This window comes from Chaetodon trifascialis, chromosome 10 (assembly GCF_039877785.1).
Source record: "Chaetodon trifascialis isolate fChaTrf1 chromosome 10, fChaTrf1.hap1, whole genome shotgun sequence".
NCBI classification, from domain to species: domain Eukaryota; kingdom Metazoa; phylum Chordata; class Actinopteri; order Chaetodontiformes; family Chaetodontidae; genus Chaetodon; species Chaetodon trifascialis.
In genome coordinates this window covers 20,168,863-20,290,726 of record NC_092065.1, presented here as the reverse complement: position 1 = coordinate 20,290,726, position 121,864 = coordinate 20,168,863, and the positions used below count along the sequence as shown (strand labels likewise).

At 42.3% G+C, this 121,864-nt stretch overlaps 6 protein-coding genes across 8 annotated transcripts; 2 read left to right on the top strand and 4 right to left on the bottom strand.

Annotated features, from left to right (window-relative positions):
- Positions 1-7,812: 7,812 nt before the first annotated feature.
- On the bottom strand, positions 7,813-9,300 carry foxl1 (forkhead box L1). The gene has a single exon (XM_070972607.1). It carries the CDS (start codon positions 9,287-9,289, stop codon positions 8,111-8,113), a length of 1,179 nt encoding a protein of 392 aa, XP_070828708.1. The 5' UTR covers positions 9,290-9,300; the 3' UTR covers positions 7,813-8,110.
- Positions 9,301-14,076: 4,776 nt separating this feature from the next.
- On the bottom strand, positions 14,077-16,373 carry acd (ACD shelterin complex subunit and telomerase recruitment factor). Its single transcript, XM_070972493.1, has 2 exons — positions 16,310-16,373; positions 14,077-16,165 (listed from the first exon to the last, which is right to left on the bottom strand). The coding sequence occupies exon 2, from the start codon at positions 16,079-16,081 to the stop codon at positions 14,207-14,209; it is 1,875 nt and encodes a 624-aa protein (XP_070828594.1). The 5' UTR covers positions 16,082-16,165; positions 16,310-16,373; the 3' UTR covers positions 14,077-14,206.
- A 782-nt stretch (positions 16,374-17,155) lies between these two features.
- gan (gigaxonin) lies at positions 17,156-27,934 on the top strand. The gene is made up of 13 exons (XM_070972917.1): positions 17,156-17,271; positions 17,844-18,037; positions 18,214-18,328; positions 18,528-18,878; positions 20,268-20,336; positions 20,420-20,571; positions 21,009-21,130; positions 21,341-21,453; positions 22,196-22,345; positions 22,870-23,006; positions 23,827-23,961; positions 24,300-24,409; positions 24,501-27,934. Exons 2-13 carry the CDS (start codon positions 17,856-17,858, stop codon positions 24,671-24,673), a joined length of 1,809 nt encoding a protein of 602 aa, XP_070829018.1. The 5' UTR covers positions 17,156-17,271; positions 17,844-17,855; the 3' UTR covers positions 24,674-27,934.
- A 7,003-nt stretch (positions 27,935-34,937) lies between these two features.
- Positions 34,938-78,163, top strand: cmip (c-Maf inducing protein). Its single transcript, XM_070971684.1, has 21 exons — positions 34,938-35,903; positions 55,170-55,295; positions 59,333-59,383; positions 60,071-60,232; positions 61,141-61,182; positions 61,637-61,699; positions 61,838-61,918; positions 62,666-62,769; positions 63,008-63,112; positions 64,462-64,914; positions 66,874-66,939; positions 69,319-69,345; positions 69,434-69,482; positions 69,601-69,708; positions 69,802-69,918; positions 70,581-70,721; positions 72,997-73,044; positions 73,182-73,328; positions 73,447-73,552; positions 73,736-73,806; positions 73,927-78,163. The coding sequence occupies exons 1-21, from the start codon at positions 35,580-35,582 to the stop codon at positions 73,978-73,980; spliced, it is 2,445 nt and encodes an 814-aa protein (XP_070827785.1). The 5' UTR covers positions 34,938-35,579; the 3' UTR covers positions 73,981-78,163.
- A 786-nt stretch (positions 78,164-78,949) lies between these two features.
- Positions 78,950-106,927, bottom strand: LOC139338053 (1-phosphatidylinositol 4,5-bisphosphate phosphodiesterase gamma-2-like). 2 transcript variants are annotated; one of them, XM_070972950.1, is made up of 33 exons: positions 106,573-106,927; positions 101,065-101,256; positions 100,015-100,164; positions 99,142-99,235; positions 98,997-99,044; positions 98,489-98,573; positions 98,313-98,393; positions 98,170-98,213; positions 97,974-98,046; positions 97,122-97,223; positions 96,672-96,790; positions 96,173-96,258; positions 95,854-95,971; positions 94,928-95,096; positions 94,690-94,785; positions 93,636-93,722; positions 93,143-93,312; positions 92,597-92,797; positions 91,033-91,155; positions 88,187-88,367; positions 87,802-87,870; positions 87,591-87,700; positions 87,357-87,453; positions 87,185-87,257; positions 85,965-86,137; positions 85,620-85,722; positions 83,773-83,976; positions 82,660-82,799; positions 82,283-82,391; positions 81,995-82,162; positions 80,264-80,352; positions 80,031-80,152; positions 78,950-79,923 (listed from the first exon to the last, which is right to left on the bottom strand). In XM_070972950.1, exons 2-33 carry the CDS (start codon positions 101,246-101,248, stop codon positions 79,881-79,883), a joined length of 3,711 nt encoding a protein of 1,236 aa, XP_070829051.1. In that variant the 5' UTR covers positions 101,249-101,256; positions 106,573-106,927; the 3' UTR covers positions 78,950-79,880. The 2 variants fall into 2 exon arrangements, with proteins under 2 accessions (XP_070829051.1, XP_070829052.1); XM_070972951.1 differs by having other exon boundaries at positions 78,951-79,923; positions 93,152-93,312; positions 106,573-106,637.
- A 1,781-nt stretch (positions 106,928-108,708) lies between these two features.
- Positions 108,709-116,676, bottom strand: meak7 (MTOR associated protein, eak-7 homolog). 2 transcript variants are annotated; one of them, XM_070973137.1, is made up of 9 exons: positions 116,604-116,676; positions 116,016-116,221; positions 115,595-115,858; positions 115,311-115,455; positions 115,006-115,217; positions 113,162-113,348; positions 111,431-111,549; positions 110,737-110,916; positions 108,709-109,972 (listed from the first exon to the last, which is right to left on the bottom strand). In XM_070973137.1, exons 2-9 carry the CDS (start codon positions 116,184-116,186, stop codon positions 109,844-109,846), a joined length of 1,407 nt encoding a protein of 468 aa, XP_070829238.1. In that variant the 5' UTR covers positions 116,187-116,221; positions 116,604-116,676; the 3' UTR covers positions 108,709-109,843. The 2 variants fall into 2 exon arrangements, with proteins under 2 accessions (XP_070829238.1, XP_070829239.1); XM_070973138.1 differs by lacking the exon at positions 116,604-116,676 and having other exon boundaries at positions 116,014-116,111.
- Positions 116,677-121,864: the final 5,188 nt, after the last annotated feature.

The window sequence follows — 121,864 nt, the reverse complement described above, 5'->3', positions numbered from 1 at the left end:
TAACCATTAATATCTAATATCCCTAATTCAAGCCCTATCTCAGTGTTAGGATTATCAAGGTGATCTAACATCAGCTGACTTTCTTCAGCTGTCTCCTCAATGATAGAGGACATTAATGCAAACGCACACACAGACACAGTCAGTGACACTCTGAGCACACACATAAGGTTCACTCATGTGTTTTACAGTAGACACGCTAACAACACTGTACATACAAACATAACATAACTATGATGCATTCACAGTCACTCTGACAATAAGACGTTCAGCAAACATGTTGGACTTGTACGAGACCAGCTGTGCAGTATAACACTGTTTTGTTTCAGATGAAGTGCTCAAATTAAATGTGTGTATGTTGGCCATGTGTGTAAGTGAAGACACAAACTCCATTGCAACACAATTCCTACTTTGCATAGACATTTGTGTGTGTGTGTGTGTGTGTGTGTGTGTGTGCAGAGGGGGCGTTGGCCCTAAGTGATGCAGCTCCACTTCTTCCTGGATTAAGTGTTAAAGTCAGGGTGGTCCCAGTCTGGGGGTGGTAATCCTGCTGCTGTGTACAAGTCCTCCTGACAGTCTCTGTATATACACACATACTGTACACACACATGCACACAATCCTCATGAGACTGAGGGTATTTATTTACAGTTCGTGAAAGCAAAGCTGCAGAGATGTTGAAAAGTTTTGATGAGAGCAGTATTTCACTGGCCAGCTGCCTCATCAGTAAAGCTAAGAATGACGCCATCATCTGCAGCACTGGAAATGTTTCGTCTTTAGGATTTCAGTTTTTAGGGAATGCTGCTTTGTCTGCAACACATTCAAGTTAAACATGAAATAAATATTTGCTTCTGCGCCAAACACTATTACATTGTATTTGTGTATTAAATATTCCAAAATAGGCTGCACGGTGGCGCAGCAGGTAGTGCGCGTGCCTCACAGCAAGAAGGTTGCCGGTTCGATCCCCGGGTCAGGCGGGGCCTTTCTGTGTGAAGTTTGCATGTTCTTCCCGTGTATGCGTGGGTTCTCTCCGGGTACTCCGGCTTCCTCCCACAGACCAAAAACATGCTCATTAGGTTAATTGATGACTCTAAATTGTCCGTAGGTGTGAGTGTGAGTGTGAATGGTTGTCTGTCTTTGCATGTGGCCCTGCAATCGGCTGGCGACCGGTTCAGGGTGTACCCCGCCTCTCGCCCATTGTAGCTGGGATAGGCTCCAGCCCCCCGCAACCCCGAAAGGGATAGGCGGTATAGATAATGGATGGATGGATATTCCAAAATAATCTCCTTGTTTGGGTTGACCGTGCAGCAGGTAGAGAAAAATGACCACAGAACCACAGATTTACAGAGTGCAAGAAAACTGACCAATGATTTATTGTCTTTAATTCATTAGTGATCTCAGCTTTAAGGGCTGGAAGTCACACAGAATCAATGCAAAGATAAAACTAGAGAAGCATGTGTGCTTAGTGTGATCACTGGTGATGTGATTTTTGAATGAACATATCAAATGTTTTTATGTGAATGAAGCACTGTTAAAACTCACTGGCCATGTAGTTACAGATGCAACCTTAGAGCACTTCAGCATTAGCCTCTCTGCATTATGGTATTAGACACATAAACTGTACATGTCAGCCCTATTCACAGTTACAATGCTGAGCTATGGAGTTTCTACTATTTACACGTTCTATGTTATAAATAGAATGGGGCTGAATGGGCTTGTGTAGTTTTAATGCATTATGTATGTAACCCATAAAGAGTACATCATCATGACAGGCTTATGTTCAGCAGATCAGAGTGCAATACCAGGAATTGTAAAATATTAATGGAGGTTGTAGAATGGCTGAGATATGAGTAAAAGGTAATAATTCAGAAAGCATTACCGCTCTCGATAAGAAAAGTCAGAACACACACCTACAAAGAGTTACACACAGTTTGCCGTGTGAATTGTGTTGGCATTTAGCATTAAACTACTTGATATAAAGAGGAGAGGAGAATCAAAGGAGTCTTAATAAAACCACATTGGGGGGGATTTCTCAGGAACTATTTGCAAATATATACAAACATTGGTGAATGTGACTTCCTCTCAGAGTTTTTAAGATTTTTTTTTTTTCCACTTAATGGGCTGGCTAGGTAGACTAGTACAGCAGCCAAAGTACATAGCTTGAAGAACATACTGTGCTCCTGTTGGTTGTTTCACTGGTCCTTTTACTTATCAGAAAAGCTGAGCTAATTAGACCCATTAAGGTGGAACTCATTTGTATTAAGTCCACCAGAGCAACTCTGACCTCCTGAAATCCACGTAGAACTGTGCTTGCATACGCAGACTGCTGCCAAATTAAAGATAAAGGCAAATTGAAGTGTGTTAGCAAGGTAATGTTCCACCAACCTCCAGAAATGTCATGTCCCCTTGTCACTGGAGGGATGAACAGGCAAACTGTACAATAAGGTTTAATGCAGTTACAATTCAATGCATCAACTACAGCCTGAGGGACAACCACAGGGTTTCTCTGACACAGTATCAATACGAGCTGAATATTGCAGAGCTGAGATTTATTGCAGGCCCGTTGCCCTGTGTTTAAATTCATGAGATTTTACAGGTGTAACTGTATATCTGCGTGCACACACGTACTGTCGTCTCCCTCTATGTATGTGTTTGTGTCCAGGTTGTAAACAACATCAGTCCTGATCTGGAGGACATTTCAGGCACATAATGATGTATAGAGCTCTGTGCCAGGAAACCTAACTTGATTAGCAGCTAATGGGGCCTGAACCAAGCCCATCAATCTTCATCACGGCCCCGCCCTCCCCCGGTGCTGAGTGTGTATTTGGACAAGTGTAGCCGGTTTATGTAGAGAGTGAAAAAATATAATAAACACTTGGATTAGGAGCCCTTTTGAACCAGGAAGCTTTAAACTGCCTGATTTAGCACTGAGCTGGGACTTGATTGCACATGAGACGGGGGCGACGACACTTCCCAGAGTTTCAGTTATATTTCTCTCGGTGTGTGTTACTATAGAGGCCTGTCAGCTCTGTCTCAAAATGAGTCATGATGAAGATATTTAAAGTCAGCTCAAAACGCTCTGAACTAATCTGCAGCTATTCCCCAAAGTGCCCCACACACAGACTGTACAGGAGCTCGCTCACTCCTCCCTCTGAAAACACTGGAACAAAGATTTCAGTGAAAGATTTGAAGAAAGAAATGTACTCTTACTCCAAAAAAAAATCACAAATCACAAGGTAAATTGTACAAATAAACTGTTCACGTTGCAAGTAATCTACCTGTAATCTAACTGTGCATTTGGCTCCACTCATACAGTCTATGTTTCTCGCTTATTTCATTGGCCTCTGCAGTGCCGTGTTGGATTGCGCTGCTGATCTTTTTGCCGGATGATGGTGCGTTTTTCAGTTTTGTTTCATGTAAGATGGCACCACCGCTGCATCACCACGCCGGCCTCCTTCAGGCTAATGAGGCTGCATCTTTCATCAGTGGTGGAGGAAGTCTTCAGATCCTTTACTGAAGTACTAATACCACACTGTGAAAATACTCCACTGCAAGTTAAAGTCCTGCATTCAAAACCTTACTTAGGTAAAAGTATGTAAGTATTATCAGTAAAATGTACTTATAGCATGAAAAGTAAAAGTTCCATCCTCAGTCAGTGTTTCACTATCATGTCTGATGCTTTTGGATTGATATTACTGCTGCACTCGTGTATGTTCATTTTAACCTCTATGCACTGTTTGGTAGTTTCATCTACAGCGATGCATCATATTCTATAAGATCATCATATGTTTGTAGCGTCGCTGTCCTGTGAGGACCACGTATCTTCAAAAACAGCAACAGCCCTGTTTTCAGCTCTGTGACAACACAGTTTCCAGTTAATCCAAGAAGTAGGAGTATTTTCTCAAAGCATGAAATAACATTTTATCATTTCAACACATTTAGAGATACACTGAAAAAATGCTATCTGAAATGCAACTAGTAACTAAAGCTGTCAGACAAATATTGTGGAGTAAAAAGTACAATATCAAGATGTAAGTACTTCAGATCTGTACTTAAGTACAGTGCTTGAATAAATGTACTTACTTAGGTTCCACCACTGTTCGTCATGCAGGGCTCCATTCAGTTTGAACACGGTTTAAAGGTCTGCAGTCATGCTAGTGGCTCTTTGACACCATGAATCTCTGGACCATGTTTCAATACAGGAACACATGCAACACCACCAGCGAGGGGCGGACCAACAATCAGCACTGCCATCACTAACACCACCCGCCTGCACGTCCACGGTAAGGTCATGAAGGGATTTTATTTCGTTCGTCTGTGTTAGCATATCCAAACATATCACAAGGTTTTAATGAGCGGATGAAGTTAGTCAGTTTTAGTAAATAATAATCTTTGTTTGAAATGAACTAAAGTAGACATTCAGACTTGGACTATCCTATTTTTTAGATTTTAACTGATTTAACTTTCAGAGTTTATTTAGCTGATTCATAGTATACATTTATTTCCCTGTTCTTTTAATCAAATTGTCGAAATGAGCCCCAAACAAAAATCGTTTGCAATAAACAAATATCAACAGAGAGCTTAGATTCAACACTGTTTGTCAAAGGTGCTGAGCTCTTCTGCATTCTGTATCAGTTTTCCCTGAACTTCTTCCCCAGCTGGTCTGAGGGCTAAATTTAGTTTGAAGTAATAATCCCCAACATTTTCATCTAAATACTTGTCCATTTTGCTGCTCTCTATGACTGATCACTACAACAGAGCAGTGATTCAACCTGATGAAAGCTCTTACGTTTGATGCTCTAAACACACACGCTGTCCGGTGGGTCTTTTCCTCTGTCAAACAGGAAATGATGCGTTTTCTGTTTCTGGTTTGTTTGGATTCAGCAGAAGAAGACCTGCGTTGGAGCAGAGATGGCTGAAGAGAGAAAGGAGGATGAGTGTGAACGCTTGTTTTTACCCTGGAAATACTGTGACGAGAAAAGATGCGTGCCACTCTCTAATAAGACATCATCTCTCAAAGGTTTATCAGTTGTAACTCTTGGCTTTGTCGGGGATTAATGTAGATTTTCTGCATTTTTTTGGTGTGAAAATCAGAAACCTTCAAGAGTTAAAGAACACATATTTAAGATTGTAACCTAAGGTAACCTTGTTGGCTTTATCTTACTACTTAATAGCTTTCAAACTACAGTTGTGGTGTTGTTTTCTGTGTTCCCTGTGCTGTTTGTCTCGTTTCCTCTCTGCCCAGGTGTGCTACATCTGACTAATCAGTTGGGTGCAGCAGTCCCGGCTATAAAGTGCTTAAAGCTCCTGCGCCAGCACCAGAAGAGAGAGGCTTCTGGTGGCCTCTCGTCCTTGCACTTTGTGTCTTTTGGTCATCTTGATTTAGCGTTTTGGTTGTTTGTCTGTCTACACCTTAATAAATCCCATGGATGTGGGTGTTTTTCTGTGGTTGGTTGGGGTTAGTGGTGGAGCATTGTTCGCCCCATAGGGCTGCTGAAAGGTGGGCTGCAGCAGTGATTAAACACAAGGAACAGCCTGCTTTCAAATTCAAAGCACATCTTTCTTTTGGAAACTGTAAAACAAAGTATGCATAAATGAGTATAAAATAATCCTTTATTAATCCCACAGCAGGGACTTTTACATCCGACCATCTAAACAGACCGACAGACTGTCAACTGACAGCCAAAGCAGCTGAAGAAAAAGTCAGTTGGATTGCAGGATGCCTGAAAACAAACAGACTCAGATAACGATAAGATGCATTTAGTGTTTCTGAATCCGTCTCCTTAAACTCATCCTAATCCAGACGTGTGTCCCACCTCCACCAGCAGGCTGTGTGTCTGGAAGAGAAGCACCAAAATCATATCTATGTCCCCATTGGAGAGTTCAGACTGGTGCTAATGCTCGATGTATGTTAAAGATGTCTGACCGCAACCCTCCAGCACAGTTTGTTTTCTCAGATAACAAATAAAACTGCGAGCATTTTGCTTTTGTCTGAGCTGCTTTCTCATGAGGATCTTTTACTGTTCAAACACTCGCAGAGACCCTGACTGTCACTTATTAATCCCCTCAGCTTTCAGTGGACTTTGGAGATCAGTGGAGGATGAAGAGCCAGTGGAACCAATTACAGCGGTTCATATGTTAGTATGAAGTGCACCCAAAATACCACAGTGACAAAGTGCCAAGCCTTCAGCTAAACCAATACTTCTCACTTCTCTTCTTTCCTGTCCGCCCTCACCCTCTTCTCCATTCTTTCCCTTCTGAGGTTTTCATCATGTTTTATTTACACGTCTGACCAAAAGAATCCTATACACAGGAAATGCTTGTGATTGTGAGTTCCTCTCCTCAAATGTGGGGAAGTTTATTTATTTCAACAAACATTCCTGATTTGCACAGCGTTGGCCTCGCACAGTCGAGCCTTTTCAGACGAGTGCCTGTCCAAGCTGGAGGCCTATATTTAGACATGGCTGCTCTCTGTTTGTAATGATGCTGTCAGCAGAGCTCTTTGATTTCCTGCAGGTGTCATTCTACAGCAAGTCGGGGCTCGGAAAGGCTCATTTAGGACTTTCAGTGCCATCTTTTTGCTTGATATGGGGGTAGGATTTAAGATAGGTAGTTAGAGAGTCCTTTATAGTGAATGTATAGTGTGCAGTTTTTCACTATGGAGTGTTTTATGACTCAGAGCTTTTAGTGGGAACCAGCGGGATACAGCATCTTCAAATTTTGCTGATTTTGAGCCTGAGTTCACTTCTGATCATGGAAACAGGAGATTGATTAACTGTTTCTCACCGTCGACCTCAGTATATGGAGTTTGCTCAGTAATGAAAATAATAATGAGAGCAGAACAAACTTCATCTATTGTGGAAGACCATGAAGTGCGGTTGGACAATTGGACAAAGCTAATAAGTTGGGGTTTTTTTGGTGCTCTGTAAAAGAATGCTAATCCAGGGTCAGCGCCGCCAGCATTGAAATGATTTGCTTTATTTGTTTAGTCCACCTCAGATATGGTGTGATTGATCACGTGTTTGTTGTTAAATTGACTGATATTATACTGGTTGTTCGTGGTAATTTCAAATGTTTTTGTTTTTTTTTATCAATATTCACATTTTCATTATAATAATTATCAAGACATGCAGCACTAATAAAAGTATGAGGATTGAACTACAGTGATGCCTCTCTTTTTCAGGGGCTTTTCCAACACAGATAATTGAATATTGTCAAAAAATCTGCTAGCAGTAGTTTCCATAAATATTTGAAAAAATGGAAATTCGTGACCAGTGTAGCTCAGGAATGATTTTCCCAATTACTAAAAGAAACCAAGACACTGGAAAAGTGCAAGCTGAGGCCTTGTAATGAATATCACAGGCTTTTTTTGGAACTGAAAAGAAAACACACAGGTGTGTATGTCATCAGTGTCTTTTTTCTTAATAATAAACAACTTTTCATCCGCAAAACTTTGTCATTCAAACAGCATCTGTCCTCCAACAGCATTTCTGGTTTGACTCCCTACGTTAAATAAACCATGCCGTCATTTTATTATCAAACTAAACTTTATTTTTTGCACGTGAAATTCAGAGCAGAGTGGAATGTAAAATAGCATTTGAATACATTACTGAGTACTAAACTTTATTCTCGTATTGGACAGTATCTCCACAGTTCCTCGACACTGTGCAGGCTACAGCGGCCCAGCATGACGTTCAAGATTCTTCTTTGAATTATGCAAACAAATTTACTCTCAGGGTTTTCATCATCATGAATGAAGAGAGAAATGCGGTGTATATATATATATATATCACGTGACACTGACAACCCCGTATACTGTCACCGTTTTGTTTTATTAAGCATTAAATTGCGCAGCCATATATTTGGAGGAGCAACAGTTTGGGAATCAATGAAAATAAGCACAAACCTGACAATTGTGCATGCGTAAAAATGAATCTAAAAGCTTTCCCGTTGCTCTTTGTCAGTGTCTGGACATTACTGATGAAGATGGCAGTGATCCTGAGAAGAGCAGAACAGTGAGCTGTCTCTGTGAATCATCATGCAAAGCTAGTTACAGTCTTTACACTTTCACTGGTCCATGCGTAAATACATTAAAGTTTAAATTCAGAATTGTACTCATTTAAAATGCAGTACTTTGTCGGGGTAGGTGAGTGACATGTAAGAGCAGAGGGGGAATCCCATCTGGTACAAGTGATGCGGCCGACCACCCAGGACCACGGACGAACTGAAAGCGGGACTTTGACGCTCTGCGCATGTCCCCGTTGACAAACCGAGGATGCTGCTGCGCATTTCGTCTTCACTTTTCGATAAGATGCTCTCGATGCTAAACCCTTTCAATTTATCACCGCTCGCAACATTTCCTTTCGGCCTGTCGTGCGCAAGTGCAACCAAGTTTGTGTTTCCGGCGCAGCTGACGGCGCAGAGTGGACCTCTCTCTCGTTCTCTTCCGCTGAACGCTGACCTTCTGTCCTCTGGCTCCCGGCGGAGGGACGAGCCGAGGAGATGCGCACCGTCCACCCACAGCGGAGCGTGTCTCGGAGCGGGACATGGTTCAGTCTGCAGGGCGTCAAGCCCCCTCCCGGTGGACACAAGGCTGTCCTGGCTGGGAGACACTTTAAGTCTCTGTATGGGGGGATTTTGCAGCTGTTCGGCGTGGTTAAACTCGACAAGAACAGCTTTGGTGTCTGGTTGGGTCTCCATCCTCTCCGCATCCTGCCTCGCTGGCACCTCTGCTGTCCCCGAGCCAGTCTGATGTTTCAAAGAGGACTGAGGGTCCCTGTATGGCACCGGGCCCTTGGTGCGCTTGTGTCCTGTGGCTTTGGAGTCCACAGCCTCCTGCTGGCTCCTCGCCTTCCTCTTCCTCCGGCGGTAGTTGCCGTTCTCAAACATATCCAGGCACTTGGTGTCCAGCGTCCAGTAGCTGCCTTTGCCGGGCCGGCCCTTTTCTCTGGGCACCTTGATGAAGCAGTCATTCAGGGAGAGGTTGTGGCGGATGGAGTTCTGCCAGCCCTGCTTGTTGTCGTGATAAAAGGGGAACCGGTCCATGATGAACTGGTAGATGCCGCTGAGCGTTGCGCGCTGCTCCGGTGCGCTCTTGATGGCCATGGCGATGAGCGCAATGTAGCTGTAAGGCGGCTTCTGCGGAGGCTCCTGGCGGGCCGGCACGAAGCTCAAACCGGCCGGCACCACTCCTCCGCTGTCCCCTCCGTACAAATAGATCAGCGGAGGACCGGGGAGGCTCAGAGCTGAGGATGGCACTCCGAGCGACGATAGGCGGCCGTGGTAGAGAGTCATGACGCCGAAGTGTGTCCCGGGGAAAGTTGAGCTTGCTCCCGGAGCCCCTCTCCTCCACTGACTGACTCCCCAGCCTCATGAGGGCCCCAGCAAATGTTAATAATTGTTGTACGTTTGCTGTGTTATGTTGACTTTGCACTGGGAAATAAATTGTCCATCATAAACAGTCGGTGGTGTTCTCAGCCCACCCACATTAATTAAAATTTCATTGCGCCGAAACTCCCTCATGTTCCCCCCCTCTGTCCAACAACCAATGAGGTGCTGGGTTATTCCCTCATCTGTTTATAGAATTAGTCGCTTGATAAGTCTGCCCACCCAGGTTGAATCAAGCTGTGTTTATTTGGAAAAATTTCCGGGCACCCAATACATAAACGCACTGATGTGCTGTTTGAAATATCACGTCCACCCCTGACGCTGAGAGTTGCTCACACAGAGAGAACAAGCAAACATTGCCGGGTCCTCTCTGGGGTTTGCTGTGGGTTCGCTCAAATGAACACAAAGTGTATAAAAGGGAAAATAACTGAAACAGTTTGTTTGAGCTCTTGTCAGGACCTCTTCTTGCCTCCTCTCCAACGAAATGGACGCATGAGGGACTGTTTCTGTGTAGGAACTGATCGTACAGCAAACGCAACACCGCATTTATTCCACGAATTCAATATTCAATTCAATGTTCCTTTACTCGTCCCGCGAGGGGAAATACCAAAGCAGTTCCAAAAATCCAAAAAGAATATCTGAGGACACAGCAACTGATGGGTGACTGACAAGATATTAAAATAATAATTACAATCACACATGAACCACTATGAAAGCATTATTATTAACGGTATTATTATTATTAGTTTATACATTTCTGGGGGGGGGGGGGGGTTCACGTTTTATTTATATCTTATGTATCTTCCTTATTTTGAAATTAAATATTTAAAGTACCTTCCATCCAGCTTTCTTTATTTGTAATAATTTGTGTGTTTGTCATTTGTTGTACTGCACAAGAGGTGGCTTAAAGCTCATTTTTATGTGTGGTTCCTGGACAAGGTCACTCTGAAAACACACAGTGACAGAACAGCACTAAATAAAGAGGCAGTGAACACAACATCACACACACACACACACCAAGTCAGCAACAAGTGTATGCTGGACAAATTAAAAGCAAGAATATTATATGAAATAAAACAAAATGTAGAGTCGGTAGTTACAGAGTTGTACAGCTTTTAGCAGAGTTTTTTATTTTCATGCTTTATTTTAGAGTTGATGCTCATGATGTGTATTTTCTATTTTTTGGAAGTTAATTATCTGTAGTGGTGGTTTCCAGCTGAAAGGGTTTCAATAAAATTAAGGGGCCACATTAACAGAATAAAGTATGAAACACAATTTCTGCTACACATTATGATACGCTATGCTCTTTAACTTTATACTTTATTATAATTTTCCAGACTTTACCCAAATCTTTGTTTTTGTCTTGTGATTTCTTGAATTTGAGCTCAGGTTTTAGGCATGCCAGTGAAGCTGTGGTCACTTGATTAAACACAACATCATTTAGGAATACTCACTACATGAACACAATATATACTAATACAATGAGAGAAATGTACTTTATTTATCGCATCACATGATCGCCATAGATAGAAGACAGGTCCACGGGATTACAAAACAATGCAGCAGCCATTATCAACTTGCAAATTTAAAGACAAAGCTCATCATATTATGTAAAAAATCAACTGATACATGGTCACCAGTGGGCTCTGGAGCTTCTGGGCTGGTTGCCCACTTTGTCCAAAGGGTAATCATCCCTGCTGTACAACATAAAGTGAATATCTTTGGGTTTTTACATTTTCTGCCAGACAAAACAAGCAATTTAAATACAGACTAACTAAATGTGTACAATGAAAACATTTATTTGCAGCCCATCTGCTCACTATCAGTCATCAGGGGGTATCTGGGGCCTGGACGGTCACCTGAATCAACAAATTTTTCTGTATATGTATTCCAAATAAATTCCTGACTGTTCTTCCTTGATTGATTTTTGCTCTCCATTATAATAACAAGTGCATAATTATATTACAGGTACAAAATGCTAAAATGACACATAAACTCTACGTCACTTTGAACGAGCCGTGTCTGCCTGCTGGTGACTGCTCATTGGGTGAAGTTGCATGTTTTACATATTGACTCTGTTTGTATCAACAGAGTGAAATGTGGGGTTTTAATTGTCCTTTGAGAAGCTCGCTTAGGACTGTATTGCCTTACAAGGACAACATGGACAGTGTATTATTTGTAGATGTGAGCATGATGCTTTATATTATGTATTTTCCTGTTTATAGGTCAAAGGAGGATTATAACAACTTTACAAGTGCACACAGCTGGCTCCTGCTTACATTAGGGGTTTGGAGCTTTCATTGGATAAACTCAGAAGTTGCTCTTTTCTCTGTTTCGCTCCGAGCAGACGGTGATTCATTAGCAAATAAAACTAAACTAACATGCAAGTATTAGACGTGGACAAGCCACGGCAAGCAGGATTTGACATTTTCAAAGGGCATCTGCTGGAAAGTTTTTTCCGTCCACGGCGCAGGAGACACATCTTAGAATTTATATGAAAGCAAAAGCATTTATGTATCAGCCAGTGCGCAAGACGTGAGCCTATGATCTGAGCAGCTGGAGTTTTTAAGAGGGCTACTGAGCACGTGTCTCAGTGTTAACACTATAGCCTTTAACATGCAAACCTAGCCAAAAAAAAAAAAAAAAAAATGCAATTGTGTCCAACATCCAAGAGCATTAATTCACCAAACTCCATGCTGTGGAAACATCCCAGGATCTGATAAAATGATAACACCATACCTGTCCTTCATGATCAGTGTGCAAAATCATTTCACACAATTTGCAAAACTTTTTGTTTAGAGGGAACTTGAGTAATGTTTCAAATAAATTATGAATGGATTACCCAGTTTTTCATTTGGAGATAGATGGCACAGGTCACTGTAATAGGGATCTAGAAAAGACCCCCTTTTTCTTTTTATAATCAGGAAATGTCAACAAAGCCCACATTTAAATTTGTGGACAAAAACAGAATGACCTGAGAGGCAGAGCGCTCTTATCAATCGTCCTAAACTGACTTCAGCAAATGACAAAGTACTGTTTGTAGTTCCTTAAAGACTCTCACCAGACATGTGACATGTGACCTAAAAATAAATCTTTATCTGGTTAAAATTAATAAAATTTCACCTCTGCAAGGTGAAAGTTTCTCATTGCTCACCTTCAGCTGAACATGATGATGTGACAGCACAGCTAGTTTGGAAACTGTGATGTGAAAACTGGACACGTATGTCGGAGATATCTTGTTTCCAGCAGTTAAAATTTGGGAATTTTCAGTGGGAGTTGTAGATGTAACTCACTCCCCCCTTCTGGTGTCAAAACAGGGCGCATACATCATTCTGCGCAGTGAAGCTCGGGAGATTTGTGACCACAGGAGGATATTTTCCTGTGAGGAAAACTGAGGACTCGATGTCCTGACGGGCCGGAGCTCAAAATGTAAAACTACCAAAAAAATCAGGGACACCAACTCCCTCGCATGAGTGTTGTTTAAGTGCTGCTGAAACGGATCATTTTTCCCTCTGACTCTCGGCCCCCATGTCTTGTGAAACATATGAAATCCTGTATTGATTAAAAAGCGTTTAGTGGGGCCAAATCAACATATAGACTACACTTAACACACACACACACACACACACACACACACACACACACACACACACACACACACACACACACACACACACACACACACACTTACTTTTGTGCACTCAAACCATTTAATCAGTAGGTAATTTGAAATGATGGGATTAAATTATGGTCAGAAATAGTGATTTAATCCAGCGTAATAGCTTCAGATAAAGACTGAAATAGTCTTCTGTTCTAGATTAATGTTGTCAAAATATTGGGTTTTTGACCAAGCGTGCAGGCTGCTTACAATACACCAGGAATTTCCACATTTAAAACCTTAACTCTCATTCATCATGACTAATGTAAACTCAAATATGTGTGGTATTTGGTGACATCATCTGGACAAAGAGAAAACTGCTTTACTCTCTCAAGTGAGTCCTGTTATAATCCTATGGTAAAATGCATAATGAAAACATCATATATGTGTTTGAGAAATTGACTGACCTTTTACCTTTTTCATACAATAAATACATTTAAGGAATTTCAAGTTAAAATAATTGTCATCATTTCAGATTATGAAGCTTGATTTCTTGTCTTATGTGTCTCCAAAAGTATCCAAAAATTAATTTTAATAATATATACTTTTTCCCCAGCATCATCTTTCCAGGTTCCTTTTTTTCAGGGGTGGAAAAAAGGGCAAGCTTTTCCCATGTGTGGTACGCTTCAGCCTCTTGTGGCCAAAGTGAGTATTACAACAACAAACACTGACGAGCATTCATCTTTTTTCCATCTGTTTTCACATTTGGAAAAAAAAAAATAAGGAACTTGGAAACATTATCCTGGGAAAACCTTTCTTTTTTTTCTTTGTTAAATCATAAACACAGGCGAGAAAACTATTTAGATCAGCATATTTTTTTCACACTTGCCTCTCAGGACATCTGTGGTGAACCGCTCATTGAGTTTAACATTACAGCGGATCAGGATCAAACTTTCAACAAATATCTCTTCAAGATGTGGTTGAAAGCTTCAGAAAAAGTTGGTAAATTATGGGTTTTTTTTGACAAAGTAATTTAGTTGAGTTGAGACAGGAGATCAACTTGTTTTTATTTATTTACACTGAACAAGTATAAATGCAAACTTTTTAATTTTTCCTGCACCATACAAAACAGACTCAATCACACAGAGTTAAGTTACTCTGTCAGAGGAGATTGTAACATCCAACAACGTGGAAACAGTCAAAACAATAACAGACCAGCTAAACTCTCATTCAACATTTTGAGCCTTCAGGGACGTGACCTCGATCCCATCAGATGACGTCTGATTGGAGGTGACTGACGTGTTGTGTGGACGATCTGCCTGCTTAGGAACAACAAGGTACTTCACGGCCCAGTGCAGGCAGGATTCAGCTACTTTGAACTGGCTGAAGTCCTGCAGGTTCTGTCCAGACACCTGGTAAGAGTACAGGAAGCGCCTGCCGTCGCTGTGAGCAGCAGGATCCTTTCTCAACACGGTCCTGACAGGCTGACCCTGCTGCTGTCTGCTGCCCTCTTTGGTCCTGGAACCTGCCTGAGTGTCAAAGAGCCAAGATGGAGGACTCCCACCTTCCTCCTCGTCCTCATCCACAAAGTTGGCTAGTGCTTCTGGTGCGGGCTCACTTCTTTTTCTCTTTGCCTTTCTATGATTTATTCCAACATTCTCCTCCAAAACCTGGCTTTCTTGGTCCAACACTAGGTGTTGTTGTACCGTGTCTGGGTGGTGCTCGTCTGCGGCAGCCAACAGGTTTGACGGTCTGGTAAAGAGTTCCGGTGGGCTCACAGAAGTTGACGATGAAGAGCCGGCAGAGGCGTGGAGACTAGTCGAGTGTGGCGGCGGTTTCTGGTACGGCGGGAGGCAGCTGTGCTCTTTTTTGCTGCATTCTGATGTCGGCTGGGACTCCTTCGAGCTGTGGACAGGAAGTTGCGTGCTGGTTAAGACAGCAGCACGATCAGGCTTGGATTCGGTGGCAGTGGGATTGGGCAGTGAATTGCTCGGCGCCGCTTCTGGGGATGCATCAGAGGATGAGGAGGTGTCATCTGGTGGAGGAAAAATGTCCCAAGGGTTGGATAAGGGTCGGATGTTGCTGTCAATCATCCCTATGATCACGTCCTCATATAACATGCCATCCTCCGCGGGAAGAGGTGAGCTCTGATTGATGTCGAAGTCTGTCTCTATGACTGCTGGCTTGGGTATTCGCCACTCTACATCATCGACAGAAGGCTGTGTGGTCTTTGCAGGCTTGAAGACTTGGAGTAAATCTCTCTGTCTGTCCTCAGAGGCAGCAGCAAGCCCACTTGGCGTCCTGCTTCCAGCATCAGAGGGTGTTTGCAGCTGCTGAGCATCTTCCTCTGGGATGAGAAGACACTTTACGGGGACACTGAAACATTTCAATCCTTTGTATCTGACCCTGTCAACATCCCAGCTCGTGGCGGTGGATGCGTCTGGACGGGTCGGCAATGAGGTGCAAGTTGAGGTGGAGGGCTGCGGGCTGACGGGGCGGCTGGTCGCGATCATCAGCCTCTCCCTAACATCCTCCAGAACAGCCTGCATGCAGTCATGCTGCCATTCGCCCAGCAGCTCGGACAGATCGAAGCCACACTGGCTGGCCTGAGAATCCAGCACCTCCTGACCCAGCAGGACCCTCCATGTCTTGCAGATCTTCATCCTGATGGAGGGCAGTGTCGTGCAGCAAGGGGTGTTGTCTTTAACCGGCCCGGCTGCAGTTGTAGCCAGCTCTCCAACTGATAAGAAGAACCTGCATTTCGTCTGTTCGTGGGCCATGTGAAACTGGAGCCGGTAGTCCTGAATGCACACCGTGGTGTTGACCAGACTGGTGAAGCTCTCGCGGTCCTCCTGCTCCTGAAGATGCTCCCAGGCCGATGCAGTGAGAATGGCGGGGATCTGGAGCACCCCGTCGGAGAGGAAGAGCAGCCCGGTGGGGCTCTCTGAACCCTGAGCCTGCGACTGTGACATCTGACCCACTCCGATGACATGAGCCTTCAGCCGCCCACTGCTGCCGCTGCTGCCCTCCTCCTGACCGCCATGGCTCAGGATCAGACTCTCTATCCACGGAGACAGTCTGCTCCGACCGGTTCGAGGCATGTTTGTCGCTTTTGTTTCAGTTCCACCGGTGAAACATGTGTGGTGCTTTGTAGTTCCCCCACCGTCTCACCATCACCACGGGAGCTAGAAACGAGAGACATAAGTATGAGCCACTATAAAACACGAATTTTGTTGACCGAACGCGACACATTGTGGTTATGTACGCGTGAAACACATTGCTAAAACCAACATATTTACTAGAGTTTTACAGCAATACTGCACTATTACCTTGATATAATCCTGCGTCAATAGTAACACTCCTGTTTGTTCAAGTTATGGCGGCGACTGTTGTTTCAAGTTACCGAGAAGTAACTATGCATCGAACGAAGGCGAGTTTTCCTTCAAATTAAAGGTGCAAATGTGTGTCCTCTTTCGCAGATTAGTAATCTGTATTTATCGCTTACACGCGGTAAAAATCTGACTTGCTAATTCAATAATTTGCGTTGCTTTATTTGTATTGCTAAAAAGCATAGCAGCACTATAAGAGTTCGTGAAGAAAGGTTTACTCGTACCGGAAATACAGGTTGATGGTATTCTCGTTTGCTTTATGCGGGCAGTTTCGTTTTCTGGACTCGTTCGGCTTCTTTTTCATTCTCACTTGTTTTACTCATTTCGAAATGTGGACAGTTAATACGCGTAGTAGTTTTGTTTGTCTTAGTTGATAAAGATAAGCAAAACAATAATATTTAATATAACTGAACTAATATATGTTGCACTATTTATTTTTTTTACAATTCTGTTGGCACACAGGTTGCTCCTAAAGTATTTGAACGTTGTTTATGTGTACGCTTTCCGCCTTGCTGATGCTGCATTCAAGTGCCGAATGAATCCTACCATCGAATGGGCTGTGATAATAAAAGGTGTGTTCTCAAGCAGCTTATTTAACGCTATTAAACCAATCGGTTGTCTCGGTTTTAGTGAGAGGTTTGATTACAGAATTGGTTGTTATATCAATTTATTTGTTTATATCTCATCTTTAGCGGGATATGCAGCCCAGACATTTATATATTAACATAATACAATTCTATTTTAACAAGCGAGTTCTTATTTACCATATTCCTCCTGGACATGAATGCAACACAATATATGTCTTCACGCCCGCTTATAAAATTCTCGCATGGAGTGATCCATATTGTCCTGAATGTAGTTAGGTAAAGCTTGTGCTCATAAAGAAGAAAACGCGTCCTAAGGTAAGACACTGAAAAAGGGACAAGTTGTTAACATGAAAAGCATGACATAACAAGTTTGAACCACTGTAAAAACACAGTGCAGTGCTCGAGCCTACGTTAATGTGTGGCCAGTAATTTGCAAAACCAAATTCGACTCACGCTGGCTAAGTTACCTCTTCCATTGCTGAACTGCAAATAACACTGCAAGCGACATGTAGTCGTCTTTGACGTGGAAACTGTTGTTTATCGACGCTTGTTTTGCTGCTAGCCTAGCCTTAAATGTAGCATGCTCTCGAGCAGCGTCGCCAAACTCAATTTAGAAACCTGTCAGTTTAAGACCCCTGAGTCGAATCGTTGTTTCCCCCTCATCATCCGACATACAAGTGATTAATTTAGCAATATGTCAGCCATATTTTCACGTTTAAATCTTGGCAAAGCACAGCCTGCCACTGCCCAATGTGATTTCGCAGATGACTGGTTAGCGGAGTAGCCTGCGAACTGACTGTTAAAGCTTTTTTTTTACATAATAAGTGTTGTATGCTTTATTTTGTGCAAGCCGAATTGAAGAGTCATCCCTGTTAATTTGCTTAAAGTCAAGCGCAGACATGCCCCTCTCTGAGAGTGAAGCCGGTTCGAAGGTCTCGGACCCGCAGCATTCCCAGAAACTCCTCCGGGTCCTTCGTGTCTTCTGGCAGGAGCAAAGTTTCCACGATGCGCTGCTGGTGGTCGATGGAGAGGAGCTCCCTGTCCAGAAAAACATCCTGGCTGCTGCTAGCCCTTACATCAGGTGAGAAGGGGCCATTTGCCCTGGCTTTTGAACACAGGGTCATGCATGCATTTGTTATCTTTTCTGGTATTTCCAAAGTTGGGTGTGCCCACTTTCACAGTTGCAGCGGTGCTGCTGAGAACCGTGACAGTCCTGCAGGTGTGTGGTACTCAGTCGTGTTCGTGTTTGTCTGTTAGAACCAAGCTGAACTACAACCCTCCAAAGGAAGATGGGTCCACATACAGAATTGAGCTGCAGGGGATCTCCATGGCCATCATGAAACAGATCCTGGACTACATCTTCAGCGGTGAAGTAAGTGTGGAGGCTTTAAAAAGCAAAGTGACACGCATGTGTTTTTTAGGTGTGGTGAGCTCAAGTATTTTTATTTCCTGCCGCTCCTCTTCTATTATTGCGGGCATTCATTTGGCCTGTATTGGCCCGCTGCTCTCTTACCACCTGCATGTGTGTGTGTGTGTGTGTGTGTGTGTGTGTGTCCGTCCTTCACACACAGATCACTTTGAGTGAGGAGACCATCCAGGACATGGTGCAGGCATCTGACCTGCTCCTCATGACTGACCTCAAGTCCCTGTGCTGCCAGTTCTTGGAGAGCTGCATCACTGCGGAGAACTGCATCGGCATCCGGCTCTTCTCTCTGCACTACTGCCTTCACCACGTCCACTTTGCCGCCACCGAGTTCCTGCAGACACATTTTGGTGATGTGGCGCTCTCTGAGGAATTCAGGGAGCTACCTCCAGATCGGCTCCGCGAGGTGCTGGCCATGGAGAAGCTGAACGTGGGCAACGAAAAGCATGTGCTGGAGGCTGTGGTGCGATGGTTCGCGCACGACCCAGAGGATCGCAGGGTGGGTGACTCTCCTTTATGGATTAACTTTGAACTATTATGTGATTTCTAGAAAATGAGAGCTCTGTCTTCTGATATCTGTGACGTGGAAATATAAGCCATAAATGTGCTTTGGCCTTTAGTAAACACTCCATCTAAAGAGGTGTGAATAAATTCTTACGGGACCAGATCAGTGGCCGTCCGTGTTTTAACCCATTTAGTAAAATCCATCCATCCATCCATTATCTATACCGCCTATCCCTTTCGGGGTTGCGGGGGGCTGGAGCCTATCCCAGCTACAATGGGCGAGAGGCGGGGTACACCCTGAGCCGGTCGCCAGCCGATTGCAGGGCCACATGCAAAGACAGACAAACATTCACACTCACACCTACGGGCAATTTAGAGTCATCAATTAACCTAATGAGCATGTTTTTGGTCTGTGGGAGGAAGCCGGAGTACCCGGAGAGAACCCACGCATGCACGGGAAGAACATGCAAACTTCACACAGAAAGGCCCCGCCTGACCCCTTTAGTAAAATCATATATACATTTTAACCACAGTTCAGTATTTTGCAAACATGCTTTTTTGTTGTAGAAATGTAAACATATTCTTTGGAGGCATCCGTTGGCCTCCATTCATTTCCGCACAGTATGAAAATCATCAAGTCTCTAATACAGTACAAGCTTAACTAAACTCAAATCCATCTGCACTTAACCTGCTTGTCCACACAACAAGCCTGGTAAAAATGAACGTCGGGATGACCTTCAGTGCGACTGATAGCACAACTCAAACATCTCAAGAGTTGATTTTTAGGAGGATGAATATAAATGGAAACCAGTGGCAACTGGGAAAAATAGGCAAATGCTGGAAACACAATTTTATTAAAAAGCTATCGGATGGGTGTCCGCCCTGCAGTTAAAATGGTCCATTTCATTGTTTTTTGTAGGTTTTGTGTTCTCCTGCTGCTTTCCTGGTTTTTCCCCTGCAATTCTTATTTCTTACTGTTGCAGCAATTGGAAATGTTTTGATATTTTCTTTTTCCACTCTTCATATAGATAAAGCTGCACTAAGAATGATTCAGTTGACTGAGTGCTGTCATAGACAGAGCTCATAAAGTCAAACCAATTGTATTATTACCAACTTTGCAGTTCCTCTCAGCTCCTGTGGTCCATTTTAGTGTGTTTCTCATTTTCATTTTTGGTTTTCGTGACCTCAATTTAAATCATCAACCTTGGCTACAACAGAATGCCATGTGTGCTGGATGTGTAACCAAGAAACTTCCTCCTAACTTGTTCACTATATTCTTTTTAAGTTGGCCGTATGTCAGTGTTGTGTTTTCAGCTTGCTCTTATTCCACCTTGTGTCTGTTCCCTAAACCACAAAGTGAGTCCAGTTCCATCTTTATTTGCAGGTACACATGAAGGAAGTGATGTCTGCAGTATGGCTGCAAGGCCTGGATGTCAGCTACCTGAGAGAGCAGGTAGGGAAATCACAAAGTGTTGTCCAGATTTAAATGCATGCTTTCTAGTATTATCAAAGTATAACAACATATTATTCCACCAGGCCTTGGGGGAGCCGCTGATGAGGGAGGTGATCAGAGAGCACTGTCAGGCGGTGCTGGGGGAGGGTCAGCTGCACGGTGAGGCTCTGCTCGCGGCCTTCAAACCCCGAGGCTACTCCGAGTGTATAGTTATCGCCGGAGGAGAGGATCGCAAGTGAGTCACCGTCCACTGTCTTTATTTCTGTTGTTTATGTTCTGTTTGGACTTCATACAATTATTTATTGCCAGCACTGTGATTCACAATCTAATGAATTGAAGTGGAGAACTTTAGTGTCCAATTATGACACTACACACTAAAGGGTTGAAATTTACAGAATTTGTCTGGCGTGGAAATCTGTAATTTCATAGCGGTTTCAATATAAAACTTGCCCTTACTCTAGTTTATTATGTAATTCTAGTTGTTATGTGGCCATTTTCTGTCGTGTGGATGAGGGCCAACACGGTTTTGGTCCTCAGTGACGGAGAAAATAATGGTATTTTAGACTGAAATGCGGTCACAACCAGAGAAAGCGGTTAAATTAGTGATCCGTTCACCCAGATGACACGGTCGCCTCACATCCTGCCTGGTCTGGTGGTTTTTGTCCTGTACAGAAGCAGGAAGGCGACTGCTGTGACGCGCTGCATGTGTCCGCTCTACGACACCAACAGACAGGCCTGGATCGAGCTACAGCCAATGGGCGTAGCCCGTCTCGGCCACGGGGTGGTCGCTGCCGGTCAGTGCTGGGCTTAGGCCAGGAAAATACATCCACCACATCTGAAGTGATGCAGAAAACACATCTGTAACCCATGCCATGAATTACTTCAATGAATGATTCTTTTGCCAGGATTAGGGCTTTAGAGAATTCCTGTGTAGCAGAACAGAGCAAGCGGAAGGTCCAGCGCACACAGACGCCAGTACAAACACTGTGTTTTCTGTCTGTTAGAGGGTTTCCTGTTTGTGATGGGCGGAACGGACGAACACAACACAGTCCTGGACAGTGGAGAGAAATATGACCCAGACTCCAACACCTGGAGCCCCATACCGCCAATGCTGCAGGTAAACTCATACCTGCCTCCCACGGCACACTGCTGAGGTTTCAGCCCTCCGTTATAAGTTTATAAACGGTTTAGAGTGATATTTGATGGAGAATTTCTGTCCCCTTTATTTCTTACATTTTCCTGTGCAGTTCAATCTTTATATCAAACATCTTTTTCAGCAGGATAAATTATTAGTACGTGGTATGAACCACGTTTCTGCAGCCATGTTATATTATAAATGCTCACTAACTTGTTTGTTATTGTACTTTAAGACCACTAGATGTCAGTAGTGCTGCAATACGGGTTCAGTTGGCAGAACAGACACATGACACAGACACAACAGTCCCAGTCATCTGCCTACATTTCGGAAAGTGATGTCATTCAAATTGACTGTATATTGTTGAACGCTCTAAACAATGCAGTACAGTAGATTTATTCTACTGTTAATATTTTGTTAGTTAAGAGTACCAGATTAAAGTAAGATGTAAAGTAAGCCACTACCTAAAAAGTAAATGAGAAACAGTGCTGGGAATGTGAAAAGAAAGCAAGAAGAATCGAAGGGGAACTCAGAAACTCTTCTAAAAAAATCCTTGTTGTGTTTTGTTAGTAATGAGCAGAACTGTTGGTAAAGACATGTCGTACTCTGTGTGGTCAGCGATGGAGCTCGGTGTCATGCCTGTGCTTTAAGTGTGTAGCTTATGTGTAGCTGAACGTGACATTGCTGTGATTTGATTGTCTTGTCACTGATGTGCGTGTGTCAGGTTCGTCAGAACTTCGGTGTGGTGGAGCTGGACGGTCTGATCTACGTTCTCGGAGGAGAGAACAAAGAAATGGAGCTGATCACTGTTGAAGTGTTTGACCCTCACTGCAGTACCTGGAGAATGCAGACCAGTATGACCATGATCCGCAAGGTAACAACACGCATCCAGATGTCTCGATAATAAATGGACCTGAATAATTTTAGGCCGTGGAATGAGGCTATTTGATCAAACCCTCGTGTGACAGACTTGTTCACCAGTAATGACCTGCTTCAGCTTTAATCCGGTGTTCAGGGGGCACAGGGGAGGGTCTTCACAGCACCAGGGCTTGAAGTGGTCGCTGACTTTGCAGCTAACCGCAGCATAACTACACTCAGCTGCTGGTGAACAAAGCTCAAAACTCTCGAACTGAAATTAACTTTTCCTGCCTCTTTATTTGGTTGTTGCCTGTTTTTTGGTCTCCCACCCCACAAAATGATCTTTGTCTGGGCAGCGTAACAGACACACCTAACCACATAACTAAAATGACCACGCAGAATGGGCCCCTAGGTCGTTAATAACCCTTGTTCAGACTTGTCCAAAACTTAGACAGATGTTAGTACCAGGTGATTCATTTTCCCAGTCAACCTCTCCCCACATGCTGTGACTCGTAGAGCCGTGTCTGTCTTCTCTGGCAGGTCGGCTGCTATGCCTCCATGAATAAGAGGATCTACGCCATGGGTGGGGGCTCCTACGGGAAGCTGTTTGACTCCGTCGAGTGCTTTGACCCCAAAACCCAGCAGTGGACGGGCCTCTGTCCTCTGAAAGAGAGAAGGTAAAGCTGTGTTAGCTGTTGTTGGCCGAGCAGTACAAAAGAAAGAGGATCTATGATTTGATCAGCTGACACACAAACCGTTTAAAGTCAAAACCAGTTTTCTCCTTCTGACGTTGTTGTCTCATTGTCTTTTCTGTTCATTGTGGATATTTTTATCACATGATGTACGCACTTGCTTTATAATACATTTAACTTCAGCCTGTAGTACTTTGTTCTCCTTTGTGTTGCACAACAGGAAATGAAACGCAGCTCCGTGGTCATTGTTGCGCTCCCAGAACTGTCAGTTTTAGTTTCAGTTTGACCTCCCTCAGATGACACCACAGGCATACTGACATATCAAGCTGCTCTGCTCGACGAGATGAAGCAGCTATACGCAGGCCGCTTAGTCACACCGTGTGCATTACAGGCACGTTAGTCATAGCAGAACCTGTGATCTTAAGACGTGAAGAAACGTTCATTTTTTGCGTGTCTCTAGAGACATGATTGGAAATGTGGCAAAGCAGGATTGCTTTATGACGGTGATTTCTGCTTCAATGTGTGTCTTGATTTGTCAGGAATTAAATTTGCTGGATAAATATGGAGAAATAAAATCACACGTTACAGTTCAGATGTTTGGAATCACCTGTCAGTTTGATTTTTGTCTCCCTTCCTTCAATAATGGCAAATTTAACAAGACTTTCGACAAGTCCTTACAGCCATCTGACTGTATCCAATGAAGCTTTTGTGACAGGCGAGTCCAAACCTTTGAACAATGGTATATGTCCAGACAGTAGACTTGATCCACATTGCTCTCTCCTACCTCTTATATTTTCCTGCTCAGGTTCGGTTCGGTGGCGTGTGGCGTTGGCGAGGAGCTCTACGTGTTTGGTGGAGTTAGAAGCCAAGAGAACGACAACCCTGAGCAAAGACAGATGATGACCTGCAAGTCTGAGTTCTACCACGACGAGATGAGGAGGTCCGTATGGAAGTACTGCATCTGAAGACGTTTTCATAGAGCTGTTTTTCAATGGCAGTTTTTCAATTTTTATTACATTCTATAAATACTGTTATCGCGACTACTGGTTTTCTATGTTTTCGTGTCCCGGTATGGTGTAATTGTTGAGTTCGAAAGGTCTTTCTTGACCTTGGAAACAACAGTTGAGGAAACAATCTCACCACAAGGACCATTTAGGAGGTTTTTTTTTTGTTTTTATATTTTCCCTGTCCTACATTTTAATAATATGAAAATCAAGAAAATAGAGAGAAATTGTGATTGTCTTTCATAGCTGTGATGATGTTGTATGGTGGGTGCAGGTGGATGTTCCTAGATGACCAGAACCTGTGTATCCAGGCCAGCTCATCCTTCGTTTACGGCGCTGTGCCCATTGGAGCCAGCATCTACGTCGTGGGAGACCTGGACACAGGTCAGTAAAGCCACGCCAAACAAGTTCTGCAGTTCTAACGGGGTTACAGCAACATCAGTATTTGAAACATTGGTGTTTCCTGCGTGCACAGGGACAAGCTTCGACTACATCCGGGAGTTTCGCCGCAGCACCGGGACGTGGCACCGCACTAAGCCCATGTTACCCACCGACCTCTCCAAAACAGCCTGCGCCGCCCTGCGCATCGCCAACTGTCGACTGTTCCGCCTTCAGCTGAGCCAGGGCATGTTCCGAATCAGAGTCTGACTCCACTCGTGCACACTGGTACTTTCGACCTGCTGCAGATCTGGGTTTAGGGATTTTATGAACACTAAAATATTATAACCGCTAGATGTTGAGGATTGTGATTCTCCGTTCACGGGTTCGTACTCGGGACCCTTCTCCTGTATGACTTGACGAGACGAAAGCTCATCCAAATCACATTTTTATCGTAGGTTTTGTGGATTTTTTATTTAGAATTCTAGATTTTTTTTTCTTTTTAACATGGGATTTGATTAGTTTGTCCTTTTTGTTTTAATGGACATTCCTCATTTCTAATGTTTACTGGAAATCTGTTGCTTGGTGAGGGATTTGAACTGACAAATTAACTACCACACTGTTACATGAGGGATAATGATACAGAGTTTAAAACAGCTGCAGTGGGGATCAAGGGAAAGCTTCTATTATCTAAATCATCAGTGGGAAGTGACACTTTGGTGTCAGACCTTTAAAACCAGAGAGCAGGTCAGGGTATTGCAGCAGTCACATGAGGCGAAATCCGCTGTTCAAGGCAGACACCTTACCACCTTTCTGTACCGCTACTGGCCTGCGTATTGACCACAATGCAATGCAACCGCTACGCAAGGCTTTCTGAGTAATGGCCTCCACACACTGTACAGTAACAATGATCTTCTGGATTCAATGCATGTCACAGTAAAACCTGTGCGTCGCACCTGTGTCAGTGCTGGGACCTGTCAGACTGCAACGAATGCCTGAAGAGTCGTAATGCTACAATGTGAATAGAAAAATATACAATCAGTGCCACTCTCTAGTTTTGAAATGCAGCAAAGTATAATAACCAAGCTGTGGGCATAGTGTGGGTACTGTCTTTGTTTTTTATTTGTAGCTTTATTCAAAAAGTGGCACTGACAAATTCACATCAGCCAGTGTGTTCTGTGCTACTTCATGTTGTGCTCTGGTAGGTCTGCAGACGTGGGTCGTAGCGGCAGTCACACTGTGAGAATTTGGTCCAAACTGTCAGATGTTTGATGCAGAATTTTGAGATGGTCCTATCAAGACAAATGTGGCAAAACAATTTTCAGTTGCGTTCAAAATGACAAAGCCCCCTAGCGGTTGCAGAAATGATGTCTGTTTTCCATTGGAGGCTGGGGGGGGGGGGGGAGTCGTGTGAGGTTTTTATAGAGCCATAAAGTCTGCAGAGGGAGGAGGAGGTTGGAGTCAACCAAACGTGACTCCAGCATGGAAGACTCTGGGAAACCATTTTCTAGTGACGGTCAATGTTTGTTTTAACCATTTCCCCACATCAACCGAGGAATTATTGTTTCAACCGTGATGATGAAGGTCTCCTGACCTTAGTGACGTAGGAATTGTAACTCCAACCTTGATATTTTCCTTACCTTTCCCTTGTTTGCACAAGTTGTTTTAGTGCCTAAACCTCAACTATCAGATTAGAAAGCGGTTTTGAAGGCTCAGACAAATGATGTCGTCCTGCTGATAAGGCCTTCAAATCAGATGCACCTACGTGTTGTTCTGAATGCAATCACAAATGACATATATTTATGTTTAATTTAGAGGACTTGTTGGCTGTCTTTAGCTCTAAATGCTCCACCACATTTCTGTCACTATTGTCACTTTTATCCTGGACACCCCATAATCACACAATGTGCTAGGACCTTTAGTGCTGTAATCTTCACTGGAAAACTCTGCTCTGCTTTGATGCTGTGCTGCTAATGAATTACGGAGAGTGTAAAAATAGCTAACTGAAGCAGTCCACAAGCAAAGAAATCACAAACTAATCCCAGAATGCATTGCATTAACTGTATGTTTGCACCTTAGAGCACAAGCGCTTTACTTGTGAGGCAGATTTTATCTTCGAGCGAGCTGCGTGGGCCCAGCCTGCTCGGAAACCGATGTCTCTGCGAGTGACACTACAGTTGCTGGATGTGTTACTGCCTTCGTGACCTCTGACCTGGCCTTCCACTCAGTACAGTTTTGGCATCCCTTTGACCCCATTTGTTCTGTGTGAGTTACGGCTGCTGCGGCTGTCTGTCCACAGCCCAGGGGCAGCACATGCACAGTGGATACACACTCAGTGGAGCTCGCGCAGTGTTAATACAAACACACCTCTCATAACATCCAGAGGGCGACACACCTCGTGCACACCAAAGACACCTGAGGTGTGGGTGAGGTCTCTTGAATTACGATGAATGCAAAGTAGTTTTAAGATTAAGTAATCATGCAACATAAACATAACATCATCCTGTAAATTTTAGTGAGGAAAGCTGAGAAAACATGCATTAAAATCAGCTGTAATCAGTGTAGTTCAGCACCTCTATCTTAATCGTGCAAGCGAAACAGTCTTAAATATGTAAACACACATTTGGGGATCGAAATCGAAACAAAACCCACCACCACATTTCAGAGAGACAGCATCCTCTTGCACCAGCTGAAGCTAAGTTTGATCCTCTTCTCAGTCTACACCGCGTTGTCAAATTGTTGTTGTGGAGTGTGACGTTCCATCCTGTGCGTTACTCAGGTAATATGTGAAACTACCACTACACAACGGAAAGTGAAACACTTACAATAGGCTGCTCTAGAAAGTAACCAGAGATCTCTAATTGACTAAAGATTAGTCAGCTCCAGGTAAAGGCACCCTGTGGAGCAGCAGGTCTCATAACACGCTAACGGTTGGGTGACATCAGTAATATAAACAGAGCAGGGAAACAGGCTTGGATTGTGAATTGCGATCAGCTGACAAACAAGCAAAATTACAGATTTTTTAAAATTTTATGTGAGATAAATATAAGGATCAGTGTTGCTGCTGTATCACACCCCAGTTGAAACGTACATGTCGGCTGAAAAAAAGGATTTCCTGGAGCTCGACAAAGCAGCACGACCAGTCTGTCGTGTCCTGAATGACAACACTGTGCTTCCGTATTTTTGCATTGACACTTCACATTCCATAGTGTCTCATCGCTTACAGTAACTACATGACGTCTCTGAGCCGCTCTGCATCCACACCAACACTTGTTCTCACTCGTAAACACCTCATGACTGTGTCCGTGTTGTGATACACTGGAAGACACCAGAAGTGGAAATGATAGCAGTGTCAACTGAAAATAGTCTAGCTTTAACCAAAGTCGTGTTGTGAAAGACGGGGAGTGAAACTGCTGTTTCAGTTTGTACTTTTGTAACTGATGCATGCAGAAGTTTTGTAAGATGTTGCCTGTGAGTGTCATTCATTTACTGTACGTTAAAGGAATTAAAACACCAAAGTGGTCAACAAGATCTCTTATCCCTCTTTGTCTTTATTTTTTTTATTTGTGTGGCACCAAACACAGAGTGCTGGTTTTTATTCTGAGAGCTAGACTTTGATCAGTGAGTCACACAGAGATTTAACTAACCCTAACCCAAAGCTGACTCACTGCCATTGTTCCACATTAATTGTAAATGCAAACCTTTTTGTGTTATTATGTTTTTATGTTTAGCTGTTAGCATTATTTAGTGATACATCCAAACTAAAGGGTCAAGCAGATGCTTTTCAATTATTATTATAGCTTCAGTTTAAGTGGTTTATATTCAGATTGAAGATAGGATCATTAAAATCAAGATGTTCACCTTTGAGATCATTAATGTGCTTTTTTTCATACACATACCCATTTTATTGTTATTTTGAAAAAGCTTATTATAACAATATGTGAAAACACAGACAAGACAAAAGTTGAATATAACAAGCAACCACAAAGAATTGATGCTAAAACTACAATGAATTCATGCTTAATGCGACATATTTCCATTTATTCTATTAAACACATTTATTGATATATCTCTGTTAACATTTTTAAGATGTCAATAATGGTATCTAGCTGTTTGAACGTTCAGTTCAGCCGTTCATTCAATGTTCTTTGCTTTAACAAAGGTTTTAAATACTGCTCTTCACATCAGGTTGTGCAAAACTGCCTCTGAAAACTTTGATCTATAGTCAGTGCTTCATGTGTACTTCCTCAGTGTGAACAGGGTAAAAATGGGTTTAGTCTAAACTGAGTGTCTAGCCGGGTTGATATCTATGAGCAGGACGCATTGTATGTGGGGGTTTATCAGGAAAAGTCTAGACAAGGGATTAACAGGCCTACATAGCATGACCAAGATGGAGGTAATTCAGTTAAAGTGAGCAGCTCTCGTGACCACTTCCAGAATCCTGCTAACCTGGGTCCCATGTCTGATGTGGGGCGGGGGAGGGATGGTGACATAACACAGAACCAGGTTTACACTGAGATACTGTATGGCTAATAATTGGCTAAACTGATCAATGCTCCACTGCTGTTTGGTGGATTCGATGTTGGTCTTGGCGGTTTGGTGCAGAGCAGAGATCAGTCATTTGATGAAGGTTCCTCACTGGGTGCTCCAGAAGAGAAACATTTTCAGTCTCACATGTATCAGAGTTTCCGATGATTAGCTCATCATGGCGTAAATTCTGCTCCAGGGGCTTTTCCACTTTGAGAATGAAAGCAAGATTATGTAACTTTTGAAAGAAGACACAACACAATTATCTCCATACAAATTCAAAGTTGAATTCGTAAGTAATAAAACACTCTCTATCATTTTAACACAATCAGGGGGTTTGATGCTATGTCCTGGTTTGGTCTGGTATGACCAGTATCTTATGTAGGCAATGTTAGCAAACATACATATTTTAGGCATCTCAGTAACTTTGTGAATCTTCTCTGCTTCTGCTACTGCTTCACTATGTTTTAGCATTTACCTTTGTCCAGTAATTACCTCAGCTGCTGTTCAGAAGACACTACTTGGGGTCTCTTTAAGAACCTCATTCTTGAAATGATTTTAGATTTGCAGTAAGTACTGTAATCGAATAGTATCATTGTATTTGAATTACTGACATATGTCCGTCTTCATTACACAAATTCAATAGTTGGTCATGTATTTCAACCCTGATTTAAAGTCAGATTTTTAATGAAATAATTTCCATTATTTCCAAATCAATACTCCTTTTATGACGCGTCATGTTCTTGCTGCATTTCTGTCTTACCCCTTTGGCTTTCATTGACTGTTGTCACAACAACAGACAGTCTGCTGGCGGGCCAGTCGGCATGTTGTAACTTGTCTCCAGAACAATACTGGCTGGAGTGCTGGTGGTGTTGCAGCAGGAAGGACTCTGCTGATGGGGGATCGTGGGTGGAGCGGAAAAAAAGAGGCTTGAGGGGAACTGTGGGACGCCCCGGTGGGAGCGTGCGGAAACCTCAGAAGTGACACTGAGGTGCTTGTTGTTGTGAGTTTGGACCCTTGAGATGGGAGGCTGTAAAGCCAGTCTCAGTCAAGCAGATGTTGGCGGTGGTAGCAGATATTCAAACGAGAACTCTGAGGGCCAAAGAGGAGAAGGGTTCCATGTGGAGCTGAAGCAGTCGGTTCTAAGAAAAGACAGTACAGACTGTTGCACCTTGTTACTCTGCCCTAACGCTCAGCTGTGTTTCTATGGCCACCCTCCCTTGGGTTCATTCCTGTGGGAGTTTCAAGACAGTGATGTCATCTAGCAGGATTTTTTTTCCACCTGCATTTAACCTGAAGTGCCCTTTTCAGTGTGTATTTGATGGATGCAAATGATTATTTCCCATATGTCCAGGTTTTGTACTTACCCTTCTGAGTTTACTGCCACCATCAGAGTATAATGAGGGTGAACGGACTTTAGTTTGTAGTGCACACATTGCTCAAACAAGATTTAGACATTTCTGAGAGAAGTCTCAGAAATAAGTTTAATTTTGTGAATTATTAGACTGGAGATTGCAGTGTTTATTTAACTGGCCAAACATTAGATTTGCCATAGCCTAAGCTAACACAGCCCTTTTTTATGAAATAATCCCAGAAATAAATTGTGTGAAATGTATAAATCAGTCAACAACTGGTGAAACAATTGAAATTATTATGAAATGGCAGTTCGTCATTCATTTTCATTATAACAGAGCTTCATATTAATTTCATTATACATAGTTTTATTTCAAACTACTGACATTTTTTCCAGTCACGCTTAAGTTTCATGTCAAGTCTTCATGATGACAAATTTTATTTCATCCTGTCACTTTTCATGACAGCGGTGTCACTGCCCTCCTAGCTTTCAGCCAATCACACGCCCCCTTACCTCTCATAAATTAGCAAGCACAACAACTGGCTACCAAATTTAGCAGATTAACAATGTCTAACTAAAGTAACAACAAGATAAGATAACCATCAACAGTGCTTCTTCCCGTTGATGCTGAGTAATAATGCAAGTATGCAGCATGCACAGCCTTGTTGAACTGAATAAATAAGAGATGATATTTGTTTCTACGGCTGTGTAATAATAAACTTTAGAATAATAATAAACTTTATTTGTATAGCACTTTTCATACAGGGCTTGCAGCTCAAAGTGCGTCACAAGAAAGAAATCACATGCACAGAGTGAGTGCTTTAAGACAGAATGGACTTCAAGACAGATAAAAAAAAATGAATGTAAATTAAGATTGAGAATAAAACCCACTTGATAATGACAATGAGGATGAAAATAAAAATTTAAGGCAACTCATAAAACAGAATAAATGAATAAAATATAGGTAAAAATAGAGTAGATTAAGGATGAAAAAAATAAGGATAAAGCGTCAAATCACAGCATTATAAAATAAAACTATTAGATTACATAGAATGCATAAAATCAAGTAAAACACAACATTTTCTAAGAAGTATAGTGGTGCAGATGCACCAGGCAGAGCACAAGTAGCTGCTTCACACTTGCTTTGATGCTGTTGTGGCTGTAGTAGCTAACAGGTGCTACCTGGACTATGTGGTAGCAGCAGTTGTTGAGCTGTTTTGCTTGAGAGGCAGGGGCCGTGTGATAGGCTGAAAGGTCAGGGGCAGCGCGTGGATGTGTGTCAGAGCTGAGAAAGAGAAGAGAGGTGGTTATCATATGGCTTTTTTCTGCTGTACAGGGCTTTATTTCTCGTTGAATCTGATGAGATCAGGCTTGATAGTCAAGGTGGTTAGAAAAACCCACGAGTTGACACTTTGTCAGAGGAAGATTGCTCACGATACACATCATCAACCACTGCTGCCTGTGGCTGTCTTTCTGTATAAACGTGTTTTATTAACTCTTTCTGCTGACATCTTTGACGGGAGAATCTTCAAGCCATGCTGTTTCAACAGTGACATGACAGTGGAATCCTGTTAATCAGCCAGTGAGCACAGTACTAAAGCAGTCGGACTGATAGTAAAGCAAGAGCACTCAACTTCATATGGCCTGCTTATTTTTGAGTAGATGGAAACATGAGCACTGGCTGATTCATCAGTGACTGAGTGTTAGGGATAGTTCTTTAAGTGGAAGCCATGACTTCAGGGCCTTGTATTGTTCAACATCCGCCCTGCTGAAGTATCCATGACAAAGACAATAAATCTCTACCAAGGTGTGGCAAGGCTTGCTTCTCTCTGTACTGTAACTCAAACTCAAAACTTGATCTGGTGGAATTTATCAAAACGAGTAAGACTGATAGCCTGAAGCCCGCAAGTAGCCCCAAGAGGCTGTAATATTCATTACACGCTCCAATATCAATATGTTGACAGAGCGAATAGCATATTGAAGCTGCTGTTATGTCTTGCTGCTCAGGTTGCTAACATGCTAAGTTTAACTTCAAAGTGGCACTCACACGTCGTACAATTACTAAATTCTGTCACAGTGTATCGAGTCTGTTTCCTGCCGCCATTTTCCTTCATCTGTGCACGTGCTCAGTCAGTACCTTTCCACTCACTCTCCTGCCAGCCACGCCCACCCGTCCGCTCACCTGATCACACACCTGTGATTCATTCCCAATCAGTCTAGTATTTAAGCTGCTCTCCCACACTCACACAGTGCCAGACTGTTCTCTGCTCTCTAGCAATTACCACTGGACTGCCTCTGACTTTGCCTGCTCTCCTGCCCCCTGCAGCCTTCTGTACCTGACCACGTTTGTTGCCTTGCCCTTCCTGGATCTGTTACTGATTGGAACTGTCAATTGTTTGGCTTGTCAAACATTTCCTGAAGCTGTTGTTCACTCCGCATGGAGCCTCAAGCCTGCATCATCTAAGCCTCTAAGACACTTATGTGTTCAGGGAGCGCTGCAATTAAGATTTAAGATTTAAGACATACTTTATTGATCACAACGACATAACATGCACATGCCATGCTTTTGGTGAACACACAACAGCGACATAACATGCACGTGCCATGCTTCCGTGAAATTGTTTCTTCCGCGTTTAACCCATCCTGGCAAGTCCTTCCTCTGGGGCAGACCAGGAGCGGTGGGCTGCCAGCCGACAGCGGCGCCCGGGGACCCAGTTTCTTCTTGTCACCATTTGTCCGGTGGTGATCTTCTTGCATGTTTTTAGTGTTTTTTTTTTTTTAAGGAGGACACTCCAGGTGAACACAGGGAGAACATGCAAACTTCACACAGAAAGGCCTCTTTCCTCAAGATAGAGGGCAGCAGGCACATGGAGGACACGCCCCCAGCGCCCCAGGTGGGAATTGAACCTGGGTGACAGTGTTACCACTGTGCCACTGTGGTCCTAACCTTACCTGTTACAGTACAATCTGGCATGGATCCAGCAGATTCCACCTGAGAGGATTGAGGGCATCCTCCAGCACCATGGATGGTGTCCACATCTGCTGCAGCCAGACAATCCGTAGAAGCTGGGAAGCAGGTACTGGATGAGTTAGCTGCACAAGTCCAATGCCTGCTAGCCCCCTGCCAGCTCCAGCCCCAGAGTGTGTTAGCTGCTGGCCTGCTAGCTCCCTGCCAACACCAGTCCCTGAGTTGGTTGGCTAGCTACCGGCTAGCTAGCCCCCTGCCAGCTCCAGTCCCTGAGTCGGCTAACAACAAGCCTGCTAGCTTCAGGCTAACTCCAGCCAATGGGCTAGCTAGCCAGCAGCTTTCTCACCCCCAGCCATGTTCCGTTCCTGAGTTGGCAAGTTTCCTGCCCAAGTCCCAGGGGTCTCCATTCTGTGGGACACAACTGGCTGTCAAGATGCCCCCCACAGGAAGGAAGCAGGGTTTTGCCATTGTTGCTGACCTCCCAGCCAACCTCCAGAGAGGTTCCGCCTTCGTCAGATTCCTGCTAGACCTCCAGAGTGGTTTCGCCTTTGTTGCTGGCCTCTGGTTAGATCTTCTGTACCATTCCCCCCATCAGCTCAGCTCTCGGGCCTGAGGCCTGAGACCTGCAGGAGACCTCACATGGAGGTCTCCTGCACTTTCCACAGCCTGTCCTCAGGCTGCTTGCCTGAGGTTATCCGCTTCACCATTACCCAGTCCCCAGGCTACCTGCCTGAGGTTTCCTGCTCCGCTCCTGTCCAGCCCTCCACTCTTCAGTTCCTTGACCACTTTCCTCTAATTAACTGCCTTTGACTTCGTCTGCTCTCCTGCCTCCTGGTAGTTACCTTAGCATTCTGTACCTGACAGGAAAAGTGGTAGAATTTTCTACCAAGAAATGCATGATGTTTTAATGTCTTATATTATAGGTCATGCAGATTTATCTCAGCCCACAGGGTCAGTAAGCTCTACCTCAGTGTCTATCCTCATAATAAAGTCACCCGTGTTGTCAAATATCCTATTCCCTGTACTTATTCCCTGAAAAATGATGCAGACGATGACCAGTTGAGGAAAGTAACTCAAGGCACTGTACTTAAATACAGCTTTGAAACAGTTGTGTTTCCATTTTCTGCTACTTTATATTTCTACTCCACTGCTTTTCAGATGCAAATATTGTACTTGTTACTCCACTACATGTATTTGATAATGTCAGTACTTTGCAGATTCTGATTAATAATAAAAATAGCCTACATCTGACAAATAAACTGTGATGTAATGCTATAGATTAAACAATTAAACTTTATTGATGGGGGATTCACAAGCTAACCAGCACTGGACACATTAATGTATAATGTATAATTATAATCCATAATATATTGTACATTATTCTGAAATTGACCATTTTGCATAACGTTTGATATTGTGATGGTAATACGTTTGCGCCTTTACTCAGAACACTTAACTTCACAAGATCATTTTCCGCATCTGATGTCCACAAGCTGCATCATTTCCAACGAAAAGGAAAAAGAAGTGGATTCACAAGAAGTCTCTGCTCCCTCCTCCATTTTTTTTCTTTCTTTCTTTCTTTTTTTTGGGGGGGGGGGGGGGGGGGGGGGGGTGAGCGTGCGCCCTCGGCAGACAGTCAAGCGCAAAAGACACACGGCTCATCCGTTCGCCTCCCCATTGACGTCAGTCCGGTATCACATGTACGAGCAAGGACCAATCGGCACGGCGCTGCCGGAGAGTGCTGGCTCCTTTACACCAAGATAGGGGAAAAGACTGAATAAAAGGAAACCGTGCCAGTGAGCTTGTAATGACCACAAAACCCAACGGAGGAGCCTAGACTCGCCATTGGATATTTCGCCCGCTTTCTCGTCATTCCCATGCGCTCCTCGCTGTGGATTATTCAGTTTGGCACCGGGGCGGACGGAATGGATAAGGCCATGGCCCTAACATATTGAATAGCTCGTTGGTGGTAGGGGGGGAGGCGAGACGCGCACCGTGGAGACAATTCATGGGGCATTGTGCGGGGAGGAAAATGGTGGATTATTTGCACTGTATCATAAAAACCTTCCCCCGCCTGGATATCCGGCCATAAGACACTGTTTGGTGGCATTTCTGCGCCTGTCTCGGCCGCGTCTACAGTAACTGAAGTCCTGTTATAGCGGTTGGTAGGTAGGTAACTACCCCCCCTCCAGCTCGATCCGAACGACCTTATCCATTTCTATTTTTTATAGGCTATACATGTAGGATTCTTGTGTCGTCGTAACGCGTTCACCCTCCCCTGCCCGAGAGTAACATTTGGAAACAATAAACTGTTGGATTACTGAACTATGGATTTCAACAGCGGCGGCGGCGGAGGAGGCAACGAGCTGCACAACAACCAGTTTTATCAGTGCGAGGAGAACAAGCCTCTGCTGGGGGAGATGTCGGAGGGGAATAATAACACCAAGCTCGGCGCAGGGCCGTGCAAGAGGTCCCTGCACCACTGCAGCAGCAGCGGGATGCGATACAAGCTGCTCCACGAGGGGGACATCCAGGTGTGCGTGGTCAAACACCCCCGCACCTTCCTCAGCAAGATCCTCACCTCCAAGTTCTTGCGGAGATGGGAGCCGCACCACCTCACGCTCACGGACAGCAGCCTGACCTCGGCTACTGTGAGTTGCTTTCTAGCCTCCTGTGTGTGTGTGTGTGTGTGTGTGTGTGTGTGTGTGTGTGTGTGTGTGTGTGTGTGTGTGTGTGTGTGTGTCTATATAATACGCTGCGTTTCACATTCCACAGGCAGCTTTGGTGTTTGTCTTTTCTTGTCTGGACGCAGCAGACGCGCGCTGAGATTACGCACAGTCTGTTATTGACGCAGTTTACAAGAAGGCAGCTTGTCACTGTTTTCACGGCTGATAATATGGCAAAACATTGTCGCTGCGGCCTGCACTCCCACATCCTCTCCTCTCCATCACTTCCGTGTGCATCACCCTACCTGTGACCACGTATCTGGTCCTCACACACGGGTGCGGGGGACCCACAAACGGAGGGCCGTGAAGGGTGTGCGTGTATGTGTCTCTTGTGGGATAATATTTAGCTCCAGGATGCTTCTAGAGGCTTTAAACTCTTCATTTGAATTATTAAACAACAAAGATCTCTTATTAATCCCTGGAAACAAAACCCACCAACGGGGGGTCAGAGCGGCCGGTTAGACGTGTGACATGAAACCAGTTGAGAACCCCTACTGCAGCCTCCTGCATCCCCATAACAAACCGGTGTTTTTGTGTTGCCTCCCGCCTGTCTTCCGGACAGAGTGCAGAACAGAGGGAAAGAATGCTCTGATGATATGCCATCTTCGGTAATGTTGGTATTATTGTTATCATAATAATCTTACAAGGCAGTTGAGCTTTAGTGGTTGAAATTTCTCGCTATTGTTGATGTTGCAGCCTGTGGGTTCTCGTGATTAGCTGTCAGGCCCAGACAGTGTATCAGTTCAATGCCAACAAGCCAATATCATCACAAAATGTGTGAGTGGATTTGAACTGATTTGGAGTAATAAATGCAAAGGAAGAGAGACTGGTGGACTGACCTAATTGGCAATCCAATCATATATATATATATGTGTGTGTGTGTGTGTGTGTGTGTGTGTGTGTGTGTGTGTGTGTGTGTGTTGTGTTTTTTTTTTTCAGGAAGTCAGTATTTATTATTTCCCATAACATTCAACATCCTCATTATTTTGTATTGTATAATACTATACTATTTTTAAGGCAACACCTGTCAATGTTCACCAGCCAGGAGGAATCCACAGCAGGAGACAGGTCTGCAGTAATCAATCATAATTGTTAGTAATTCAGCAGAATAATGCCAAAATAACAAAAGCCTTTATTTCCCCTTCTGTTATTATCAACACTTCTGACATTTTCCATAAAGCCAGGCCCATTGTTTTATCAACACACCTTGTTAGAGGCTTTTTGGATGTCTGCCTATCACACCCACACTCGAAGAGTGTGTTGAATTGCTTACTGCAGTGTGTCTTGGAGGCTGTTATCATTGCAGAAAAGGCTTGTGGATGTAGTTCAGGGAAACCCACCTGAGCTCAGTTTATCTGCTTGTTTACTGGAAGATTTCTGCCGTTTAGTCCACTACAAATCTAAATTATTCGGCTGAATGAATTGTACACTGGGGAAATTAATGCATTAATGGCTATTTAAATCGATTTGGTGTATATTGGACTTTCACATTTATCACTGGTTGGAGGTCACACGTTTGCCTTTTTCATTCATTACAAGCTCAGTTTTACTGCTGACTTTTTGGCATCGCCATTCAAGCACATGAATGGGACAGTATTCTAGGCTAATGAAGAAGGCTGGATACAAACATTTTAGCAGTGTTGAGTTAGCTTGGATGTTCCTGCTTGAGTATCTTGAGTGTACACCAAACTTCCTCCAACCATCCAATGAAAGAGCCATCTTGAGGGCCGAAGAAATAAGATGTAAGCACAACAATGACATCAACCTTTCAATGTCTTTTGTGTCTTTTAAATTGATATGCTGGACACTTAAGCAAACAGTTGAAGAGTGATACAGAGCCACATTCTCATTCATTTGGAGTTGTTTCAGTCCACCTGATGATGTACGCCCAATATTCACTCCCTTTTATCTCCAAATTTTGGTCCCTACCAACTCCTAAGGGAAATATCTGGCTCTTAAGCTCCTTACTGCTCCACTGTGTTCACCAGGTCGTCACTGACTGTGTCAGTCTGTCTGCTGTTTGGTGCTGAGCAGGTAGTGTACACTGGGTTTTTAGAGCTTTTTCACTGAAGACCACTGCATGCTGCAGCCAAAAACAACACTTTGAGTGAGCCAAAACAGTACAGTTGTGGTCCAGGCAACCAAACAATGACCTGGGACTCACTATAAGCTGAGGGGAGCTGTAGATTCAGGCGATAATTCTTTATGGATTTATAACTTCAAGTGACTTCATTTCTATATTGTTGTAGATATCAATTATAGCCAATTTAAGGCAAGGCATGGCACAATAAATCGTCAAAGTGTATGCTGTCATGTCATTATGATGCAAGTTTTATGTCTCATAAGGTTTATTCATTTTTGTTGTCTGGTTGTCAGTGACAACCAAAAGCATCTTTAGCTTTCAGTGGAGAGGATACAGGCTGTGTAATAAGGATTTGGACCATCTACACACCTACACTTGAGTGGAAGGCAAGGCTCCAAAATGCAACTTTGTACACAACATGTTGGTTGATTAAAAAAAAACCAAATCAATTACTGAAGTGCCTTCAGCAGATGGTGCAAGAGAGAAAAGGTATAGGCATGGGTTACTTGAAAAGCAGAAGAAGAAGCTGTCCATGGTGCTTATGCTTCCTTATCAGCAAATAGTGTTCTACTGTATGTTTAGCAAGTTTCACTTTTATAAGGAATCTGATAGAATGAAACCTATGTAGGTCCACATGCACTCAATCAACGCCTGCATCAGTCCCATCGTTACTGATGATAACGCGCAGCCGAGTCACATCTGGCAAGGATGAGGCTTTCGACAATTACTGCCCGCTCTGCCATTTCATATCTCATTTGTTTTACTCGTGTGTTACAGCCCAAGTTTGACTCCTGGTTGAGCGATAGCAAGAGCCGTGCCAACACCTCAGCAAACACTATTTTGACAGGGAGTGCGGAACGTGTGGATCTATTGTATTTTATTTGTAAGAAGTCACAGTTGCCATTTAACCTCCACTGACATAACTGCTTGCTGTTGGGGCCTTTTGGTATCGCTCTGGTTACATTTCCTAGATGTGGTTTTAAGTGGTGTGCGCTGTGAGCTCCGCTGCCTATCAGTGAGTCTTTATTGATTGTGGTTGCAGCAGGAAACAAGGGCAGCCTTCGAACTTTGGCCAGTCAACAGCAGCCCTCAGCGACAGCCAGGAAATCATCTCTGTGGGAGCAGGAATTAGGCAAAACATATTTCCACATGTTGTGAGTCAGAATTCGTGGAAAGTGTCTTGCATTTGTTGGCCTTAAAAATGCTCTGGCGTTCTTCTAATGCCACTTCCCAGGGATCTCTTGTCACTCAGACAATAAAGGGTATATTTTTTTTCTGGGAATTTCTATCATTGGAGCTTATTTTTCACACTAACTACCACCTCTACAGTATTTACTCCAAACCAAACTTGTATGTAATGCCCGCCAGACACCAAGTGTTACAGGCAGCTGATGCGAAAGCTTTCTGTTTCTATGTTGGATCACCTTTGTGTTCAGTCAGTAGAAAAAGTTGCTCAATGCATTCAGCAAGCACGTTATCTGGTACAGTCAGATGCAATCCAACACAACAGCTCATCACTTCCAGCTTCATGTTTTGTTTATGCTTCATGTCCAGAGCAATATTCTCCAGGAATTACGTATTAGACAATTCTGCAGCTCCTGATTAAGATCCCTAAGTGCTGTAGTTGTCAGCCCATAACCATATCTTAACTCTACTGCATTTGTCATAACCAAGATCGTTCCCTAGCCTCGGCTACACTGTTGTTGCTGTGCACAGATAGTGTAGAAAGCACGAATTTTAGAAACTCTAGTGTTAAATGTTAGCATAATTATTAGTAATGCTAACCTGCCAGTTAGCATAATCCTGGATCATTCGGCCTTGTCCTTTACTGGCAGTGTTGTTTGGTGACTGCGGTGTGCCTGAGCATGACAGTTCATCCTTGACCTTGGAAACAGTAGTTTGACAAAAAAAAAACATTCTGGAAACTGAACTTTTGTTGCCTCATGCTACACAGGACCTCACTTGCTTACAGTGGGCGCTTTATTGTTCTTGCTTCAAAGAGCCGAGCTGTCAGGGACTGGCGTCATAAATGATCCTGTAAAACCCCCCACACTCTAATGGAAATGTTGTTGTCCCATAAGGTAACAATGTACCTTGAAGCCAGCAATTGAATGCCTCAAGTGATGCATGTTTTCTTACATGGTACAAAATATGAACCATACTCAGAATGGTGTAATATATCATAAGCTGTCCTTTAGTGAACCGTAATATGCTTTGTATTGCAGGAAACTGAATCTGTATAGACCCCAGTGGCAGAAATCATGATGCGAATGCCAATTCCTTTGTTTGGAATCGAGTCATGTTGGTGACTTATCCAGAAAGTCCTGTGTGTCTGTGCGTGTGTGTGGATGGCGACACCCTGTATACAGCGGTCATGTGTCTGCGAGTTGGCTTGTCGACGATGTCACATATTCTTCGCTCTGTAAAAGGCTGAAATATGAGGAAGAGGGCTTTATTCAGGGCGAAGCATGAATGTGCATTTCCTGAGTGGACTTGTTGTGCTCGACGCCGAACAGAGCGGTTATGTGGGCAGAAGAACAATGCTGACCCATTTGCTCTGCTCTCTTACGGAGAGACGACTTCCAACAAGGAGGCAAAGAGCGTTGACTCTGCGTCTCCAACAACATCTCCACGCACAGCAAATAATTGAGATGATTGTGAGAGAAGAGCTTTGTGAAAGCGAGCCTGGCTGCCAACGGAGTTTCATTAGTTTCACTAACAAAAATCACATGAATCAGGATTAAGTTAAAGTCCTTTTTTTTTCCAGACTCTTATATCATTTTGTCTTGTTTTAGAAGCTGTCGCTATAAAATGTGGTTGTTAATTTCTTCGACTTTTAGCAATTTAGGAGGAATTAACATAATATTGGATGGAGTTTTTCTGTATGTGCATGTAAGATATAGGTGTGTGTGTATGTGTGTGCATGAGAGAGAGAGAAATCTCATTGGGCAACGGGAGAGAGTTGTGACTCACTTTTCTTTCCTTTGACAGACCTGCCTGCCTCAACTGTAGTCAGAAACCTAACCTACATCACATTTGCGTAAGAAGGGCGCTAGTGCAAGCAAGCACTTCCTGTGTTGCGCCTCGCTCACAAAAGGCCTGAGATGAAAGGAATCTGGTTGCACTGCGAGCATGAGGGGCTCGTTATTTGGAGCGAGGCGAGAGTCAGGATCTTTTCAATCAATCAGGGAGACTTTATTGTGTTTCGGTCACGTATGGAATCGTAAGTGTCCAGTGATTGCGTAAGAGGCCGCATTACCAATCTATTTTAATGATGGTGCTTTTTATAGGTCTGATTAGTTTGATCCTCATTGTCACTTTCGCTTTCACTGAAGATCAGTGTTTAATTAGCAAAGAGTAATCAAAAACAGAGGTAAAAAAAATGACGTGTGTGTACAAAGTGGAAATATGTCTTCCTCACTGTCCTCTTCTTCGGCGTCCTGCATGGTAGATGATAAAGGTGGACCTCTCAGTCCCTCGTTGAGTCTCAGGTCAGCTGTCTCCATGCACAGGCCAACAGCTGGTTTAGGGTCAAATGTCTCTGTGGTCGTCTTTGACGGGTGAATGTGCGTCAGGGCCGAGAGACGAGTACGTGACAGCATGTGAGAATCTCCTCTCCCCTCTGTTTGTTAGCAATAGCTTGCGCCACATTTGCGCGCTCCTTACTCTTTCCATGTTTATCAAATAACGGATGATTGAAATCCTGTCAGGCTGTGTAAAACACCTGTTTTGTCTGCTAGATGTGGATGCTAAGCTAGTCAGGGAAATGTCTTTTCTTCTGCTTGGGTTTGGTTTGACATTTCTTCGTAGGTGGCTTAAGCGTGTAGAATAAAGAAAGAAACTTACAACACTGCTTCTTAGATGCATTTAGCACCAACAAAATTTCAAAAGATATCATTGTCAACAGTTTCTGCTGCTTTTCTGCTTTGTGCCCTGTTTTAGATCCAAACCCCATATATCATTATGTACAAATTTATTGTCTTTACACGCGACAGTGTTGTGCTGTCGATCTCACAAATTCTGATTCATTGTCTCGTTAATCCCAGTGCACCTTAGGTACTGAAACATATATGAATCATGTTGGTGTCCGTGTCCGCCCAGGTGAAAAAGGGTGTAGTATTCATTGGGTATTAGGATGAACATGTTAAACTTTGACTAAATAGCAACTGTTGTAACACAGAACTCTTACGCCCTGTTACACATACGGACTCAGGTTCCAAGTCATTGTAAAGTGAAGCTCACTGCACATGCTGGCAACACCCACCAAATCTATGAAGGTGCCCACGATGATGCCCACATCATGTGCGTTGTGTGGGAAGTGAAGAAGTTTCAGTTTTACAACAAATGAATGCAACAACCAAAAGCACTTTTTTTCCCACAGGAGAAGACACAAAGTTGTCTTTATCTCCACTCCACTCTGTCAAGAAACTTTAAACAAAGTGGAGCTAAAACAGATCATAGTGGTCTTCAACAATAGCTAGAAGATATGTTAGGTACACACCAGAGGGAAATGAATTACTTTGTCGTATGTCTGTCGTGGCAGCATCCAAACTGCCTGATTGGAACGGAGCATGTAAAAGTGATGTAAAATGAGACTGCGTCAGTGTCAGTCACAGAGCAATAGCTACCTAGATGCTGCTAACATTAGCCAACATAACCTGCTGGTCACATCAGACCGAGAGTGGGAGAGTGTCTGAGAGTGTGTTGAGTTGAAGAAGGGTGTGCTTTAATGCTCATGGATGTAACTTTTCATTTGTAGGAGGAAGACTGTGCCCCTTCTTTTGCAGACAGTCTCACTTTAAGTACTCAGTGCTAATGAGAGCCTGCCATTTCTGAATCAGCATGTAGCGTCACAGCCCAGCTGTCATAACTCCCCCACGTCTGTGAAAACAGTATTCACAACTCAGCTTCCTGATGTGGATGGATAACACACCATCCAACATGGTTCTCTTTAAATTGGCCTCAACCCCAAGCATGGCCCTAATCCTAATCTTAGCCATCTCTAAAGTGGCTTTAAACCTTGGAAACAGAAGAATTTAATTGCTTACAGGCTGTACAAAGGTAGATAATAATCCCCCATAATCTGTCCTCACGATATCTTTACTGATCTGATAAGTCCTTTGTTTTGATGCACAGGTGCTAAAGGGCAAGCTTGATTGTATTCGCATAGTTGCGAAATCAAATGTAAGGTGGACTGTCCTTTAAACTTAAACGAGAGTTCCCTCCGTGGAATCTGCAATGTGTGGACGGACACGGTGGAGCAGGACAGGACAGAAACCAGGGGAAGTTGTGGGTAAAGTATAGATCCAGATCAGCTGATCACACACCACATCATGCTGCTCCTCAAAGCAGAAGCAGCACAAGATAACTGGTGCTAGACCTTTTTGGTAGTATTGTTTTAATGCAAATAAAGGGAAGAGAAACGACAAGCAGCAACTGCAGCCTATGATATCTCTCTCTCTCTCTCTGTCTCACACACACACACACACACACACACACACACACACACACACACACACACACACACACACACACACATCGCTGCAGTACATGTTCATATTCAAATACTGGATCCTCCCAGTTTTGTTTGAACATTGCAGCCATTAGGCAAAGATTTGAGTTACAGTCGGGAATGATAGCGCTCTTTGCCGTATTGATTTATGATCCTAAGGACGGATTGGAATTGGACTGGTTCCTCTAATTCTGCCTTGTTATGTGTGTCTATGAGTGATGGATAAGGTGAAAGAAAACAGACAAACCAAACAAGAGAGTATGCGAGGAGCAAACTGTAGACAGGGAATGGAGACTGCAGCCCTGGAGCGGTCATTCTCTATTTGGGACTGTTTTTAGTCATGTCTTTCAGGGAAACTGTGGGTTGTTTTTAACCACAATGAAAAAAGACATATTCAGCAAGGGCGGCGGGAAGTAACAGAGCACTCCTCTACAGCTGGCTGCTGTAAAACTTAATCTCTGGTGTGTGCAAGTCTTCACACCTTACTTCTAATTTACATTTTGCATAACCACCTTTGCATTCGAAGTTTCATTGATGTCACACGGCGGCACTTTGCCTTCTACTTTGCATGATTTATTGATTTTTGCACAGCTGCTTCACACACTGGGACAAATGACGTGTTATATTTGGACCTCCTCTTTGCATATTATATGTAGTGTGCTATCAGATGCTGTGTGTCTGCTAATGTTACTATAATGCTCGCGGCGGCTGCGTGTTGACTCTGCACTCGGGGATAATGGCGTGCCTGGCGTCCAGCTCTGTCCTCGCCAATTAACATGTTAAATCTCTTTTGTTTAAACTGTACAAAATCTGAGAAGAAAAAAAATGACAAGTTGTGGTTTTGCGGAGAGTTATGTGCTGAACTGTTTCTTGGCCGGCATGTAACTAACCATAAAGCCACAACTTGATATGCTTTTTGTGCGGATGAAATAAAACCGTTAATCACTGAGCTGTAGCGATGCTAAGAGGTGTATTTTCCCCCTTCCTCCAGTTTTTATGCTAAGCTAAGCTAACTGTCTCCTGGCTTTAGCTGAATGTTTAACGGACTAATGTGAAAGTGGTATAGGTCTTCTCATCTTAACTCTTGGAAGCGAAAGAAAGCTCAGAATAAGCTAAATCTTGCAATGTTGATTGTCCATATACAGACAAACACTGATAAAGACCATGAAACAAGCATTTGGCAATCAGACAGGGGTCAGAGGTCAAGTCTTGAATTTGGTTTTCTTGTGATTCCAGAGATGACCATATAACCCAAGAGGCTGTCGTCAAAGGCAGAAAGATTTTGTGTGATAAGGATGTGGATAAGGGCCAATTTAAAAAGAAATAGAGAAAGGAGTGAATTAATGAGAGTGACGGGGTGAAAGACAGTCAGGAAGAGGTCAAATGATATTCAGCATGTGGCATCCTGTGGGAACCAGGGCTAGATTCTGAGAACCCACAGTTCCTCATATGCGACACATTAAAACTAACACATGAAGTCAACACGTCTCTTCTCATTTGCTACCGTTTAAAACAGCCTGTCATTACTTCTGGTGGAGGCTTCCATATTTGTCATTAGCAGTGACCCTGTTCACAGTTCAAAGGTTCAGCTCAACGTATCAGACACAGAGGCGTTTAGATGCTGATGGGACTCTGAAACCAGACGCTTTTAACAACTATTTAAAATAATTATTCCATTTCTTCACCACACACTTCCTGCTGATGTGTTAAATCAAAAGTCTGTAGGCTTTTCATGTTAAATATCAACGCAGTTTCAGCTCTGGGAAAAACTGCGAAGTAGACCTGACTCCAAATAATTAGTGAGTAAAGAAAAACTCCAGCAAGTGTGGTGAGTGTGACATGATTACATTATTGTACTAGTAGTTCTGTGTATGGTACATTTTATCTAAATTTATAGTCAGCTGATGAATGAAGATTTTGCATGAACAGCAAATTAGAACAAAAGCAGACCAGGAAACAAGGAAATGTTTTACTAAAACTTTAAAAAGTATATCTTAAAATATACAAGGAAATTTGGCATTTTAAGTCAAAAGGTTTTCTTATATTAGTTTCAAATAAAGGCCTGATAACTAAACAGTACCAGCATTATTAATACTGCTCCAGCTGCATGGCTTCAGATGTGTTCAGAGAGTGACTTTAGTTTGGAGCTTCAACAAGCTTTTTTTCTGCTTGGGAATTGGAAAGTATGTTTAATCCAGTGTTGGAAAGCGTTCATGTTGTTGTCTGATTGAAAAACAGAACTGTCATTTATGTATTGTCCAGCCTTCTTCAAATGACGTCTGAAGCTTGTTCATCTGTGGCCTTGCCAGACCACAATGAGATGTGAAACCGTGGCCTAACTTTGAACAGCCTCCCTCTAAATGTCACTTTGGCTAAATCGGGCTTTAATTTAAAAAAAAAAAAAAAAAGACTTACTTAAAGTGTCTCTTTCTGTAAGCCACACTCTTAAAATGACAGTAGGATGCATTCTATGCATTAAAGTATTCATCTGGGCTTTCCAGTCAAACTTAAGACTGAACTGTTAAAATGCAAAGTTGCATCATTAGTCTGCATGAATGAAGTGACGTTCACAAGCAGACCAATGCAGAACGCCTGTTTAAGCCTCAGTTGTCACACATCTATCCAGTGGTAGAGGTGCAGATTAGCTGTCTGCGTGTGGAATATTAAAGCTACACATACAGTTTTATGTTTTAAGGACTGGAGCTCTGCGGTAAACTGTTCGCTCCCTCCAGAGATTTTTATTGAAATAAGTGAACAGTAGAAAGACATTGAGGCGTGTTCTCCTCACTGATACACTTTCTGATGTGTTTGTGCACATGTCTGCCATGTGTCACAATCCTGAACGTTGACCTGCACCACGGGGAATAATAACCACAGCTCACAGCAGTGCGTTTTGTAGGCTTTTCTTCCCCACGCTAACATTCCTTGATAATCAGAACCGCACATGCGAGGTTCTTCTCAAGCTGATTTACAGTTTTGTTTGGGCTCGTGTTATATTTGGATCTAAGTGTGGAGCTACTTTCCAGCTCTTCTGCTCCCTTTTGCTGTGTAAGTGGTGGGCTGAGCTTCCAGGAACCGATTTTGCTGCTACACCCGTTATTATTGTATTGTTGGTTTTGTTGTCGCTGGACTCATGTTTTCTTGTTGATGCGATTTTTTGTTTATTGTTGTGGCTGCTGCAGCGGTGACTCTTTGGTCTGGTAGTTGCTGCTGTTTTGGTGTTGTGGTGAGTTGTCTAGTACATGCTGATGTGATGTTTTAGCTTCTTTGTCCACATTCTAAGAATTCTTTATTTTTAAATCACAGGCCTTTAATAGTCAGCTCATCAGGCTTTTGAAAGCATGTATTCGTTCCACTTCCTCTCAGTAAAGACAGCAAAGAAAACGATTTTATCCTACTGAAACAACCAGCTTCTTTTTAATATAAGTTAATGTTTTTTTTGTGTGTGCTGTCAATTTTTCTAAGCTTTCGCACCGCAGATGAAAACATCAACCAATCACGTTGTGCAGAACAGATGTCGTATTACAACTCGTAACGACCTGTGGGTTGTGTGTGTTTCTCATTGGCTCGTATGAAGTAGCTTATGTAGTTTATTTTCGGATGTGGTAGAGTTGGTAGCAAAGCAACAGGTTCAAAACAGGTTTGGCTAACGTAAGCGAATGTTTTACATTCTATACTGAGTGCATTTGATAAAGCAAAAAGCTCACCAGGGGAGCGCTGAGGCAAGAAGTATATGTATATATGTATATGTTGCAATCTAGAGGAACAATAAATGCACGATGTAGCCGATAGTTCCCCTGTTTGATATGCATCACAGTCAGCGTTCGTCAAGGATCTATTCAAACCTCTTATTGAACAATTGTTGCAGCTGTCGCGAAGTCTCATCGCTGCTGGTCTGAACAGTTTTAATGTGAAATATTCGTGGGTGAGTATTTCGTGTTGTTTATTCGTCACGTCCCCGGTGTGTAAAGGCCTTAAGACAGAAATATGTTAGTCAGTAAAACAGCTTGAAACCATTGCATGCATCCTGGTTTTTCACCTGTTTTGTAGATCAGCATTATGTCCGAATTTCTACGGTACATTTTGTGTAATAAATTGCTTTTAACCCAATTCAATGAGCCCCACATTGAAATTTTACCCTGCGGCCCTCTGGTGAGTTAATCCGGCCCTGAAAATGAGACAGAGCATCAAAACACAACAAATTCCTGCATTTTAGAAGTAAAAAAAGCAGATTTCAGTCCAATAGACGACTGTTGACTACACGTGACACACACTCTCATGCTGCCTTACTTCTTCATAACATAACAGGTCTTAATCTGTAGAAGCTGTCACTAATTTCTTGATCTGAGCGAGTCAACACTTTATTCTTTGTCTTGATGTTCCTGTGTTTTCACAGAAAGCAGCAGCGTCAAACCACAGAGCGCCGTCGCCAAACAGCTAATTCAACGGAAACGCTCTCTATCCTCTGCTCTGCAAAGGCCTGCGTGACTTGTTGACGATGTGCCGCGGGTCAGCAGTGTGTTTTTGTCCTCCAAGTTTACGAGCAGCAATTTGGTTGTTCCTTCGCAAATGGAGAAGTAGAGCAGCTTATCGTTCAGGGAAGTGACTCTGTAACAGCCGGTGATGTCACACATGAGTCCAGCGGTCCCGTGGTGCGACTTAGTCCCTGAGCGGAGCATCTGACATGTTTATGTTAGCGTGTGATCAATCTGTTGGCCACAGCGAAGGTCTTTGAGCCATCACATCACCTCGGTCACCCAAATCTGGGTCACCGATGAATGTCCTTTTGTGCTGAGGACTTCTGTTGTCTGATTGCTGGTAAATATGAAACTGATCGAGCACAGGATGTCAAATGATAATGCTTGCTCGATGAAAGGAACAGGAAGAAATGTGCCCCCAAAGGCCCTCTTATCCACTCTCTCTCTGTGTCTTCAGGGGGGTTGTGGTTGTCACTCAGTGTGATGCAAACAAACAGTGGCTGCAAAAGACCACAGAGGTTTCTCATAAACCAAACTTCATCCAGTGTCCATAATGTTTTGTTTTGGTAGATATGGTTACATACCGGTGTGCTGTATTTGGTGACTCTGCAGTTTTATCACAAGCAGATTTCTTATTTTTTTAATATGATTAGTGATTTTTATGATTAGAATAAGCAACAAAAACTGAGCAACATGAACGTGAGACAAAAAGAGGAAATAGGGAGAGAGGGAGGAGAAGTTTAGAAGTAAAAGAAAAGACAGGTCAAAAGAAATGGAGGAAAAGAAAAAGATGGGAGGATGAGGGAAGAGAGGAGGAACAGAGGAGTGGCAGAAAAGGAGATTAGTAAGTGATGTGGAGTAAGGGTTCGAAGGGAGAAGGGACAGAGGGACCATGGGGGAGACAGAAGGAGAAGAGGAGGGTGAGGGGATGGAGGGAGAGGAAGGAAATGAGTGCAGGAGTTAAGGAAGATGAGTAAGGGAAGGAAAGATGAGAAGGAAGAGAGGACAGTGTGAAGGAAGGGAGAGAGAGAGAGAGGGGAGGAGCAGGAAAAGATGGGAGATGTGAGATAAAGATGAGGATGAGACAAGAATGTTAAGGAGTTAAGAGGGAAGGAAAGAGGAAGGTCAAAAGAAAGAAAGAAAGAAAGAAAGAAAGAAAGAAAGAAAGAAAGAAAGAAAGAAAGAAAGAAGAAACTAGAGACAGTCTTGTGATTGGATCACACCAGCTGTGACGCTCAACATGTTGACGTTCTGACCCACGAGTACTCACTAGTCATCGGTCAGAAAAATCCACGCCTATTCCTGACTGATCAGAACTGTTGTAATGAAGATAAAATGCACGAGGTGGAAAAACACACATGCTTGCTCGAACCACACACGTCGTCAAACAAGGCCTTCGTTTTGGCACGCTACGGGTCGCGTCAACAAAAATCTGTCCTCAGACAGACGTGTAAACACCAGGAAAAGTGCTCAAAACCGCTTCTGCGGTAGTTCCCGCTCCAAAAGGTGTCTCTAGGACCACATTTTGCCATGATGACACGCACAGACTCCGCCTCCACGGCTGGCGAAGACAATAAAGGGTGTAGGAGAAAAAGAGGGATGGAAGAAAGAAGAAACACTACACCTTGTTACACAGTGGAGTCTCAATATTGTTAACACTGCTGTGTCTATTGTTCCAGGTACAGATTGTATGTAGTGGACTGACCTTTAAAATAGTCTCTTGACCTTTTCATTGCACTGACCCAGTCAGAGGAGCTAAACACCTGATAGGTGTCTCCTTCAAACTCGCCGCTTCCTCTGCAGCTCAGACCGATTCAGTCAGCTGTTTTGCTCCTCGGCCTTCCTCCGCCGCCGTACATCACTTTCTCTTTCTTCGTTCTCTGTCTTCCTGTCTCGCTGGCTCTTGATGTGTTTCCGGCTTTGAGTCATCAAAGGCGCAATTAGAAAGTTTTTCCCTGCCCCGCAGTGCTCAGTGAACATATCAGGGAGCTGATAGGCAGTGACTCAGCGTTTACACGTGCTGACATTTCTGGTCTTCCAAAGTCCCAGCACACCTGAGAGTTATTAGCATTTGTTTGAGGATCGTGTTCAGTATTTCTAGCAGCAGGACAGTGAATGTGAGATTCAGTCAGAATGAACTACAGTGTGTCTGTTCGTGGTAGGAAGAAGATATATCAGGCTTTGGAAACACACACAGATTCTTGTTAGTGGGATTAATTCATTGTTGGTTTTATCGTGGGCTTTGTTGGCAGACTTCTGTTTGTCTTATCCATTAACTTTTCAGCATTATGTTCAGCAGTATTCAAAGGACTGCAGTGCTGTGCACTCAGTGTTGTGTGCGAGAGGCTTTACAATTTGAAATGATTTCGCTCCATTCATATTTGTTCCATTCATATCTGTAAGGTATGAAAGTCAGCTCAAACTGCCTTTATTTAGGCCATCATGTTGGTTTGTTTTTTGAAATTGTTATTTATTTATTTATTAGTTAGTTATTATTATCATCGCATGGTATTTTTTTGTCAGAATTTTCATCACCAACCAGATGATGACATGATAACCATCTGTCATTATCGGGCCTTTAGACATCGATAAACTAATCACATCAGAACATTCATACACATTTAGAAATGAGTGATTAGTCCATCATTAACTAATGATAGATATGTAGACTTGTGACATACTGTTAGTGTGAAACTTACAGTTAACTAAAACAGAACTTTGACAAGCTGAAAGTAGCGTTTACTTAATACGTAACTGTAGCAGTGAAAACATCATGCAGACACGGTTCACTGTCAGTCACAGTCACTGTTTCTCATCAGAAGGAAGTCTCAAGCCACCGATGTTCTGTAATGAAATGAGTGGAAGCCAATGGCTGCCCAGAAGGTCGGAAAATACACCTTTAAACACCTTCACGCTTGAAATAGTGTGCAGTGTTATGAGATAGCAAACACAATTGCCGTGAATGGTTTAAATCATAGAAACAGACAGATCTGATCATTTAGGTGGATGTGATGGTTGAAATATAAATTTTGTGTTTTCACATCAGCTGAAGGGTGAAACCCTGAATCATCTCAAGTCTATAAAAGTTGATATTTTGGAGGTAAAAAAAAAAAATCATTTTTGAAAATACAGTGCACAGATCAGACTTTCTTTCTTTCCTTTCTCTCCTTTCTTTCTCATTTCCTTCCATCATTGCTCCATGTCTGCTTCTGGAAACAAAAAAAAAAAAAACAACAAAAACATAACATACATCTCCATTGCCTTGTTTCTATGGCAACACAGCAGTGAGGAGAGGAGACAAGAGGAGCTGTAGCCTCCTCCAACCCTCCTCCACCATGAAAAGCAGAACAGAAAGAGACAGAATGAGAAAAAAGATAGGGCTGGGAGGAGGAAAACAGAGTTGAGCAGAAAGAAAGAAAGAAAGAAAGAAAGAAAGAAAGAAAGAAAGAAAGAAAGAAAGAAAGAAAGAAAGAAAGAGAGTTGTAGAGGATGAGAGAGAGAGAGAGAGGAAGGCAGAGGCAGGCAGCCAATCACTGCGTGCTCTTGTGCAGGATGGAGTATCTATGGTAACCTCGGCTGGTTATCAGAAAATTGAAGCCCCTTCTGTTTGTCTCCATTCTGCTCTGCCTCTGCCTATTCAAAAACACCATTTATCTCCTCCTTCAGCACACAATTTCATATTCCGCTCTTTATTTCGCAGCTCGTCTTGTTAGTGTGGCGTGTGCGTCCAAGTCGAGCAAAAACTCCTTCAAAAACACTATTTGGCAGCGAACGCGCAGACGGACAAACAGATAGACAGAGACAGGGGCTGACGTTTACTCTTCCAAGGAAATGAGACATCTCGGCCAGAACCAATATTTGCCATGGATGTCGTCTGTAATGAAAATCCTGTATGGGTGCAGCTTCACAACAGGGATTTTGTGTGTGTGTGTGTGTGTGTGTGTGTGTGTGTGTGTGTGTGTGTGTGTGTGTGTGTGTGTGTGTGTGTGTGTGTGTGTGTGTGCGTGTGTGCGTGTGTGTGTGTGTGTGTGTGTGTGTGTTTTTGTGTATGTGTGCGAGTGTGGAGGGGGGTGAAACAGAAGAGCCAACTCGCTCTATCGGCCATGGAGGGCGATGTAAATAAAGGAGTAGCGTGTTTGTTCATCAGCAGAGGGGGGGGTGGGGGGGTGGGGGGGTGGGGGGGGCTGGCTGTTTGCTCTATAGAGAGTAAGATGGATGCAAATACAGAGAACCACCTGTCTGCTCGACTCCTCTGCAGAGGGATGCAGGGCGAGAGCAGGCGTTCACTGCTGCTGCTCCCATGTAACTACTCAGATGTGTTTGTGTTGAGCGGAGCCGTGACTCTGTGTGTGTGTGTTTGTGTGTGTGCTGGAGGAGGCCAGAGACAGGCTGTTTATCTGTCTGGCGGCAGCAGCAGAAGAAGAAGACGGGAGGCAGTGGAGGCCTGCTTACTGAGACACTGACTAAAGCTGGACAGGACTCTTTTATTCATGTTATTGTGATTTGTTATTTGGATGTCTCGCTCTGATGTGAGGGATGCTGTATCTTTACTTTTGGATCATGTGAGCAATAGACTGCTAAACTGGTTCCTTTAGTACAAATCATGAATTTATTAATTATTTTCTTTATTCTAGACTGTTATTAATATCAATCTGACAAGAATTCAATATTGGAATAAATGGTAAAATTTTGAATATCAGTAAATATTGACCTCTGTTTGCCTTTTTTTGGCCTCAAACGCACACCCCTTTTTGTCATAACAGAACACACACTCACACATGATATACACACTGCAGGACTCAGCAGATGCCGCTATCTTCAATGTCCACTGAGGATAAACATTCATAAATCTGATTTGAAATCATGTAAGGAAGAAAGTCCTCATAACTTCAGACCTTGTCTCATAATCATTAGATTCAGGCTTTTTCCTCTGTATCTGAAGTCATCCAGTGATCACTGTGGACGCAGCGGATGGTTAGGTTCAATATTCAGACATTGAGCTTAGTTAATCCTGTGTCACCTCTGAGGAACATCAACTGGACCAGAGAGGGAATGATGAGCTTCAGTTAGGGACTGTCTGAAAATTGCTTGCAAAATGTCCAAGAAAGCTTCTCAGACATTCTCAGTATAGATTTCTGTTTTTGTTTGTTTCTACTGACGTGGCCATATGTCTAATACGATGGTTTTTGTTTGCTGTAATAGATCAAAGTGATTTCAGTCTAAGTGACAGGGGACAAAGTGCACAGTCCTGTATGCATCGTCAGGTCTCGCTCGTAACACAGAAATAGTTACAGAAGTAACACAACACAACCACAACCTGTCTTCTTTACATTTCTGTTTGTGTACGGATTAAACAAATCAGACACGTGCTTATTAGTTAGCTTTAGAGGGACAGGTAGGCGCATTTGAACCTTGACAGAGCCAGACTAGCTGTTTTCCAGTCTGTATGCTAAGCTAATCAACATCTCATCCAACTCTCAAGAAAAAGAATAAGCATATTTCCCCAAATTATCTGTACACCATTCCTTTAAAAGCAAACGTGTCATACCGGATTTAAGAGTACAAACATGAGCATTAAGGATGTGCAGGGCTTTTAAAAACAGTGACACCCAAAAAGCTAAATGAGACAGAGGCCAGTCAGCTCTGCTATGTCCTGTAGTTTTACTCTGAATCAGCCACTTCAACGCTCAGGTCAACAGCACTTTATTCACTTTTTTAAACTCTTTATTTTTACCTGATGCAAACCTGGTGCGCCTCAATGCAACTCCCATAAGGTCAAAACACAACTGGACTGTACATACTCTGTTTCAGATGAGCTGTCTCAGGTCCACTGATTGGAAATGGACTTGTTTACATTTCTTCTGTTGTCTCTGCTGTTTTCTTTGTCTGTTGCTTGGGTGTCGCCCTCGGATCAGCAAAGTACACTTTAAAACCCGCGTTTATCCACCGATGACACTGAATGGAGCGCAAGTATGTCAGCCGCTTTCAAACATTTTCCGAAATACTTTTTTTTTTGTTGTTGTTACGAAGAATTCAACGCCTACCAGTGTGACTGCATTACTGTGTCAGTGTTTGATGGGCACATCCAGCTGAAACGCTCTACACTCACTCAGCTGTTGAGAGAGTTTACTTTTCTGTTCTATAAAAAGTCAGAGAGAAAACATCAACCGGAGCATGCTCAGCACTCTCCGAGGGACTATCTCAAAGTTTTTCGAAATGAAAATGGCCGCAGGGAAAAAAAAAAAAAGCCACGGCAGATGACGTCTGCAGGGCCCATTTGTGTGGATATACAGTTAGTCTCCCATCAACAATAAGTGGTACTAAGTCACGCAGTGACGCTAATGTCTGGGAAATCAACTGGTGATTCATTTACTGCCATTTCTGCGTTACTGACAGACACATGTCTTATTATAGACACACTGTGGCATTAAACATTTCTCTTCAGACTTCTCCTGGGGGTTCAAAGATATACAAGCTTGGTTTCCTTGTGGCTTTTGCTCGGCCTCGTTATTTTTATCTGTTTAGATTCTTTTTTTTCTCCCCCGCTCTCTCTCTAAAGACTCCTCTGTTCCTGGGTCCGGAAACTTGTGGTAATTTGTCAGCATTTCTGTAATCATTTCGAGACTAGCAAACAGGTTGTGGCCTGTTACTCAGTTGCATCTGCTTCCAGCTCGCACAATGGCGAGACTGGGATCAGAGCTCTGCATCACACCGTACGAGGTTTTCTGCGTGTGTTGACTTAAAGCTACATGAACAATGCATTTCTAGGTGATGTTTGTTTATTTGTGTGATTAATGGCTTTTGCCAAATTGATTTTCCACTTTTTTCCTGCCTTCTGTGACTATTCACTTGGGACTACATCGGATGTCACCACAGTCGATAAAGACTTCTCTGTGTTCTGTGTACCAGTGTTCTGCCATTCTGGAGGTATTTGGAGGTTTTGTTTGGCCTTGTGTTTACTGAGGGCAGGTTAGCTCAGGATATGTTTCTTTTTGTCTTTCCAGCTGACTGTCAGTAAAAATAAATGCCTTTTACTCCTCTCTTAAAATATACAGTGTGTACTGTAAATGTTAGACAGCAGCAGGCTAATATCCTCTCTCTCTCTCTCTCCTCTCCAGCCCACCGGTTACATGGAGACGTCATTGTCCTACAGCTCCATAGAGGACCTGCAGCTCCTCTCTTGGGACAATGCTCCGAAGTACTGTGTTCAGCTCAGCTTCCCTGGTGGCACTGTCCTGCTGCAGGTAATGCCGTCATCTTAAGAATAAGCTCCAGTCAGCTGTTAATACAAGTTGCGATTAATAACAATAAAACATAGCTGTGAAGTACTTTCACATTCTTGTAGACTTGGTTTTATAGAAAGAAGTTTGGACCATATAACCAGCAAAGGAATATATTTTGGTATCTAACCAAGCAAACTGAGTTTTTAGGGTACCAAAAGGGGAAGGATATTAAAATATAATGGTTATATTCATCCAGTCCTAGACTGCACAAAAATAAAGATGCCATTGTAGAAAAATAAAAAGCCTTTACTTACTTGAAGGGACAGGTCCAATAATCAATAGTAATTTTTTTCCTCTTACCTGTTGTGCTGTTTATCCATTTAGATTGTTTTGTTGTGAGTTGCTGACTTCTGGAGATATTGTCTACCTTCTCCCTCATACTCACATGTTTAAATTATATTCTGTCTTAAAGTTATGCATAATTATCGACATGGCCACTTTGAGTGACAGCGACTGCTGCAAACATGCTTACTTCTGCTGTAAAGTTGGACATTTTAATATGGAGGTCTATGGGGATTGACTTGCTTTTGGACTGAGCCTCAAGTGGCCATTCGAGGACCTGCGATTCTGCCTTTTCTCCATTTTTCTGCTCCTTGTTCACACACCGATGTCGCAGCTCTCGGGAGCAGTTATGGATCCAGTATCTTTCCCAAAAACACTTGGACACGTTGACGCAAACCACTGACCTCCTGAGTCACAGGTGGCCTTTATGCACTTTTAAGGTTATTAATTAATAGAATGTTTCTCATCACACTGTGACGGCAGCAGCAGCAGTGTATTCTGGAATTAGCGCAGGGTCACCAGTTCATCAAACTATAAACTTTGGAAAGGTCATTGTATCTACTGCCATGTATCACAGAAACGTCTAAACCTACTTGTATAAACAGATTGAATATGTGAGGACAAAGCGATCTGATCAGGGACTATTGGCCAGTGGCCTGTGATAATTGATCAGACTGAGATTAAAGTCATCAGTGTAGTGGGAACTTGGGTCCTGATTGCTCCCTGTGGGTATGTATTTTTAGTTGTATATTTGTGGTGAATTTGGCTGATACTATTTTCCATGATACTATTATGATGAAAAAATGTGTAAAGTTTGAGGCCTGTCATGTTTTAGACCCAGTACAATACTGGAATGTGTAGTGGAGACCTGACACCATGTACCTGCCGAACACTTCATATCCGCGTTAACCAGAGCCGATGGGTGAGCACAGTTGGTATTGTTACTTATTTGCCCAGCTACCTCTAATACACGATTCAAACCATTATGGGTGTTGGGGGTCAACACTGTATACCCACGTCATCAGCTGTGTTTGCTTATGCTTCCTACCAGCTGCTTGGACCACGGCCAAGGCCGATTCAGTTTGCTCTCAAGGAAAAGCTCTGCCACAAGCCAAGATCAGTCAGGGTTCCTTCACAAGCTGTGGAAAACTGGAAGACCTGGTGTAGTTTTCCAGAACATAGAACATTATTTCAACGTCATTGAAGCTGAGGATGGTAAAGCTTTACAGATCAAGATATTAAGTCAATTTAAAAACTTCCCAACACAGTGGACACTGAAATCCCCATCTACCAACATACTGGTTTGGGCTATGGCAACCAATCGCTCATTCGCACAGTCTTTGCAGCTGCATGTTGTATGACGCGGAGTGAGTAAAATACTAGAGAAGAATATGATCACTGAGGGAGTCTGACTTCTGCTCTGCTTGACTCATTGTGATTGTATTTTTCCTGTAGGTGTAAGTTTGATGAATGCAGGCCAGCTCATCGACATGGATTCTGAATTGCTGCATCACTTGTTATAATTTAAGTCACTCACCATTATTTGGATTTTATATTTAACCAAGTAATAGTGAATGCCACATGTTTTTGTAGCAGAATGCTTTATGAACTAACATCTAGAGTCAGCTGTAGCCTTATTACGAATGTTTTAATGGTGGGTTATTGTCATCAGGTTGCTTTGGACAATTTGGTGACAAAAGCGTCTTCAAATAGCACCTCATCAGAGCAGATTTCTCTCTCAAATGGTGGAATAGAGGCTGGTATCTCTTGTAAGAATATTGTCCAAAAACTCCTTCGTAGTAGAAATTAATCTCCTCTCTGTTATCTCATTGAAAACAGTAGGATACATACAGTCCTGAACGCACTGTTCCTTCTAGCCCGTCTATAACATGAACCATTTCTTCCTCTGAGCAGACCTTGACTCGTCCGACCTTACAGCCATTACTCCTTGGTTTGCTTGCGATCAATTATTTTACTGTTAACAAACACTGGGACAGGTAGTAAAGAGTGCATACACAGGAAGCAGATGGGAAGAATGGCTGCATTATTTCTGGTCCTGGTTCTTTGTTTTGAAGCCAAAGTTAATTTTTAAAGTCCCTCTGCAGTTGTCATTTCATTTTACTATATATGTACTGTGACTGTGGTGTGGTCAGAGGTCCACTTTTAAACAGCATCGGTTAATTATTATAACCATTTTATTCATCCTGCCTCTGCTCCTTTGTGTAAATCTGATTTTGTTTAAGTAGGTTTGTCTCTCAGTTCAAATATTCAAATATTCTATAAATATAGTTCAAATATTCTATTCATATTAACACATTCACATAACACATTCACATTCTATTGAACACCTTATTAGCTAATGATAATAATCAGTTTAGCAAACGCCACCCTCCAATAAAATGCACACTTAGCCTCTTAGTGATGGTAGCCTATAAAGCATGCCACCAGAAGTGATTTAATATATATATGTTTGATCCTTTGCCTAAGCCTACGAGTGAGATCCCTCAACAACAATGCATGGCTGTCAGTGGTAACCTGATTATATCACACTGTGGATGTCCGTTTGAAGTTATCATTTTGGTTGCTATTAGAGAGTAAGATGACAATTTGCATCACTGTCAGATGTCCATTTTTACTGCTAATCAGTCTGTATAACTAATGGCTTATATACTCACTTGGAAGGGGATGGGTATTTGTTTGGTTGCAATCTGCAACCTCACCACTAGAGGCCACTAAAAAATTGGATCTGTTCCGCCCACCTGCCCGGTTCACTCTCCTTTTAGTTCTGCTTTGGTCTCCACCAACTTCAGAGAAATATCTGTTCTTTAGCTGCTAAATACTCCACTAAGTCCACCTGCTTTTTGTTTGGTTCTGGCTATTTACTGTACCGTGGGCTTATCATTGGCTTTTACACTGAAAAGAGCAACCTGCTGCTGCTGGAAATGCATTTGATGACCGCGCTGAGAGAACCAAATTTTGCGGGCTCACAAAACAATGAGCTAGTAGACAATGAAATGCTCCACAGAGCTGAGGAGAACTGGTGGTCATTCTCTATTTATGCATCACTGCAAGCAACCAGTGTCACATCACATGTGGTCAGTTGAGCCACTGTTAATATAACAATATTGATTAGTGCAGCTTTAATGTGAAGAATGTGAGCATCCGACTATGCCTGCTGAATTTATTTTTCCTTTGGCAGACGGTGCAAAGACTAACTCGTAGCTGCATATTTTCTGGTATTCATGATGACTAATTTTAAGCTTTCACATTAGATACTTACAGGGCTGTCGAAAAGTGAAATAACAACACTGCATGAGTAGCTGAAGATAGTTGAGGGATGAGGCTGCCTTTGTGAGTCAAAACCTCACTGATGTTGTCTGCAGCTGTAAATGTCAAGGCTTCAAGAAGTATGATCTGTCTTCAGAAGGGATTAGTTCTTGACACATATACTGTATTTAGGCCCCAGACTGTGGAAAAAGACTGTACAGGAAGCTGTTAATTAAATGTTGACTGACAGTGTTACAAGAATTGAGCGTTAAAAGCCAATCATTTGACCATGGGTTTACCTTCTAATACCTGAGATCACAGTTAACAAATTGTTTGTGTCTCTCTCCATGGATGTGTGTGTGTGTGTGTGTGTGTGTGTGTGTGTGTGTGTGTGTGTGTGTGTGTGTGTGTGTGTGTGTGTGTGTGTGTGTATGTGTGTGTTACTACAGGCTGCAAACAGTTACTTAAGGGACCAGTGGTTTCACTCCCTGCAGTGGAAGGTAAGATTACTGTTTGTCTTTAACTACTGATATGTTTCAGCTGCCCCTTTAAAGCACGATGATGAACTTTATCTCACTTTGCTGTTCCTTCCTTTTTAAGACTTGATAACGATTGCCACACACGTTGAAGTTTATTGACCATGTTGAAACACCAGAATAGATTTTTGCTGTATTACATGTCTTGTCTCAGTCTGACACACCGTTTTATGGTACTTTACCGACCTTTATGAGGATCAGACCTCTAAACCTGTCAGTGCCAGAGCCACGCTGTGCTCACTGAGCTAAATAAAGTTATACAAGGAAGTTTGCCTGAGGTAGTTCGGAGTGGTAGAGCTCACAGCTACTTCCTATGGTTTCATTTTTTTCTGGGTTTAATTTCCATCCACACTGATTTTGAGGCAATGATCGCAGGCACGCAGAACGCATCATGACAAGGAGAGTTTGCACAGCTCTGACTCCTCACAAACATTTCCTGTTTGTGTGCTTTCACTGCACCATTTTGAATAAAAAGCATTTGAAAGGTAGTGATATGAAACTGACTCAACTCAAGAACAAAACTCACAACGCTGAAAAAGTATTTCAATGATTTCAGAGGTGTTGAAGTGCTGGTTTCACAGAACAATGCAGGCAGCAGCTAAACAAAATAATATATTAGTCACACGGGGTATTGCACTGTGCTTCCCATAGAAAAAGATCTACAAGTATCGCAAGGTCCTGAACAACCCGAGTCGCTGGGATGTGGTGCTGAAGGAGATCAGAGCGCTGGTGGACATGGCTCTGACCTCGCCGCTGCAGGACGAGTCCATCCACCAGGCTCCACTGCACATCATCTCCACCCTGCTGGCCGAGGTAGCAACACACACACACACATACACGCAATATTACCTGTGTGGACCTTTACCAGACCGTGATCAGTAATATTAGTCTTTAGCCTACAAAAATGAATGCGTTAGTACACACTGTTATACTAAAGCTTTTTAGGCAAGTGCCTACTGGAGCCCCATTATGAAATATGTAATCATATTAATAAATGGTGTGTAATATATAAATAGCCACAATACACTGCAAAATAATGTAAGAAATTATTTTAAAAAACGCAAGATGAAAAAACATTTATTTTCATATCAGCAGAGATTTATTTAATTTCTTTTTCATGATAGAAGTTGTTTAGCAAAAATGTTCGCAGCCCTTAAATTTTTCAGCAGTTTTTTTTTATTCTTCTTGAAGATTTTCTCACTAGTGGCAACACCACTGTCAGGAAAATTGACATGGAATAAAAATGTGAAAATAAAAACAGACTTTTGAAAAAGGATGTTAGATAAACTCTGATCAAACCATTAATATGATATGAAGAATGATTAAATGACAGCTGGGGTCTGCTGCTGTGCTCATAATTGTAATCATAAAGCTACTCCGATATAATTGCCCCCCCCCCGCCCCATACCGCTTCACTACATTGCGGTGTTAACGTCTCATCAGCTGAACAAGTCGGTGGAGAAGGATCAATTTCAGTAATTTTGAGGTTTTAGGATAAGAGATGGTGACTAAAGTAGAGCAAATCTCGCTGCTCGACATTGTAACTACACTCCACTGTGTGTGTGTGTGTGCTGAGCGTGTTAGAATGCCAGTGTTATTAGTAAGTACTCATAATGGTACGAAGTATCTGCGATTACCTAAATGTAAGTACTTGTGCTCATGCAACAATCCATTTATTTCTCCCCTGAACTCTTCTGTTTTTCTCTTGTTCTTCCCCACAGAACTCTAATCTCAGCACTCAGGATCATGAGAACATCATTGTGGTGAGTATGAAGTTCACCGTCACTGTAAACTGATATTGATGTCAGCCTGGAGTTAATAATTAACACTCTTGAGTCCGGCCTATTGTTGTTTTAGTCTTTGAACTGAAGAAAAATATCGATTCTCCCCCTATATTTGTTCATGTCACACCTGTGTGTGTGTGTGTGTATTTGTGTGTTTTCGATTGTTGCTGTCGATGCCCATATGGCAGTGTCTGGGCAGAGCAGGGAGTTCGATGCTGAGACAGGTTGTGCTGTTTGCGTAGCTCACCTGTGGGCTGTTTTTAAAAGGCTCCTGCACCTGACAGCCCTGATCTCTGCTGCTGGCCAACAGCCAGGGTAAATAAGAGATAGGATGTGGAAATATTCATCTATCTGTGTGTGTGTGTGTGTGTGTGTGTGTGTGTGTGTGTGTGTGTGTGTGTGTGTGTGTGTCTGTGTGTGTGTGGATGTCCAGGCCATTGCTCCTCTTCTGGAAAACAACCACCCACCACCTGACCTGTGTGAGTTCTTCTGTAAGGTGAGCTCACGTGCTGTAGTTGTCACCTGTCTCAGACTGGAACAGCATTGAACACGTGTGTTGTTACTGTAGTGAAGACACGTCATTTTTAAGCATTTAGTAGTGCTTTCTGTTGATGGTCGGTCCTGTGTGTTGCAGCACTGTCGGGAGCGGCCACGGTCGATGGTCGTGATTGAAGTGTTCACTCCTGTGGTCCAGAGAATCCTCAAACACAACATGGTGAGAGCTGCTGCGTTCAGGAGCATTCGGTAGTCGGAATGAGGTTTAGGTATCAGTTCCTGTTTAGTGCTGGTTCCACACTACCCGATTCCTCTTTTGATGCCTGTTCATTGCATGCAATTCCACGGTTTTGGTAATTTTTGTGAAAATGCCACATTGCTTCCATCCAGTAAAAGAGGAAGTGTATACAGTGTGGCTAATAAACTGATCTAGATTTAAAAAAAAAAAAAAAAAAAAAATCCTAAATGAAAGCTGGATGTTGTGACCGGGCCAGATTAACATTGTCTTTAACTGTGTGAGCTGTAATGTTTTGGGGATTTTTTTCCATCAGACTTGCAGTTTTTGCTCAATTTACTTTAAACAGCAAAATTAAACTAACAAATAAAACATTAATGTCCTTTATTCTACCCAGCTATTCATCATAAGGCGATTGATAAGGGAATTGAGCGAGGAACAGATCAATAGGCCCAATCAATAAAGAAATCAGAAGTTCTAAATTATTTCCAGGAGTGCCCTGGTGGACGAGACAGTCGGATGAAGGCATGATTTATGATGGAGTGTTCCCACAGTCTGTTTTGGAAACAGTGGTAATTACATACACAGTCCCTCCATCCGCTGACTAAACCGAGCAGACTGGAAAACCTTTACGTCTCAGGATGTTATCCTCTAGTTCTGTCTTTCTTCTTGTGCTCTTTGGTTCGATCGATGTATTTCTAACTTAATTTGGTGCGTCCCTTTCTTTGGCAGGATTTTGGAAAGTGCCCTCGACTGCGCCTCTTCACACAGGAGTACATCCTGGCTCTCAACGAGCTGAACGCTGGCATGGAGGTCGTCAAGAAGTTCGTCCACAGGTGAGACACCTTCAGGCTACAGGTGCTACTGCCCCGTCTGATTAGATTTAGATATGTTGTGAAGGACCAGTGGTGGAAGCCGACTTCACATCCAATCTGCATGACTCTTAGGTCTGAAAAGCCTCTGAAGAACATGCAGACTTCTTGTTACTTCCAGCAGCATGAGGTGCACGGACAGATGCTGAACCTTCAGCAGACAGTCGGGACTGTGATATCTAATCTCCTCTGTGTGTTGTAGCATGCACGGGCCAACAGGGCAGTGCCCCCACCCCCGGGTCCTGCCAAACCTGGTGGCAGTGTGTCTTGCCGCCATTTATTCCTGTTATGAGGAGTTCATCAACAGGTCAGTCATCCCCGCACACTCACACACTCACACACGCTCTGTAGCTTCTCGTCAGTTTTTCACCTCTCCCTCAGCTCATCCACTTACCTTTCCGCTCGTGTCTGGACATCTTGTTTATCTGATCGCTGCAGTTTGAGCCACTCAGACCTGTCAGGCCTGAGGGTCAGCAGCATGGAAGGCTAGACGAGCCCCAGCCACCCTCAGGCTTCACACTGCCTCTCTGCTTGTATATAAAATGGCTACCTGAGTGCTCTCTCCATCGCTTCATGACAATGTATGCACACTCCTGACAAGTGAAACATGGCTAAAATCTGTTTGAATGTTTCAAAAACACTGGATGTTTGCGTGTCCAACGTGGTCTTAGAAAACATGTCGTGTCATTTCCTGTTATTTCCTGGTGTGAGAAAGAAGCTTGGCCACTGTTTTTTACGCTTGACTATTCCACACAGTACCTGTTTATTCAGCTGTTGTGGTAGAAGGCTCATTCTTTTGTTTACCTCTGTCCATTTTGTCATTGATTAGACAAACGCATGATTGGCAATTTCCCACATCTTGCCCGGCTAATATGAGGGAAGCAGTACAAACGGTAATTTGCAGATGTAACCAGGAAAGCAGATCAGATACCGTGCTGTTTTCCAACCACATTATCCCATTTATAGCTTAAACTAATTTGCAATGTCCCAACATGTTTTTCTTAAAGAAACAATACCTCTACAATGAAAAAGATAAAGATATATCAGCAAATATTTAAGATACAGATGATAAATACAGCCTTCAAATACAGAAATTCATGGGGATGAAAAGCAGCTGCAAGCCACCATTATTAACTCTTCCGTCTTGGTTTTCGTTTTTTCTCAATAGATTTCCATATGTCATGGTACAGAACGAGAACGAGAATTTCAGAAAAACAAATCCGTTTTTTGCCATTGCTGAGAGGAAACCACAGCATGCTTGCTTTCTAACCGGCCTCATCCTCCACGAATTAACACCTAAATGATCTTGTTTCTTTCTCGTGTGTTCCACAGGGGCGTTTTGTTGACTAAAGATGTGTGGCATAGGCTATCTTACCTAATTAGCATCATCTCCTCAGCTTCTTTTGCCCCAGAGAGGAACATTCTTAGCAAATTTTTCCAAAACTCAAGCACACATAGGAACCGTCACTATGGTACCCATCTCTCCTGCTTCTTGCTATATCTCACCTCTTTTCTTTCCCTTCTGCCTTCTGTTAATACGCTTCGTTGTTTTTTTTTTTGGCTTCTTGCTTTTGCTTTCATTGACATTGCTGCTGTACTTAATGCGCAGTGTAGGTTTCAAATGTGGTCCTATCACCCTTTTTGCCGTCCCTGCAGTCGGGACAACTCCCCCAGCCTAAAGGAGATCAGAAACGGCTGCCAGCAGCAGAATGACCGCAAACCCCCAATGCCGCTCCGCCTACTGCGCCCCGAGCCTCCTACGCCGCCTCCTGCCACTCTCCTCCCCCTCTCCGCCAACACCAGTCCTCCTCAGCCACCTCCTCCGGTCCCCTCAAACTCCAACCCGTCCATTCCCATCTCCTCCCCAACTCCCTCCCTGCCCCTCTCCCCTCCTCCCTCCGTCGTCAACTCCAGCGAGATTCTTGTGGAGCTGGAGCGAAACAACAACTCAGCCAACGCCAGGCGGAAGGGCGGGCCATCGGGAGGCGACAGCGAACCCAACCTCATCGACTGTCTGCTGGTCAGCCCGGCCGTCAACACTCTGTCCATCCAGCTGCCGGCGCAGGCCGACCGAGTGCTAGGCTGCTTCGCCCTCATCCTCAAGATGCTGTGAGTTTACGCAGAAATCTGTCACTGCTAATACGTATTAGTCCAACATTTTGGGTACACTTGTTGTCTCTTGAGTCAGACAGGAAGATCAATATTAGTTTTAACTCTGTCTCTGTATAGGCATGAATCAGCAGTTTTCCTCTACATCCAGTCTTTTTGCTAAGCTAGGCAAACCCTGTCCTGGACTTACCTCTGTACTGGACCCTCAAACACAACATTAATATTTATCCTCTCTCATATGACTCTGATGTTACACAAAGCTATTTCCCAAAATGTCAGGCTGTACCTTTAACTAAGCTCAGTTGTTGGTGAGAACTGCTAGATTCTTTAGCACTATGCTACCACGCCCTTGAATTGCAGTGAACTTCAGCTGATATCAGTTTGCTGGAAACAAGCACTTCGTAGAGGTAAATTTGTACTCCCTTCCCCAAAATGTGTTACTACACACCACACGGTCAGAGACTACAGTGGCCAAACACAAGCACAAACACAGAAGAGCGTAAACTAGGACAAAGCATTATGATTTGGTGATGACTAAACAACTGTAATTTACAGCAAGTGCAAAATAACAACAGTAGCATAGAGAGGTGAAACAATCAACTACAACACAGTAATATAACAGTATCCTATTACTGGGCAGCCAACACTATAACACTGGTGTCTAATGTCAAATTTAGTGAGGTTACCAGTAATATAGTGTTATGTTATAGCTGATGTTAGCTTTAATTTTCTTCCGCAGTGGATGATGATGGCTGTTTTCATGCGAAGACATTCCACACCTGCATTAACACTGTGATGCATTTTCCATCCAAAGCCATCAGTATACCACCTCTATTAGGCCTGTCTTTAAGTCACACATAACTAAATGCATGTTAAACTGATCACCAACGCATTCATCATAGATGAGCTGCCAAATTTTTAGCACTAAAGACACACATACATAGTGTGAATTGCCTTCACTTTGACACCAGTGTTTCTTTCTCAGTGTTTCTGTGCAAAACTGTCAGCTTTTTAGCCTGCATACCCCCTGTGCACGGTGTCAGCTTACCTGTCTGAGCAGAGTTTGACACACTGGAGGATTTTAAGCTCCATGTCTTGGATATATCATTTTTGCACAGAGACATATTGACTGCATATTGACTTTAGTGTCTGTCTCATAATTTCAACTGTCAATATGGCCAGTGACAACATTTGAAGGTGCACACAACGATACAGAAAACAGACCTAACCTGATCCGGTTCAGCCAGTCCTCTGCATTAAGAAGAACATTGGGACAAATTAACAGAAACATGTAAGGCACACACAGCCTCACCGAACCGAGACATCAGACCATTAAAAAAATCATTGAAATCACACAAAAAATATCTGTTTCTTGAAGCCTTTGAACAAAATCTGCATCTTGGTGAAGCAACTTTAAACTTACATAAACTCACATTGTAAAAACTGCCTGTCAACAGTCCGGGAAGTGGCCTAGTTTGTAACATTATGTGTGTGTGTATGCCCAAAGAAGTGAACAGTGTAAATAGGTTAAAAAGCTCCGAATGAATGAATGAATGAATGAATGAATGAATGAATGAATGAATGAACGAACGAATGAACTTCAGTGCTGATGACACAGTGTGAAAATGGAGCAGCAGTTGCGCGTGTGTTCGTGTGCATGTGTGTGTGTGTCCCTCAGTCCGGCTGTAGGTTCGGTAACCGAACAGGATGGCCTAAAAAGTGATAGTATCCAAGCGTTTGTAACAAAGCCAGTGTTACTTAACTCACAGTAATGTGATGCTGCTCTAGTTTCTGTAAAGTCAAGACGTAGCTCTGCGTCATCTCAGCGCAGATCCTGTTTCAGCTACTCCTTTGTCTTCAGCCTCACTTATCCAGGCTACACCCTCCTCTTTACATTGTAAGACTAACTCTCTTGCTGTCTGTCGTTTTCACTTTTCTTTTTGTGGTGGTCTCTGTCAGGTCGGACTACGATGACTGGAGACCTGCTCTGGCCAGCCTCCTGCAGCCCATCCCTTTCCCTAAAGAGTAAGTATTCACACACACATTCCTCAGCTCACACTTACACTGGAGGTCGGGGTTACATTTTATTCATCTATCTGGAAATCTATTGTAGCAGCGATAGAAAATAAAATTAGTATTTTCCTAAAGACTCAAAATTGAGCATCAGTCAAAGATTAATGATTCCTTATGGTATTTTAATTGCAGCATTTTATTGCTGGTAACACACATATGCTAACATTAAAGCAGCAAGAGAGAGAGTAGCGAGGGAATGGGCACCAGAAACCAAGCTAGGTGAGCAGGCAACAGAACCGGGCTCAGCAGCCTCTGTGGACATAATGGCAGAAGAAGCTAGGAAGAGACAAAGCAAGCTGTAGCCGGACAGGAGTGAATCTTACACTGACCTTACGTCATTGGTGAGAGCAGATGTTGAGCTGCTGAGCTGGCCCTCTTGCTGTTGCATAGTTAAGTAACATTAGCTAGCTTTCTGAGTCTTGTGTCGTTGCACTTACTTGATGTTTGGCAAAGTTGTCGATTTGCAAGTTTACATCAGTAATGCAATCACAACTAATGCATGTGTGCAGCAGTCTATGTTTATGACAGTGGTGTTGAAACAAATTGCATTCTGAAATTGCAGGGGCGCCAAATAGCAAGAAGTACCAGTTCTTCTAGTTACTGTCCACCAAAGTGGAACAGTGGAATAACGTTCCCCTTTTTCTTTCTTAGTTAAAGAACCTACAGGTAGGGTCAGTGATGCCAGTGTCACAGCCTCAGCTGGCCTTTTAGTTTCTTTGAGGTACAGAGCGTCAGCACAGCCTGCGTAGTGAAAGCAGCACATGAGCAGAACAGCAGCTTCAGTCCTCCATCTGTGTCAACAAAGGATGTGTTGAGGCACACAGCATTGGGTGTGGGTCATCTGGCAGAGCTCAGGACCCAACACACAATCGCTGTAGTTGCTCATGTATAATACAAGAAAAGAGACAGAAAGAAAAGAAAAAGAAAGCTGATCAGAGTGACATGTTGTCATAGTAGTTGTTGAAACTGTAAAGGTGGTATTAGCAGTAGTTGTAGTAGCAAACTGTATTTCAGTGGACAGCGTTGGTGCCTCATCATAGTCTAAATGCTTTTTTCAGAGAAATGTGAACTAGTGCACCTTTGGTTCCACTCTAAAAACAGCCAGTGCAGCCATAACCATAATCATATACTATAACCATCAGCATGGGCCCAGTGCTCCACGCCACCCCTCGCCTCGCCTTCCCTCCTGTCTCCCTCCTTCTTCCAGTTTCTCACATCACTGTCTCTGGGGATGTGTACAGTGCATGTTTCTAGGAGGGTTCTGTTGGGGCCTGGCTGTTGACGTGGGTAAAGTACCTCACCACGCCTCCGGGGGGGTCATAAACTGGAGGGGCGGCTCATCTCTCTCCAGAGAGCCCGCTTTAATTGGCTATAAGCAGCCCGGAGCCTTATTTGTAGTTGGCTGGCTGATCCAGAGCTTCATTAGCATTGACTGACCGATGACTTGTTGTTTCATCAACACTGGGACACACCTGTAGCTCACCTGCGCCACTGTTGCCTGGTTGATGGCTTCAGGCGTCATTTGGAAAGGCAACAATACTCCCCAGCACCCTGTAGCTGAGGATACAATGAGTCACATCAGTGCACACGTACATTCAGAGAGCTAGCACATACACACTGACACTGATGTGCTCAGATGAGTTCCAACCAACTGCCTCGCAAGTTTCCAGAGACTCCAAAAATGGCAGGTTGAGCCACATGTTGACGTGTACGATATGATGAAATGCACATGTGCGTCATAAGTACTTAACACTGTTTAAGCTTCATAAACATGAGTAAAACTGATGGAATTTAACTGGAGTGTGGATCATTTTGTAATTTGTGATTAGTTTAGAGTGCAACCATCCATTTGTCTGCCCTGATCTGTATCCAGTATCGCCACAGCTCACCTCTCACAACTGCTGCTGAAACACAATTGCAAGGAATCCCCACTGGGATCATTAAAATGTAATCTAAAGTAAAAAACAATTCTGAGAAGTTCACATGCTCATTTCATGTACGCACGTGCTGAAAATGAGCTCAGCACTCCCTCTGAAACATATCCAAGCTTGTTGACTGTATCCGCCAATAGAGAGTAACATTGTGCTACTGGGTCATCAGCTTAAAACCACTGTACGAGGTAGCACAAAGGGGAACTCCAAGCAAAAACATGTCAGAATGACCTGCAAAGATACTTGTTTGCACTGTTAACAACATATCTGAGCTATACTATCAGAAAAGCATGCGTTAAATTAACATTTCCCTACAGAGACAAGTTTCTTTTGTGACATTTCTCAGCTCGAAGTATTTTGGGCTGTATCTCACGCCTCTCCTTGTCTTCCCTCTCTCCAGGGCCCTCGCACATGCCAAATTCACAAAGTAAGTAACTGAGACATCATGAACTGAGTTAGATTCCAGTTTGAAAACAATCTTACATTTGTGTCTCAATCATTCTGTGTCTAAATAGGGAACTGAAGTATGTTATTCAGAGGTTTGCGGAGGACCCGAGGCAGGAGGTCAGTGTGGGCTGGTGCATGTTTGCCACTGTTTCAACCTTCAACAGTAAAGTGGGGAGATTTTTCTTTGACGTCGACTAACAGAAAAATCATTTGTGTGTATGTGTGTGTTATCCAGGTCCATTCATGCCTACTCAGTGTGCGTTCAGGTAAAGATGGCTGGTTTCAGCTCTACAGTCCAGGAGGCGTGGCCTGTGATGACGATGGAGAGCTCTTCGCTAGTATGGTGAGTGTGTGGAGACACACACGGTCCGAACTAAATGCAGGTTGTGGTTGCTAACAGCTGACCCTCCTCTCCCCTCTTCTTCCTCTCCTCCAGGTTCATATCTTGATGGGCTCCTGCTATAAGACCAAGAAGTTCCTGCTCTCTCTGGCTGAAAACAAGCTGGGTCCCTGCATGCTGCTGGCCCTACGTGGAAACCAGACCATGGTAGAGGTATGCTCATGTTTGTGTTTCTATTAATGCTTCGAGCAATAACTCTAGCTATCTAACAACAGCTATAATTCTGTCTGTCAATAGATAATTGTATTTATTCTGAATGGATCCACATGGCCTCTTGGTGCATTAATGTGCGGTAGTTTAGTTTATTTACCATTTTGTGCCATTGCTCTGCTGTTTGTTCTTCTGAGGTTGTTATTATAAGCAGTGGAATGCAGAATTGTTGTAAGGGCTATTTCAGCAACTTAGTTTTTAATGTCCAAATCAAAGCAGCAATAGCCAAAAATATTGTCCCTAGTATGGGTCAAGCTCCGTAATGCAACCGGTGACATTTTTTGTTCGATCCCTAGTTTATAAAACAGGCTTTATCTTAGGAATTTAGTCTTCAAGCTCAACCCAAGAGGACCCTGATGACATCATCAAAGCAAACAATGGCTGCTTCGAAGAATCTAAAATATAAAATATATCTCCCTTTGCTCACACCTTTTTTGACTTACTACATAATTCCCTATGTGCCTTTAATGGGTTTGATGTCTTCAGTATTAATCTACAAGGTAGAAAATAGTAAGAAAAACCTTTGACAGAGAAGGTTTGTCCAAACTTTTGACTGGTACTTCAGTGTCCCTCTACAGCATGTATGTGTCTACATGTGTGTCCAGATCTTGTGTCTGATGCTGGAGTACAACATCATTGAGAACAAAGACACCCAGCTTCAGATCATATCCACCCTGGAGAGCACTCAGGTGGGCCTCCGTATGTACGAGCAGCTCTGCGACCGACAGAGAGAGCTCAAAGAGCTGGTGAGTTACGGCTCCAACACACACACACACACACACACACACACACACGCTCAGAACTTTATTAGGCACAGTGAGGCCTGAAGTAAACATGGTGCTGTTCTTTTTGGCCCCTGCAGTTCTTGTAGATCTTGAACTAAGAACATCTTGTCCAACTCATCCCACATTTCTGTTGGGTTCAGCCTGCTGGAATGAAGGCCTCTGCAGGAAAATCAAGTCACCAGCTTCTCATTACGTGCAAATTCCTGAAGTATGTGGCCTACTTGTCAATTCACAGCTCTGACGCTGTGCTGACAGTAAATGAGCAGTTTACACGACCCGGAAGTTGTTGTCCTCACTGGCTAAGACGAGAACAGGAGGAAGACACAGGGTTCCTTTAGGAGAATGCTGCGGTATGACCAGTGCCGCCATTTCCTGTGTGGGAACATGAACAGAAAAGCCTGTTTTTTAATGGTACAGGGTAGAGTTTGTTTAGGCGGCCACAGGCCTGGTGATAGAGCTGGTCTGCGATTGATTGTTCCTAGGTCCATACCTAAGAGCAAGACACTGAAAGCTGACTTGCTCCCATTTAATATGTATGAATATGTCAAAAAAAAAACAAAAACTGCTCTTTTCGCTTTCAGTGGAGAACCAATTTTGTGGGTTCCAAACCAATTTATTTTGGTTGTAATGCTCCAAACAATTCAAAATTCTGTAAAACTTTTCTGTAAAAAGTGGAAAAGAGGTTTTAGAGGCACGTAAGGAAGAATCCTCTCTACAACTTTGGATGTTAAGTACTGAAGTTATTCCAGAAAAGTACAGAGGCTTTGTTGGTGTTTCAAGCTTTTGGTTGATGTAAAACCATCATCAGGTAGAGGTGTCAGGAAACAGCAGCTAATTGAAGCTGTAAGCAGCATTGAACCTAAACTATTAGTCTAAACTATTTGTAATAGCCAACCTACAGTAAATGTATATAAATATATGTCTTGGAAGCTTTTAGACCATCGTTCAACCATGGTTTAAATCTGCTAATGGCTATACTTACTGTGATCAGTTGTTTTCCTTTCAGCTGCTCTGTGTTGCTCGGGGTCCCCACAGCAAATCATCTTTTTCCATCTCGCTGGCAAAACGGGCCCCGCCCAACCCAGCATGAAAATCAGATTTCATGATCCACATATTTGATTTGGCTTAGGCTTTTACACCGAATGCCTGACGCAACCCTCCTCAAACTGTGAGGGACCTGCAGTCAGGTCAAGTGACTGTGGTGCAATTTACTGTCATCAATAATTTTTCGATGTTGCCAAGAGATGAATATCATTTTCAAGAGTTGTCTCCAACTTTTTTCAGCACGACAGCCAGGACATTTGAAATGATATGCCACAGAATTTGCTTACGAAACTTTTGGTGTTTTCGCCGTCCCACGTTGTTGTGAACCTAACCTCTTTTGTTAGATTCTTCCTCATTTTTGACAGAGATCATTGTAGTTAGATTTGCTCTCATCTCACCTGTAATCTTTTTGGGGAATCCATTACATGCCATAAAGGCAGTTTGATGTAATAGAATTGAAGTTTTATGATTTGTTTTGGTTTTTTTGGCTCAGTACACAAGCTTTGCTAATCTTAAGTTTGCTCAACACTTCAGTTTCTTTGTTGCTGCTGTGTGAAAATTGCTGGAGCTTGTCTGGGCCTGAAATGCTGGAACAGTAAAGATCAGACCAGTAACAGTAACTGGGCCTCTCAGCTCAGTCTGTATGCTTCACACACTGAGTCACAGCCACTTGACTCTGTCTGCAGAACTGAGCTGTTCATTTATATGTGGAGGTACTCCAGGGCGGCAGCCACTGAACGGATTCTGTATACACTTCAGCATAAACAAAGACAAGTCATAGACGTGTGCTGTAGCACGTACAGTAAAGAGATGTAAATGTTACGCAGCTATGTATTGTATTAATTCTACCTGTATGCTCAATACAGTATTTATTTTCTCTGTTTGTCCACAAATGCCACATTCATGTCATGTAAGAAAACATGGGAACAACTTGTTTGGAAGTTTTCTGTAGTCCTTGTTCCTGAATTGATTTTTCTCCATAAATACACTGATAGTACTTCTAACATCAAGTTTAAAATATGGTTTTGTTATATTTGAAAAATCAGGTGGAAAGTATTTAGTTAGTCCCATTTCCTCAACATGACGTGAACGCAGCATGTTGCAGACCTGCTCACACGCACCATCTACTGTCTGACAAGGTTCCTGCAAGGCATTGAGCTCAGACGCCATCTTTTTTTCTGTGTCTTTCCAGCAAAGGAAAGGAGGCCCCACCCGGCTCACTCTGCCCTCAAAGTCCACGGTGAGCTTGCACTGATGCCTTCACTGCTGCACCGTTTTCACCTTTTCTGTCCTAGCCAGCATCAACTACAAGAGCGCATTCAAAATATTTGCTTTTACTATTGAAACATACAATATTTCTTCCTCAACCTTCCACAGGATGCGGACCTGGCCCGCCTGTTGAGTTCAGGTTCTTTTGGGAACTTGGAGAACCTGAGCCTGGCCTTCACCAACGTCACCAGTGCCTGTGCCGAGCAGCTCATCAAGCTGCCTTCACTCAAACAGCTCAACCTCTGGTCCACACAGGTAAACGTGCACAGGAAACAAACACAACTGCCAACACAAGCGCACAAGTAATCGAGTGGTCTCTCGTGAGTCGTTGTCTTATATGTGTCCCGTCTTGTTCTCTTCTTTCTTCCTTTAGTTTGGGGATGCAGGGTTGAGGTTGCTATCTGAGCATCTGGCCTGTCTTCAGGTTCTGAACCTGTGTGAGACTCCCGTCACTGATGCTGGTCTGCTGGCTCTCAGCTGTAAGAAACCACACACTAAATGAAGACTGTATTCTATAGAAAACTGTGACAATGAGCAATCTGAAGATTGGCTATCTTGGCTACAAGTGTTTTTGTATATAAAAAAGCTGGAATACAAGGACAAGCCCAGAGTTAGCATGTGAACTATGTTGATGGCTAATCACAACTGTTTGCCTTTTTCAGCCATGAAAAGTCTGTGCAGCCTGAATATGAACAGCACCAAGCTCACAGCTGACACATATGAGGACCTCAAGGTAATAATGCCCGACAGCTCCTATCAGATGCAGTACTTCTATATTTGTAGTATATTCTTGTCAGTAAGTGTGTTCCATGGTTTTGACACAGTTTCCATTTGTCTGTTTCTTCCCCTGCAGGCCAAACTGCCCAACCTGAAAGACGTCGATGTTCGGTACACAGAGGCCTGGTGATCCACCACGCTCACACACCCCCCATGCATAACTGGACACACACATAAACACATGCACACACTGCACACAGGCTCAGATCCATAACATGAAAATTGAGCGGTGATGCCGTCTTCATCGCCGCCATGGTTAGACCAGGAACTCTGACATCATCCCAGCGTGAGGATCACCTGATGGACCCAGAACATCTCTGATGCATTTACATCAGAGGAGGAGCCTTCATCAGCTTCATACGTCTTCACCAACCCCTGTAGTGACGCCATCTCCAGGAAGGAACTGTCCGTGTCAGCATCACTTTTTTTCTAAATGAGAAATCTTCATGGATCTTGCCGCTCCCCTTACTTCTGTCACGGATGTTTCAAGGACCTTGTTTTTACCGACATGATCAGAGGACATGCAAGGACCCACTATATTGTGACATAAGGGACCCTTTTCTCTCTCTGTCTTTACCCTTTGTCCTGTCTTTCATATACGGTGTCCCAGTTTTCATATTCAGTCTGAATCCAGCTCTCCAGCCGTAGCCCTCCCACCTCCGTGTGTCTGTGACATGAGGAAAACCTGAACCGGCCCTCCAATCAGAGCCCTCCTCTCTTTTTCTCTCTCCCGCCCTCGCACGACGAAGGCTGGACACAGCAGCTCACATTCCGCTCCGTCTTTGATCCGACACACAATGTAGCTCTCCAGACAGACACGTCGAACTGTTCACCACCTCAGTCCTCGCTCTCGCCATCGCTGGCTTTAGTTTTCAGGTTCCAATTCGGGTCTTTTATCAAGTATTTCATTGGGAAAATGAGGTGCTACCTCAGAGAAAAGAAGAGTTGCAAGAGTGTGCCTATTCCTCCTTCTCGACACGTTCACACACAAAAAAAGAAAACGGTTTTTATCAACTTGAATGAACATATTTTTCCAGACATCTGTGCTTTCATATATTGTGTGTTTCTATATAAAACATAAATATGAAGATAACCCCCAGGGATGACATTTCAGAAGCATTTTGTGAGCTCCGCAGGAAAGTTTAAGAGCGATGGCAACATTTGTTCTTCTCTCATTTGTTTTCAGTGTATATACTGATGATCTCCCATTACTATTTAATAGGGCAGTTGTGTAGCAGTAGCTGGGTGGTCTGGGACTGCCTGATATTTATAAGTTGTGTCTTTCAAGCCTCCTTTACTCTGTCTCTCCTGGATTTTGTCCTGATAAATGAAGTACACGGGCCCTGTTGTCCTTTTTTTTGCAACATGTAACACAAGAAGCCAACCGAGAGGGCGCCCACACACGGACCCCTCTGCACCATGCCATGGCGGTAACACAGACCTGTAAAGCAGACTGCAATAATTCTAAAGTGGACCTGTACACAAGACTCATCACCAGCTGAGAGTTGTATATTTTCATATCCTCTGCTATTTCCGGGCTCTGTTTGAGACGGGTTTGAGAAGAAGAGCGGACACTTGCCAAACATCCTCATCAGATCTTTTTTTTTTTTTTTGCTTTGTGCACTTGTTTCGTCAGGCCAACGCGAGCGCGGTTTCAGTTCTGATCGGTGTTTCGAGTGGAACCTGTCACGACACTGGAGAGACAGTGACGCTGCTCGGGGTCGCGTTCCTGACCCCCGCCCCTCTGACCCGTTGAGGTCAGAGCGAGGAGTCGCAGTGCCTCTCGTGGAGCCGTGGATGAGTGGTTATCTTTTTACCTGTCACGCCACCTGTTTTGAATTGTTCTGCTGTATTTATATTCCGCCATAATACATGGGTGACATTTTTAGGCTTTATGGATGAATAATTCTCATCACAGGATGGGACAAAGTTATTGTACATATTCTGTCACAGTGGGCTATAAGGGACAAAAGATTGGAAACAGGCACCTTTCGGCCATATTTGCCCATCTACATTCCCTCAAAATGTTGCCTTTTTATTGTGGCAGCATTTCATATGATGTGGTAACTGCCCTGACATACTGCAAGTCTGTCAGAATCTCTTTTTTCCTCTCTGTCTACATGTGGTTTGGCTTGATTTGGCTTGTGCCAGTGGCCGTAGAAAACACAAGTCAGATTTCCACCCTTTTTCCAGTCAGCCTCGCTCTGACTGCATCCATCCGTTTTATTTATTCGTGTCGACCTCCAGAACGCTCCGAGTGTTCGTTGAATCAAGGCAGAAGCTGCAGCAGAGGAAAGGATGCCGTCCACTATTAGATATTTTGTTTCCTATTTATTGGGTGCCATGACAGTTTTCTCTTTGCCCTGTAGACTCAGTTTGTGTACGGCCATCTTGGGGTCTGCCTTTAGGACCTTGTGCTCTCTTTCATATCCTGTATGATGTATATACGAGTGTATATAGTCGTCTCCCCTCTTCCTCTCTTAGAACCATTTTGAAATCTTTTTTCTTCTTCGTTCTTTTTTCTCTTTCTCTTGGCCTCCCTTCATTGGCGGGCTTCTGTTGCCTTCATCTACGTGTGTGTTTGTTGGTGTTTTTTGTTTTTTTTTTCCACACAAAGTGCACTGTAATCTGACAAATTATGTTTTCATTATATCTTTCCAGTGTCTTTGATTTGATCACTTTAATCAAACATTTGTTTCCTGTGTTCTTGTTGTGTAGTTTTTTTTTTTGTTGTTTTTTTTTTGCATGTACATGTTGCTGCATCATCTGGTATTTTTATTTTGTAATTTTGTTTTATAAAAGGTTTGAAACATGATAAAGGGTCTGATCACTATCTCACTGAGGTGAAGGACTGAAATGGAGAGATCCCATCGAACTGTTATCTGATTGGTTGTTGCCAGGATCTACCAATGAGCCCTGACAAATCCGACTGGTCAAGGCAGAAAGGGTTTGAAAGAAAGGATTTTTTTAAAAAAGCTTAGAGCATTACTCGTACTTTTGGACTGAAGCTGCCCCCACATGTAATCCTTAAGTTTGAGCATTTTATCACCTCATGCTGATGGTTCTTGTTTCCCCAAGAATGTTGTTCTAATCCTGCCAGATAATCATATCAGAGGTGGACCACACTGACCGGCCATTATCATGTTTAAATAAAATTGTCGGTCCCACACATCAGCGAAGTGATCATTTAGCGTGACTTCACTGTACTTTTCTTTTATCTTGAATGTTTTGTCTGGATGTTTTAAAGGAACCGTTTGACATTTTGGAAAATAGGTTTTGGGATGAGAGCGGGATGAAAAGATTGACATCAATGTGATGTCAGTCCGTTTACCCTGTGGCTACAGCCAGCATCTGGTTATCTTATCTTAGCATAAAGATTGGAAACTGGGGAAACCAGTAGGCCAACTCTGTCCATTTTATATCTTGTTTGTTGAAGAAAAAAGTGGAAAAAGTCTCTGCTGGTTGCCTGGCAACTTCATACAGTGTTGACAAGACTGCAGGAAGTCACTGCGTCCAGCCAAGATACAGTCCGGCACATGTGTTTTACATTTTTTTTTTGGACAAAACCAGGCTAGCCATTTCCTCCTGTTTCCATGCTAAGCTAAGCTAATCAGCCTTCACATGTCAACAAATAAGAATATTTAACAAAATGTTGACCTGTTCGTTTAAAGAAGTGGGCCGTCTCGGGGAAATCCTGTCACTGAACTCATCCCACAGATTTTAGGCCATTCTGAGCTGCCACTCGCCCAGTCCGGGTGCCGGCGTGTTGAGGTTCTAATGTAAGGTTTTTGTATTACTGTAGAACATGTAATGGTTGAATAGAAACGCCTCTTCTGTTCTGTCATGTCTCCGTATCCTGTGGAGCTTACTGTGCTTTGCTTTCCGTTCCCATCCTGATTCCTCCCTCTTGTCATTATCTCCCTGATGTTTTTTATTCTACACCGACTGTAAAGAGTTTCTACCATGTCCAAGTTGTGTACAGCTGTGCTCGAGTCTTAACAGTTGTTATGGAAGGAACAGGGTCAGATGTGGCACAGCCTGACAAATCTGACAGACTGAAAAAAAACTCTCTTTCCCATAATTCCTTGCAGTAAAATCTTTTTTGGCAGCTGGAAAAGGGGCGCCCATCATGTTTCTCTCTATTTTTCAGTCTTTCTCCGCATTGATCTGCTTCTCCTGCTGAGTTATTATTATTGCTGCTGCTGCTGCTCTGTGGCTGTTGTAATAAAAATACAAAAGATCTTCAACAGGAAAAATAACAACTATGATGTGAAATAATTTCAATCAAAAATAAATTGTCTGTGAATATGTTTCAGCTGTGTGTGCCATGTGTGCTTTTTTGATCCTTTTACAAGACAAAGGTCATTAGAAATGTAATTATCCAGTGCTCTTTCATTAAATCAGACATGTAACTCCTCTTCTTCACTGATGCCTGTAATTAATACAATACTACTGTAGTCACTTAACATCTGGCCACTTCAACAGTTTTGTTTGTAATACATTTCAAAAGGTACATGAAAAATCTAAAATGCATGACGTTTTTTATATATATATCAGTCAGACCAACAGTCCAAACCTCAAAATAATCATTTTACTGTCATTTAAGACAAGATAAGCAGCATTAGAGAAGCTGAAACAACTAATCAGTTGTCAAAACAGTTGCTGGCCCATTTTTGACAATTGACCAATCAACTAATTGATTCAATGAATAAGTGTTTAGGCCCATTTTATATAAACAGTTGTATTGCTTGATAATTTGCAATGCATCCATGTTTGAAATCATTCATCTGTTTTGTATGCAAAATCTTGTTTTCTAAAGTGATGATAACTATCAAACAATGAGTGAAACCATTCCTGCAGCATCCTACTTTAAACAGTGCTGGGCCATCAGAGAGCCTGCTCCAATTGTGGGGTTTTGACAGTTACATCACACAGTATTGAGTGCGGCTGAAAAATAGTGTGAAATGCAATAAAATATTGGGATATTGAGTCTTTCCTCTGTTGATAACAGCCTGCTAAACTATTACTTAAACTCAACAGCATGAAGAAATGCAAAATATGACAGTGAAAGTAATATGAAAGAAGTAAGAGATAGGGTATAGTTCACCAAGCATACTTTATTGACTTAATTCATAAGGGCACAGAGGAATTACTTGAACGCTTTAAACACTGACTTCCAGTAAAGTCAGAGGCGTCATGAACGTTCAAACTCCAATTTTTTCACTTAATGTTGATGTGATCATTTTATATAATGAGTCAAACTATTCTTATGACGTCATAGATCATGTGATGAATCATGCCACCGTGCCCCTCCAGAGTTTTGGCTTGCACGACACCCCTGAATTAAGAAATGTTCTCATTACGTTGGGTTAAGTCACCTGTTTCCATTAATCTAACTTCTCCTTCAAAGACACGACACATTATCACAGTGAGAAAATAAAGTCACACAGGTGAAAATACACAGCAAAAACTACTTCCATGTCACCAGACTCACACACCGCCTGAACGCCACGTTACATATCAGTCGTTTCACACTCTTCAGCATTTGAAATTAGGCACAAAAAAGATGAATTCAACACACGCCTCTTGGCAGATGAACAGTCGATTGTTCTGCACTGAAACAGTTAATTCAGTTAGCGGTCACTGCTCTCTCATTGAAAATAAATAATCTGTATAGTTTGAGCACAGACTGAATGCTGACACTGGCTGTTTGTGGGGAAATGTTAAAACCTCACCTTATCTGTCATAAAGGAGATACATGATTCACCCTCCCTCAACCTGCCTCACACAGTCCTACATTTCCCCCCTGAGAATGTTAACATATTCCAATATGTCCATGAATATTAAGCCTATCTTAAATAAATAGAAAAGTATTATGGGGGACACCGGATCTTTGTCATTTTTTGGTGTAAAAAAGAAAAATCATATATTATGTCAGAAATGGAAAACTCTTATTTGCACAGATCACAAATCGCATTTCTCCGTTGCTCAGGCAGGAAGGAGGTGGACAGAGGAGGTTCTGCTGAGTCCTCAGGAGCTGTACTTACTGTTGTTTATCCTCTTGTCTTTTGACCTGGGACACAAAGCAAAGACAGCGAAAAAAATAATTAGGGACTCAACACGTTTCATTTCATTTAACCACCTGGCTTCCCCCCCACACTTTGTGAGAATGAGGCTAACCTGTGCCTCTCGCTGGAGCGCTGAATGTTGGTGTGCGTGTCGTACAGGAAGGTTTCACTGTTCAGCTCAGACTGCTTTTTCTTCAGCTGGCTGGAGGACGAGTAGAGCTCCTCCTCTGCTTTCTGAATGACAAGAGTCACATGATCACAACCCCAGAACAGTACCTCCAGACTGAAGTCAAACATCAGTAATATGTCAGTGAACGCTGATGTGTGCTGCGTGCGTTTGCTCACCCCTGCTTGCTGTACGCTGATGTAGACCAGCAGAGAGGCTAATTCTAAGTTTTCACTGTAGCCGTTTTTTAGAGGAACAGAGCGGTAACCTGTTGGAAAAAAAAAAAATCAATCCACTCTGTGTGCTCATAGTTAAGCCTGTTAATGATGCTACAATATAAACAGGTACACTGTAGACTAAACAACCAGCTTCAGCACATTTTGCCAGTGCCTCTACGTTGGGACACTACTCATGCTCCAGGTTTGCTGTGTGTCAGTCAGTTGAAATTTGTAATATAGACCATGCCAACATAATATCAAAACAATGGCATTAACACTAGCTTAAATGTGATCAAATGTTGATATGCTCATTAGGGCTGCAAACATCCATCCATCCATTTTCTATGCCGCTTATCCCTTTTGGGGTCGCGGGGGGGCCGGAGCCTATTTCGGCTGTCAACAGGCGAGAGGCAGGGTACACCCTGGACCGTTCGCCAGCCGATCGCAGGGCACATACACACACCATTCACACTCACACTCACACCTAGGGGCAATTTAGAGTCACCAATCAACCTAATGAGCGTGTTTTTGGTCTGTGGGAGGAAGCCGGAGTGCCCGGAGAGAACCCACGCATGCACGGGAAGAACATGCAAACTTCACACAGAAAGGCCCGACCCGAGAATCGAACCTGCGACCTTCTTGCTGTGAGGCACGTGCACTACCTGCTGCGCTACCGTGCAGCCCGGGCTGCAAAAATACAAATATTGTAAATTTAAAATATATAAATATATGATTGATTTATAAAAAACAAACAAACATACATTTGATTATGAAAGTTAATGTTTGTGTAAATTTGCATCAATTGAAATTTCATTGAAAATGAAATGTAGGTGAAGTTGAAACGAGTGCATAATTCAACAACATGGTCAAGGACATTATCTTATTTTGTAACGTGTAGGTATGTAGATCTTTGTAGACGTTTGTGTTGAAATAATACACAAGCAGTATGTCTCTCATTGTATTGGTTTTCCATCTTATGTACGTAATGTGCAAAAATAGACCGAATGATTCAAACCTATGTGGGTGTTTAATAGGAACAATCAAACATCATCACGCTCACTAACTTCACCTTTGATTAATACCATGTGCTCAGAGCAAAATCAAATTTCATGAGCAGCTTCTGCTTCTGAAACCAAACCAAAGCAAACAATTGGCCTCAGTTAAATGCACCTAAATGCATTGAAAATAGTCAAATTTCTACAGACAAAACAGTAAAGTCTTTTTATGCAGCTTTCAGGCATTTTGCTTCATCAATTTGTAAGAGAACTTCAGCGGCATTACAGGCAGACCTGATGTTCACTGATTATCTATTTCAAGCAAGTTTCTAAGGGCTGATTTTATACTGTTGTGAAACCAGTGGAAGATATTCAAATCAAATTCTAAACACTATTGTATTCTTTGGAAAATGGCTGCAGGTGGTATGTACAGAATGTCGTAGTTCACATTTCCTGAGTGAAAGTCACACCGTGTGTCAAATGAAGGAAGGAGCATTTGATATCAATGACTTCTCTCCACTCTTTACTGTATATGCAATCTGAATTGTTGCAAAAGAGAAGGTAAAACTGAGAAGGAAATATCATGCACAGAAATCCCGCCTCTAGGGAAAACAGTATGTGAAGTAACACTCTTGCTTTATAACGAGTACTACGTGAGCAGCTCTGGCACTCTGTGCTTCACAGCATGTGTTCCCACCTGAGCGGATGCCTTTTACAGGAAATGTGGCCTGAGCCAGGAAGTTGGGGTCTGAGAACATGTCCTCCTCATTGACCACAAAGCGCAGGAAGGTGAGTTCAGGCTCGTACACGTTGAAGACGACAGGCTCTGCGGGGGCTTTCCACACCGGATTCAGACCATTATCACCTGCGGCAGGCAGAACGACAGCACCGCTCACATGACCACAAAGAATCTCTCATTTCTCTCCCCCACTTCTTTCCATCCAGCAGGTTTACAGTTCACCCTCCCCACTTCTCCTTTGCTTACGGTAGACAATGGTCTTGAACTTCTCCTCTGCGTGGCCACACAGCTCGACCTCCACAAATGGACTGGCGATGCTGCGGCCGGGCTTAGGAAGGTGTCTGGCAGCAATCACCTGCAGAAGACAAATACAACTGCTGTCATGAACTTCTCGCCTCATCAACAAGCTAAATGGTATCATGCTCCTCCAACATGATGATGCAGTTTGACTGTCACAATATTCCACTTGGCCCTGAACCTGAATATAGTAACCTCATGAAGATGATGTTTGCATTAGCCAGTTATTATTAAATGTATGTGTGTGTGTGTGTGTGTGTGTGTGTGTGTGTGTGTGTGTGTGTGTGTGTGTGTGTGTGTGTGTGTGTGTTTGTGTGCAAACGTACCCTAACCACAATGCTGTATTTGACCTTCTTCTTGTCCTGCTGAGGGTCGTAGGTATCATTACGCATGACCTCCGGCTGCAGCACGTAACCTGTACGTCCGTTCAGACTGAAGAGGGTGCTGTTCAGCTGGGTGTATTTATCTGGGTGGACAAACAGACATTGTGAAAATCTGAGTGAAACACTCCTCATAAGAAGGGATGACGGAAGTAACTAATGGCCACTTTCTTTTGCTCATTTGACAGATTGGCATTGTTGTTGTGCTGCCATAGGCCTTATTCACTGAGAATGACATCTGACAGTAAGTAACGCACGGGTGTAAATAATAAAATGAATGATGGCTGAATCCAATTTAGTTGTTTTAATTTTACAGTCAAAATATGCACTCAAAAAAGACAATATTCCAGCTAAGCTGCTTACATGGCTAATGAAAACGAATATTACACTGATATTCCTGTTTACATGCAGCTGTACAAACTCCAATTAACGAACACATACTCCTTCTTTCACATGTTCAACCACCCTTTTGAAAAGGCCACTGCTGGGACATTTGCACTTATCTAAAACTTGCTGATGTCCAAGTCTTTCATAATTTTTCACACTGGTTGTGTTTCTCCATCAGAAATATGAGCCTCATCTTAAATTTGTGTATGCATCTTACCCCAGCCTTACAAACTGCTGGTGATATGGTTTGGCAACACACAGAGCTGACAATATACAAGCAAGAATATACTGTATACATGTCCAAAGATTGCTCCTAAAACCCCAATGATATCAGCGTATACAACATGTCTTCAATGGAAAATGTTACATAAGACCTAATCCAGAATATCCAAACAGAGCATGCTGTTTACATGTCCCATACCAATTTCAGCATTTTGTTATACTGGGAATAAAGTGGAATATTAGTGTGCACGTAAATGTAGTCACGTGTATAGTATTTCCCTAATAAGATTTGCACTGAAAGTGCCAAGGTCACGTATGGGGCCAGTGTGACCAATCTCTAACACTCCGAAATGGATGCATAGACAGGAGTGCAAGAATATTGTATGGACCCCCAACTTTTTCCTCAACAACCATCCTCTCTGGGAGTTCAGCCTGGATAAACCGCTGTACCTGCAGTCTGGAAGTTGAGAGCCACCATGTGACAGCCAGAAGCCCACAGCGGGTAAGGGTCGTAGTTGGAGGACTCCACACGCTGACCCTTTGGGTAGATGCGACTCAGAGCTTTGCGGTTGTACTGCAGGAAGTCTTTGGTGCGGCTCTTTCCCGGGATCTTGTTCTCCACAAAGGAGCGGATCTCTTTGTAGCTGTAGCTGTCTAGAGGCAGAGAAAAGAGCAGTGATTGGAGAGCTACAGGGTCAGCTGATTTCAGGTCGCATCAGTTGATACCGACAGACCAATAAACTGAACTGAAACTGAAAACTTGGTGCGTACATTGAATGTCTTTAGCTGTTTGGTTGTAGCTAGCTATCTTAGCATGTTGTTACTAATGGTGCTTCCTGAAGATGTTTCAGGCATCAGGTTTATTGCTCTCTAAAATGAAGCAGCTGAGGAAGATTGCTTGGTTTTATTGATTGGTTGGTCAAACATGCAGCCAGTGATGACGATGTACCAGGTAGCAGAACATCTCGTTAACTGGTTGACGTAAGATAGCATGTTGTTAGCTGATGAAGTTAGCAGGTGAGGGGGTTGTTTACGGATGCCGGGACACACTGTTGAGCTTTCTCTGAAACCATGTTGCTCTCTTTAGTGAGGACAAAGGTCCTTACTAAAGGTCAAATGACATGATTCATGCATGGAAGAGTTTCTCAAAGCAGAGGAGTTGCTCAGTAGTAGGTATCTGAAGGCTTGTGGAACAGTAAACAGTGATGGTGGCTCAACAGCAGATGTATGATGGCACAGCCTGACACCCGCTGCAGGGCCTAATGATTGGTTAAGATACATGGAAAAAAAAAAAAAAAACATTCAGAGTGTTTCCTTATTTCTGAAGGAGCTTCTGAACCATTTAGACTACACTAATGATATGGTAGAATCAACTGATTTATTTAAATAACTGCTAAATATGGAACAGCCATACTAGAACAACTGAGTCACCTGACAAAGACCGTTGTGGTGTTGTAGGTTATGTATAATTCAGTGCATTTCCAAATTTAGATCGCTGTAGCACAGGAAGCTGTCTAGTCTTCAGATCTTTCCCTTTGGTCACATCCTGCTTGTTGCAGAACTTGTTGTGGTGTAACAACAGTGAAGGCAGATCCTCACTGAATACGTTGAGGTGCCTCAGGTCAAAGCATTCAGTTTTTCCTCTGCATGTAGAAGGTGTAGCTGGGCGATGCATGACGGAGGAAATGAGTATATCAGTGTGCATTTACATGAAGTACTCGATTTCCATTTCCTATGAATGAATTTGTCCAGTACAGCACAACAGGACTCAAGCTTTCAAACTTCATATTATACATGAAATATTAACTGAAATTCTGCAATTGCACTCCTAACTTTCTCAGCTAAACAGGTTTTTCGTCACATGAATGGACTGCTTAAGTGAAAACACACGACAAAAAGCAGCCTGTCATTATAGTTTCACTGCAAAATCAAATGTACTGTTTTCTCACTGGTCGCCTGAACACAATGAATACAAGGTGCATAAAATGTTGTTCAGAGGTTTTTGCTATTGAAACTTGACTCAAACTAACCTATGTGGAAGCAAATCTAGAGTGTAGTATGTATTTATGAGTCTTATTCCATAACTGGGGGTCAGGAGATCTGTTGCTGAACTGCAAAGCTTAGCAAAGTTAACAAAGCAAAGTCCTAGCCTGCTCTAAATCACATTGAGAGTATAGACTGTTTGTGTTGGAGTATGTTTCCACTGTGTAGTTGTGGTAAAGTTTGTCTCTTCAGGCCTGAGTCGCACATCATGCTGCTTGTGGTCAAAGTTGTTCAGTAGGCGCATCTGTTTTTACCAAAGCGGTCTTTCTCCTTGCTGCGTGGCTGACAGTAGACCACCAGGTCCGACATCTCCATGGCAACCTCTGCCTTCTTCTCCACTTCCTCCTGCTGTCTGATCTGAGAGTGGACAGACAAACAGTCACTTCCTGTTCCTGTTGCACAGTCATGCTGACAGACCACCAGTGAAACACCTCATTGTGGTTATACAGTATGTAGTCTGTTTCAGTCCAACACTGTGCTTGAATGTGTGTGTGTGCGCATGTGTGTGTATGTATGTATGTATGTATGTGTGTTACAACATGGTTTGAGTTGGACTTTTCCACTACTACATATATCATGATATGCCATGAGATACTAACCTCTTGTTCCCTGTTGTACTGCTTGCTCATCTCTCTCTGGGTAATGTCCCAGGCCACCTGGTACCATTCAAACAGCTCCTCCAGAGATCCCGCAGACAGGTCAAACTGCAGACTGTCCTGCTCTATGTCTTGCAGGGTCAACACGTGGGGCTTCCCATTTTTACCATTCTTCACTAGAGTCAAGGAGGGATGAAAAGAGGCACAGTGAGGGAGAGGGTGAAGAGGGATGCACAACTTCCATTATTTTCAAATCTTCTCAAATATTGGACTCAGTCCCTTAACTTTTGCTGATCAAACCAGGAGAGGCCATTTGCATGATTATGGCATGTGCAACACTCATAAGGTAAGTACCAATATTTTTTAATGTGGGAATAAACTAAATGGCATTCACAGAAAGAATTCTCAGTCGGGATTGTTGGGATTAGCTCTCCAACACTAGATGTACAACATATAATTAGAATGATGCTTCATGTAACAAGCATGTTATTGGAAAGCTGTGGGAGGTTTGTGCTGTTTGTCCCAATACATGTTGTTGAGTTCCTGATTCCCTGAATCTCTGAATCAGGGGTAGTTAGTGCAACCCACATTGGCCACATTTATGGAAAATACACCTGGTTGAAATTTTCAGGAAAATTCCTTTAATGGTTTCCTTGGTCTACATCGCTACTGTGATCTGTGTAAAAAAGGAAAAATGTCCACCTTCCTCAACCAAAAAAAAAAAAATCTGAAATGCAATGAATCAGGTGTGTTGTGGGGTTTGTGACCACTTGTGGAGCAATGCTTTACTAACAAAAAGGGAAACTCATGAGTACATGCACAAGCACAGGGATGATGCAATTCACACCCCAGTGGTTTCATGCTATTCTACTGATTGACAGATTGTGGTAGTGGTATCAGGAAATGAAGCAATGTTCCAGCAAAAGGCAGGAAAGAAGATGTTTATTCTTCTTATGTAAAAGGGTCATGAACGGTGGAGGCTCTAAACGGCTTCTTTGTTAAATAAAATGGTCAGATTTTTCTGAAGTCGGTTTAGTTTACACCCAGCTGCAGTAATATTACTTTGATTACCTCGTAGTTGCTTTTTATATATTGCAAGCATTACTAATTTAACTACAAGGAAAAGCAACATGACTGTCATGAGCACAGTCAAAATGTATGTCTGCGGTCAACTTTAGGGATATGTGTATGTATGTGAATGTCAAACATGTTCAAACACTCACAGTTCTGGATGTTGCATTTGGAGATGTCCACAACACCCTTACATAGTTCACCGAGTGGGTTGTCTTCCATGTCCTGTTTTAATACACATCACAGACAGACACAGATTGTTCTCAGTCAGTCTCTATGCTGATGAACCTCCATTTCAACTGAGACCTAAACTCTATCCTTCACCTGGTCTTTGGTGTCAGGTTTGGTGTTGTTGGACACTTCCTCTACATAGTTAGCTGGGAAGAACAGCTGCACCTTTCCACCATGGTCCCCTTTCCACCTGTAGTGAGTAGAATATGGAGGGCAATGAACAGTCCCACCAAGGCTAGCCAAGTCTATGCAGATGAACATGCACGATACAGGAACATAGAGGGCCTAATCTCTGAAGTACGGCAAAGACTGTTTGTGGGGACTCACCATCCATTGTTCTCCTTTGATACATTGTGTATCAAAGCTCCTTTACTGAAGCTGAGCTCATCTGGCCTTACAGCTTGGTAGCTATATACAGCCCTAACTGTACTTTGAGGCTGAAGGAGACAAACACACACAGTCCTTAATGTATTTATCAATGAAAAGAGACAAGATAACAGCCAGCCAAAGCTGGCAGAATATAGTGGTGTATACACACCAGTGAGGGCTCAATCTCGTTGGGTTCCACATATGCCTTCATCTCATATAGAGAGGCACAGTCTTTCTCCTGCGAAACACAATCCACTGTTAGATACCAGCTAGTGCAGAGTTATTGGGGTTAGAAACATATATTGAACTGACACTGGCCTTAAATGTCCAATCGTGAGGCTTAAACAATGAGCAAAATAAAAGGTGACTTTAGGATGTATTGAAGACTACTTTGCAGGATAACACAACACAAAATGTATGAAATAGCTTCAGCTTTACAATATGTCTAGTGGATGTCTCAGTTTCTTCTATTACTCTATGCTGCGACAGTAACAGGATTTCCCTTCAGTGATTCTCAACGTTTTCTCTGGCCTTTGTCTCCTTCAGTGACTCACAGTGCTAAAGCGGTCCACCAGCTTGGGGGTAACTGGGTAACGTAGCTTGATCTTGCGATACAGCGGCTTCTTCCTGAAGTAGTTGACCAGCTCCACCAGGCTCTCAAACTCTGTTGTGGTACCCAGCAGGTACATATTGCCCTCCTTTTGGATCCGGCAGTGTTTTACCTTACCATCACCTCTGAAAGAGAGAGAACTTTATTTTAGAAGAAGAAAAAAACTGAGAAAAAAGGCAAGGCAAGGCAAATTTATTTGTATAGCACAATTCATACACTAGGCAATTCAAAGTGCTTTACAGAAGCATAAAAATATAATAACATCATACATTTCAAAGAAAGAAAGAGATTAGAAGAGAGTAGAAAACTGAAAATAAAATACAATTAAAGGAAAATTAAAAACAGAAGCGAATAAAAGACAATAATTTAGCATTTAGAATGATTAAAATGACTAAAACCACTGAGCAAATACATTTACTTTAAATAAAAGCTGTAGCAAATAATAATGTTTTCAACCCTGATTTAAATGAGCTGACACTTGGTGCAGACCTCAGGTGTGCAGGGAGAATGTTCCACAGGTGAGGAGCATAATAACTGAAAGCTGCTTCACTTTGTTTGGTTCTCATTCTGGGAACACGCAGTAGACCTGTCCCTGATGACCTGAGAGGCCTGGATACTTCATATGGAGTTAATAAATCTAGAATATATTTTGGTCCTAGACCATTTAATGCTTTGTAGACCAACAGTATGATTTCAAAGTCTATTCTTTGACTCACAGGAAGCCAATGTAGTGATCTGAGGGCTGGTGTGATATGGTCTATTTTTATGGTGTTTGTAAAAACTCGTGCAGCAGCATTTTGAATCAGCTGTAGTTGCCTAATTGATTTTTTGTTTAGGCCAGTAAAGACTCCATTGCAATAGTCCAACCTACTGAAGATGAATGCATGAACAAGTTTTTCCATGTCATCTTTGGACAGACATCCCTTGATTCTGGTTATATTTTTCAGGTGGTAGTAGGCTGATTTGGTAATCAGCATTAAATGGTTGTTAAAATTCAGGTCTGAATCAATAATTACACCAAGATTTCTGGCTTTATCTGTTGTTGTCAGTGATATGGAGTTAAGTTGAATACTGATCTTTGACCTTTCATTTTTGGGGCCAAAAACAATCACTTCTGTCTTATCTGCATTAAGCTGAAGAAAATTCTGGCACATCCACTCATTGATTTGATGAATACACTCACTCAGTGAAAGTAAGGGACTGTAGTCATGTGATGACACAGAAATATAAAGTTGTGTATCATCTGTGTAAGTATGATAAGAAATATTATGACGCTCCATAATCTGAGCTAGGGGCAACATGTAGATATTGAAAAGAAGTGGTCCGAGAATGGACCCTTGTGGCACCCCACACATCATCTTTTTTCGTTCAGACACATGCTCACCAATTGACACAATCTTGTAAATAGAATTTGAACCAGTGTAGTACAGTGCCAGTAAGTCCCACCCACTTTTCCAGTCTGTCAAGAAGTATGTCCTGATCAACTGTATCAAAGGCAGCACTGAGATCTAATAATACTAAGACTGAGGTTTTGGAAGCATCATTATTCAGATGTATGTCATTTAAAACTTTGATAAGTACAGTCTCAGTGCTGTGGTGTGGAAGAAATCCAGACTGAAATGCATTAAAAAGATTGTTCTGCATCATGAAAGCATGCATTTGTTGAAAAACAACCCTTTCAATAGTTTTTCCTAGAAAGGGAAGATTTGATATTGGCCTGTAGTTATTATTACCAGATTAGTCTTTTTTAGGAGAGGTTTTAATACTGCAGTTTTCAAGGCCTGGGGAAACTGAACAGACTGAAGAGAATTATTTATTATCTGCAACACATCTGGAGCTATGCAATTAACGTGCTGAGATAGGCCAAAATGATCCAGGATGTTTATAAGTTGTTTAGCACATCCATCTTTGAGATTATCAACATGAATGTTGAAGTCACCCACTAACACAACACAGTCAAAATCAATACAAACAACAGACAGTAGATTGGCAAACTCATCAGAAAACTTTGCATTGTATTTTGGGGGCTTGTAGATGGTTACAAAGACTGATCGACAGGGACACTTTGATTGAATGGCAATATATTCAAAAGATTCAAACTGACTGTAAGAGACTCTCTTGCATTGAATGCTAACATTAAACAAAATGGCAACTCCACCTCCTCTCTTATGCATTCTTATTTCACTTATGAAACTGAAATTCAGAGGGGCTGACTCATTGAGAACTGCTGTGCTGTTACCTTGTCCTAACCAAGTTTCAGTTAAAAACATAAAATCAAGCTTGTGCTTGATGATAAAGTAATTGATTAAGAATGATTTGCCTGCCAAAGACCTAATATTTAAAAGAGCTAACTTGAATGTGCTAAAAAGTCCAACATCCCCATGTTTTAGAACATACTGTGGCTGACATGGAATACATGTTAAAATCAATGATGTGATGTTTCTGGAGAGATGGACCGATCTTCTCCTCCTACCTATTGAGACATGAATCAATGAAGCTTCCGGCACAATGGGCCCTGGCTTTCCCTTGGAAAAGTCAGGCATAACATTTGCCTTAAAAGCTGGACCCAGAACACATCAGTTACCAACACAAATAGGTGGCTGTGCTGGGCTCTTACTAGGGGACTGGAGTAGGTTCAGATCAAGCCGTGGAGGGGGTGGAGGTGGTGCCCGTCGGCGCTGTGGTGGTGGAGGGGGACAGGGTGGTTGTAGGGGGCGGGGTGGAATTTGGGGGGACAGGATCCCAGATGGGATCCTGTGAAAGAAGTGAATTCATTAAATGTCACTGCACCTGAATGTGATGGCGAAGGAGTCTAGTTCTCCTTCTCTCTGTCGGATGAGGAAAGCTCCATCTCTGGGAATCCTCAGCAGGTAATCCTCTGCTTCACCTCTGCTCAGGTTACTGTAGAACCACCTGCACAGCACACACACACACAGGGCGTGCGTGGGCGAAGATGATTATCAAAAATACTGCATATATACAGCAGTACTCATACAAGTACATTGAGTTTGGTGGTGGAATGTGTCAGCAGGCTGTTTTTCTTTCCGTGCCACCGAAGCACATTTAAATGGAAAAATGAAGTGAAGAACGAGAGAAGGGAAAGAGTTACTATGCTTCTGTGTGTGTGTGAGAGTGAAAGTGAAAAACAGAAGGCACGTACAGTATGAGTGGTTCATAGGCAGAGAGGTTAAGCTGCACCAAACCACTATGACGATGTCAGCATGAAAATCATCGCACCTTCACATTCATCGCTTTACATATACATACTGCACAGAAGGATTACTTGAAGTGCTCAAACCTGATTGTATGAACAATGGGTTGTAATGTACTCGATGCCAGCACGCTAACAGTTACATATACACCCTAACATGTTTGAATGAGTCAGATGTGGGGATCGATATCTAATCTTTGTGTGTCAAGAAACACATACATGACATGTGTAGCCTAGCTTAGCACAAAAACTGGAAGCAGGTGAGAACACAGTGAAACCTGAACTCCCAGGTGATGTTCTAAAAGTACGAAAACCTCATTCAAATCCCCACATACATTTGTATAATAATGAACATAATATATATAAATACATAAATAAATCAAGGCTTGGAACAGAGCCATGTTTCAGCATTTTGTCTTATGGCTCACTCAATGTGTTTAGTTAAGGATCACATTTCTTTTTCTACAAACTAGCTAATATAGTTTTATTTTATTTTTATTTATTTATTTATTTTTTTTAACATTTTTGCTTTTGGCTGCCTTTAATTGATTTTACACATCAAAGTCCGTTTACAGTTCTTGGGGAGTCATGAAATAATAATTTTAACACTTTCTGTCAAGATGCTTGCGGATGCAGTGTTTTGTTGTAGTTCCAAGTATGAAAAATATGGAAAGATAAACAAGTGTTCTGACATGACTGCCTGCCTTCACCTCAGCTTAAAGTTTAGAGGAGCTGCTAAAAATCACTGGCCATAGCAAATCACTGATTAAAACCTGGCAATGTGGAAAGACGTCCAGCAGTAAGAGTGAGGCTGCATGTTATCTGTACATCAGCAGGTTTTTTATGCTGCCAGGAGGCTTCCTCCATTATATGGATAATATTGTTTATTCTGCTCCAACATCATGGCCACACAAGGTTCAAATTTAAATATATAAAACATGAGACTACATGCAAGTCACATGCACGATTACTGCATATGTGAAGAAAGTTGTATGAAGCCTTTGGTGGCTCCAGGGTGAGTGCTTTGATGAAAAATGATATCAAGGTATCATCTTTAATCGCTATCTTACATATAATGATTTTTAGCATGAATATCCATCTCCCTGTGATGTATCATGTTGGTTCATATACAGTATGACAAACCCTTCTTTTAGATGTGGGTTGGGCTGTGGCACGGCATCGCTGAGGCGCAGTTCAAAGTCTTGGCAGCGCAGCGGGTTTTCTCTGTAGTGCTGGATCAGAGAGTACACACTGGGAAAGTGCAGGTTTGGCGTCAGGAAGAAGTAAGTGTGTGACCCCTCTGAACCCGAGCGAATACGACAGTGCTGGACCCTCCCACCGCGCCTGAAATACATGCAGAGGACGTGTTTATCGATAAGGACAGTTGCTTAAAAAATACTGCACAATTTATGAAAGCAATAAAAGCAAAAGTATTCAAAAATTTACACTTTCTACATTTCAGCTCCTGCGCTCGGGGTGGTTTTCTCTTCACTGGCTATGTTTTGGATATATTTGGGAATCAATCAAATTTTGGAGAAAAAATAATAAATCTATATTATACTATGACACTGCTCTGCCACAGCTTCATTGGTCACAGCCTTTGGAAGAACAGGGGCCACATATCATATGCTACCGTCCTCAATTTTTTTGGTTGAGCTAACCACAAAATGAAGAACTTGGATGTGGTACCAGAAGGACAGGGTGAAGTCTGTGACATGGGTATCACTCTTTCGGGCCAAGAAGGTGCCATCTCTTCCCCCGGTCTCTGCACAGTAGTCATGGATCAGACGCTCCGCCATCAGCCTGCCCTCCTTCACGCGACCGTGAAACCACGACTCTGAACAGTGTAGGTCCTGGTACTAAGAAAGATGAGACCAACACTCATGTTAACATGCACACACAAGCGCACTTCTTTTAGAACACACACTCTTTTACCTTTACATACAGTAAGTAATGTGAGCGTTTATTTATATGTACACATGCTACAGTATATGCAAACCAGATTTTTTTTTGAATATTTTAACACCTGCTTTGTTCACATCCATGGTTGCTGTGTGGTACTCTTCTTCTTCTCTGCCTTTGGTTGATGTTTTGTACATTACCAGCACCAGCTGATTGATTTTTCCATTGAAAACAATGCAATAAAAACTTGCTGGTAAACTTGCCCCCCTCTCTCTTTTACCTTCCTGGGATCTTCTTCCTCCTGCTCGTACTCCTCTGCATAGTACAGCTTGTCATCAGAGATCACACAGTAGTGCTTGTTCCATTGCTGAGAAAGGGAAATGAAAATTTACATGTTAACCTCACATGCAAACAAGCTGCTCGCACAGGGAGCTTTTCAGAGCAGGATGCCATAGTTTAAATTCTGAAATGACTCCCTGAAGCTTAAATATAATTTTTTTCCCTAGAAAAAAAAAAAAAAAAAACGGCAATGATGCACATATCTATAGGAATTGTAGGCTGATGATTATCCTCTACGGGTTTTAATGAAGTGCATAAAAATGGACAGTATATTGTCTGATCACGATGAACACTGATACACCATCACTGCTCGGGGGGATGAGGCTTCATGACAGTAGTTTTTTTTTTCCTTCCAGTTCAGTAAAAGTCTCAGCAGGAAGGTGACACAAGCACAAACAGTGGTCATGCTCGACACCAAACCGCACCGCACAGCATAGCTATCACTGACACACCTCCTCTCCCACGTTTACACAGAGGTACCGAAACACAAAGCAGATGCAGGCCACGGACAGACCTTCGCTAGGCTCAACCATAATGATTTTAGAGTGGATTTAAACAGCAATGTAACAACGACACACAGACTCTTATTATACCAAGTCGAGTCTGGATGTATTTGTAACATATTATCAATATTATTTCTACTATCTCCACAGCCTCTTATTCAGTCTCTGTGTGAATATACTGCATGTATTTTACCTTGCTGTAAATCACTTTTTGCTGTGGTAATAACCAAATCTTCCCTGCAGGCATTACCTTTTCATCTTATGTCATATTCACATATTACTCCACTCATGGTTTTGGTCATGTTTCTGATGATTGGTTTGTAATTTCGACATCTTTCATGTGAACATACTCACAGGAAGATAAAGTGATAACTAAGTTAGTTGATAACTAGCTTGATCACAAAGCAGTTGAACTTGTCAGTCTTATATCATCAAACACGGGTTAACACAGGTTCTTGGAGCTCAAGGTCCATTTGACCCCTCTTCCAGTACCTGGTCCACAGGGTCCCAGATCTCAAGGTCTCCCTGTTTCAGCCCCTTCCTGAAGTCTTTACTGATCCCTGCTCCCTCCACACTGAGCTTCTTGTGCTGCACAAGGACAACAAGGAGAGCACAGTCATGCCCATTAGTAACAACAACACAACAGAGAAAACCTTTTCTGTTGATTTGCCAATTCCACTGATACAGCAATATGTCTACACACACACACTCAAACACACACGCTCAGTACCTTGAGTATGATCTTGCCTTTCAGCTGTGTAGGTGAAGGTAGCTGCTCAGCCATCTGCTCCACAGGTTCAGTCAGCAGTTTGTCTCCAAACACCTCTCTGAAGATACGAGCCATCTGACGCTGCTGCTCCAAAGGGCAGTGCTCCTCTATGGACAGGATCACTGGGAACCTGAGAGCAAGAGGCACGGTTTGAGCAACACGACCCAAAAAAAAAGGAAAAAAAAAGAAAACAAGGAGCCTAAAGTGGCTAATTAGCTTTCAGTCAAAAACATTTTACAAAATGCCAGGAAACAAAAAAAAAAAAAAAAAAAATCATTGAGGATTCAGTTTGTAATGGTTAACTTTATCAAACTGAGACAAAAAACAACACATTGATGTCTTTGAATGACTGCAAGTAGATACAGCAGGGTGGGCAAAAAATTTACATAAAAACCCTGAATAAAAATGAATGATGCTGAACAAACTGAATACAAGTATTTAGAGCTGCAATGATGAGTCAATTAATCAGTTAGTTAGAGGAAAATTAATCATTATTATTATTTTGATCATCAATTTTTTTAATTTTAATTTTTTTTCAATTTCCAATTTCATTTCTGGCATTTTCAAACAAATTCTTAAACAATTATTCAACAAATAATGATAATAAACATAATCATTAGTTGCAGCCCTGTAACAAAATAAATCATGAAACTAACCCTTGTGTTTTTCTCCACTTTCAACAAACCAGTTTACTTTATTTAACCAGTGATAATGACATTCAGACCTGGACACTGCCCAGTATGACCACAGCCCTCTGTCTTTATCTACTGGTAACCAGGGCAGCTGGCCAGTTGTGAGTGAAAGAACATAACACTGAGTATGTGTGTGAGTGTGTGTGTGAAAAATCACACACTTACAGTAGTGACAGTGTTTTTTATGACTCTTACTCTGATGTGACAAAAGCGTGATCATTAATGGCTTTGACCACATCCTCAAACTTGATCTTGGTCGTCCTGGTCCAGCCGTGGTAGATGATCGGCTCCCCGGGTCCTTCCCAGCAGTCCACTGGACAGATTCAGCAGCACCATGCAAAAGAAGATAGAAAACAAAGCATTATTTATCTATCTGCCATCTCTACTGACCTTTTTGATTTGTGCTGGGTAAAACAGCCCAAAATGAGACCATTGCTGTTAATGTAACTGTTAGATGTGACATAAAAAACATGCATGATCTAAGTGTAGCACAGTGGGGATGTTATATACTAACATTCAACACAGCGGCATCCCAGGCGCAGGCAGCGTACATAAGCCTCTGTGGACGACTCGCTGCGAAGCTGATCACCTGTCAGGTAGCTGTTGAAGAACACAGGAAACATGCTGAATTATTTCGTCGTGTTGTTGCCCTGCTGTGGATGTTTTTTGGTCCTGTTCATTCATGTTAATAAATAATTGACAAATGGTTCATAAATTATTTTTAAGCCATTACTAAGAACAACTGTTGGGTTGCCAGTTCACAAAAAAACACTTCTGCCTGGACCTAACTTCCTAATCTACATCTATTCTAAAAGTGGAAACTTTAGCTAAATAATGGCAACATTGTATTGAAATGATCAGTCGTAAAGTTTAAACTATAACTCACTATACAGCAGATTGGAAATTGAATAGTGACCAGTCAGTACATGATGAGTACAATCCACTCTGATTGACTCCATATAACATGTACAGCTGGGTTATTACTTGTGTAGTGTGCGTGGAGTCATACTAACGTGTTGTGTGAGGAGCTGATCCAGTAGTGGGACAGAGGGTTGTTCATGTCCAGGTTGCTGATCTCTGAGAACTTCTCGTCCCACACAGAGTTCTCCTTGGAGAACAGGAAACTGAGGAACTAGAAGAGGACAAAGGCTTCAGATTGAACAGTAAGTTAACACAGTCCTGCATTACCGGTGGGATTCATCTTACTAAGGACAACACACAGCAAAGCTTTCAGTATTATTTCTGAAGCCAAACCTAATTTTCATCATACTTTAACACGTCATTCTCGCCTCAGCTGTTGAACTACCTCCCTACAAATAACTATTTAGTCATTTCCTGTCAAACACAGCTCAGAGGAGAGGCTCAAAATGACTGATGTGATGATGAAGTGTGTCACAGTCTGTTACGTCTTTGCATCTCCTACCTCCTTCACAGACAACACATGCAGGCACAGAGCAGAATACCTCACTGACGGTGAACTCGGGATCATTGGTTTTTCTCATGGTGTCGTCAATAAATGTGGTCATCAGTTCTCTGACCTGGTTCAGATCACTTGCCCAGGGCTCCTGAGGGATGAACGAGCACAGAGGAGAGGAAATGAATTAACAATCTGTGGGACTATTAAATAATCAATAATTATGAGTACAGTAATAGGATAGAATTGTTTTGCTTCTGAATTAATGGTGTCAGTCTTCAAAAGAGTAAATTAATGTTTCCTTTAAACTGGCAGAAGTCTGTCTTCTAAAATCACACACAGCATTCAGCCTATTCAACTACTATCTATGAATAAAACCAAGCATTCAAATGGAGGTGGGATGTAGTTTGTGGATGAGTTATTTGGAATTTGAACTGATGACAAAAGGTTAATATGTTACATAGGCCAATATGTAAAGAATATTTTGAGAAATATGATGTTAAGGAAACATAATTTTAAAATATGATAATGACATGTAATTTATTTAAGACGTAGAAGTTTGAGCCTCGCCGCCGGCCACAGCTTTGGAGGTTGGAGTTTGGAGGCTTGGAGTACCTTATGCTGACATTCCTTCCTAACTTTAATCCTAATTATTGCATCACTAAAACAATGTCTTAATTTTATTGACTAAGAATATTGCCTATATTCCACTGTCACTTGGTTTTAAAGTTTAAGAAAAATAAAAAATATAAGATAACACAGTGCAATATAATTTAATTTTGTTATATTGTTTGCATTCAAAAATTACATGGTTTGAATTATTTCAGTGTGATTTATTTTGTTAAAGGGCTCATACAAGCACATATTTTCACTATCAGTTAGCCTTATTGGCTTATTTTACCTTTTGCTGGTAGATGAGGAAGCGCTGGAAGTCATGGAGCAGAACTGCTGAAGCATCTGGTTTATCTGTGTTACTGCGTAATGGAAGATGGCAGACACTCAGTGAAACCACGCTGACAAACTGTTTTAACAAGCTGAGCTTCATTCAGATCAGGGTTTGTTAAGATGAGGTAAAGATGAGAGAAACATGAGCTCACCCCAGAATAAATGCACACGATTCCCTTTTGAACTCATCAAGGATCTGAGTTTAAAAAACGATATGAATGAAAATGCTGGAAAAACACATGTACATTAATACACACAGTATATATTTACTTCAATGTGATCAAGTTAGCCTCACCTCATTCTGTTCAAACATTATATGGTTGTACAATTTATGGAACTGCTCAAAATCAAGGCGGTCTTTCTTTGCTCCCACTTCCTGCGAAAGCAGAACGTAAAGGCACTGATTGAGATTACAATCAATTAAAGACACACAGCAGTGATCAGGCTACGGCATGAACAGAAGAAGAGTACCAGGAATTTGTCTTTGAGAACACGGGAGCTGGGGGCCTTGTAGTTGAGCAGAGGGAGCAGAGCCTTCAGCTCCTTCATGGAGAGGCTGGGAAGGACACACAAAGTCAGTGCGCATCAAGTGCGTTCAGCACAGCTTCAAGGTGGACACCCAAGAAGAGTAATGGCGTTGTTAATGGCCAGAAAAGTGTTTTTGAACAACATTATGATGTCACAGTGAAGTTGACCTTTGACCTTTTGGATAGAAAATGTCACTTCCTCATTTTATCCTATGAGACATTTGCGTAAAATGTCATAATTAGAGTGAATTCTTGAGTTATGGCCACCAAATTCCAATCAATTCAGTCCACGTGAAAGCTTGTGCCAGATGTAATGAAAACAGAGATACTGCATTCATCCAGAAACATAACGGTCACAGCTCATGTTAAATATAAAAAAAGATTAAAAAGTATGAGCAGGTCATATCATACGAGTCATAGATCATATATATACAAATATATAATTACAGTACCTGTTTGTTTTGGTTTGATTGACAGAATACATCTGCTTCCTCAGCCAACTGGAGGGAAAATAACACAGACAGCTCAATGATTGGATGAGTCTTTATCATTAATAACTGTGTGAGTGTGTGTGTGTGAGTGTGAGTGTGTGTTTACCTCTCTATAAGAACCGGCGTTGGAGCTGCCAGTGTCTCTTGCCTCAGCAATTCCAGTCCTATCAGCCACTTTTGTGCCTCTTCCACAGAATCAGCTGGACAATGAGCAACACAGTTACTGTCACTGTTCTGAGCAGACATTTATCACTGTGGGACGACGAGCAGCAGATCTGCTCTTAGAGCATAATGGACATCAGATCTGCTGTTTTGGAAACACTTGGCCTTTGAGTTCTCTTTGTTCATGTGAGGAGACTAGTTTGACATTTCAACGCACTTCCTGGTGCACTAAACAGGAGATGTGAATACAAACTATACTGCACCAAAGCAGAAAGTAAAAAAAGCATCCAGAACAGGCTAATTCACCGCAAAATGGTGAGAAACTGCTTCATCAATGTGCACAATTTTTGCCATTTGTTAGCTTTCAGTTAAAATGAAATAAATAACTTGTGCATTCATACTGTTTCTACTGTCAAATACCTGCTCTACCTCTGGTCTGATCCAAATCTAACTTTATTGGTTTGCTCAGTGCTTCACTGTGTTTCACAGAGTTGTTTAGGTGAGAGTGCTTTATACAGAGCTGGAGTTAGCGTAGCTGAGCATAAAGACTGGAGGCTTCTCTATTCAAAGTGTACGTAAAACATGTAAATCAACATGTCCAAAGCTAACTGATTAACACATTGCATCTTGTTTGTTTAACCTGTGCATGAAAAGAAATGTAAAAAAAAATGCAGTTTTAGGTTTTAGGTGGAGTTATGACCTACACCTGACTTGTAGTTTACACAGAATACTACAAATACACTTTTCATGAGAGGTAATTCCAAAAATTGTATCTGCTTTGAACTCAAGGGTAGAAACACATAAATGAAGGCCTCACCTCCCAGGCTGAGGGTGTTGAGAACAAACAGTGAGCCGTAGAAAATTGTGAAGCAGGTATTTTCATCGTGTTTGTCCTTGCCATCTTTAAAGCGCTCAAAGTCCTTGGAGTTCCTCCCTGGACGGACCTCTCTGATCTCAAACAGGTCCACTGAAACACAGCATGCATTTTTTTGGTGGTTATTATTTTTGAAGGAGACAATTAGGTGCGTGTAAGTCGTCGCCTCTGGGGAAGACATCAGTTCGTCTAGAGTCAGAATCATCTTGGCACTTTAACAGTTGTAACATGGTTCTGATTCAGTTTCCCACATTTTCAGATCACTACTACAGTTAGTGTTCTTTAGGGCATGGATACTAACAAGAGAAATGAAAGAGCTCTCTGTTCTCTCTGTAATCAGTGATCAATAAGATAAATGTTAGGATTAAGTGGAATGGAACGGTGGCCTGGAATGTAAGAGGGATGAATCAAAGCTTTCACTGAGTGAGCACAGCCCCAAACACACCCCTCTCGAAGCCTGATATCTTCTTCATGGAACAATATAAAATCAATTTAGCTCTTAAAATGTAGCTAATAAAAACCAAACATTTAGATCAAGTATGTAGCAGCCAGTGGAGGCACTGCATCTTGTAGCACTTGCAGAAGTTCAACATTCAGCCATGGTGGTTTCCACGCAGAGGACACAAAACTGCTGAATGTATACAACTTTGCTATTCTGCACTGTTAATTATTAATAAAAATTTTTGCATTTTTTGACTCAATACTAATGCGTGTGCATTGTCTGTGCATGTCTTTGTGTAGATGCATGATGCAGTACAAACAAAACTGGGGCCCATATGTAAAAACAACAAAAAACCTCCACAGTGGACCTTAAAAGGACTGTAAATGGGTTCAGTCAGATAAAGATTTTTGCATATCATGTAAAATGTGCTGCATGAAATAGCATCCTCTAGCTAACAAAAGCTCAACCAATTTTGCAAAAACTTACCAGCCCTGGAGTTTTAATGCTGAAGAGATATTGTCACTGTGTTTTGAAAAGTACTACATACTCACAGACACCATCAGTCTTGTCTGCGGTACGTGTCCATGCCACCTGCCGCGTCTCCATGATGACCTGCACGGTGAGCCGCTCCGCCTTCTGCCGAAACACCGTCATGACAACGCCCATCTCCATGTCCCGTTTGATCAGAATCTTCTTGTACTCTGTCATCTCGCCCTGCTGCCCCCAAGAAGCCATCTCTGCAGCTGAGACAGGACAGGAGAGCCACAGAGACATTCATTCACGACAACGACTGTCACCACTGCCGACCGTGTAAAAGGCTCAGATTATGAAGTATTACTGAGTAACTACACAGAGATGTTTTATCCCTCTCAAATGCCAAAAGATTTGAGACATTGGAAGCTTTAAATAGCTGTCTTAAAGATCATAAAGGTCAGTTAACTCGTCACAGGTACTACTCATCCTATGAAAATAGTTGTATAATGTCTTCTGTGGCTCTGGAGGAGTTTTGTCAAGTCTGAGAAAATAGCCCTAGTGATGTCATCAGGGTCATTATGGGGCCAGCAATTCTACATCTTCATGGTGCCCCTTAAATCAACTGGTCATTCATCCGCGCATGAAAAATGAATCAAATTTGTTTTTGTGCCCTCCGAACTTCCTGATCAGGTTTTGCTTGACAATAGTTAGCAAAATTAAATAAAAAACCTCTCGTCTTTTTCTGTGTTGCTTACAGTGCTAATGTACAACATACCAACAGGTTTTTAAAGGGATAAACTTCACAAACTGGGTCTGCAGGGTTATACGGTTCCAGGCCCAACGCTGAGCATGAGAGGAACATATTATTTAGCAAGCGCTAATCCATTTCCCATGTACTCATGTTACTGGTTGTTAAAAAAACTGCTTAAGGCTTTTGGTATCTTAAAGTAACACATCTAGCAGCCCAAGAAACCATCTTCCTGTGACACATCTATGAGTCTTGCAATGGCCTTAAAACGTAAACAAGCTTCCCCTTGCAGCACTTTCAATCAAACTGAACTTTAGATGTGAAAGAGTCACAGAAACCGGAGATTAGTGTAGAATGATCTCAGTAAGAGTTATCTTTGTTTGGGCTTCACACCACAGGGCAACGCCGAAAGGGAAGCACCTTATTTCATCATCGTTTCATCATTATTGTTGAATGACACGGCACTCAGTGTCATGCTCTTCAACACTCTTCATGGCAGGCTGAAAATGTATCGCTGAAACATCTCTTTGTCTTGTTTCTCATTTTACACCAGTATGTGGCCGCACATTTAGCTCGCTAGAAATACTGTTTTTAAAATAGATTAGACTTATTTATTTAAATATTTCAATATTTAAACCTCAATTCTCTGTTTTAGTACATCATGGTGAAGACATGGGTGGTGAAGACGTTCTTCAGGAGACTAAACAACATTTATGCCTTTTGATGTAATCTATGAACCGCTGCCTGCCCACCTGTGCACTCTGCTGCGTTTAGATGCGAGCTGTCTGTAGGATTTTGCAATGTCATGAGCAAAGTATAGACCAATCCATTTACTCAACTGACTTGACTTGAACTGTCATTGTCACTCACCAAAGGAACTGGGTCAGTTCAGTCAAGATGGCAGAATTACTTTGTTTTCTCCAAAACAGGGCAATTGTAATTTCCTATAAGAGTTTGGGTCCCACGTACTGTCCATCCACATTCCTTCATCACATTGTGTTCTCATCTTCCTTTGGTCTGACTTTACACTTTATTTTTTGTCTCTAAAATGTCCAACACCTATGAAAAATGACCATTATAATTTCTCACTTTTTTTTTTTTGATCAACCTCCTGATTAATCGACCAATTGTTTCATTTCTGCCCAACATATTCTGGTTTTGGCAGAGGGGAGAAAGCTAACAGCTGATTCCTCAAAATTACAATAGCAATTAGGTAGTCCACATACAGTACCTACAACTGGTGTTGCACTTGAACTACTTGTGAAACACCGTCACAGGCAAAGTGACATAGTGGTGTATTTAGTAGCAGCAAGTCAGGAAAGTACAATATATGTAAGAGTAATATGATCAGCTAGAACAGTATAAATTAAAATATTGTATGATAACAGAGACAGAGCGAGTTCGTATTTATTAGTGATTACATTTCACAATTATGTATTCTTTTGTTAATAAGATTCAAATGGATATTATTTACTTCCATATCTGGAATGTTCATCTCCATCAACCAATCAAGTTGCAGTTTACATCCATGATCATTTTATCTTCTGAGGCATTTGTGTGAAAGTCAGACATAATTAGTGTACAAATTCTTCAGCACCAAAATCTGATGAGTTCATCCTTCAGTGAAAGTTTTTTGAAGACATTCCCTGAAGGCGCTCAGATATATAGTCATCACGTAGATATATAGTCATATATAGATATCACGTTCATCAGAGTGGGACATGTTTCTGTGTGTCCTCTCCAGCTGTGGGCCATTAGGCACAGCAGTATTAATATCAGATGCAAATATTAGAGCTCAGATACATATCTTATGGTGACCCTGCTCTCTTTCTGCCTCAGTTCATTTTATTATTATCAGTCTCTTTGTTTCAACACAGTCACTTCTCTACAGTATGTTAATCATTAATTTTATATCGTACATAATGTGTCAGTATATTGCTTCATTATTTTGAGGTGTGTAAGACAGTTGTGGATTTTAATGAGGACGGGGTGGTTTTGATTTGAGTCCAGTAAAACTGAACTGAACACTGTCTTTAGCAAGCAAAGCTACAGCTTTTAGCTATAGCAAAAAACGGTTTAATAAAGGAGCAGTTGCAGAGAGTTCCCCAACATCTTACCAGCAAATGTGTCAGTAAGTTAACAATAATCTGGCCTCTCCTGGTACAGTGCATTTTAGTGGCTCCAACACACTAGGAAAATGTAGTGCAGTGATAGAGCAAGATAAAATAGTTAATTAGAAATAGTGTAAAATAGTGTAGCCTTGTGGACCTGAGTGGAGTGCTGATGGGTGTTCAACCCGGTACACTACAACACCTAATATTTAACTTGCAAATGACCAGAGATATCAAAACAAAACAGTGCCACAGAGAGCGTTCTGTGGAGTTAAATTTTAAATATCTACTGTGGAGGGCAGAGAGAGGAGAATTAAGGCGGAACACAATAATAAAAAATAAATCATTTGGCACCAGGATCCCATTCTTCATATCGAGTTGTGATGGAAAAGAAACGCATTCTTCAGGTCCATAAAGCATTTCAGAAAAAATGCTTTGATGCTTTGATTGAGAACGTCTATTGTCTGCCTTCTACACTAATGCATTCACTAAAAAAAACCCTGAAACTAACAAGAGTTCTTCGGTGTTCTGAAGTGAAATCAATTATTAACTGACATGATGACACAACTCTTTTTCCCTGCTGAAGGGATTGTCCCCATTGGGATCGCTGCAGTCTAAATTAGACTGACAAATTTCTGCATCCTGATGCAGCAGCGATACATAATACAAAACACAAAACTGCATTAACTGTGTGAGATAAAATACCAAATGTGACAGAGGCAGAACAATCCTGACTGGTCTAAGGCCAGAAGAAAAACTTTTTTTTTTTTACATTTTTGTGGGCTAAACTTGGTTTAACCACAGTTCACTGACTGTAACGCCACCACAATGTCTTTTTTTCCTCTTTTTAAAGTCCAAAGTAGTCCATGTGTTTCACACAGGTTTTAAATATGCAAATGCCTTATTAATATTCTCAAATCCAAACACTTGTAACCAGTTCACTACATGATTTTAATGAAACTTTAAGCAACATGAATCATTTTACAAGTGATTAACAGTGAGTAAAAAAATTAAATTTGAAGGTGGAGGAAAGAATTTGCCCTCCAAGGCAAAAAGAGAGCAGGGATGCATGCTAACTATCATCCTATGAACACAGCCTGCACACCCAAATCCATCACAAGCACAACCTTCAGACACAATGTGCCCCAACTCTTTTTCGCATGGCGGAAGGGTCGTTTAAAAACCAACAGCAGTTTTCTTGCAACTCTACTTCTGAAGCTTTTCATCCTCTTTGAGCTCATTGTTTTTCTATCTACAACACATTGACTCTCAGGGCTCTCATCAGCATACTTTCCAGCGGCAGGCAGCTGTTTTCAGCTAAAGTACGACCTGCCCTGCACCAAACCGCAGAGTGGAAAAAAAACACTGAGCAGCCAGAGAGTCTGATACTGTTCTCAGAAGTTGGTAAAGACCAAAAATAGCTAAACGGAGAGTAAATAAAGGACAAATATTCAACAGGTGGCCAGAAACAACGCTCCAAATGAATGCTGCTACTGAGGTCATATTCATCTCGCTAAGGCTAAGGCTAGGCAAGCTCTACTCAATGACACAAGTTGAAATTAATTATCTACAAATTTCTAAGTCTACATTTAAAAACACACAGACGCATGTCATGGCTGGGCTATGAGGTAAATAATGTGGCTCCAGACAACCACGGCAGACCACTTTGAGCGGCCTCCACAAGAGTGTCAGCCAGAACAAATGAGCCAATAAACCTGAAACTCTTGAGGATGTGTGACCAATTTCTGTTGTTTGTCAGTGACACGAAATCGTGCAGAAAAGCTGACTGTTAATTTTTAGCTCATTGTTTGGACATTCAGTCCCTTGTTCTGCTGGTGATAGCGAACAGCTCTGCAGACTATCTTATCACACAGAGGCTCTCCATGCAGAGCTGCTTATCAGCCTTTTTAAAACAGCTGTTGAAGGCACAGTCCTCCAATGGATCAATCGAGATAATATGCAGCGAAACCTACACTCCTTCTCTATCAACAGACAGAAAACTGTCTCAAAAGCATTCAAAAGCAAATCAAACTACAGCCTCCAGACGGTTGAATCAACACCCCTCTTCAAGAGTTTTGACAAAAAAAACTGCACATCTCTTCATAAATACAGGATTTACTGCAGGACTGTTGTTAGACTGTGTGTGCACCAGTGGATTTTTACTAAAAATAAGGCAGCGTGGTTGAAATGGACCCAGCAGGAGGTCTCTCTGGCTTCCTGCTCAAACCCTAAAAACAGAGATATAAAAAAAAATAAATAAAAAAAAACCCTCTTTGACACAAGGATGCGCGCGCCAGCTTCAACCTCGAGTCACCGCACTGCATTTGATCACGCTTTCAATTTCGATGAACCTATTTTTTCCCCCCAATCTAAATAAGCTTTCGTAAGGCTCCAGCCCCCGTCCATCGCCCGGCTGTAGCCTGTGAGAGTGAACGCAACGTCGGGGTGAGCGCGTCCAGCCGCCTCCGGTCTGCGCGTGTGTGCCTCCAGCCGCTGGATCAGCGCTGACAGGGCAGAGGAGCTCGCTCGCTCACACACACACACACACACACACACACACACACACACACACACACACACACACACACACACACACACACATCATCTGCAGCCCAGCAGATACGCTGCCTTCAACAAGCGGATTTCCCCCTCGGACTATACGGTGCCACACCAGCGGCGCTTTAACGCCATCTCAAAGAGATCTCCACAGAAAGGAAAAGACTCACCTTTCCAGTGAAATCGGTCGTGCTCAGCTCTGCAAAGTTGCCGCTTGTTTTCTATCTCATCATGATTTGAAAGTTATGAAATGAAGCTGGAGAGGATGTAGAGTGTTGACAAAAAAGGCCAGCCGCAAAACGGTCACTTCCTCTATCTGTGTGTACAAGGAAGTAAAAGTTAACTTGCATTATAGCCAGAGCCTACATTACTTGGGCCCATTAAAAAAAAAAAATGCCGGAAGCAAGGACGGTATCTATGCAAAGTGCGCTGAGCAAGAGGCGGGTGAGCTCTGCCAGGATGAAGACTTATTTTACTCCAAAGAAACGTTTTGGACCCAGCAGCGTGGTTTCTTTGCGTGTTAATGTGAAAAGCTGCTCACAGCCTCCCCCCTCTCTCTCTCTCTCCCTCCCTTTCTCTCTGATGCTGAGCGCAGCCCATCAACTTTGACAAGTGGTTCTCAACGTGGGGTACGAGGACACCTGATTGTCCGCGAACGTGGTCCAGACGGCCCCAATAATGACTCCATGCACTGGAAACAATCCCAGCTATAGATGCAAAAAGAGAGAAGGACAGAAAAGACGGAAGAGTGTTTTTACTCTTATCTGCTCATCAGTGATGGGAGGAGTCCTCACATCCTAGACTTAAGTAAAAGTACTTTACCACAGTTTAAACACGCTCTCTTGCAGTAAAAGTCCTGCTTTTGCTCAAGTAGAAGTGCAAAAGTTGTATCCACATAATGTATTCAAAGTAGGCTTTCAAAAGTACTGATTATGCTGCAGAATGATGTTATTATCTATCATTTTACTGCAATAGTGTCACTGCTGGGTAGATTAATCTACGTAAGGATGCTTCATAATTAATGTAGTGGAGTAAACAGTACAATAACTTCCTCTGAATATAGTGAGGTTGGGAATACTTCAGTAAAGTACAACTGAATTTCAAGTAAACCTGCCTGAAAATTGTACTTGAGCACAGTACTTGATGATGATGATGATGATAATAAAGTACTTAGTCACGTTCCACCATTGTGTATTGCCAGACAGTTGTGCTGGCAAATAAGAAAATATCATTATTAAATCTTTTATGGTCTACTGGTTACAAACATCCTTTAAAGAAATAATTGTGGATGAGTGCTGCAGTAGCAGAGAAAGCAATTTATTTCCAGTTTCCTCTAATCCCTACTTCTGTAAATCTGTAAATTACTGGGTAACTTTACGTCTTGAGGACTCCGGAAAAAGACAATGAATTAGATATTTCTTAATTTAATAGGATCACAAGATAAAACGGTCGGGAACCACTGATTTAGACTCTGATGACAGCAGTGTTGAGGTTCTGTGACACTCTGAGGTTGAGAACAGTTTTGAAAAAGTTGAAATGAGGATGACATCCTCAGAGCAGCAAATACCAGAATTTAAATAAAACAAATTGAGTTTAGGTAGAGGCTGAGCAAATATGATTGAAAATACATCTCCAGCTATGGCAGCAAGAATGCTTAATTAATTTAAAATATATGAATATAAACACTATGTAATGCATTAGATTTGTGCGTTTGTCTCCCATTGTTTTGCCCATTGTCCGTACAGGCATAGATATGTCATAGGCCAGTAAAAAACTCCTAACTGCCCTAAACTATGACAGGTGCTGCACTGAAAAAGTGAAGTTTGTTCGGTTGATTGGTTGAAAACAGCATTTCATCGAGCTCGGGGGGATTAAGTCTAATGAAGGTCTTATAACGAGGTGATCCGGTGGCCGAAGTGTAGTCACATTTCTGGGAATAAAGTAACAAAATGATTTCCATAGACAAATATAAGGACAAGTATACACATTCTTTATGGAACCCTGTCCTTCATGGCCGTGTGTGAATTGCTGTAAGATTATATAACAGATTTGCATGTTACTTTACTTGCCTCAGTAATTTGCATGATAGCAGAACAGAGGAGGAGGGGGATGAATACAGAGGTGCCTTTCAGTCTCTGAGCAGGTGTTTGTATTAGTACAATCAGAGAGGTCAAAGTGTTGATATTGAGATACTGTGGTTCATGTTTGTGACAACATTTTACAGCCTGTCTGTCAGTCAGACACGACCAAACAAAGACGCACCAACTAAGCTAATTAGAACAGTTCATACAACTTAGAAACACAAGTGAAAGTATGTGCACCATCCAGGTGCCCTCTTAATTTAATACAAGCCACACTGTAATAACGTATTCACTACACACAAACACACACACGCGCACACAGAAAATCTTCCATCAAACACTCTATTCTATGACAGCTGAAACTACTGTAAAAGGCAGTAAGCATGTTTCTAACAGCACAATTATCATCATATTACTGCACGTCTGCTGATTCATTAGAGATGTTGCTCCGGTGACTTCACTACAAGCCATAGACGTTGATAAAAAAAAAATAAAACAAGAAAAATCCAGAGGTGCATCCTGTCAGTATAAACGGGAAGCTCGAGGAGGATTTTTTGTCATGTATCCATGAAGCTTATCCACAGCGGTCCGTTTGAGGATGGATGAAGTACAGTACAGTAGAAACTCTGCTGTTTGAACAAACAGCTGATGTATCCTCTTGCGTTTGAGAAATTCCCTGAACAACTTCTAAGATTCTCAGATGGTTACACCGCTTGTGCAGGATCTTGTCATTCGTCACATGTTCACATGTACACTAGATGTAACGGCTCAGAATGTGTAAAGGCTGGAGAGGCTGACCAATCCTCAGTCTCCTAATCCTGAACGCTTTTTAATACTGTAGCAATAAATAATCTATCACACAGCAATTTGCAATTACACTGACCTGAACCCTGACCTTCAGGGTCACTCCCAGTGTTAATTTACTGGTACACTGGTGCTCTGATATTGCTCGAATATTCATGCGCAACACCTCTCGTCTCTCAAACGGCAGTGTAGCTTGGTGGAAATAAGTGTGAACACACCCATGACACACTGGTCCCTTTCCTGGCTTTGAACTGTGCCTGAAAGGGTCAGGTCAGATTTCACACACCAATTAAAGCCTGCCTTTAGACATAGGCTTTATTAGCCTGGTTAATGTTGGGATGATGTCATCTATAGCCAACACCATCTCTGACATCTGATTGGTGGAGACATGAGGATAACTACAGGCATGTGTGCCATTAAAGGAAGCAGTGGTTGGTGTCTGAAAGTCAGATGTAAAAGTTATCCAGTTATGTCAGATGATGAACTTGTGTCAGTACCAGGTGGACTGGGAGCCTCAATAAGGTAAAAGTGTTTTGGTGTGTCTCCCTGTTGTCCCTCACTGGTCCTGGTCTTCCTCTGGCTCCCTGAGGCCCTGACTGTGCAGAGTCTTTCCTGTCATCTCCATTATTGCCTGGACCTCTGGATCCACATCAAGGATGCTCTTCTTGCCCCCTCCCTCCTCGCCCTGAAACACAAGACACACAGGAATACCATGGATTTCATTCTTCACATTCAAAACAGCGTTTCAATGTAAAAAAGATGATACAGCTAATTACATGCCTAAAGTGCACACCTGAATTCCAAAAACAAATGGGTGGCGAGTCTTATTAAAGGTCCAGTGAACTGATTTCAGTGTGTGGCAAGTTGTATTTATAATACCCCAGCTCTTAAGCAGGAGTTTTCCAAGGGCACTTGAACGCAGCATTATTTAATACTATATTCTCTTATGCTATATGCATTGGGGGGAAAAAACAGATTAAGACCTGAAAAGCAAACTTATACTGTTACTCCTGACTGCACAATACAAGAAAGGCACAAAACTAGGATGCATGTCTCGACGTCTCCCTCTTTCATTCCCACATCTCTCCTCCAGCTCCTGTGAGTTTCTGACTACCCAGCAGATGGCCCTGCTGTTTCCTCCGTGTGTCTCCCCCGAACAGCAGCAGCATTAGCCCCTCGCATATTACTGTAACGTCTGTGGACAACACTGCAGTGTCGGACAGTTGATGTGGAATTATGTCAAGCAAGATCTTCTTGGGTATTTCCTGACCTTTGTAAGCTAAACAAAGAATTGGTGCCTGATTGCTGAATGGTTGGCATACCACATAACCTCAACGTCTCCGGTTCGACTGCAGCCAGGGACCTGTAGTGCTTCTCATACCCCCCACCCCCTCATTTCCTGTCTGCCTCTATTATGTGCAACAAATAAAGGCAGAAAAGCATTCTCACCTCCTCTGGTTCTGGGGGTTTTCCGACTGCCCACACTTCCATTGAGTCCAGGGTGAAGTCCTCATCTCCAGAGAGCTGAGGGCTGCCGTAGGTGGTGCACTTGGGGCGTGCGCGGCTATGACCGCGGCCAAAATCACTGTCCAGCCACATGCCGAAGTAACCGTGCTGACCGCCCATACCCTGATTAGGACCGGAAAACACAAAGAGACACAGGAAGAATGAAGACAAGCAAGCCAGAAGAATTCTCTTTATCCTTTTTAGGACCATTCTGACAACAAAAAAATGCGTTTCTGTGGAGCACTCAAACCAAAGAACAGATTAACATACTGACTAACTAACCCCACCAAACAGTATCGTTTGTTCACTGGTTATTGAGGCCTCTGCTTTGTGGTGTTGCATGGTGCATGTTAATACTATAAATACTGTATGTAATAAATAACTCCATATCGTAGTGATAACATGACAGGCTGGAGGTATGAAGTTTTAAATAAAGGTATGTTGCATGTCATACTCCCCTCCCCTTCCTGCCTTTAGGAGTTTAATATAAAGGTTTCTGTCCTCAAATTTAGAAAACTTGTATAATGATGCAACCCTATCAACATATCTGAAAAACGGGCTAAATCTATTCCATTTTTAAACTCCGTGTGACAATCACAGGCCACAAGCAGCACAATCTTCACTAGAGCGGTCTCACCAGTCCGTTGGGCATGGTCTGCTGGTTCTGGTTGAGGTACATAAAGTGTTGGTTGTATCCTGTTGCAGTATAAACTCTCAGTCTGGGGAACACAGTGAACAGGAAGCATCTGGAGTCACCTGCACAGACAAATATACAAATTAGAAAGATCTGAGTGAAAAATCAAGTGACAGCCCACAGTATTCAAACAAGTGGTATTACTTCCTCAAAGTGTCCTTCTATCACTGCTTTAGTATCAGTCTTGATATTCTGGTTCTGCTCCATGCCAACCTGATGGTGCTGTTTCTACCACACTGTTACGGATTTAAAAGCCTAAATTCCCTGCTGTCAACCTGAAACAATACACACTTCACTCCTGCGTGGCTGAGTGTGATGAAGCTTTGTTATCATAAGTGACGTACACAAAACACCTCTGTTCTTCATTCAGCAGCACAGAATCAACAGTTTCATCAAGAGTTCGACTGCTGTGCAATTTTAAATCAGCTGTAAATTATGACAGACATTTTGACATGTGTAGCTCATTAATTAATTAATCATGGCCGACCATTTCGGTATCCCATGTTTGCTGCATCACACAGCAGCGTTGGCCTCAGTGTTAAGACAAATCTTGTCCAAGCTTCTTACATGAACTCATGACTTGAAGTGTCCTTGCATCACCCTGTCCTTCCTACAGACTCTCTACCCAGCAGACATGTTTTGCCTTGTTGTAGCAGGACAAGCACAGGCTGAATTATTTCTATTAATGTAACCAGTGTGCCATCATTAATAGAATTAATTCCACCTGTGCATGAAATGGCCCCAAAACTTGCAGTATGTGGTGACATGAAATAGGAGCCATGTGAAGTGAGACATAAGGGCAACATGTCGCGACTGTGGAATAGACTGATTGACATGCCCGATAAGAGACTGACCAAACAAATTTTCTATTGGGATTATTCAAATGATTCTTCTTGGGCAGGAAGCCTAGAAAAATATTTGGCAGGGCAATATAAATTAGGCTGTAGTGTTAGTCAAATTAATGCGATACTATTTGAAAATCATGAAGCAAAATGATCAGAAGAAGTTGTACAGAAGTGTATTATATTTGTTCTTTCACTCTTATTATGTTACTGCTGTTGTTTGTTATGTTTGTAGCTGATGATGTAGCTTGATGCGAGTATCTCTGATCCAGGGGCCTCCCATGTCAATGGGTAGATCATGTTAGTGAATGAATTTGATTGGTTCGGGTGCTGCAGCAACTGTCTAATCAATCATTATGCAAAAGTACAACAAATGTTTGTGTTTGTCTGTTAATGCCATACAAGGATTATGCCCACTTTATAGATAGCAGGCATGTTCTTGCAACATTATGGTTGCATAATATGAAAGGGCTGTCATTTTGTCCTTATAAAACAAGAGTTTTATGATGTTATATAGTATACTGTGTAGTTTAACTATATATATACATGTGATTTCTAGTCTTACTTCACAGCTCTCAGCTCCAGTCAAAGTAAGCAGGCCCACAAAGAAAGTCTTGCCTGTTCAGAGCTGAGCCTGACCCAGCATCATATTTCAAAGGCTACAAACTGGTTCACTTGCAAAGATAAGAGTACGAGTCACATAGTCTAACTTTGCTAAGGCAGCTGATAAACTAGAGATGGCATTCATCAAATCGCAAATTACATCGAAGGTCTGTATGTCGTAGAACATGAAAGTGCTGTGGGATCAGACAGAGCTAGTCCCTTCTCTCACCCTGGAACTGAGGTTTGACCTCCCAGGCGTGGGAGGCGAAGCCCCCAAAAACATGTCCCTTTGTGTCTTTGATAAGCAGCAGGGTGGGCCCACGCTTTGTCAGGCCGGCCACCATCCTGGTGAAGCTCTCCCCATGCATCCGTGTGGAAAACACACACCTCCAGGGGCCGCTGTAGCTGTCGGGCAGCTGGAGAGATTAACAGAGTTGTACAAGGACAGAGTAAATATGAAAAGAGATTCATGAGGAGCTTTTGATTCTAAGGTCCTGCATGTGTTTTCAGGTATTCTGGCTGATTCTGATGACATCCCTCGCCAAACAGATTAATGAACAGCAGGAGGTCTGTCTTTTGTCTTTAATGACCTTGACAGGTGCTATATACTATTCTCTTTCAAACATACATACAGCCTTCAGGAAATGTCTTTGAATATCTCCAACAGTTCGTTTTAGACTATAAATATTATATATACACACAGTTTTGCATAAATGCTAACAAATATAAGCAAACAAAAACAAGTCTGACAGAAATCTACATGAGATACATGAGACACAGTATCATGGCTTGATCGCTGTGTCAAAGAAGTCAAAACTATGAATAATAGTAAACTCAATTTATAATCTGATAATAATGGTGTGAGTGGCACTTACGACGTACTGAAGTAATGGCAGACACATTTATATTATGACTTGATTAATTATGTGCAGAATGTTCTGGTTTATGATGTCACTGAGGGCGTGATAGTGGTGTCTGATGAACTAAAGTAAAATGAGATAACAATGAAGCAGGTGGAACTGATCACAATACTGCTGAACATACAAAATATGAGGGAAAAACCACTGAATTACTGGGTTTCTAGTACATGCAATTCTGCCTGACTCAGTGTTGGCAGTGCTGTTAGTTCCTGTCATAAAAATAGGTCAAAACAATAGCAGTGGTAACTGTATGACTACAGCCCTGCTTATTTCTGGTCCAAAGAGACAAACTGATGATTATGGCAAGTTGCTGCTGTGTGGAATTTATCAGCCCAAGCTTGTTCCACTGCCACAGACCAATCCCCATCAATATATGACCAGCCTTAGTGACATATGCCACTGCCATGGTTACAGAATGCCAACAGTATTACACTGTTGTTCCACTGACATACACTCCTCCACCTCTATTTTGTCTGACGTTTGTCAGTGTCATCTTGTAGATACAACACAGCCCCAAGCACAGGTATTTTGTGCACTATTTCCTTGAATAATAACAATAATAATACGTCCAGTTTAGATAACAGATCATTTAAAGGCTTTTCAGAGCCAAAACACTGCACAGAGGTTTATAATACTCTCGGACAGGAAACTTATCACATCAGCAACTGTTTAATCCTGGCTGTTATAAAGTAATCTTAGATGTAAGTGATCGGGCAAGACAGCGCCTTGCTGAATGCTGCCATGTTACGTTATATGTTGGTGGAAAGTGGTAAAATACTGTCAGCAACACAGTCAGCAACAACAAGAATTGGTAAATGTCAGTGGAACGTGAGTGGCATGCCTCTAATCAACAGTGGCCACTGAGAATTGACATATGTCACTAAACCAAGAGTGAGATACTGTTATTGCCAGTTTTTTATGTTGTTCCCCCATGTAAAATACATTCAATCAAATCAAACACAAAATGGTTAGATGGGTTTGTGAGCACCTGAATATCTATTCAGGAACAATGAGTATTGGCCTAGTAGTGATTTATTATTTTTTTTATGTCAGTAATGGACTTAGGCAGGATGCCATATTGTTACCAAAGAAAGAATAAACAAATTTTGATCAGGATCTACCAACATGACATCATATACATTTGCTTTCTGACCTGTGGTGCCAGAAACATGACGGTGGGAAGGTCCAGCAGACACTTCAGCTCTTTCCAGGGCGTCTCCCTGCAGGGGGGCAGCAACGTGGGAGCCGGCCTGCCACTCAGGGACACATTCAGGCCTTCAGCTACCAGCATTTCCAGGTACAACGATACCTGGGAGACCCTGAAGATCCAGTCCTCCAGACAAGAAACATCACAACCTCCCTGATCTGTGGGGTGAAACAGGGTGACAAAAGGAGAGGAAAGTCACATTTCCTTCCTTCCTATTAATATGTTCAAAAAACTTCAAATCACCTGTTTACCTGATGGTCTGAGTTCAGAACACATCTGCTCTGCCAGGAGTTTGACACCCAGGGAGCCATCACCCATTCTCTCTGGCTTCCAGCCCTGCAGGCGCCCTCTGTGGACCAGAATCTGAACTACAGCAGCTATCAGGTCCTGTAAGAACTATGAAGGGAAAGGGACAGAGCAGGGTGTCAGGAAGGATGAATGGAGGAAGTAGAGTGAAAAGAAAGACAAAACAGTAGAAGAGAAACAGCACAGAAACTGCTGCATTGCTTCCTATATAGGTCTATCCTCTACTCACCTCTGCTACCTGCTCACATGTGACAACAGTTGCCGGCCCTGCTCCACGCTGGGACATGGCCATAACGAGAGGAGCCCGTTCTTCTGCGGTGCCCCGCAGAGTGTCTGCTAAGAAGACGACCAACTGCTCTCGACCTACCCCAGAGGGAGCAGAGGTGCTGGACTTCCCTGCGGCTGTGGGTGCTGCCGGTCCAAGGTCAATACTACACATGCAAAGGTAGACCCTCCTCACCATGGAGTCTGGTACCAGGCTGCCCATTGAGGACTGGGAGACAGAAAAGGAGGAGTAGAACAAACTGACAGACATACTGATATTTAATCTTTAATTTAACTTCACTTTGACAATATTTGTTGCTGCTAAACTGCTGGAATGACACTTGTATGCACTAATTATGGTCTATTAACTACATAAACAGTCACACCTGCAGCATCTCAAGTGTGAGAGTCTTCCCGGCCAATGTCTTCCCTTGGGCTCCTGATGGACCCCCAGTACTGCCCTGGAGCCTGTCAAAGACCCCCTCAACCACGGGCCGCTCCTCAGGGCGGAAGCGGGCCAGCCGCTTCTGCACCACCACACTCTCTGTGTTACCCATGGTGCTCTACGGTACCATTAGGGAAGCAATCCGCCCTGAATACAGAGAATACATGCTGTGCTTTATTGATTTCAGACAGCATATTCATACAGGTGACGCAGAACAACAGAACGTAACGCTAGAAGCAATATGAAGTCTGAAATGTAATTAGCTCATGCATTAAATTATATTTCGCCAAGTGTTGTTTCTCCCTCTGTGTGCAGTATTTAATAATTCTAGCAGATGTCTCCATGGTTAAGCAGGACTTTGGATTTTGGACCCATGGATGATTAGCTCACGCTAGCTAGCAACGGACATCGTTACTTCATTTGTATTCTCTACACAAAGGGCTATATATGACATTTTTGTGTGAATGTATGACATGCATGATGTTCTCAAAGCTAGGCGACTTAAAAATGTGTCTAACGTGCCGCTAACCTTTCAAAGAAGAGCAGCAGGGTTTTCCATCCTGCGTCTTGTGACAGCAAAATGTAAACTTCCTGGTGTTAATAGCGATGGCATTTGTAGAAGCCAATCAAATGAAACAAATATTCACCTGTTTCATTTTGACTGGTCCGTGATGTCAGGAGGCGGGAACAATTGGTCGTTGGTTGGTAGGGGTTGTGTTCACTGACACGAATGGTTGTTGTTTTTTTGAGGATATGTAGCTGAGTCAATCCATCTTTATCGATACGTATACTCAGTACTACATGGTCATAAAAATGAAATGCACGTGTACGAGGAAAGTGATGGGCAGAACGGATCGGTCTTTTAATGATACTTGAAATCATTAGTTACTCAAAAAGATTTTAAATTACACTCAATGGTTTAAAAGTAAAAAGTAAAGGAAAAATGTAATGTTTTTACATCAACATATTCATGTAGCTTTCCAGAAAGTAGGGCTAAATAGTAAATCCAAAGAGATTTTGAGTTTGGATCTGATGGCATCACGAATGTTCGCTTACCTACTTTTATCCCATAAGTGATTTTACAGAAAATTACACACAAAAACTACATGCAAGCCCACACAAAAACCCAGTAACATGAAGTAACCAGAGGAGAAACTGTAATTTCATTCTCCTATCCCAACTGTCACCAGTAGAGTCTGCACAGGAGCAGCTGAAGAGAGACAAAGCACTGTGCAGAAACAGTAAGCAGTTGAAAAACGCCTTTTAAGGGCATGAGACTTACTATGTGTGTGCACTGCACTGGGTGTGTTGCATTGTAATGAGGTCTTGTAGGACAGTGGATGCACCCACGTGGGCACGGCTGAATGTAGGTGACGTGCAGCCATCTGCCCACGTCAAGTAAACCAAATGGTGTAAACAGGATACCAGTGAATCCGTGTGTGCAGCATGAGAAGAACCACAGAGCAAGAAAATCATTTCTGAATCTGAGTTTTCTGGAGTGCTTTTACTGTAAAAACTATTTCCAAAGTTGATTCATAATTCTGAAAGAATGAATGAAGTTGACCTGATCAGGCACCAAAGCATTTAACTCCTCTCAGGTCATCATGAAAACACACAGGATACAGGTAAATGATTAAAAAAAAACAAAAAACAAAAAACCCTATGCTCTGATGCTACCTTCAATATTTCAGTGTGCAAAGAGTTAAACATGATGCAATATGTGTACAGTTCAGTGTGTTATATTTCTGGTGAAGTCTAACAGAGGTTTGTCTGATGCAGAGGCCCATTGGCTGTATTTCAAAAGGACTTAATATGAGCTCTTTCTTAACCATGTTGCTCTTGCACAAGCAACATGTTTGCTTATGGTTTCATTAAAAACATATAAGATTGAAAATAAGATTCAAACCCCACTTTGTTTGGTTCCAAAACTGAGAAGGTAAAGCCCAATGTATCTGCAGGCCATAGAGTCATCATGAAAGTGAAAGAATTGCACATAAATTGACAGTTCAGCCAATGTGGCCTCGAGTTCCCCTCCCCCAAAATAAATGACACAAGTGCCTATACTTCTGCTTTCTCATATAGATCATAAACGGCTTATAGCAACATATAGGTATGAAAATACCAAACTGAGTTATTCCTGAGAAACTGGCAGTGTGTAACTTTTACTGAATAGTGTTCATAAATTTAATCACTGCTTATCAGAAAGCCAAACACCATGCAGCAGTTTATAATACTATGAGAAAGGATTTTACAGCTGTGAAACGGCATCACAATGGAACTCATTCTATTTCTTATCGTGCTATGACAATCCAGTGGCAGACAGCTCAATAAAGAGAGATCACTGGTAGTGTTTAACAACATTTACTGACGAAGTGATGGATAAGATCAGATCTGTAAAAATAGCAGAAATTCAAACATTTAAGGCTGAAGGCGGAGAGGAAACTTTGAATTTGGCGATTAGTCTCTATCTGTCTCCTTCTTTTTGCTCTTTTTCATTGCTCTGTTTCTTCTGCTTTGCTGGTGTTTCAAGCAGGTACAGACACAACCAGACATGGTTCACAGTTATATGACTGTGTATGTTCACACGTTCCAACAAAAAAAAAGAGAAACTTGGCTTGATTGCTATGAACCGTGAACTGAATGCGTTCACTACCCTATACTGATTCGGCTGTCAACAAGTTGAGACCTGAGAAGTGAGTCTTGTTAGTTCTTCTTTTCTCTTCCTTTTGCCCACTAACCCTCCTCTCAGTTGTATCCCTATATGGTAAATGTCTCACTGCTGACTGACTGCACAGGAAATCCATCATTTGAATATCAAGATCAACAAAAGATGAAAAATTTTAGCTGCTTTTTGAGGAGGAATAAGGAGAAAGAGGGGAAGATGAAAAAAGGAAGACAAATGAGAAATACAGGAGGGTCCATCAGCAGCACTGTCCAGATCAAAGCATCAAACCTTGAAATCATGTGTTTCTAATTCACACAGCACTACGCCTGCGTGGGTACGAGACGATTATTCTACGTCATCTGGGTCTTGAACTTGCTGTCTCCCCCAGCAATGGCACATTGTGATCATGTTGAGCCACAAAGATAAATGTGATAATCAGAGGCAGCTTCTCACTAAGACTTGCGCAAACCACCAGGGTTACAACAACAGCTGTCCATGCATGTAAAGGCAGACACACTCCGGTTTTGTTGTGGGTTGCACATACTGCATTCCCATGTACTGAACAGTAAGTAGTGTGATGTATATGCTTTATACATAGGATACAGTAACAAAAGCTGTCTGACATACAGTATTATACAGTATTTTCATACTAATCAATTGAGAGCTTACTTTTCTTGTACACCTTCTTTCTCAAAATCTAAGAAAAACTTAACAGCATAAAGACCTGAGGCAACACAGACTAACTTGACCAAAATCTGATTTACGCATAAGCGAGGCACATGGAAACTATTTTTTCAAAGTTATCAGAGAGTTGACTTGCGAAATGAAGTCTAGTATGAACAGCAAACTGAAATTATACATACATACATACATACATACATACATACATACTGTATACTATATTACCCTAATGAGTATGACAATTATACTTCATCCATGATATAAGTCAAAGGCTTCAGAAGATGCTTGTGAGGTCAGAATGTTTGAAAATAGTTTACACGAGGATAAAAATTCAAAATAGTGTAAAAAATTCAGTTTTACAATACAATACTGGAATTCACGATATACCATGCCATCAAAAAATTGCTATGTGATTTCAGGAACACTGCAGATTTATTTATCCAGAATTTGCAGTAGCTGTTTACAGTAAAACATTTTGACTCACTGTGTTGACTTCATATTTCCCATCAGCTCAATGCACTTGAACATTTCTGTACGTCAGGGCAACAATTTGGTGAAATTTGCAACGTTGTAGCATGTACAATTGATTTGTTGTTGTTGACTGTTGCTATAACACCACCATCAATACGATTAAGCCACAATGTCAGTCAAGGAAGTTTTGCATAGGACAGTACCCATGTGCAAAGTTTTGCTTATTGTCATGCATGGGAAGACAGCTTTCCTCCCAGGAAGAAGAAGAAGAATACAGGCAAATACAAGAACAACACACACACCACACATACACACTGATACAGTGAAATTGTCACCCGACTTCAAAGTGTTCTTGCATATCCATTTCAAGAAAAGTTCTTCTGTGCTTGCTTGCCACATGTAATTGCCGTCTCATTTGTCTGTATTCTCACTTCAGAGGCAAAGATAATGAACACTATCCCATTAAATTTTCATTTGACTTTTAAGAGAGTTTCTGCAAAGAAAGACTATGACATACATTAAGAACAATCCAAAGCCAAAGCATGTTTCTGTTGAGCTTTTGACATAAATGGCACGAGGCCTGTCACAAGGGCAACTATGTGTTTCTCAGGTGTCACAGTAAAACAACAACACCAATGAGTTCCTACACACGTTCTTCTCCTGTGCTTTGCATGTGAGTGCTGAAGGATTTCAATAAGGCTAACACTCCTCTGAGTCTGAGACCATTTTTGTTTTGTTTTGTTTTTCACAGAAAACCTGGCGACTTCCTCTGCGTGTTTGCACGCACTACAATGTACCGCCCCAGGCTGCAGCTGAGCTGGGCATCTTTGAAACACTGCAATAAAAAGGCTCTTATTTTTACGTGGTTTCTTGGGAGATGGCAATCCAATAATGAAACATTCTCCATAGGTGGAAGCTTCCTCATGTACTGATGACACTTGACAGATTTATTGGTCACAAGGAACTTAATCTTATATGGAACCATCATTATGAAACTGAGTCTATTTCCAACTGCACACCACTAACAGACCTAATGGCATGAGAGTGACCAAGCATAGAGTGAACCTAAAACAAGCTAGCAAGCACACAAATACATGCATGCATAGACACTTCTTAAAAATCCTATCTGTTTCTGTCAGCTGCAGTGGAAAACATCTTCCTCATTCTGCTCTCTGTGACTGCAGCTGATTCATCTGCTGAATTAATCCAGGATGTCATCACAGCTATGATGTGGGTGTTGAGACGTCTGCTTGCCAGTTTGACTGTAAGGTGCAACCTTGTGAAACAGACCTGCTGCAGAAGGCAGCCCCAGCACAGCCACGAGGCAGAAGAGCTTCAGTGGCTCCCGTTTCACAAAAGTCATTTGTCTGGCATTTGTTTAGCCGGGTGAAAACAATACCTTTTAAAATCTGAAGGCACGCACATTTCAACAGACATGCAAATGAGAGTAGAGTCTGAAAAATTGTATGAAATTAGCAGTCTCAAAAAAATATTGCTTCAGTTTGAGCTTGGAAAGTCAACAGCTAAGCAAAATCAATATGGCCTGTGCTCTTATAATGTTGTAAAGATGTTGGTTCCAAGAGTTAGACACGCTGCGTCTTCCTATAATTATAACTCATTTTTGAAGGATCAAGAAAGCAGAAATCTTGGTCAATGTGAATTGCTCCTAAAGTTTCACTGAATATCATCTGAATATTGTGTTCACTCATTTGTACTATTATGCTATACACACGAACGATAGTGGTATCAGTCTTCTCATCCAACTCTCTTACTTACTGTATCTCCCAAAATGTTGGGCTGCTGCTTTAAGAGTTAAATATTAGAAACAAAACCTATCAAATATTAACGTAACATTGAATTAAACTCTTCCCCAACTCCTTCAGTATTAAAATGTCATTTACACATTAATGTAGGACAAAGTCCAGACCTCAGTTCAAACAATGGCAAGTCAAGCCTGTTATGAATACGTTAAG

What these genes read in the sequence shown, in the direction of transcription:
- foxl1 (XM_070972607.1), bottom strand. Translation starts at nt 9,289, where the DNA reads ATGACTCTCTACCACGGCCGCCTATCGTCGCTCGGAGTGCCATCCTCA.
- acd (XM_070972493.1), bottom strand. Translation starts at nt 16,081, where the DNA reads ATGCCTCGAACCGGTCGGAGCAGACTGTCTCCGTGGATAGAGAGTCTG.
- gan (XM_070972917.1), top strand. Translation starts at nt 17,856, where the DNA reads ATGCCCCTCTCTGAGAGTGAAGCCGGTTCGAAGGTCTCGGACCCGCAG. An exon ending in GCTGCTAGCCCTTACATCAG is followed by an intron (nt 18,038 to 18,213) that starts GTGAGAAGGGGC and finishes TTTGTCTGTTAG; the next exon opens with AACCAAGCTGAACTACAACC. An exon ending in ACTACATCTTCAGCGGTGAA is followed by an intron (nt 18,329 to 18,527) that starts GTAAGTGTGGAG and finishes CTTCACACACAG; the next exon opens with ATCACTTTGAGTGAGGAGAC.
- cmip (XM_070971684.1), top strand. Translation starts at nt 35,580, where the DNA reads ATGGATTTCAACAGCGGCGGCGGCGGAGGAGGCAACGAGCTGCACAAC. An exon ending in GCAGCCTGACCTCGGCTACT is followed by an intron (nt 35,904 to 55,169) that starts GTGAGTTGCTTT and finishes TCTCCTCTCCAG; the next exon opens with CCCACCGGTTACATGGAGAC. An exon ending in TGTGTGAGTTCTTCTGTAAG is followed by an intron (nt 61,700 to 61,837) that starts GTGAGCTCACGT and finishes TGTGTGTTGCAG; the next exon opens with CACTGTCGGGAGCGGCCACG.
- LOC139338053 (XM_070972950.1), bottom strand. Translation starts at nt 101,248, where the DNA reads ATGGCTTCTTGGGGGCAGCAGGGCGAGATGACAGAGTACAAGAAGATT. An exon ending in AGACAAGACTGATGGTGTCT is followed by an intron (nt 100,165 to 101,064) that starts GTGAGTATGTAG and finishes GCTGTGTTTCAG; the next exon opens with TGGACCTGTTTGAGATCAGA. An exon ending in TCAGCGTACAGCAAGCAGGG is followed by an intron (nt 80,153 to 80,263) that starts GTGAGCAAACGC and finishes CTTGTCATTCAG; the next exon opens with AAAGCAGAGGAGGAGCTCTA.
- meak7 (XM_070973137.1), bottom strand. Translation starts at nt 116,186, where the DNA reads ATGGGTAACACAGAGAGTGTGGTGGTGCAGAAGCGGCTGGCCCGCTTC. An exon ending in TCATGTTTCTGGCACCACAG is followed by an intron (nt 113,349 to 115,005) that starts GTCAGAAAGCAA and finishes TAATCTCTCCAG; the next exon opens with CTGCCCGACAGCTACAGCGG. An exon ending in GGTCAAACCTCAGTTCCAGG is followed by an intron (nt 111,550 to 113,161) that starts GTGAGAGAAGGG and finishes TTGTCTGTGCAG; the next exon opens with GTGACTCCAGATGCTTCCTG.